Below are 123,070 nucleotides of genomic sequence, written 5' to 3' on the forward strand. Positions count from 1 at the left end.
ACTTTATTATTATTAACATTGAAAATAGATATTTTAAAATATATAAATATGAAATTACATTAATATATATTATTTAATTTATCTATATTATGTAAATAATATATCAATAATTTATTGATAATTAAATTGAGAAATATGAATGAACTGCAAATTTAGACCGATTAAATATTATTTAAGTTTCGTTACACTATATTATAAAATCAATAATTACAAAATTCCAAAACTATAAGTTTTTTTAATTGTTTTTGCGGTATTTAAATAATAACTGTTTATACATATGAAACCAGGCTCGAATACAAGGAGGTTATGGGTTCAACTCCCCCCCCCCCCCCCCAAATTGAAAAATGTATACTGTGTTATGGCAATCTTGTCGGAAGACGGACTTAATCACTTTATAGATATTCAATTATTCCGTGTTCGCCAGTATTATTCAATCTATTTTTCAAAAGTATTCAGTGATGATATAAAATATAACATATATTTAATTTGATTCTATTTTTTAATAACTGTGTGTCTGTATATCTATTTACAGATATATTATATTTTATACATTTTTTGAAAAACGAAACAAAGTTTAACATCTCAGTCGTCAACATTTAATTTTTTTCATAAGAAAACCAATCAAACTAAATTGGATTCAGAAATAATTACTACAGAAGAAGTTCCGTGTGCGTCTACTACTGAAAGTAGTGTAATATAGAAAGTACTCTAGATTTACCAGAACTTCGAGATATTGCACGGTATGTAGATGTTAGAATAATTAAAGATAAATTTAAATACGATTTATTAAAAAATCCGTGGCCCCCTTCTTCAAATTATAACTTTCCGATGGTATAAAAAAGAAAATTAAAATTCCAAATGTCTTGGTTAACACGACAATGCGTAATTATGTAGCACATTAAACGTTATTAGGACTTAAAAGTAAAACTTACTATTATTTGCTTTCGTAACAATGTACCTATATTGCATATACGACACGCCGTGTTACACTATTGTTATAACTTACAATACCATTTTATAAGGAAGTTAAGCATGGAATAGAATTCACAGTTATGTTTTTTCAGAACTTGTCTAATTTCTTATCTCATCTTGGGTGAAAAAATAGCGTTTATTATGATTATAAATATAAAAACAGATTATCGTGCGAAATAAAAACTAGGTTTAAATGCTCACGGGAATGGTGTAAGTACTCAATTTTCGCGAAAAAAAATAATTCTGAAAAATTAATTTTTTCTATCAAATTATGCCGAAAACATCCTGTCTCTATTATTTTACATAATTCTATAGGGTAGTGACTATTGTATCAATTTAAAAACTGAGCTTATATATTCACAAGCGTGGTAGGAAAATTATATATAAACAAAATATTAAAAATGTTAATTCTTAGTATAAAAATTCATACCGTATACCTAGTCACTTTGTGTAATTTTTATTTAGCATTAGAAAAAGTATCATGTGAATTAATAGAATTGGTTTGAATATATTTACGGGAATAGAGCGTACTTTATATTCATACAACAATAATTTCAAAAATGTTAAAAACTTTTACTATTGAGTAATAGATACATTTTTAGTATCGAAGTACGCTGGTGAGACTTATTGACTTGCAGCCATTTCTTTTTATGTATAATGTTCTAAATACCCCGCAGTATAATGAAAATTTGAATTTTAAATGCTTAAAAAAAAATGTTTATTGTGACTTTTCGAAAAACATTTTTATATTATAGATAGAAAAACTTGTGTTTAATTTTATATTATAAATATTAAGAAAAGAATGTTTATGAATTTCCAACTATAAAATAATTTGATAATTTTCGACATTTTAATAATTTCATCAAGATGTTAAATTTAGAAACGAATATTTTGTTTATGTACTTTAGTATTTTTAAATTAACAAATTAACTATTTTCTGATAAGCTCTAAATTGCATTTGCATTTATAAAAAATAAACTTAAAAAAAAAAAAACTTAAATAAATTTCTAAATAGTCAAAAATAGTCAATATTTTTTGAAAATTATAGTATATTTTGGAAATATTAATATTTAAATTTAGTAAAAATTTCAAATGTCTTTAGTTTTTCGTTTTTTGAGTCACACTAAAAATATAAAATTAATTTAATCAATAACTAGTTTTGTTATAAAATTCCTATTTTTTCCTAATAATTTTTTGTTTTTCTGGGCGATGTTGAGAGGTTTCAATTTTTACCTTCCTAAAGTACGAATTTAATTCAATTTTCAACTACTTATTATAATATTAAATTTATGTTTAATTTTTATGAAAATTAAAACTATTTTATAAAACAGCTGTGTTCCTTATGTTGCTTTGGCGTTGTACACAAAACTTATAAATCCGTCTACAAAATATCTACAATGGCTCATATTTAAACTTCACTCGATTATTTTTGATCCGCCATAATCGGGAATATTAGGTACTTGAAATCTAATCGTTTAAAATCGTAACCGTAATTTTTAAATTATAAGCACTTATTAAAAAAAACTAGTTTTTATTTTTTAAAAATACGTTTTTATACTATGTATTCCAGTATTTATGATACGAATAAATTAAATTAGGCAATTAAAACTGTAACAAACTCTACTGGTCTGTTGCAAACTTGAAAATTCAATATGAAATTATTTTTAATCGTATACTAGTAGGTATTAACCATACTTTGACAAAAAAAAAAAATAAATAAATATTGAAGAAAACCAGAATTAAAAAAACTAGTTGAACCGTTATTCGATATTGCGGTTGCCCATGGGCTACGAGAGTTAAAAACCGTGGACTGTGATTAACACAACTATTCCGATCTTGGCAATCACCTGACGTCACATGCAGTTGTGACGTAGTCCATTTGGCGGTCGGTAGATAGCGCTGCGAATTTCATTTTTTTTCTTCAGTAAACGTCATGTGGGGTGACCATTATAGAAATATATTATAAGTAGGTGCTTTTAACACAGAAAACGGCAAAGTAACTAAGCATATAATAATATGGGCATTTTTACTTTCATTATGATAGTTTTTTCTCGAATCGCTTAGGATTTTCTTATTTAAAAAGTAAACTTATTTGAAACGATTCCTATAAATGTATAGATAAGAAAAATTGTACTGTTTGTCATAACTGTAATAATATGTACAAATCGACTCGTTGTCCTCATTAGTTCGGTCTAGATATTATATATGCATATTTTTCAAGATCAATGTTTTAATAATACAATTATATTAAACGTAATAATATGCTTTAAACTGAAATTGAAATTAAGGTTAATATTATGTAATATGGATATAGGTACTTATACCAACGTTTATCTTTTATACATCTCGTATACATCTATATCTTATAGAGTTTAGCATATTGAGTTTCAATTATTATTTTAACTAAAGAATATCCATTTAATTGCCCAATAGGATTGCGGTTTAAATGTATTTGAATTTCATAGAAATATTGAAATACTGATGGAATACCACATTATGCTTTCAGCGTATAGTACGTATAACGTGATAAAATAAGATGTATACGTAATAGTCGCGTAGTATATAATACATATAAATATTACAAGAATTCTGAACACTTAAAAAATAAAAATAAAATATAGCGTGCTACTACTGCCATTTTTGTATTTTTCTGCTGCACAGAAAAACGTTGAATCATAATTTTATATATTATGTTTTAATGTTATGATTATTTAAAATTTTGCATCTCCTAGGTTGCTATACTAGATATACATAATAATTATGATATAAGCCATGGGTTACTTTGAGCTTTCTTGAAAAAATATTGTAACAAATTTGAGTGTAAATTTTTTTGGTTGTTATAGTTACGTAATTACAATTATCGGTTGCTAGGAGCAATTTAAGTATTGTAACGCGAAATTATTCTAACAGTAATATAATTTTTTCATTTTTGTTAATTTTTGGTTACTATAGTAACTGAAACGCAAAATAGGCCGTACAAAATTGATTAAAAATAAAAGTAATATTGTTGTTACTTGTTTCAGATATTTTATTAAAGATGCAGTTGAGAAAACGAACGTTATCAGATTTTTTCCGTGAATATGTAAATATTATTTAACTATAAACCGCTATGGTTATCAATTAATTCATTAGACTATAATAATAATTTATAACAACAATAACCATAATATTATGTTATGTATGATGGGTACCATACTGCATTTAATGATATATGTGAATAATGTAACTGGTTCTTAAAATTGAAAAAATACGTTTTGAAATAGTGATCAAGCTGTTTATACATAATTTTTAATGCGTTCCGTTCAATCCTTATATAAATATTCCAATACATTTTCGAATAAATCCAACAAACTCAAAGACCCGCTATAAAAATTTTAATAGTGACCATTAATACCATATTATACATTAAGGCTAATTTAAAAATAAAAATCTTTTGCTATGGCTGGTAGGTTATTCTATGAATAACCATGGTATCCGCGGTAAGCTTTTAGTATACCAGAGTTTGGTTACCGTGTTGTTGAACTTACTTCAAATTTTTTCATGTACATGGTATACATAATATTATAATCATATAGCTACCTAATTTAACCGTTTTAAAACGTTTTGAAGTTCGTTTTTCGTATATACACGCAAGCATGTATAAAAAAAACTTGTCTTGAGGTATTTAATATTTATTTAACCGTGATATTTTTCATCAGTCAATCTTTTTAGTGCTTTCAAACTATTTCCGTATTGTTGTCCACGAGTGCGTATATTTACTATAATATGATACTATTAACAACAGGGTAAGTTTATATAATCTAACTTTTGAATACATTTGTTCGATGTTGGCCGAAAATGTTGATCTCCAGACCAAATATTTGATACCCGTTTTCTAGGATTACGCATCAGATAGCAGAACTTCAAGGTAAATTACACATTATATTCACCAATGTAAAATGTTTTCAGTTCTCATATAATCGTATTTGAGTTCTGTGGTAACTTACCAACTGATCCCCCCCCCCATATTTAGAAAAACTATACAAAATCATGCATATTTTTTTTTTAAATTATATTGTAAGTAAGGCTACCAATTTGACATTTTGATGCAACATCATCATTATTATTATTATTATATAAATTTGGCTCCTGTAGAATATCAATCGAGTGAGTATAAGAATACTTTGGATCTTACTTAAATAAACTACCATCCTCACTTTATAATAAAAAAATATTTGATAAGTGTTACATCAGTTTTTTTTATTTACACTTTCAATTGTATCCTAATAATGTATTAACTACATTTCTAAATAACCAAAGTTTGACTTTCAAAAAAATCTCAGAAATTGTAAATTTGGCTTTAAAACAATCTCAGTTGGTTCAAAAAATGCAACCGACAAAATCCTTGTCACGAAAACTTCTAACATCACAAATACTTCAGTTACATAATCTTATACATGCATTTTTGTACATTGCTATTAACCAACCTACTAAATTTAATTCTCTTGCATATTTATTATTTGTGTATTTCGTTTTGAACGTCTCTACGAATATAGAAAATTATTTTAGTAGACAATTTTTAAAATTGCACCTATTGGCCTACATAATTGCGGGTGTATAACAACGAGTTGTTTTTACTAAGCATTTCCTGTAATTTCATACTATGAGAATAATAAGTAAAGACATTTTAAACCTTCTTGTAACCTTGAAAAGATTTTCTTTTGTTTTGATCAAACGTCACGCATTATTTATATATTAGGTAAATATGTATAAAGGGTAACCGAATGACCTCGAAACATAGACCAGATTCAACCGTTAAATACATATCTGTTAGGTATAATTATTATTAATGATATAACTGATCTTATTTGACATTTTGTGGTAAACTTACAATCTTTCGATTGCTTTGTTTGACTTTAATAATTCTAAGTAAAATAATAATATGTTATTATTATTTACATTTTTTCAATTTAAACGTTTTGTAATAAGAAATTTTTTATCATAGATTAATTGCAGTGACACGACAAATATTATTCTCAGTTTAATGTTTGTGTGTATAATTTTATTTTATTATAGAGACTTAAATTTTCGCTACACTCGATATTATAATGTGTTTGAGTATAAGGTTAAATAATTTATTATATCATACAAGCCATTTCATCTCAGACTTAATGACTACCAGCTGTGATATTAAGCCCCACCACTAGTGATAACCTTTTTTTTATTAATATATACGTGTTTCTTTTAAATATTAATAAGCAAACATATCATTCAGTTAATGCAATACGATTAATTGCTGTGAAATTGTCCGCAGACGTTTCCACTTAAAACAGTAACACAACTATACTACTGACTATTCATTATGGTTTATAATATATAGTTAGGGAAATTTTCATTTGTAGTGTAATAATATGCTTGATGATAAACTGATTACACTAGTATTAACTACCTATAGTAGAATCGTTGACGAAGCTGAAATCACAGCATATATAGTCCAGACAAGTTATAGCGTATGACGTCAGGTACAACACTATTTCCGTATTTTTTTTTTTTTTTTTTAATTTGAATTTGTTTTTGGTCTTCCGATGTAAATATTTTTATTTAAACTGAATCTGCATATCTTCTACGATAAAGTCACCAGAGTATTTTAGACTTTAATATTATGTAATACATATCCTATAAGGCTGTACAAACGAGTATGGTTTCTGTAAAAAATAATGTTTATGTATGCAAGCAATAATGATACGATAAATACGTGTATAAAAAAATTATTATAAATTTGTATATTAAAATAATAATTATAAATATGCAAACAACAAGGAAGAATCGATGCGTAACACATATTATGTTTAATATTTATGTATATAATGTAAATACGTTATATATGAGTATAATTATAATATTATAATTTATAATATATATATATATATATATATATATATATATATATATATATATATATATTATATAAATTTCCGTGACGTCGGATGCTTGGATGACACGAAAACAATATCATATAATATTTATACGGCTAAGATAATGATGATAATAGATCGAAGGACACAGAGAACTTTTATTTTTTTTTTCAATTATTAGTAGGCGCTAACACGTAATACCTGCAATTTCAATCGAAGGTTTTTATTTTGTATAAAATTCTATTTTTTATTATTATTGTCGATTTCAAATTTATTAACCTCATTGTTTATTGTTATTTATCATCATTATAATAATACGGATGCGTGAGTAATATTTTAATTTAAATCTTAAGAACTAATAAAACTGCGTTCTTTGTTTTCTGTATAGTTTTTGATGTATTTAAATTTGGTGTTTATATGTTAAACACAATAATTGTACCTTTATAACTGAACGTTTGGTTAGTAAAATTAAAAAAAAAAGTTTATAAACATAAATATTTACATTTTTCTTTTAGTTTTTCAATAGTTGGAACAATAATTTAAAATAATAAAAAATATTACTTATGAAACACTTTATTTTTTTAGCAAATTATACATGCATTATATTTTTACAGTTCTAATTGTATATTATACAACATTAAAATGATAACTGTATAAAGGCTCATTGCAGGTGTAGTGTTTATTATATTATGCAATAATAACAAATAATAATTGTCATGCTGATATCGTCTTGATAATATAGTTTCATATTAATAATAATAATATTGGATTTATCATTTTTTTTTATTCTAATAAATGTATATTATATAGATATGATTTAATTTTTACAAAAGCTTAATTAGCATACATAAACATAAATACAATTAGTTATTTGAAGTTAATAATATTTTATTTATGATATGTATCTTCAAAATTATATTATTTAATAAAGATATTTTTTTTTAATATTTTGTACAATTTTAATGTTATGAAAAATAATTTTTTTTTTCTTACAAAAAACTTCATTTAAGTACATTGATTAATGAATTACTAATTAATAATTAATAGGGATTGGGACTTTATGTGTTATAAATAATGAAAGGTAATATATTAATACACAAAATCTTAATTAATATGTAATCATCTTTATTCTTTACTATCTAATATGCATTTACATGAATAGAAATAAACATAACATTAACTATTATTCAAAAATATCGGTATCTTTTTATTATTTTTGAAACAATTTTATTTAGTAGATAAATTAGTCCTAAAATAATAAAAATTAAATAATAATTGAGTAATATATAGATATATAGTGTAGTGCTATAATATTGTAATACTTACTTACCTACTTATTTATAGGCATAATAATATATTTTTTATTTACAAGTTTATACAAAAATAATAAATATATATATATATATATACACCACATATATACTATCGAGCATTATTATGAGATATTTATACATAATACTCCATATTCATACTTTAATTTTACCTATAATTTATTTAAATGATGCAATTAAACAACTACTTAATTTTGTTACTACCCATTTCTATATAAATATAAATTCAAAACAAAAGTTATTCAAAATTCTTTATTTTAAACTGAAAATAATTAATTACAATTTTACGAAGTATATTACGTAAAATAGTTATCAATATATAATACAATACATTATACACGTGAAACTTACTTATTTATTAATTATACCATTACAAATACTAATACTCGTACATCGTACTTATATAACTACTTGATTATACTAGCCAATAGCTATATGGTTATCTATTATACAAATATTCCAATAGCAATAAAAAAAATATCATTAATTAGAGATCAATTCTGAGTACAATCAACATATTGATTTAAATAATTTTTATCAACTATCACTTGTAGTTAAAAATGCCAAAAATGCAAATTTTAATCATTTACTAACGACCTAACAAGAATTTGTACATTAATAAATCTTATCTGTAAGAAATCATTATTAATTTTAAGTTAAATAGAATTACAGGAGAAAAAGTTACATGAAATATATGTATGATAATTGATAACCAATGATCATTGCACATTTGTACTTATGTAATGTACTTACTCGATATCGTATCTCATACCTGCTTAACAATTTACAGTAAAAAATACTGGTTCTCATTTAGAAAAAGAAGTTTGCTTTGTTATGAAATATACATACAATTTTCAAAAATTTAAATTTGAATAAATTCACGGTTAAAGAAAAAATAAGTGTAAGTAGCTATGTGAATCACTCAGTATATTATAATATAAAGATCCAACCATAATACATTACAATAATAAATTCTTCTTTATGGATTTCAATCAGATAGGCTTAATATATAATAAATAACGTAATTTAAGTAAAGTTAACAGCAACGACTGATATCTATTATAATTTATAAGTATCTATTAAGCTTTAAAAAAAATGTATTAGAAATAAATTTCATGTAATACAGCAGACTATGCACATTTACTATCATTATATAATTTTATTTATTTATTAATTGTATTATTATTATTATTATTATTTTTTGAGAGAGAATATTGGTTATTTAAGAGAGCTTCAATCCCATTTAAGTTGTAGAAAAATTATTTCTTAATAATATTTGTGGTTTTAAAATTTAATTTAATGTTTCAAATTATAAGTGGATTAATGAATTTATTGATTTTATTTTACTGTGATGTTAATTTTATTTTATTTTTTATTTTTCGTCAATTTTTGGAGCAGTAAAAATTCAACTTTGAGAGTTGTTGTTAGTAAAAAATTGGATCTAGTTGATAATCAGGGAAAAATGTAAATTTTTATTCAATAAAACCAATTTTTAATAAATTCAATTTACACTCAAGGGTTCTAATAACAATTTACTCGTACGTATTAATTTTTATCGTAAGTTGGACATTCAACTACTTTTCTGTTATATGAAATCATCTTATTTTTTTAAATGTCACCATCCTGTTATCTGTTACCACAAAAATTTGCCACTTTCCTGTTATAAGTTATAACAGACCACTTTATTGTTATTTATTTTTTATTTTTACAAGTCATTCGATTTATCGTATATTGTCTTATACGCATACAATACAATATGTTTACAGTTCAATATGTTAATTTAAATGTTAAAAAGTTATGTTTTATTAAATGATAAATATAATTTATACAAATATTAAATGTTCTATTATAAACATGATTCATTTATAACTATTAACTGTAAGAAATAAAATTTTGATAATTTTTAAAATGTTGGTGAATTAAAATTCTTTTACGTTGCCACATAAATTTAGCTAAATATTATTTTAATAACGAAAATGATGAACAATATTATTTTCCGATGTTTTTGTATTGTCATTTTGCTGATTTCCAAAAACTTTCTATTGTATTTTAAGTATTTGCTCCATAGCTGATCTACTAAGTTTTTTCTGTGATTTGAACGCAAAAATTTAAAATCCTCGTTTTCCATGTTCGCTAAAGTTGTACGCCTGTCATCAAACTGATAAAATTATTTTTTCTTTGTAATATTTAACAATATTATATTAAGAAAAGCAGATATGGTTCGATCAAGAATCTGGATCAAAAGACATTTTTTGGTATCATAACAAAGTCCTTCAAAAAACTTATAAAAATATTATGGCAGTTGACTCTTTTATCCATTGAAAAATGAATCGTATAAGTGTAACAATCATAGCATGATAGTACTAAAAGTAAACGTTATTTTGTACTTTAACCTTTTTGACAATTTTTATATAACACTTCCAAAATATGAGTTTTCTAATATATAGTTATTTGTTTTGTATCACAATCGTTTTAAAATTTTCTTTGAAAATGTAAAATACTACTTTCCTGAAGAAGCCTTATTGTTTTTTTTTTAGTTTTAGCCCCAGGGTATAGAGGCTAAATACCCATGATATAATATTTGGAAAATAAAAATGTATCATAAAAGAAATTAATTGAATTTCAAACTTTAAAGTATGATTACTACACCAAAATCAAAATGAGACTGCTAAGCTACTTTTAACTAATGAGCAAATGTAATGTACAGGAAAAACAAAATCATACAAACTAATGATATAATGTTAATTTATTGTAAAATGAGGCACTAAAATACGACACGAAAACTTTGTTAAGATTGCAGTAGTTGTGATAATGGAGGTAGTTTGAGTAGTACCTAGTCGCGAAAATATCTATAGTCTCAAATAACAGCAGTCTCAAATAGTTTTATCTTTTATATTTTAAAGAGCGGTGTAGTATACATTGTGTTATGTACTTAAATGTATATATTAATAGTGTCAGCATGTACATAGTTAACTTGATGTGCATTATTTTATTAAGTGGCACTCATTAGTAATAGGGGTTTAAGTTACTGAAATAGGAATCTATAGATTCAAATTTAAAATGTTATCATTCTGTGTATAGGGTTTGGCATATCGAAATATTTTCAAAAGTGTTCATTTTTAACTCTTGTACAGTTTTACGTGTCTCTATTTTTCTTTACTTAAGAAAGAAAAATATCTAATTTCCACAGAAATGTATACAAATTATAATTCGGAATCTCTATCATGATATGATGTGATAAAACGCATCAATAAATTACAATACATGCACGTTTTAAGTGGAACTATTCTAAATCTAATTTTGTTGTATATTTCAGTGAAAAAAGTGTACACTTTTAATCTTCACGATAAGTAAAATAATAGAGAGTTAAGTACATATCATAATTTATAATTTATTTATTATTATTTATTAATTCATACAGAATTTACTCATTTATAGTATATGATATTTAGAAAGTATATTTTAATTATTACAATATTATACCTCAGTTTTCTCGACTGTGTTTTTCTCACAAGCGTTTGTATAAATCAAATATATATAGGTATGGTATATATTATATTAAATATATATATATAAACCATCATACATTTATAGACAAATATTTCATATAATGGAAAATTGATAAATTATTAACATGAAGTACACTTGTATATAATTGATATAATTTTCTTGGCTGCAGATAACTGATATAGAGTACCTACGCAGAGAAAGTGTTTTAGATCGTTCATTAAAATAGTCAGTTTGGTTTGAAATATCTTAGCAAATCGTCGTGACTAGAAAGGATTTGATGATTGAGTATTGATTAATACTGCATTTCCGCATTACGTGATTAATGTAACTATAAAAAGTTATTGGTATAATATGCAATGTAAGATTCAACGAAATAATACATGTAAAACATTATGTGTACCACAGGAGTATTATATAGGAAAATTTTTTTTTAATATGTAATATAGCAACAATGTTTTCTTTTCTACTAGACTTTGCATTACAATAACTACAAAGTATATATTGATATATTATTTTGTATTGATGAGATAAACATGTTTAATGCTTAAAAAAATTAATAAATCATAATAATTATGTATAAAATAGTTATAAAATATTCAATATATGTTGATATTTTAAAATAATGTCAACATATATTTTTGATGTATACTATAAATCATAGAATTTATTCTATTATTATTTACTCATAATTTAAGATATTATTTTAAATATTTAAATTAAATAAATATTTACTATTTATAATTCCTTATATACTAGAAAAAATATAAATTACTACACACATACCAATTCAAATAAAAGTCTAGCAATGTGTGCCATAAATTTTACAGACATTAATAAATTAAATAAAGGATATAAACTAAGAACATAAGAGGGAAAATAAATTGGAAAATAGCCAATAATATAAGTGTTTTATATTAATTGAGTTTTACTGTTATAAAATACAATATTAATGAAAATCAAAATTTTTTAATTGATTAAATAAAAAGTAATTTGTTAGTATTGCAGTATTTAGTAGGAATTTTATGTAGTAAGATTGTATCTATAGATAGTGAAAAAAAATAGATGGTTATTTAAAAGTGAATTCTTTAAAAAATAGCCGTGTTTACAAGAAAATGTATGGAAAATTGAATACACCGCATTGTTCATTCGAATAGACATTAATGCATAAGCAATTTATAGAACCCATTTCAATTGAATACTATTTTAAGTTTCATAAATAGAAAGCTGTCCGTCATCGGCCCAGATCACATGCCATAATGCCATATATGCGTGTAATGTACGCGTTTTAATATAACCATTGTCGTGATGTAATCATCCGGTTTTTACTTGTTTTTGGCTGACATCACAAATAATTACTGTATTTCAACGTTGGATTATACATGTTTCGATTTAAAGAAGACGTAGTATCTACTCTTATATATTTTTAGTGTTCAATTTATACATCAATAATCGTAAAAATATGATAATAAAAAAAAGTATGTTTGTTTTTAAAACTGAACAATTCCGTGTAGTTATTCAAGCATACGTATACCGTTAAAAATATACGGGATTTAACAAAAACAATTATTAGATTCTCGTTGTTTTTTGTATACACGAGTACTATATGCTATTCCTTCACAACAAAATTAGATAGAATAGTCGTTAAATCGTTCACGGATCTTAGTATATATCGTATTATTGTTTAATGATGTACGTGTCAAAAGAGTTCGACTAATGAAGTAATAACAACGAATGTAAATTCCTTTCAGATGCAAAAAAAAAATAACACATTGTTATACACAATATAGATATATAAATATTTTTAATAGTTTTTTTTGTATAGTTAAACAAATCACCCGTGTGAAATATATTTTTGTATAGAGTGTATACAATATAGGCGTATATTATATTTGTATATTATATAAATAGATCACAACACGGTCAGTTATATATATATATACGTACAAATCGTATAGTCGAACACTAGTAAACCACTGAGTTCAGAGATAACGCGTCTAGTGTCTCTACCATACCTGTCGTTATAACAATATTATGTTTTACAAAGAAAAGTACGCGAAAATATAGTAAATATATAGATTTGAACGCGCGGCGAAATTCAAAATTAATACTTATGTCATTGTCACATCAAGGAACGCGTGGAAAGCCGTTTACACGTGCAATATATGCTACACATTACACATATTTACTATAATATACTATGCTAGAAATAATAATTATTATAATATAATCCCTGCAGAGTGCACGGGTAATTCGAATCGTATTTCCGATACCCTAACACGCCGCAAGAACGCGGGTAGAACGCAGAAACAGCGAGAGTCGCTGCATCGTAGTTTTATACGTGGTATACTTATACGTACTATACCATGTAACGTAGTTTACGCACTTGTGTACCACACGTGGGCAATATCATTTTCCCGGGAGGAGATCCATTCGTGCAATTATTTTGCTCGAGATTGGTAGTAATAGTGTCCTCCTCAATGGCAAGTCGTTAAGGGGCGACGGGCAACCTTGTGATTTGTAAGTACTCATGTATATGGTATATATTTATAATATTATATAAGTATCCTATCCTATATCAATATCGTTATCGTGTATGTACGTACATGTATATACGTATATATATATATATACACACCACAAACACGTACATATAATATACTTGTAACATGATGGTATGGCGGACGCTATTATTCGGCAGCGCTCGTTATCCGATGCACACAAGCCCACAACGCCGCGCTGTAAACTCGAGATGTGGGCGGAAAAATAAAGTGAAAAAGAATAACCTCTTTCTCCGCCTATCTATACGACATCGTCACCGTTTCCGCTATGTCCGCATTTTTTCTTTCCCTCTCGCTCTCTCTCTTTTTATCTGTGTTTCTCTCTGTCTCTTTTTCTGACTGTCCGTTTTCTTGTATAACGTGCGGACTTAGCTCTTCAGTACCGAAGTCGACCGGCGTGACGACGGCCAAGGGTGCGTTTCACCAATTGAATATCTCTAAAAAAAAAAAAAAAAAATCATCGCTTGTCATTCATTACATACTTACATATACATATGTATGTATACTCATAGACAGCACGAGTTTATTCCATAGTAACATCCGACTACTGCAGCTAGTAAGTCGTGAATCGAGAACGCATAGACATATATTAGAGCGTGTCGACACCGCTACCGTTGCCGCTTTTTTATATATAATACGTATAATAGAATATATACTACTTCGCAAAAACACTACATCAGGTAAGACGCGACCTTACCTAACCATATTAACCATATTGTTCGTTTTATTTTGTTTTTTCCGTATTTATATACATTATATTAATATATGCTAAGTATACATTTAGCGTATTATTCTTTTTAGTGTGCCTAGTATACAATATAAATGCATATAGGGTGGGATATCACGTTTTCCCGTTCAACTGTGTCTCTTGCCTTACGGTGGGAACGTTGCAGGAAAACATTGTGACATACACCTGACATACTCTGCCCGTGTACCTTACTACATATTATACATTTTATACTTTTATTCACTTATTTATACTACAGTTTAAGCGTGCCTCGCTCTGTAAGGTCTCGCAATAAATATATCATCGTGGCGCACTCCAAGTATAGGTAGTACATATTATAATACCTATCGTATATTGTACACATAAATTATAATGTGTCTGTAAGTGTTCACTGCGCGGGCGAGTGGACACGAGCTATATTATAAAACTTATCATAGTATTTACAATATAATATTATTTATATAATAATAAAAAACGTAACATGTATATTATAATATAAATATAGCCACCCCGAAGGTGATCCGGCTCATATATATTGACTCTCGTGCACCGGGCCCGCCACCACTGTGCCATTCTGTGGTCGAGTCACGTCATCCGCCGCGATGTATAGATAATTCGTATTTGCAATACGTGAGGCGGTTAAGGTCAAAACGACTGGTTTTTTTGCGGGTGAGTTCACGGAACCGCGCTATGAAAAAAAAAAAAAATTGCGATTCTAAAAACGGAGACATACATATACGATATACATAGAGTCGAAGTGTGTAAGAGAGACAGTCGCGGGCGCACCACGTCGTCGTCCGTGTGATTTCCGCGTCTATATATACGTATAAATAAACATAATTATTATTAGCATTTATTATTATTCATACAACACTCCCCCGTTTCATTCGTGTAAGTCGTTTGTGCACGATTCACACGTCATTGTATCATTATTCTCGTCTATGTATTATATTAATATTTATATGTGTAGGTATATATAAACTGAATTTAATATATATATATATATATAGGTGATAATTATATACCAGGGGGCAGGGAAACACCATCCGTCTAGCACTCCCGCCGAATTAGTAGTCTTGCTTAACATCTATTGTAATACTATAATGCACTAAAACAAGTCTCGTCAGTAATCGAGCATGAACAGTAGTGCGCAGAATGAATGAATATATAGATTCCTATCATACTCATTCCTTGGCAATTTAAAGTTAAAACCGGTGACGATATGGTGACCGGAATAGTGTTAATTAATATTTCAGCATAGATATTAACTCGTTCATTTTGAAGTCAAAAGTTGCATTCAACTCTTCGCTATCACACATTGTAAAGTTTATCTAAAGTTAAAATGAAAATTGTACACTGAAAAATTTAATCTTTGAAATATCTTTTGTTTGAAACTCACGTTTAAAAAAAAAAAAATCTGAATATGTGTATAAACACGCACTGTGAATTTTATTAAGTATTTAGCATAATATTTGATTAAACCAAGGTATGCACGTATTCATTTTTCGAATTCAATAATTTATTATCGTGTTTAAGCTAATAACAATAAAATATATTGCATTGTGATAACACAATAATATGTTCGAATTCCACTTCGTATATATTCTGTCCCTAAAGATCTACAAATACATAAACAGTGTAGTCAGTGTAGGTACACCGTGCTTATTTTATTACTACCTATAATAATTGATAGTTATAAAATAATTATATTTATATTTTAATCTAATCATTGAAATATTTTGATAAATAGGTTAGTAATACACATCAACAAAAAACATTATAGTATTACGTGTAGCACTGTATTTTATTTAATTAAAAAAAAATATTAAAACTATTGATGCCCTCTATATTATCTAAACATTTTATATTCACGCCTATCAATGAATGTTCTTTACTCTCTTATACCTATATAGTTTAACACAAGAATACTGCAACCCTTGAGTGTTTTAATACTGTATTTATAAATAACATACAATCCAAAAACAGATAATAACGAACAGACGGTACAAATGTTTACGATGAAAGAATCAATTGAATATTGTATAGGTACAATGATTATGTATAAAAAAAAGTACATCAAATGATTGGCTTATAATACGTTGAGATAAGTGATGACCCTAATAAATTAAAATATTTATTGTGTTTAAAGTATATAATATCTTATCTTTTGTTCTTAATTTTAATTTTATTTATAGTATACACTACGTCACTTAATGTGTATTTACTATTTATTACTGTAGATATACGAGTATATAATATACTCTACTTGATGTGTGATTTTTTAATTATTTCTCGTGATTTATTGATTATGAACAATTAAATGCCAACTACTGTCTCAGAGCTTAAATTCAAATGTGGTAGTAATTTAAATTAGTATAAAAGGCGGAGAGATATAATTATTATTTATTTATTGTTGAGCAGTGGACAGGAACTAGTATTTTACTGGATAGAAATTAATTAATCAATACAAAATTAACATACAATTAATCATGACGAAAAAACGACTTGATTCATGTCAGCGATCAGCGAACTGCAAAATTAAAACAACATAAAATAAGTATTAGAAATTCTATAGTCAGAACATGGGATCTGTTGGCTATAATAGCTTCTCGAGATTTTTTTAGTAAATAATAACAAAACTTTGCTAAACATATCGTAAAGTCCTGCTTATCAAATGAAAAATAATACAAAAAATACGAATTCTTGATACAATACAAGTCATATCTTAATTCTTAATTTAGTGGAATCATATAATGATGTCACCATACGCATTATTAGCTTCATCATAGAAATCAGAAAAATAATTATTATTGAATAAAAATTGCATGATTAGGTCACCAAACCTTTTAAAAACCCCTCGTTTATAACTATTCAAAACTCGAAAACAAATCGTTAAAATAATAGCTTATATAAAACTAGGTATTAACAGAATCTAAAATATTCTTTTTTACGCTTTAAAATTTTTATAAAATAAATATTTTAGAGTCTAGATAGTAATAATTAATAACAGGGTTGGGATTTTATTGTATTTACATATTTCTTATGAGATACTTAAGAAATAGCAGGATAAGCTAAAAATATGTATCATAATACAGAGAATTCAAATTAAAAATGTTGTTTCGTATATTTTGCAATATTTTTAATTTTAGAGTTATTTTTGTACTTTTTGAGACGTTTTACATTTTTATCTGTTTTTGAGTTAAAATTAGTCATATTTTATGAGTTATATATTTCAGTAAACGTGTCTTTAGAATTTAGATTATTGTCAATCAAATTGTCAAATCAAATACATAGATTATAGATTAAGTAGGTATACTAACCAAATACGCGAACGCACTGATGCGACGCGATTAAATTGGTTATTTGCTGATTTTTTTGTGGTTTTTCTATTGATATTGACTGCGATTGCCAATTATTATCGAACAAGTGTTGAAAGCATTGTATACTCTATTAAATTTCTGTTTTATTTTGTATATTTTGTTATTTTTATTGTATATTTTTAGCGCATATTTATGCAATTTTAAGTGCTATAAAATCCCAACCCTGGTAATAAGTATAGAATATAGATAATAGATAATATCCATATTTTTAATAGATTAAGCCCAACTTTCAATTCTCTAACACAATCGGATCTCATTTATGACTAGTAGTAATCATTAGGAACTATAGTATACATACCAATTATTTGAAAGTTATACACAGATTGTTTATTATAGTTAAAAGAACGAGGTTCAAGATGAGGTGTTTAATTAGTTTTAAATATCTATAATTATATTGTGTGAAAAATATTCCAAAAATTAAAAAAAATTCTAATCAAACTCAAAGACAAAATTAGAAAAACTTTTAATGAGAATGCTTTTTAAATTGACATTGAAATGATAAGTGATTTTACTTTTAAATGAAACAAATATTTTACTTTTTATGCAATTAATCTTACAATACTTATAAACAAAAGTTAACCAGTATTAAAATGCGATGTTTTCTGTAACGAGTAGTAATATATTTATTAGCTGTTTAATCATAGACACCTATGTTAAAAGATTTCGTAATCAAGTCCTAAAAATGATTTCACGTATTAAACTCGTAATTAGAATTGAAAATAAGATAAGCACTTGAAAAATGAACTTGACCTTGAAAATACAAAAACTGGGAAATGTTTAATATCATATTATAATAATAGTGTGATGGTTGCATAAAGAATTAAGCAATAATTTATGGTTTCATTTCAGATATATAATTGAACATAACACTAATAGATAAAATGCTTCAATTCTTAATATTTAAAGTGATTTCTACTGGTAACAAAATTAATATTTTTTTTTTTTTTATTATTATTATTCTAGAAAATTATACAATCTGTACAAAAAAAAAAAAGTACAATAACCATCATTTATTATATTTAATTATAGTTTATGAGCTTGAATATCTTAAGGGAAGAACCAACCAGCGAAGGCACTTCGGCGTGAAAAATTAATATAGTTTAAACTTTAGCCCATTGTGAGTAGGAGGAGATGACAAAATAAATTCGCAGTACTTTTAAAATAATCAAAATAAAAAACAAATATTTTACAAATAAACAGGAATATTTTCAAAACACATATTTCAATTTTAATACGTAGGGTTTGAGTATTTAACACAAGGTTCCTTATAAGTCTTCCCTTCTATAATTAAATAAAAAATTTAGCTTTAAATAATATTCAATTTTTATGAGTGTAAATTTTGATATAATAGGATATTTAAACAAAAAATATTAATTCGTAATAATTTACAATTTTTTGAAAACACGTATTTTCTTTTTAACTAGGTATATTATACGTAATGGTATTTTCAAAACATATAGACTTCAAAATATCTACCAAAGATTAAAGCATAGAAATATATATATGATAGATACAGATCGTTTTTCGTACACAATGTTTTATCATTAAAATTAAATTTAACACATCTATTACATTAACCTATTCAATGACTACTGACGAGGTACACTTGAAAGTGTAAAAATATATTGCAGAATGAATTCCTTGAATTATAATTACCGTAAAAAGTAATATGATATGTTTGACATTTATTTTATGAATGGCGAGTTTTATATTTTTTTAATAATTATAATAATACAACACTTTGAAAATATTTCGTTTATAAATGAATGATAAATGAGTGAATTCAACTTTCCTTAAGAAATGTAATACATTCTTCTGTATATATATATATCAACTATTGTTATTAATAATAAATTTACAAATATACTTTATTTTATGGTATTTAGTAATATAACTAAAACAGTATTGATCATAATATTAACTTATTATTTAATATACCTATTAATTACGTCATGATATTTTAAATTTTTATCAATATTATATATCTTATTTAGTATATTTATACATAATTATGAACTACGAAGTAACTACTATAGTAACTACGAATAGTTACAAATAATTTGCTTTTGTATATAACATAATACATTAATACAAGTTACTAAGTAATTGATTCTATTTACACGTACATTTATTTGAATGAAAAAAATTAAATGTAGATTTTATAACCTAATATCATAAGCTTATACATGTTTAAAAATTAATTATAACTTTAATAACTTTAAAAACGATGCCAACCCCTATTATCTTTACAGTATGTAATTGAATTTATTACGATAATTTTAATTTATGTTTCTATATAAAAATACTTTTTAATTAGATTATTTAAATCAATTGTAAAAAATTAAAAAGTAATTCTGTATTCAATTTATTTAAACACCAATACATATAATACTGTACATACTATTGGTTTCTACTTAGAGTAGTATCAAAGATACAAATAACTAATAAGTAATCTTCAAATAGTTATAATTTTTTTATTTTAAACATTTTTATGCAATATCTTTTACAATACCTAACTATTAACCTTTAGGTTCATTGTTTTTTATTCTATAAAATTAATATGGCATACGTCTATATGACTTATTTTAGTTATATTAACGTTTGTGCAGTTATTGAGACGAGTGAAAATATTTTGATTGAGTGCTCTTGTCACCAATTCATAAATGAGGTGAAACATCTCAGAATTCGCGTTAAATTGAAATCTCTCGAAATTCTTACATCGATGTGTGTTGGATATTTGTCATAAACTTAAATATACTCAATTTACAATTTATCGTACACCTATTGTTTAATAATAATGCTAACTACAGTTGCAACCTGTGCGTTAGTGTAAGCAGTAGGTACAAATTATTTATAGACACTCTTTCAAATAAAAATAATATATACGCCCTGTATAAAATATCACCACGAGTATATAGTCGGAAGTTTAAAATATATTATATTTTAATATCAACAGCGGTGATTTTGAAAACTGTGCACACCCATGTTTAATATAGTACGCGTATACACCTATTATAATGCGTGGTTCACTGAACTTGCGTGCACGCACGATGAACATATTCACATTTAATATTGCCAACGAGTCTGGTGAGCTAGACAGTCACAGCCACAGCGAGCGTAACGTTATACCTTCGCGTTTTCTTCGATTTCACACATGCACAGGTATCTATGTATAATGTATATATTATTATTATAAAATATAATAGGTATATGTGGTTTTGCGCGCAAATATTTCGGCAAGTCGAGCGCATGACGTGTCTAAAAATTCAATAATATTACAATAAATGTATAATATCGATCAGGTCTTATAACTAAATGAACGTCTGCGGCTATGCGTTTTTACGTAGAAAACAGTGTCTTAAAAAAAAATATATTTTTAATTGGGTCGAGGAAACGATAAGAATATTATCGTTTTGACGTTCAATACGCACATCATTAGGAATGGTTGTGTAGCACAAATATATCAATTTTATCTGTGAAAAAATCAAAACACGAACACTAGCTATATGATATATATTCTGCCAAATAGCCGTAAAGTTGTATAGTATGGGCGAGATTTTGTGTTCTATATGTAATGATCAGATAATTATTGCCAAATTAATTGCGTTTCATTTTTCTATTTTAATATCTCGCAGATGTATTATAAATTATAATAATCTTTGAACCGCTAAAAATCTTTTAATGTGAAAGCACACTCGCATTTACTATATTTATGTACAAAATAATATATTGGATACCTACTGGCTTCTCGTATGTTTATACAGTATACATATATATAATTTATTATTGATGTATTAGCTATTTTATAGTGGTGGGTAAATAGCCAAGAATATTTATTTTTTCTATTACGTTTGATTTCAAAATAGTCATTACAAATTACAATAACTATTAATATAACTTGTAAATAAACAAAATTGAAATCAGTCATTTTCTACAAATTAAAAAAAAAAAAGCTCCATATGTTTAAATTATTAACGTATATTTAAAAAATATTAATATCCAATTAAATATTTAAGTACTAAATACAATATAATAAACACTATATACTTATATTATGAGTTATATATTCTTAAAATTCATATCAATACGTAAAATCCACACGAACTAATTACTCGTACATTAGAATTCGTTGAATTCTACGCATTTGCAATATCTAATATAATATTATCTTGAATTTAAATAATAATTTAAATAGAAATTACTACTGGCTTGTAATAATTTCAACGTATACTATTTTTTTTTTTTTAAATTTTTTTTTTTTATCTATTCATTGTACAAACAATCGCTTATTATGTATCACTGCACATGCCCGACCATTTCAAATAATGTGTTGCAGGGGTTCTGTCCTGTAAGAAGTCTGATAGTATAACTAGTATAAGTATATAATATACGCTTGTATTTTCGAAAATGACTCCGCTGTCGCATTGTCATCTAACCGATAAATCAGTCTGATTTATGCGTATACGAATCCCACGATAACGTCTGAAACAATTGTGTATACCTTCCCTTGCAGATCTTTAACTCTAATTCCGAACAGGTGTGTGTATAATGCTTGTATGTTATTATTTTTATTTATGAGTGTAATGTGCATCCTCGTAAATGTACCAATAATTTCGGGGAAAAAATATTAAAAATTACCATCGACCCATTTACCAAAGTAACTTTTACCGCAGTTAATTTTCATATATTTACAATATAAGTTATATACTAATACAAAGACGTTTTAGTGTACAATGGGTATATACATTATTGTATTATCCTCATTCCTTTTTGCTGGAGGAATAGGATCGTTGTATCTCAATTTGCACATTTTAACAATCATATACTACAAATGACAAACGACAGACAACAGTCATTATAAAATTAATATTTATCTACGAGTAAAGTAACTATTAGAAATATTCAATTATTATTCGTAAAAACACTTTTCTCAAAATTTCAAAAAAGTTAAAATTTTTTTAACGTAATAATGTGTACTTAACTAAACATAATTATTTAAAAATAGTGCATATTTAAATAGTCATGTGTTTTTAATTTTTACTATGGCAAATGCACAGATCTCTAGTTGTTTTAAATAAATAACTATTATAACTACTTTATCTCTTAACTCTTGTAGAATGTGGTTACTTTATCTTGATCCAACATGGTTCATAAAAACTATTTAGGCATCTAAATACATTATTTTTTTCATACTTTTGGTTTGTGAGTAATTTCATAAAAACTGATTATATACACATTAATGCGTGTATACTTATTAGTTATTAGTTATTAGTTATTACTTATAGTATGTACACAGGACAATTCAAATTGAGCTCACCAACTATACAATTATACTAAGAAATGGGTTTAATTGTCCATGGATCACTGCTTTTGAACAACATCTATTTATTTATTTTGTATAAAACAAAATAGGTACGTTAAACATATTCAACATATTTGTGATTTTATTCGTTTACATAAGACTGGCTAAAAATCGTAAAAATTTAGAACCAATGAAGGAAAAAATACCACAAGTCATACTATGCGTACGTAAGAAGGTTAATGATTGTAATACATCCTTCTACAGGTTAAAACGTAGATAGATAACAAATTGTAAAAATAATAATCTTTACATGTCAAATCGAATAATACGCCATTCAGTGCATTGCAACTTGTTGAATAATAATATAAAATCGATTATAATAATGGTAAATATAGCTTACTAGTATTTATACAATCAAAGTACTAATTTTAAAACCGAAAGAGTTTTCTTATTGTAGGCCAGTAGTTATCAGATAATATAGTTATCACACGTTAATACATAAATAACTATGGATAATGTTATTACTTATTAGGTAGGTACCTACTATTATCTATTGTCTATTATAATGTTATTAAAAACGTATATTTCAGTAAGTTTAGGAATATGGGTAGATAAGAAAGAAAAATTCAATCGTTTAATGAACTGAAATAATAAACATATTTTAACCACTAAGCACGTGAAATGCACGTGGGAACGATAACAGTATTTCGTCCCAAGGTCTCTACGGTTCAAGGTCTGTACGAAATTAATTCAATTTGCGAATTGGTTTTTTTTTCAAACTATTTTGACGTGTTTCGATTTAGTCTTTCTTTACTATTATTTTACAATTCTGTAATCGTTAGGCGTGACGAGCAAATTAAATGATTCGATTGTCTCATCTACGCAAAAAATTTCATTTCTATTCCGTTTAAATTTGTGTAAATCGCGCCCATTATTTATGCCCATAACCTTGCGGATTTAGTGCCAATAAAAATGTTGGAACTTATTATGGTACAATAACATGTTTACATCTATAGTTGTATATTTTGTTTTCATCGTTGCCGACTCTTAATCACTTTCCATAACACCATATATCACATATGTTATTTTCACTTGATTTTCTTTCGTGCTATTTTAAAAACAGTACACAACTGAGACATTGAGTACGAGTTACAACTTTTAATTTAAATTAGCATATTTTTACATACGAAAATTCGGTAACGCAAATATTTATAACTTAAACCTAATGATCATGTTCTACGTAAGTTGTTTTTAATCATATGCAACTCTCAGTTTTTCTTCAATAACTTTTGATTTTAAAGTACCTACTCAAAACAATAAATTTTGAATATTTATAGATGTTTAGGAATCATATACTAATTAAGTCATTTAATCATAAGTGCATCAAATTTTTCAACGTAAAAAATAATTTAGGTATTTAATACAAAATTGGTGTTATTGATTAAAATATTAAAACATGAATTTGATTTCTAAGATATTTAGAGGCCAAGTGAAAAATTAATTAAAAATAAACACTATTATATACTTATACAAAAATTAATTTAATATTAAAAAGTGAAACAAAAATTGTCCTAAAAATAATTTTCTATGTGCAATGTACATGAATATTTACAAGCTGTATATAATATGATGTATATATAAAAAAATTTATCTGGACGATTTAAACTTGAACCATCGTTAAATAGTAATTTAAAGTTGTCTAGACATAAAATAATATATGTATAGGAAGTAATCCAACTATACCTACACGGATATGTAATAGCAACCTTAATTAGTAAATAGTTTATGAATTATATAAACAACATTTATATTCTTAACATATTCTTCTAATAAACAAATATTTCGGTAGGAAGTACCCCTACGTAGGTAGGTATTTGTCATTGTCAAATAAAAATAACAAACATGTCTAAAACTACAAGGATGTATATTTAAAATTTCGAATATTTTACCTAGGTATTCGATTATTGATTATATAATGTGATCATTCTATGTCGTTTAATAGGAATTGTATCAATACTATCTACCTTTATACACTTAACAAAATTTGTAAATCGAAAATTTATGTATTATAAAATATTAGATGACCTCTGTTACATTATATTATAATATTTTTTCTCTAAACTAAGTGAATATGAGATCATTGTTTATTATAAACATTTTGACAAATGTGATCAAATTTCTATGCTCATAAACTCCATTAGCGAAAATATATTAAATATCTTGTGCGAACTGCGTGTATGGCAGTAAATTTCATTTTCTATTAAAAAGGTACGTAATAAAGATACTATATATTGCAATATTGTATATTGTTACATAAATACGTTAGACAAATAAAAAGTTTTTATGTAATTTTTTGATATACATTATTGTGTATAATTATTTAATTATATTATAGATAAGTGATATCAACAGTGTAGATTTATTAGGTAATAATGTACTATACTAGTATTATAAGATACTATTATTTTATAAATGTGTATTCCGTACATAAATATACGAGTAGCTGTAGATTATTAGATAATATATATATATATATAATATATAAATTTACACTAGTCACTATAGTCTATAGATACCTATTTATTGTAAAGAAAATGTTATATTTAGAAAAAAATTTTTTTATTATTTTAAGTACCGTAAATAAAATCATGGACAAAAACTAAAAGAAAAACACTTCATAAAAATAAAAATAAAACCAAATTTGTATATTTTGCGATTATATAAGTTCTAATTTTTTATTCACAAATTTAGATCAATAATTCAAAATTCCAGGTATTTTGGTTAGGTATACTTGTACTTATACAATTAAATAAATAATAACTAAATAAATCAAAACAATTATATACAAATGTATAATAAAATGTGTAAAATCAAATTTTTTTAAATAGATTTTTTTTGTTAAGTTCTGCATGGCTTAGATTAAAAATCTGACTATTTCAATATGCAAACATATATATACAAAATAAGATAGTTTCATACCAATACAAATATAAATAGTGTTATATATATATTTAATTACTGAAATGCAACTTTAGATAAATAGGTATCATTTTAATTGCAATTATTATCGATCTGCATTTGTAATTGGAACTAAGGTATTACGCCATATACAAGTATTATTTATAAAGGATAATTGAATGTTATGTTATTTTTCATGCCGTGTAAAAATTGCAGACTTAAGATAACATACTAACTACATTAGTTTACTGAATATTATTTTAGGTATTATTAAAAATAAAATAATATTGGTTTGCAATTTCCGAATTTGAGAATTAAAATTTAAAATATTAGATAGGTACCTATGTAAAAGTTTTGAATACAAGTAAAACTAAAAAATAATTTACTTAATTTAATTGTATATATTTTTTTTTATATATAGATATGCATATGGTAAGTTAAAATACTTGAGATTTAAAATTTAAAAACATTACTTGTTTTTTTTTTTTTTTTTGTTTACTTCTTTAACTAGTAGTATTAAATATTAAATATTTAAATAATAATATTTAATATTTTAATATTAAATATTACGCAACCTTGTTCCAATAAAAAAGATATATATTATATTCTTTATCATAATCTACATACATGGTAAATGAGTATTAAAAATTATGTATTATATATACAAAGTATTTATAAATATAGATAACTATTTACTTGTCGTGAAGTTATAACATTATTTTCCTATATCATTAATTATTAACGTAATTTATAATAATAAACTCATAATAATCTTAAACTAAATTACACTTTTTAATTATTTTTATTTTCTCGACTTTCATAGGATATTGTATCTATTTTTTAAATTATACGATACTTATTATTACTATGCTAGATTAATCATTTCTAATAACACTAATAAGTTATTAGTAAGTCGTCAATAGCTTTTCTTTCAAACTCGAATTCCAACTATTTAATAATATTTATTATAAATTTATGGTTAATAAAAATTTTGTATTTTATAAAAAAGTATACATTTATTATGATTTTTATGATAAAATGTAGATACTTATAATACTATTATAAATTATAAACTATAATATTATCATGATTAATGTATACATTTTATTCTAAAAATAAATTTCTTAAAATTCTGATAACCTATATTATGACGTGCATATGATATTTATAATTTGTTCATGTAATTTGTATACTTGTACAATAAAATGACAGGGGAGGGTTAAAAATTGAGTATACCAACATGTATGGTAATAGTGATAACTATTAAAGAAAGACCAACAGTCAATATATAATTGACTTATTACGTTATCTTTATTCACTTTTGATCATGCTCATTGGCACGATTGTTATGAGTGATATATGATTCAAAAATTAAAATAATTTATAGTATTATTATAGTGTATGCATTACACATATATATTTGAGTGTGTTTTTATGTATTTGTATATTTTATATTTTATTTATGCTTATATAAGTGAAAATATTTTAGGAGTTGGGACTAAGGATGTTTCTAAATTGTGGTAAATATAAAACATGTAATTAATTTCATCAATTTATAAAAATTATTCATTAAATAGTCAAATAAATTAACACATTAATGCGTTCATTAAAAATCAGCTGTAAAAATCGAATTTAGATTTCAACACAAAATACATCTCTTTTTGATGATTTAGAAATTATAAAAACGTAACACAAGTACATACAATTCATGTAACGATGTAACAAATATTCCAAGAGGAAACTTTGTAGTTTTACATATTTAAACTTGTTTGAACTTTTAGTCTAAATTTAGGTATCTAATTTATCAAAATGTTATTTTAAGATATGTGAATAGGTTTGATATGGTGCTTACAGCACAAAATTGTACATTCTAAAAAATTATAAAATTTAACATAATATTATAAAAATAGTTTTTTTTGTTTGTATGTTTGGAATGAATAATACAATCCTAAGATAATGTTATTCATCGATAAAACCAACACAAATGAGTCATTTAATTTTTTTCGACAGAATTATTAAACTTCCTTAAATACTAAAATCGATTTTTTATAGTACATAATATAAATATATATATATTTAAAACATTTAGGTAATTTTATATAGTTTCTAAGGTATTTAAATTCGAGTCCTTAGTAACTATCAATAAAAATAAATAAAAGGACAAATTTTATATTATTTTTTGAAAATATGAGTTATTAATATTTATATTCATCACCGACTTAAAATAATAATTAAAAGAAGAAAAAAATCTAATAATAAACTATATAATTAACATTTTATATTATTATCCATAATTTGATTTAATCAATACTATACAATGTACGGAATGATTTATAAAGCACACTTGATTCATCATATTGAATATAAGTGGATAAACAGATGGTATTGAAAAACTAAAATTATAATATTTTTCGATACAAATTTAATATTAATAATAATAATAAATTATTAATATACAAAATAAAAATAATTTATTATGCTCATATACTCGTATGTAATAATATGTAATGTAGCTAATATATTTATTAGTTTTCACATTATTCACAAAAAAGATTCTCTGATGAATTTTATAAAATCATAATAAATATTTATATTTGTATAAACTTCCAATGCTCACTGTGTTAAAATAATTTCCTCGGTATATTGTTATTTAATATTTTTGTCAATTTAAGTAATTATCAGACATGTATAGATATTATTTATATTATTATTTTATTATTTAATTACTATTTTTTTTTTTTTTTTTTTTTTAATAGATATTATAAATATTACACTCAGTTAAGAAATGTAATAATTTCAATGTCCTTCTAACAATCTGTAATATAATTACAGTAAATACTTACATAAGAGTTATGTCGATAATAATAAAATATACCAACTATAAATATTAAATCAAACAAAACAATTAAAAAAATATATAAATATAATTTTCCAATTATAATGATATAAACAAATTTAATTTTAGAACAAATCGATATAATTTTTCTTCGTTTGTTATAATTTAAAACGTGATTAGAGTAATGATCATTAACCATTGAATAAATGTGAAATGGAAAAACACCCGTAACTCTTGCAACAGGTATATATTATGAATATTGATATCATAATAATATATATGATATCAACAAGTAAACAATTGTTTCAATGCAGTAAATAGACATCATTTTGATTTACTTGTAATTTATAAATCACAATAATGAATATAAATTACAAACAAGACCATGCTGTTTGAGTAAAACACTAGAATAGGTACTATTTGAAGTATTTTGACACAAAATTATTTGAGCACCATTATCACAATGTTTATTAATGATTATTGTTTCTTCGAATTTCACTAAAATAAAATACAAAACGTTACTAATATTTTTCGTTAATTTTTTTTCTTTCGAAAGTGATTAGTATGTATCACTTCTTTAGAATGACAGAACACGAATGATATTTTATACCAAATCTACAAGGTAATTTTTTATTCATTGACAATCAAAGGAAATGTATTATATTACAAGAGAATATCATGATGACTTCACCAAAGAATCCAGTTTGAAAATTCGACGAAAATGGACTCTAAAAAATAACATACTATTATAGTATTATACTAACCACTTTTACTTTTTATCTTTTAACATGAAAAGATTATTTCATCTTGAGATAATATCACGCGTTGTGGTATTACTTTTAATACACTTATTAACAACCTAATGACATTTTTTTTTCGAATAGTATATTGAATGACTCAATGTCGCGTTCTGTTTAATTACGATTACGATGTGATTTTGGTATTTTAGATTTATCTTTTACTCTTTTAGGACAGATGAGTAACATAACCCTCTCAATCGAATTACTTTATGCCTATTATGTTTATGTAATCGGAGTTGTATTCAGTAATATTTTTCAGGCCTTATATACTTGCACTTTTATACATATAATATTATGATAAATAATCTTAGATTTTATCTTACAATTGTTACAGTTAAATTGTTATGCAAACTTTTAGTTTCATTTACAAAACCTGTAAATAATTCATGAAATGTTAAAAAATTAAAATTGTATTATGTTTATAACCAAAGATCGTTAAAAAAAAAAAATCAAAATTTACACTTCACAAAGGTTTTACGTTTATGAAATATAACTTATACAAAGTAGCTCAGGTGTTAAGTTATTAGCCAAATATAATAAAATCAACTAAAATTTTAAAAATTTTAATATTTTTATCATTAAAAGTAATAATATTAATGTAAATAATTAATAAATATTGAAATGATATTCTTTGGTTTTTTTTTTTTTTTTTTAATTTAAATTTTATTACAAAAATATCGAAGTTTATTATCACTATTGTGTTATTTTAAAACTAAAAATAAGTATATGATATTACTTGATTCACTTTTATTTAATTATTTATTTCGATTTTAGAATAGAATCACAGAATAAATTTAATTTCACTTATTCTGTAATAGAAATAAAAATTGCTGACTCTCGCGGGCTGCAGCTTCTTTAATCGTATCATTATTATTTGTATTTACCTATTGTACAACACGCATATTCAGTTCAGGACATTCAGATTATATTATTAAAAAATTGTATTTAAATATAAATAAGTAGATATAGGTATTGCTGAAATATGCTAATATCAATGTATTATGTAGAACTTTTTAGGTTTCAATGATATCTATGTATCTAATATTTAAAAGATTTCCTTATAGGAAAAAATTCATTTTAGTATGTATAGGTTCATATGATAAATTTAAAGGTCATTTAAATGTGTAACATGATTTTAAAATGAATATCATAATCGATGTAACGTACCATAAATGATAAAAGTTAATCAACGAAACATGAAAATATATACATATAAAGTAATGTATGAAATGTGACTAATGTGTCAAAAATTGTATTACATTCTTATTTTAGGTAAATTTTAATCAAAACTATTTTTATTTTTTTTTTTTAACTAATTTATTATTATGGTTAAAATACAAACATCATGTGTAATATCACGTGGCTATCGTATTTGACTAAAAACATTTTTAATTTATCTATTTAAATTTGATACATATTTTCATGATTTAAAATGAGCAATAGTATATGTTTATATATCTATTGCTATCATTGAATTTGAAACAAATTGTTACGAGCGTAACTAAAAAAACAATGCCTCGTTCAATTGTATTCATCTGTGGTATAATTCTCCATAACATTTTCAAAGGTACACGTGTATGTAAACTTTATTGTTATAGAGTAGATAATTATTAGTAAAAATTAAAAGTACGTAGGTTCTATAGAAATATGACTTTGTGGTAATAATTATAGGTTTAATCGCACGTGCAAGTGTATAATTATTATATTTATTTTGTATCATTAAGTTTACACTGTACGACCGTACGTATTATATAAAATATTCTATTTTCGGATTACTTAATAATAATTAATGAATTATGCACGCAATTGAATGAAAAAATATTTGACATTCAATTGTTTATTTATTTACAATAGTAAATATCAAATGGGAATTATTGATTAGTGGTTATATGGTTATGTTAAACCAAACCGTTCTTTCTTTGACATTCCACTACAGTCTCTCACGGTAAAATCGTCTAATTTAATGGTGTCTAATCATTGTGGAGTTTTAATGTAATAAAAATGGTTTTGAAATGAAAAAATTTATTGATAATAGATAAAGTTAAAATTTTCAAAAAAAAAAAGCCACGTTATCTTCACTTTTTATATAAATATATTTTTTTTAATTAAACGTATATATATATAGTCATTTGCAGTATCAAGTATATATATACATATCTAATAAACAACTATAAAAACGTATTTTTTTTTTCGTTCATTAAACAATAATATACATATGTATAACATTAAATCTTATAGTTCCTACCTTGGGCGAGAAAACCGTACGTATATGGAAGGACAAAACCATATAATATTATAATTGACTATTCTCGTATACACATAAATAAAACGTGTTTTAAATGAGTGATAGACCTACAGCATACACCCATAATGTGTGTATACACTACGTGCATTATTTATACGCATACCTAAACGTATATTCTACATTTAAGTATGATATATATTATAAATGATTGACAGAATCATTCTACAGTGCGTCCTGCGTACTTCTTTAGCATATAGTAAATCCTATTTTCTGTTATCTCAGACCAACAGAACTAATGAAATAATTAATGTAGGCACTATTTAGATATTAAGCGGTTACTTGGCGATGGGTGTATTAAAGAGATAACTTAGATGTACAACGCACTCGTCAATAAGTTCAATCGTCTATTCGTCTGTATAATGTTATTTCGTATTACTGTATAATATACCTACCACTTCATAATAGATTGTTATAATTTATATTGTATCATAATAGTATCATGACGATACGCTATGTTTTATAATATGCTGTATGACGGTACCTATTTATCGCATATAAGAAATGATGAATGTGAATTGTATAATAATAATGCTCTGTGTTAAAATCGTTGCTGTTCGGATTTATCGATAAAAAATTTGGAATCATTACATACGACGATTTATTATTAAAAATATATACCTTTTATAATACCATAATATGATCTCCATCCCCATACGAATGATTCAACAATATACGTGATCGTTAAACGCTGTAAAGTCGCAACAAACTTTTACTATTTTAAATATTATTATTATTATATTATGCATGCAATAGATTATAGATAAAATTAGATAGCTGTACCGATAGATGGCATTTTCATAAATCACGGTGACGCGAGGTTAAAGTAAAATGTGTGTCGGAAAAATAAAAAACCTTAAAAGTCCGGTGTTTCACGGTCAGTTATAATACGATATTATGATGCGTGCACATTCGTATACGATTACTATAATAATAGTTGCTATAAGTTCGACAGATTAATGCAGATAGTATTTAGAAAAGAGCTATCGTGCACCAACCTAGCTGTATTATGTTATGCACTAGATTCGTGACGGATTTATTTTTTAACTGGGTAAGCGCTCTAAACATTTTCCAAAACGTATTTCGAACAATTATTGTTTTAATTTTGTTTCAAGGACTATGGTTGGTTTTACAAAAACGCAATAATCTTATCAGATACGAATTCATTCAAAAATAATATTTTTTAATGTTATCAGTGTACATAATCAGTAAAGACATTACTTGTATATACACAGAATACCTACTTAACCGGAAATATTTGTACGCATTCTTCGAATTAGAATATTTACGTTTTTATTTACTGGATTACAATCAAATTTATTTTTCAGATGTTTTGAATAGTTTTCTCACTTGAGAGAACAGTATAATGTTTATATAGACAAGTAACCATTTACTTAAGTTATGCAGAAAGATAATACCGGTGATTTATTTCCGTGTTTTTCTGAACTATATAATCATTGGAATAAAGTAATTAATTTTTTTCTTTATTTATTTTTAAAAAATCCCTCTATAATTTTACCATAAGTCGGAATATAAATAAAATTCACATTACCTACTAAAACAATCTTGGGTGATCAATGGTTGTATTGATATTGACTTAATATATTGAAACTTTATTTTTATCACGTCGGTCTTTAATACATAAATTTATTTTAAATATTTTACATAGGTATACCAATATGTTATTAAATAACATAATATTTTAAATTTATGTTTATTTATATGTAATATAATCTTAACACTATTCATATAATATACTATATAAGTTCAATTTATTTTATACAATATAAATTTGGTAATTTGACTCCTATTTTATGAAGGAGAGAGTAGTTTTACTTGCATAAATAATTACACCCATATTCGGTCAAGGTATTTTAAGTATAATTTTTTATGAACCAAAAGATCTAAAAATAGGATTATTTATTATTAACTAGAATATGTAAAAATCTTTGCTAAAATAACACATCATTAAGTGAAATCGGACAAAAAATTTCATATGATTTATATCTATACAATACATATCAAACATACAATTAAATATACTGATTCATAGTATAAATTAAGTACCTATTATAATGTAATATATTCAAACAATAAATCGAAGGAAAATAAAATAGAACATAATATTTTATAATATTTAAAAAAATCTTTCGGTCAATCATTTATTGACTCTTTAAGCCGTTTAGGGCCTACGTATTTTAATTCTATGCCATATAAGGTTAAAAAGATAATCAATCTTCATCTAAATAGTGTTAAAAAATGTGTATATAGTTAATTATTCTTAGAATTAGTTTTAGTATTTTGATTATTAATTCTTATATTATTTAATAGATACTTCCAAATACTTAATAATGTGAGATTATTAACTTGTTTTTTTTTTTTACTTTTTATTTTTTTTCTTTCTTTTATTGAAATTCTTGTTTTTGAATTATTAAATATTATTAAATGTATAATGTAAAAATTCGAATATTTTATTTGTCTTATAATTCTAATTCCTCTTTTACTTGATTCTACTTATATGCTTTTAATTAATTATATAGTTTTGATATAATTCTGAACAATGTATATTATTGTTATATAAATGTTAATTTTTTTATCTTTAAAATTTTTAGCATAAATTTGTTATATTCTCTGTATCTAACACAAGCTACGCTTAAAAGAGATGGATCATCATTCATCATAATATTGTAATTATCAAATTGTATATTATAATATAAGTTGAATTATCAAATTAAATATATATATATATACATTTATTAAAATAAAGAAATAATTACCAGCTTATAAAAAAGAATTTCAGTAAAATTCACATTGAAGAATTATATTAATAGTAAACTTTCTGTTCAACAATTGAATTGTACTGCATAAGCCATGATTAAATCTATTGAACGTAAATCAGGTAGTGATAAGCAAAAAAAACACTTTGGACTGAACTTTATTGGAAGAAGACGATGAATTCAAAGAGTTTCTAGTTGAACAAAGGACTAGCCAAAATGAATAATATTAAGAGGCTAATCTATTTGAAAAGATGATTAGGATAATTAAAATGTTGAGAATGATTTTAATATTCAATTGAGAGCTAAATTTTGAAAGAAAAATATTACTACTATCTTTAAAATTTCTTTGTTCATAATTTGGTGTTCTTACGCTAAATACGTCATGCACCAAAAATTAAATTTAAATTTCTAATTATACATGTTATAAGGATCATTGCATCTTATTTGTTTTATCTATTTTTCAAGGGCGTCAACGATGAGTAATTTCAGAAAAAAACTCATAATAATTGGTTTTTTTTACTTTTATTTTATGTATTTAAAATGTATTTTAAATAATCAAGAAACTTTATACTTTGACAAATAAATAAATAATAATTTTTTAAATTGTACTTTTTTCAGCCATTTGATAATATTAATGCAATTTTATTTGTGACTACTAAATTTATTTTATGAATATAAATATAATTACATCATTAATCTGATGTCTCGTCCACGTTCCTTCTTGGTGGAGATGTCTTTCAATTTTCATAATACTTTTGATGTTTTAATTATTTATTTGACCGATCTATCATAAATGGTATTATGTTACCTATATAAATCTGAAACACTGATAACGATAGTCTAGCAATATTTAAATGATTCCACTACACAAAACTAAATATTATTTACACTAAAATCCAGTGTCTTATAAAGACAAACAAATTTAAACTCTATAAACATTTTTTAACCAAGTGACAATAGTATTTAACAGATAAATTATATTATTTTAAATGTTATAAAATTGAGCTTAGAAATTTAGAAATTAATTAACACACATTCGTTAAGTCATTTATATAGATTATACATAACAAACTAAATAATTTAGTCGAAAGCAATAGGTACATTTTAAAATTTAATATATGAATATTCCGTCGTATTTTATAGTTATTTCATACTTTATGTAAACACTTTTTAAATCTTCTTTTCATAAATATTGATGTAATTTATTTTGAATTCTTTCTTTCCTAGTTATACAATTAATATAATTTATGATAAATGAATAACAATATATAACGATATAGATATTTAATATATAGTTTAGAATATATATTATACCCGTGGAAGCATTACGAAAGTAGTTTCCACGGTGTCGTCGGTTCAAAAATGGAAAAAAAATAATATTTATTATATAATTATTATATATAATACCTAAGTAAATATTTATGCGAATAAATAGTGTTTTGTTGATAAAAATAAAATGTATATTTATTTTTTTGTTTTTCAACTCGGTGTGTAAAATATCGTAATAACAATAATTTACGTCTGTACACATTTAGTTATCGTCATTTTAAATTATGACACTGTACGTTTACACGAAGTCACACTGACAAAAGCACATCGAGCGTTTTCCCGCGGTGGTATAGGTACGGGTACAAATTTAGTCGAATACGATTCGAGTTTCATATAATATTATTATGCCGTCGTTCGGGTTTGATACTGTAGGCTGATATTGAAAGTTATAATATCGCTAATGCGTTGAACATATCAGAGCAGCGGCAGATATACAGGTACACGCATATTATAATATAACGGGAAAACGTGTGTTGGGTCCCTGGATATTAAATCGCTTTAATTAAACACGAGTTGAATTCGCGGTGTTAATAAGACACTACTAAAATTGGGTCCGCGGTAATATTTTATCTTAATGTTGTTGATAACGATTATAATATTCGAATCGGGTCCGCGGCAAAAATAACTAGACAACCGCCATCAAAATGTAGCTATTATTGCTATTATAGATATCGACGTTGGTGTAGACCGGATGAATTATTATACAAGTGGAGAGTTGACCTGGTTAGGTTACGTTTTGTGAAAGATGTGTCTTTTAAGTTTCTTTCTTAGTTAAAAATAAATAATTAACTATGGGCAAAAAAAAAAAAATAAGAATTCTATACACTAAAGTACCTAACAAATACAGTCGAATTCGCTTATACGATACCGTTTACAACTATATTCCGGGTAAAACGATTCTAAGCAATGTATTTGGTTGATTTTATATCTTGTGTGTTGTTACATTTTATAATCCGGATATAACGAAGTTCGGTTATAATGATCAGATTCTCTTGGTCCCTTGAAAATCATAATGAGCGAATTCGACTGCAAACAAAATTTTTGGGACACTTTCTAGTCAACCTCTATGTGGTGTCTCGTGGGTAAGGCTAATAGACTAATGATTTTTCTTAGAAATCAATATCCCGGGACCCAACTCATGTACTCGAAACTATATACTGGGATCTAACTCGTACGTACTCGATAAAATACATTGGGACTCGATTCGTACCATTTTTCAAATTTGAGCCACAACTTAATAACAGTAGGTATACGATATATTATTATATTATTTAGTGCTTTACGCTCATGCTCGTCATATTTAGCTAGTTGAATGGTGCGTACGAAACATAATATTATAATCGTTTCCTTTGGTAATCCCGACTCTCGAGTGAAAGACGTTATATTATGAAGGGAGAATAAAAACGACCATATAACAACTACGTAGGTACATAAAAAAAAACAAAAACGGACCGGATCTCTCTCGCGGGACGATTGGCCGGATCATATACCGCCGTGTATACATGCGTGTAGGTAGTATAATATAGTAATAATTATATTATATACGTGTTATAACAGCCGTTCGAGTATTATCGCGTGGCTGTGCAGTGGGATTACATCACGCGGGGTTTTTCGCACCGTCTCCGTTGTCCGAGAGTCGCGAATTTTTTTTTTTTTTTAACATGTCGACGGCATAGAAACTAGATATTCGCGCGCACACACATGCACGACCGTTAATGACAGTAATTTGAACGAGATAATCGCTCGTATCGTACGCCCTTATAACGTAGAAGAGTCCTTGATGCCGCGCAGATCCGAGCCGGCTTGTAATTACGCACAGCAAGAGTACCTACATATTAATATACATACGCGTGTGGTCCGCCGCCGCGGGCCATGCCTCGTTAAATCAGAAGACTTGCAAAAAAAAAAAATTATAGATATATATATATACATATATCAATAATTATCTAAAATTTAAACCCGGTCGCGAACCACTCCCACGTTGCCCCGTGTGCGTTCACGATCGTGCGATTTTATTTTTGCCCAAGCTGACGCAATACATAGATACAACGCGTATATTATTAAACTACCTATATACCTACCTATATTATGCTGTGTACGGCCGGTTAATCACTTCTTCGGCCGTCTATCTTCTATATATATATAATATATATTACTGGAACACATATACCTACGTACTCGCAAAATATAACATGATGTATACGACATTATCCTGTGTGTGTGTGTGTGTATTATAATATATAAGTTCGATCTCGAGTAATATTTTAAATAATCGCTCAAAGTGGGTGGAGGGCTGCTGCAGCTTTCTCCGGCGGTGTTTCCACTGCACGTCCGTGCTGTGCAGCCGTTGCGCGTACACATAATATTATGATAATATCGCGTTTATACGCTGCTTTCTCGTTTGTATGTTGTCTTAAATATGATTTAAAAATACCCAAGATGAGTAAATTTGAGTCTCTCAGATACCTGCCTATAAGCTATAATACATACCTGAATTTTACCTTATCACGTGTCAATAATCACAAAACCTTGTTGATTTTTAAAAATATACCATTTTGCAAAGGATCCGCGAGAACGCGAATTTCGTTGACGTGCAAGAACAAAAAATAATAATAATAAAAAAAAAAAATACTTTAAAAACCTTCCTAATACTGTTATATTCAAGTTCGCAGAAATTAATATACATATCTATATGGATGCGACATGTAAATGACCGCAATAATCATATGATATTTGATATTCCAGTCGACAGTCGTCCTCTACGTATAAAATAAATGTACTTAGGTAAATAGACACCGAACATTATCAACCTCAGTTTTTGTTTGTTTTAAAAATGTATTTATTTAAATTTTGATTTTCGACATTTTTAGGTAGATTTATTTAAAGATCACATTTTTAAATATTTAGTTGTAATATATCTTAGAAGGTTGTTCTATGGCAAAAATAACTTCTCATTTTCAAATAAAAATCATCCTTTTTCTGTGAATTTTCATTCAGATGATATTTTTGAGAACTTGATATGTATTCAAAAACAAAATTCAAACGAATACATTTTGAGTTATTTAATCTTGAATACTATGGTCTATGAATAATAGAATCATCTATGTAAGAATAAGAGGTAAGATGAGGTTTAAAAATTTTAGAAATTTATAAAATAACCTATCAATATTTTATAATTTATAAAAACATTCTCAAACCCCTAGTATAATAAAATAATTAGATCCGATATAACATCTGTTTTATATTTTTGATAAATAAATTTTTAATAATTCAAAGCAATTTAGATGCATACATTATGTACTTAAAAAAAAAAAAAAATGTTTAACATATTTATGTTAACATAATGTATACGTAGTAATATACATTAAGCAATTTTAGTTTTCATTTAAAAAAATAAATAAGTTTTTATCATCTTGGAACAATCTTTTGATGGTATAAAAAATCCAAATAATTGAAAATATAGATATATTTCTATTTATATATAAATACCAAAAATTTACTAAAATTGGAGTTTTAATAAATGCATTTATTAGATGAAAAAAATTGTGCATTGAACGTGCAAGTAAATCACTTTTTATATAATATAACCGTAGTATATTATTATTTATAATTGTATGGTTAAAATAAAAATCACTTGCAGTTATCATTGATGTACGTAAATACATTATTTATAAATATATGTAGGTACATAGCGTGCCTTGAAATGCGTTCGTGTGAGACATAGTGGCGCCGCTGATAATTACAGACTTGCGTCTAATCCATTACGCGCGATTTTGGACTACAGTCTGCAGCGCTAAATACATAACATGATATTAACATAAAGTGTACGTAGAAGTGCTTAAATATACGCTTGATTGCCATGAACAAATTTAGTTTACGTAAATCATTACGAATTCTAAAAATAAATGGTCGAGTTCTCCATTAAAGTCTCCGTGACCCCTGAACAACGCGCTTATTGAAATATTATCACTATACGTAGGTATCTTTTATACTCGACATCAGACGTATTCTTTTTGCACGCACATGGTGTGACTGAGATCATTGTTTTTTTTTTTTCATTTTTAATCGGTATGTGAAATTTTGATTTACAATATGTATACATATATATGTAGTTATGTACTAAGTACTTATAAGGTTCGTTCAACCATGTACAGTCGGAGGCGAATTCACTTATATTTTTCTCAGGGTTTATAATATATATTATTAAAACGAAGACGATTTTTTTATCAAGCCATATCTGAAGTTCTACGTTATCGATTTTCATGATTTTTTTTTCTTTGAAACAAAAGTACTCGGGGTGCAGATTATTCATCTAATGAGAAAATTCCAAAATTTATCAATTAAATTGTTTTTGAAGATAATTAGTTTTTCATGTATTTATGTACCGACGCGAGTTGTTTGCGGTACCTGAACACAAACATCTTTACAACCCCCACTACTCCAACCTCAACAGCAGTCTGCAATAATGTTACGTCGTTCGGTCGTTGTTGCACACAATCATAACACGTACGTCACGCCAGACACTCTTTTTCAAAATAAGGAAATTATATTATTCTATCATTAAGTACGTTATATGTACCAATTTTTACGCAGTGGCACTGAATGTGTTCAACCAAAAAGGGCTAAGATATATCAAAAACTCTTCAGAAGGATAGAGTGACGTCACACCAGCCCTTTACTTAAGAATATGAAATTGATTTTTATCAATCTTTTGCGCTCAATTTGTACGTCGTTGTACGCACAGTATGAAAATTATTTGTACATTAATAGTTTTGTGAGGATCAAGACATACCTTTTGGGGAAAAAAAGGGATGACATAAAAACAAACTAAAAGCTCACCAAAAAAGTATAACCAAAGTATAATTATAAAATAAGATAAATTGTATGATTTTCCAAAGAGAATAGGAAATTTTAAATCAATTTTTATATTTTCCAAAGAGAATAGGAAATTTTTAATAAATTTTTATATTTTTCAAAGAGAATAGGGAATTTTCAATCAATTTTTACAATTTCCAAAGAGAATAGGAAATTTTCAATTAATTTTTATATTTTCCAAAGAAAATAGGAAATTTTCAATCAATTTTTACAATTTCCAAAGAGAATAGGAAATTTTGAATCAATTTTTACAATTTCCAAAGAGAATAGGAAATTCTGAATCAATTTTTACAATTTCCAAAGAGAATAGGAAATTTTGAATCAATTTTTATATTTTCCAAAGAGAATAGAAAAATCCGAATCAATTTTTACATTTTCCAAAGAGAATAGGAAATTTTGAATCAATTTTTACAATTTCCAAAGAGAATAGAGAATTCTGAATCAATTTTTACAATTTCCAAAGAGAATAGGAAATTTTAAATCAATTTTTATATTTTCCAAAGAGAATAGGAAATTTTTAATAAATTTTTATATTTTTCAAAGAGAATAGGGAATTTTGAATCAATTTTTATATTTTTCAAAGAGAATAGGAAATTCTGAATCAATTTTTACAATTTCCAAAGAGAATAGGAAATTTTGAATCAATTTTTACAATTTCCAAAGAGAATAGGAAATTTTAAATCAATTTTTATATTTTCCAAAGAGAATAGGAAATTTTTATATTTTTCAAAGAGAATAGGGAATTTTGAATCAATATTTACAATTTCCAAAGAGAATAGGAAAGTTTCAACCAATTTTTACAATTTCCAAAGAGAATAGAGAATTCTGAATCAATTTTTATATTTTCCATCAAAATTTTTCAATCAATTTCCTATTCTCTTTGGAAAATGTAAAAATTGATTCAAAATTTCCTATTCTCTTTGGAAAATGTAAAAATTGGTTGAAACTTTCCTATTCTCTTTGGAAATTGTAAAAATTGATTCAAAATTTCCTATTCTCTTTAGAAAATGTAAAAATTGATTCAAAATTTCCTATTCTCTTTGGAAAATGTAAAAATTGATTCGGATTTTTCTATTCTCTTTGGAAATTGTAAAAATTGATTCAAAATTTCCTATTCTCTTTGGAAAATGTAAAAATTGATTCAAAATTTCCTATTCTCTTTGGAAAATGTAAAAATTGATTCGGATTTTTCTATTCTCTTTGGAAAATATAAAAATTGGTTGAAACTTTCCTATTCTCTTTGGAAATTGTAAAAATTGATTCAAAATTTCCTATTCTCTTTGGAAAATGTAAAAATTGATTTGGAATTTTTTATTCTCTTTGGAAATTATAAAAATTGATTGAAAATTTTCTAACGTTAAGTAAAAAATAAAAATACCTATGAAAATAAAAATATATATTTTGAAACCTTACAACATAATAAATGCATTACTGTCTATATTTATTTAACCATATTTCGAGGATATTAAATTCATTTTACGACAAACATCTGAACAATTTTATAAAAATGTACAATCAAACAGATAGGTTTTAGAAAAAAAATTTTAAAATATTATACATGTAATAGCATTATATAATACAACCTGCGTTTCTAAGCAGATCATTCAAAACATTATTACACTTTACACACTAATGTTTGAGTACATTACACTGCATACACAAACGCTGACAGCTATAACTACACATTACTGTTAAACGATAAATAGTGAAAAGAAATGCTAAAACAATGTTGTTTGAATTAAATATGTAAAATGTAACATGCAATTTTTATAAATAGCAATACTATTTGTACAATTAACAAAAAATACTTATCTTAAAAATAAAGTCTGCAGTATAAATTCTAGACATGGTACGTCGTGTGTACTTAATGTAATTGATGTATTTAATTGTTTGTTTAATTTGAATTTTAAATAATCAACGTAACCACTTATTATTTGTTAATAATATTTATGTTTCAATTGCAGAAGTTGTTTTTAAGTAATACGAAGCGTTATCGTTTATTAATATTAATTAATTGTAAAATATGTCCCCAGTCAATTATCAAGACTTCCCATGCACAAAAAATATTCTTATGTCTTAAGTGAAAAATACATTTTAATTCGATTATACATGCCATTTTTTTAAACTCTTCATATTATAACCTTGATTTTTAATTATTTTAATTAACGATTCTAGCTCAGTTATACTGGAATTCTATTCCGAACTTTGAATAAGATGGGAGAATGTAAACCAAATCGTGTTATCTAAATTAATATCAATTAATAAATGTTAAACAAATCGCTTGATGAAATTGCGCGATTTCATTAAAACATTTAATGTGAATTACAATCAAACGTAATATGTTAATTTACTGATTTAAAAAAACGTTATATTTATGTCATGCAACACGCAGAAAATTAACAGGAACGAGAAAGTACTTTTATATATATATATATATTATTAGTATAGGGCGTCTTATTAGATATATTATATTTCGTTGTAATATAATATAGATAGTCAAAATAAGGTCACAAAACTTGATTGGTAAAATGGCATGTTAAAATGAGTGTGATCGGCAAGCTAATTATTCCGATCGAACGATCCTGCATATTATGACGCAAAGTTCCGAACGCTACCTTGAACAAATATACCTACGTCATGTCCAATATTGTAATAAAACTACAATTAAAATTTGCAACTATAATGTTACGTGACTAAAAAACAAGTTCAACTTCATTGTTTGATTTATTCCAACTGGGACGTCTTTAGCAAAATGCCTGTTGGACTTTCAAATGTAACCTTGGCTTGAACACGACTTTCCAAAGCCAATAAACATCATAAATAACGGAAACATGGTCATTCGATCTGAAAATCTTAGGACGTTTCCCTCCGGGGGCATCAGTGGCTATGTGCCGAGTTTTTGTCACTAGATTTAACCGCAATTTTTACGCGTAACATTGAAATACCACAGGAATGTATGTATAATATTATATTATAAAGGTATAAGAACGTTCGGTTAATTAATAACAAGGTATTGCGAATTTAACAAAAACATTTTTTTAACGCGTAAAAAATAAGTATCGTCATTTATCGATTAGTATTCCTAAGGTGTCCATGCTCAAAGTCAATGGAATCTGTGTGCAGATCAGGTATATAATAATAATATAATTTTATAACTGTTGCGAACTCTGTTTTGATTCGATGGACGTAATAATACGACCATAAAGGATTGATCTCGTTTATTACAATAACTGCGGAACATACGCATTGAAATCGCGGTCTACTCAGGACAAAAGTTAATTAAACGTTATTGTTTTCCGAATAAACAAAGTCTTTACAACATATAAACATTTCACGTTTTATTCAATAACATTGTTTAAAAATCAACCACATATATACGAGTATACGTATTATATAATTGCAATTTGCAACTGTTCTAACTCTTAAGATAATAAGTGTGCAAAACAATGTATACTTACAGTTTTACATTTTAACTTATTAAATACTTAACTAAACTATTTGACTAACTGGTGTACAATAATATCATACAAGTACTATTATGCTGTCTTCTATCTGCATAAACCCTCAACATTTTATGCACTGTACTGATAAAAAACATAAAAAAATGTTATTAAATATAATACTTATCGATGAATAAGTTTTCCCGGTATGACAAGCATTAAGGTGAGAACCATAATATAATCAAACGTGAAAATAATAAATAACTATAGATGAATTTAGCGTTATTTTTTTTTAAATAAATCTTTTATTTGACAATAATCAAGTTTAACGTAATATGAATGATTAAAAGTTATTATTATAATAATAAAAGTTTTTTGGTGATTTAGTTTAGTGCATATTAAACAAATCATTTGGTTTTTTTACATTAGACCATGCAAGATAGTACAATAATTTACTGTTAAAAATATAGGTTCTCTAAATTCAATCCTTGTATTTGTAATAATTGGCAAATGTGGATTAGTAAATAGATAGATTACAATTCATAAATTATAGTAGTTTAAAGTTTATATGGTATATTGGCATGTAATCAGTAAAAATATTCTTAAAAGCTTATTGAACTATTGAAAATAGTTTAAATTAAATACTTTTTAAACTTCTTTAGTATTTCTATTAACAATTAATGCAATTTTTATAAAAATCAGTCCAGTATTTTTTAAGTCTATAAATTACAATCATACATATGTTGCTTTTTATATATTATAGTATAAGTAAGTAATACTTATCAAGTACTTGTCTTATTGATTCGTTTTATTTTATAATGATTTATTAATTTATTTTATGACATGTCCGCAATTATTAAATTAAAAATACATAGAACTTGTTCATTTATTTTTTATTTTATATTTTTATTCAGTAAAACCTACTCGTTTTTACATCATTCAAATCTTAAACTACCAATTCAAATTTACGTCATAAATGTACGCAAGGGTTTTTTTTTCTGAGAAAATAATAATTATAACCACTATATTAAAAAAAAAAACTGCCACTCGTGACCTTGACACTCCGCCTACAGCTGTATATTTCCGTTTAAGTCCATATTCTCCTACTAAACATAATAGTTTACTCTTAGATACCGGGTCTTTTATATTGGCTAGTACGTGATTCATTACCCGGAATATACCTTTATAGTTTATACAATTATACTTTAAAACATTTTAATCTCATGTACAGAGGAAATCTCCCTAAAGCTAGAAAAATAACCAATCAAATTCGAAATTGTTTCCCAGGAAGTCCATTTCAACGGCAAAAACCGCGTTGAAAATTTAACCTTGAGAGATCTCTACAAATACATACTTATGATTATCATAGCAATTAATTAGACCATGCAAAACTTTATTTGAATCAAACACGTATTGTAACAATAGAATATATGTATTAATTAATTGTTACACGTAAATTTAGGCGCATAGATATTATATTATAGAATACTTAATAAAGTAAATAAAGTAACAGATACATATTATTAGTAATTATGACGTAAAACAAACAATAATTATTAATCTTTATTTTTATTATCTTTAATAGTACTGCCCATTATTATGTTTAATTATTATAAGCTAATTTAAAATTTAATAATGTATCTGATAATAGTGTGATGTAGAAGACACAAATATATATAAGTATAGAAATGTCCACGGCGTCTACGCTCTACCATAAAAACTCTATTACTGAATTTTAACTAATCACTCACAAAATTAATTAATAATCATGCTATAACATTATTCATTTCATTTATAAATTATAATTGAAAAGAAAAGCTGTATCAAATGAACAATCAAATTAAAAACACACTAATAATCGTATTCGACAATTTTTAAGTTAATTTAGTCTTTCAAAGTATTTCCTGAAATATTACGTATTGAAATATTTTAATCAAGCCGTATTAAAACAACTAAATAAACAAATTATAAACTCTTTGTTAGTTATTTTTTATAACTGATTAAAAAATAAAATTTGAATAAAGAGGCATATTTATTATCTATTTAGTATTTACAAATGATTTAAATGTACTTGATGTACCTACATAAAATACAATAATATATATTAAGGACCTAAAAATATCGTTAGTTGAAATTTTATACAAACTTTTTTCTATAAATTACTGACAAGTGACTAGGTACTTATAGTTTTTGATTTGGCAAAACAATGGCTAGTGCTCAATCAAATTTAGGAATCGTATTTACTTTAAGCTTACATCTTTATAACGTTAGGTATTATTCGATAATCTATGGTTAAAACTTGTAGTATATATTGTAGCACACTAGCACATTAAAGCTCTCAAAATCATAAACATAACTCAATTTATTAATGTATAATTTGAAAATTTTGAAAATGTCATGACTACTTTGGCTAAAAACTTATATTCACAAATTTTAAATTTAATGATTAAAACTTTACAAATTATAAAATTTTACAATTGTTACTTACTGGTATCCGGTCAAACCATTCTTAAACACAATTTTAACAAATAATTTTCAATTCTCAAATAGACCACGGTAAAGATACATCATCCGTACAAACGTACAGTTTAAATGATAATAATTTTAATAATGCATTTTAAAACGACATATTATTAACCTTTCAGCAGATGTAAATTTCTATTTATAGAATACAAATGCACATAGTACATTGTACATTATTACATCAATATTTAATACACTGGATTAATGCGCAGTACATTTTTTTTAACTTAAATTTCCTACACTAAAATAAAACAATTAATTTACAATTATGATTTTAATCAAATACTATGCTATATCTAATGTTATAAATTACCTTCATAGGGTAGCGTAATCATTATTTATTATACATGAACCAGTGCGATTGTTTTTTCATCAACAAAACGTATTTGTTTATTTAAATAAATATCTGTCAACTAATCACTAAAATATTTTATTTTTTAAAAAATAAAATAATATTTAGGTACTAAATTGTGCAATATGTGGTATTATAACATTCCACTTGTTGAATGTTTATCGGACGTGCGTAATACTAATCTATTTGTTTTGTATTATGAAATCATTAAAAACAATCATATAATAAACCATTTCCTATATTCCTATCGGAATTTCACACATAGGTGAATTAAATTGAATATTTTACATACCATGCAGATCATATTGACACGTTCATTGTAACAAAATGTAATTGAATCTGTTTTTATTTAAATCATCTTGCTATAGTTTTGAAAAGATGAATTTTAATTTTTTTTCCATCAATAATAATTCTCGTTATTATGTAATTTAGGGAAAAGTCAAATCAAATGATTGGACAATAAAATTATTTTTAACTTTCATTTATAAAATATTTAGAAATATTCAGACAATTATAGACTAATATAAAGTACACAAATGTGTATTTTTTCGAAATCAAAATATTATAGAATTATTACTATATAAAATAGGTATTGTTTAGCATTCAATCACAAATTTGATACATATTTATACAAACATGTGTACTTACAATTACCCAAATATATATATCGTAAACGAATATGAATGAGCCTACTAGGTTGCGGATAAAAGTTTGTGATGTAGAATATTATATTTTATGGCTCAACGCTATATACTTACTATAAAAGTGATTTTAATGAATACTTATATTATTATAGATTACATGACTAATGATAGTACTACTCTAGGTTAATATGTTAATATTGATAACGATAAGATAAATTTAATTTAATAAATATTAGGGGAAAAAAATTGGTATTCATTTAGAAAATTTACATATTTAAAAATGTTTAGCGGATATTATATACCTATTTTAAATATTTATAAAAGTTTTTTTTCTATATATAGCAAAATCACTATGCTTATAATGATAGTTTTTAACAATAAGTCACGAACCCCAGTAATGATACACCTAAAAGTATATATGACCTTCTATAATATGAGTACTAATAGTATAATAGTAAAAACTATAGTAAACTACGTAGTAATTAAAATGTAACGGCGTCTCAGGTTTAATTCATTGGCGTATCTATATTTCAAACATAAAATGGTTTTCCTGATAAATATAATCGATAAAAACAATCAAAATAAATGTTTATTGTTTTGTTATTTTAAGTGCTAAATGAGAAATACATATTGGTTTGACAACACTATTTTCTACATATTTTGTATACTTATTGATTTTTTTTTTTGAACAGCAATGCATAAGTTACTTTAAAAGTTTTATTTTTCGATTGCCTAAGTATAGTTTTTGTGTAGCCGAAATAAATTTCAAAAAATTATGTTTTTACACATATCTCTAGACGGTATAAACTGTTATTTTCTGAAGAAAGCTTTGTGCTTTTTTCATACAATTTTAGAATTGTCAATTTTATTTGTAAAAATAATTACTTTGTTTAATATTGTAACCATATATTCTATATAGTACCTGTATGACTACATATTTATATTTACACTAATGTTTTAGTAATTAATTATTATTTTTATTATGAATATTAATTACTAATTTAATCTTATCTATTAATTTAAAGACTACAGTTTATATATTTAATTTTATATTCATTAAATAATTATAAAATATTTAAGCCGTTCGCTGCAATTGTGGAGCACTTGATTATATAACTCTTAAATTATTATTTTTGATAAATACTAATATTTTAACAATATTTTTGAGATTATCTAAAGAAAATAATAATTTATTACAGTAATATTTTAATGATATTTATTACTATCTCATGACAAAATATTATACATAAAGTATGTTTTGTCTATAGATAGAAATATATACAATGATAAAACAAACATCGATTTTAATTTACATTCATAATTATAATTTTTTAATGTTTAATTAATCACTTGATTAAGGTTTATAATTTATTATAATATTGTATAATTTTATAAATTTTATATATTTGTGTTAATTGTGTAATATTATTAACGTAACAATTGTAATTGTATCAAAAAAAAATTATTTTTATTCTTAAATTACTTTTTATACTACCCATACTCAACATGATGTATTTCAAAACAAAATGTGAACTCGTCAACACCAACACCAACATTTAAAGTAAAGCCCACAGGCTGCTTGAAGAATAAATAAAAATAAATTAAATAAATAAATATTCTATAATTATGTTATTTATTGTGTAAAAAACTAATGACAAATCACATTCAATTTCATAAAGATATCTTATTAAATCAAAAAAAATTACATATGTTATATTATGTATATTATATTTGATATTATTATCATGTCTTTTCAATTCATGAAGTTAACAATTTAATAAAAATTCCTTTAGTAAAATTGACTATTTAAAATGTGTTAAACTATTATGTTCCGGTGCTAAGCATCTATCTGCCAATAATAATGTGTCTCAGTAATATATAATCGTACTCTATACATGGTGCTGTTTAACGTTTCTTATCACGTCAACCGGTAAACAAAAATCAAAAAAAATCCGTAGTCCTATTAGTCATTATATTATTATTTATTATTGTCCACTTCGGTCCACGTATATATATTATATTTAGCAGGAAGGAAATATTTTCACGTGTCAACGTGATTCACAGAAGAACTTGGTGGGCAATTAACTGAATAATAGCGAATTTCGTAGATTGCATTACGAATATTGTAATTGCTATGAACCTATTATGGGCAAACGCAATATTAATAACAATTAAAATTGTTTATTTTTACGACAGTATTCTACTGTAGCGTCTGTAGCAATAGGTCACGAAATGGGTTTACAAGGAATAAATACTAAATAGTTATTAAGTGACTTTAATGCGTAGTATCATCAGAAATTTTTAAATATTATCTACAAACAGTTATGCGTGATACTAAAATAATAGGTAGTACGAGTATCTTTTTTCAATTAAAATAAAATATAAAACAAAATATTTCCATGTCGTCGTTCTTTCAAAATAATTTATCATATCCGCTATGAGTCAGAGATTGTAAATTAAAAAAAAAATAATAATCATTAAATGACAATTTATACAGCGATTCGTCCTAACTTAAATACATTTCAAAACTATTGGCTTCCAGGTAATACGTATGCACTATTCAGCATGTTATATTGAGTTTATATATAAAATGTATTATAGGTATACGTATACTATTAAAATCATTTCTAATTAGAATTTATTTTAATAATTATTAGTTACAACTTAGAGCGGATACTTTATTTTAATTTAATTTTCTTAAAAATAACCTATTTCATTACATCATACACTTAATTTCAAATGATATTCAAGTAAAATATTATATTTTAAAACATAATTTAAAAAAAAAATTCCCTTAAGTAGGTATCTCCATTGGGAGCCCTCCTATATCGTTCCTCTATCATGCTATGTAAACCACCTATATCATTATTACTCGTTGTGCAAAATTTTGTATAGTTGTATATTTCTTACCAAATAAAAAACAAGAACATAATTTACACCTGAATTCCATATTAAGGAACAATACAAATTTGAACCGTAATGTATAGGTAATTGATTAATGTTTCATGTATGATATATTTTTGTACGTTTTCGTTTAAATTAAGTACCTAATAATTAGTGATTTTAGAACATAAAAAATGTAAAGCTAATTTCTTTAACTAAAAATAATGTTGCTTACGAATAGATAAACAAAAGTTATTTCTTAAGATGACGAAATCATCTTTAATTTCCATTAAACATTTAGATTGAGTAAACAGCTAAAATTTAATTTACGATTTTCTATATTTAGTTAGATGCGGTTTTTATTAGTTAGTTAAAAAGTTTTAAAATGTTTCCATGATATAGGTACATAGGCCATAGCTCAAGGGCATAATACTATTACGATTTAAATTACAGATAATTAATAATCATAAAATATAAATTTAGGTATCAGTGTTTTATACATTATATAATATAATTTTACGTTTTACAAAATATAAAAGTTAACCTTAAGATAGTGCTATAGAATTCTATTTTTATAAAATCATGATTATTTATTCCTTTAACTATTGTACAATTTATACCTTTAAATTAAAAATAAATTTTAAAACTTAAAAACAAGTTAAAAATTAATTTAGAACTACTATAAATATATAACTAAAAATAATAACTTTATATCTCTGAAAATTTGTTATTATAAATAACACTATAAAAAATATTAATTTATTCAAACTATCGTATAAATAAATAAAACGGATCACGCATTAAAAAAGCTATAAAATTATAATTATACAAAATATGTTTAATTTTAAGCCACAAACAACTTTTACCACAATTATGTCATTATGTCAATCTATATATGTATAACATAATATACACTAAATCCAGTGTTTTTTTTTTCACTTATTATAATATTAGTACTATAACATCTAGATTAGTGAAATATAATAATTCACCAAATAATTTATAATAAATTTTAAGTGTGTTCACATTTCCCAACCTAAATAATCGTAGTTTCTGTGCTAGAAAAGAAAAATACTTATCTATTAAAATATAGTTACTACAAGAAGAAAGTAAAGTAAGATAATTACGCTTAGTCGCGTAGCGTTAATGGATGTTTTCGCAGTTCCCATTTTCGACACTCCCATAATTATAAATTATAATATGCTACTCGTATATAACATTAACAGATTCATAGAAAAAAACGTTTTAAAAAGTTAATTCTTGCCAATTACATATTCTTAGACACTATATGACGTGAAAAACTCTTTTTTATTATAGTCATAATATTGTGTATTTTATATAAGGTAAACTCAAAAATAATTTTCTGTTGTGAGTACAGACTCACACAGATATCTAGCAATGGCACATGTTACCAAAAGAATTGGGAAAATGTTAATCATTTGATCCCTTCATATTGGTTAAACCAATAATACCCTTTTTCCGTAATTAATTAAAAATGCCACATCAAATATCGTAATCGTAATATTTTGTTGTATGAAAATTGTTTACTATATAGACCGTCCAATATGTTCAATTATAATAAAATATCGTAAAACTATCGTGTGCACAATGTAGAAAAATATAAAATTAATATATGAGTATGTTTGTTGTATATATTATCTATTATCTGGGATAGGCATTAATGTTTTATCTGACGTATCATTCTATTAATAAAGTTTAATCATTAATATATTGCTAAAAAAAATTGTGGGTAAACACTACGTTTAGTCATGTCCCTCGTGTACACGTGAGTGGAACATTCGAATTTAATATAACATAAAAATATAATTTATGATGCAATCTAAATTAATTTAAATTTATATAATTATAAAAAATATTTTTTTGACAGATTTTTGGTATTCAGAATTAAAAGTACCGTTGGACATTGAACGTAGATGCTCACAAAACAAAAATTTTTCAACAAGAAAAATGTTTAAAATTTAAATATAATGTTAAGATACTAATCAATAATTGTAAAAATATATATGATAAATTAAAAAAATAATAAAATTAAGCTCTTTGATATTATTACCTTTTTTTTTTTTTAATAGTTAAAAAAAATATGAATTCATTCGATATCATAAAATATGTTAGAATCTTCAACCATTTGTTGATCCCATTTTTTTTTTTTTTTTTACAAAGATAAGCATAAAAACTAATAAAAACATATATTATGGCCCTTTTATTAAAAATATCTCTGGGGCCTCAGTTTGCCTGGTTACAACACAGATACCTATAGGTAGCTATATAGCTATGTACCTATAATGTTATGTAAGTATTTGAAATTAGTAAGCAATCGATGTCAAGAAAAAAAGGTTGTTTTGTTTTTAAACTCAACTCACCTAGCTATTTCATAACTATTAACTACGTATACGTAATGTTAAATTGACTCATAATGAATAACAATGCCTATATCTGATTAAATCAAAGCAGTTCTTTTAACTACCAACATTCGCAATATACAAAATGTACACACCATGAAATCTATTATAGACAGACACAATAATCACAAAACAGAAACCGCAAATCCTTCCAGTTATAAAAAATGTTTATGATGTGATACTATATATGTATAGATACGCGATATATTTTTACATATACAATACAAGCGTGGTGAAAAATGAATGAAAACGATAAAGTTCTGTTTGAATTTTGGTGGTACGCCTTGTACAAGTATGATTATTATTGTATCATTGATAGTAATATGTAAGCACTCGTTTTATTATGATATCATGTATCACAGTACGATTAATTTTTTATAAACATGTAACAATTACATTGATTATAACTCCGGATACCTGTAAGTCGATCAAAATCCTTATACGAAAATGTGCCAATCATATATAATATAGCAACTCAATCATTATTGACATCATAACAATATATAATTGCGTCTGTTGTAAATTAGTTACGCCTGAATGACCAATGCTTATAGAGCTAGGATTTTGATGACTTTTTCATTTTTTTTTTTTCTTTAAGTGCTATACATTTCTAACTAAAATCCAAATTAGTTTCGTTTTATAGTATCTTATTAAGAATTTGAAATTTTTATTTTGCATTTTATTGCACTTTTAAGATCATTTTTACAAATATTACGTTAATTTTGTGTATTTAAACTCATTTTTGTTTTTTAAACATTTTTTTTAACATATGTTGTATAGGTAATCCCAATTATTACCATTTGTCCATTGATATTGAAAAAGTAACATAATTAATTGTCAACTCAAATGTGAATATATTTGTTTAATTTACTTCTTAAGTCAAATTTTTAGCTATTTTGTGTAATATAAACAATGAACAAATAATAATTATTTAAAAATTAAATTTTTTTTGTTCGTTCAAGTACATTTTATGGTCATTTTTAAATTCATATTTTAGAGTTTTTCAAGTCATTTTCACATATTTTTTTTTTACAGTACATTTATGTGCATTTTTTAGGTCATTAAAGTCCTAGTTCTACTTATAAATATAGTTATAAGCGTTTAATAACATCTTTACAACGGACATATGACTTTATACGTGAATAAACTAACGCGAATACCTGATAGTATAATCAATGACATCATTGGCATTCCGTCTATCGAAAAGTTCGAATGTAATTTTATTTGAAAACCGATTGTAGTCGTTCAATTATTGGACTAAATACATTACACACGTGTATTATTTATTACTTATTTGTTTAACTTGGTATTTTATCTTGTCGAAAAAAAATAACAAAATGTGGCCCACACATTTTCACGTGTACATCGTCATCTGTATTAATGCGTAGATGCATCGAATACTCTGCAGTGTATTATTTATACATTTATAAAAACTCATCAGAATAAATGTTTTTTTTTTTTTAGAAAATATGTTATCAAAATCAATATTGTTTTCTAATTATTGAATTACGGTTTGTGCATAACTTTACTCTCAAAACTATATTGTCTACTAATAAAATCAACCAAGCATAATAATTAGTAATTACTATTGAAGTAATTGGAGAGATTAATCTATAGGAACTAGTAAAAGTCTACCTTTTCACTAACAAAATATGAATATTGTTTTAATGTATTAACTGTATAATTATATTCAGTTATAAATAATATGTTAAGTATAAATAAATATGTATAATTTAATAAATATTTTATTAAATTTGCAATGTATTACTATAAGTATGTAAGATCTCTGATAAAAATATTTGTATTAGTAAATTCATCAGTTGTAAGGCTAGAGCCCTCGCGAGTCACGACACTATAATACTATATTGTGTTCTCAAATACTACGTTGACTGCTATGCGGCTACCGGCGCGGCGTCAGTATAAAAATAATTAAGTATTGATAATTTTTAGATCGCCGGTTGTCGTAAATTAATTTAGATTTATATCATTAACTTTTCCGTGACGCTGCAATAATGGTCTAGAAAATGTGCTGTGGCGTAGCGGGAATAATTGTAATTTTTTTGATGTAATAAATATAATTTCAACATTTTTTTTTTTTATATTTTTAAATTTTTTTCAAATTTAATAGTATATATACAAATTCATAACAACAATGAAAAATGTCTTTGGCGTACCCATGATGAATATTCTTGTGGCCGTCAGCGGCCACATGGCAGTAAATATTTATCAAAATTTCCACTTAAGAATATACCTATTTTATGTTTAACGAGTTATGTAACTTCACTTTTTCAAAAGTTATTTACCCAACACTGCTTAATATTGTATTCGTACACGAGTGCTCTCCGTCAGGAATGGTCGAATACATAACAATGGGTTGTAGTGACTTTAAAGATTATAGCCCACCTTCACTCCTACAAGAAAATGCTCAAGTCGTACCATCATCAAAGAAATAAATAATCCATAATATTTTCAGCATAAACGTTAACTTTAAAAAATCGATTTGGTGACGTTATGATGAGATAGTGTTCATTATTCTTATTTCTACTCTCAATTCCAATATTATGAGTGGTATATAATGTATATATAACGTTTATAGCTATGTTATTTGTATTTAATTAACATGTTTCAAGCATTCGTAAGAAACTAAAAATATACTAAATACATGGGCGGTTATAATGACATAATAACAGTTTAACTATATAATTTTAGATTTTAGGATTGGAGCTGTTGCAAATGTTTGCCCATCAATTTTGTCGATACATAAATCACGTGAGTATTTAAAACAATGATTAAAAATTCTTAAGAAATTAGCCAATTGTATGTGGCACGTATAATATTTTATATATAGACCGTCGTAACAGGAAGAACTTGGTATTGAACGTTTAACACACATCTGTTTATATAAGATATACATTATAATACAAGAAAATACGATTAACTTACAAATTTAGTGCTTCATTACTTAATAACTTTAAGAATTGTTATATTTTACTGTAATATGTTTAATTAGAAAAATTATCAAGTTTGCTGCTGCAAGCGCCTACATAAACTAGTAGAATATATTTTATTAATTGAAATGTATAAGCTTAAGAGGGATCGGTATTCGATTTACAATGCAAACGATGATATTAGTCAATATTAGTTGCGTAATAATAATACTTATAATAATAATTATTTACTATATTTGAGATTACTATTATTTAATTATTATTATGTTTTTGTATTGCACTAACGAAAAATTTCGAACATGAAATGCGTTTAACATTTTGTGACAAAATAATGTATTTAAAAGCGTGCTAATAGATAGTAAATGATCTAAGGCACGTCTTTTCAAACTATAATACATATCTATTAAAATGTAATAAAGGTTAATAATGCCACACGAAAAATATTAACACTATAATTTAGTAATCAACTGGTATTTCTATCCCAACATTATGACATTTATTTTTTTATAAATTGATAAAAACTGACGTCGCTTAAAAAAAACCTTAGATCAAAATTTCTTTTGAACATGATTTTAAAAATCGTAACCCATAGTCAAATTTATTTTAAAAACTCAAAGAATTTTAAATCATGCTCAGCTCTACATCTGATACAGAGTTGAGAGGGGAAATGTCACTATCATAATGCCTATTTACGAGGCTTAATAATAAATTTTCCATCGAATATAATATCGATCCTCAAAACTCGATCGTAATACACATATTATAATATTACATTCAGGTTATTGTTGTCCTACTATAAAAAATGCATCTAACCTTTCATTTATGTTTTAGACGTCTGCATATCTTCACTAAATAATATAATAATATTATTAAAATCTTTATAAACAGTTAAAATAAACTATAGTTAAGGTATCGTAATAAAACTTCACCGAACCTTTAGTGGAACATAGTAACCTCTACCGCAGTGCCTCCATTCTTCACATTCTTGAACCATCTACAAATTATCATTGTTCAACGCCTGCGAATTTTTCCCTTTAACTAAGTTCCTATGAATATTATATTATGTTATAAGCTGTTTGGTTAAATAATATTGGTATTGGAGTGTTGATACTATGTGTTCGTCGTATACACATTATTCTTGCAGTTGTGTGCAAAGGCACCTCATAGGTAAAATTCCATGATGAGGAAGCAGGGGAGGTATAACGAGAAAAATGTAATTTACAATAAACTAATAATTACAGCTGAAATTTAAATGAATGTCTAACATTTTTTTAGGTTTTTGATTTACAAGAAATTTTAAACATAAAATAAAATTTAAACATTTTATGTACATTCTACTAATTTTACTATCACAATTAAAATTGATCTTATTTTAGGTTTTAAATTCTATGCAACTAATAAAATTTATACTGGCCAACAGGCAATATATACCTAAATTACGGGAAAAATATGTAATCAACGTTTTAGGAGAAAAATATTTATATATTCATAGCAAGCTGTTTTCAATTTTTGTATTATTATTGGCAATAATACTATGTAATTTTCCGTAACTTTTTTGTTCAACTGTCGTTCGATATTCATCCTGTTATCTGTGCTTACACAAGTTACACATTGTTTAAACATTTTATATCGTTGTATATTGTGTACCCACAAAACGTGTAACGCCTTTTGTAGACTGTAAATTGTGATCTATTATACAGGTGTATGCAAAATCAATAGTAAAGTTGTATAACTGAAACAATAAATCTACTAATTTTATAGGTCATAAATATTGTTTGAAAATTTGTTGATAAAATTTAACTTAAAGTAGGTAGAAAATGATAAAGCATAAATAGAACTTAACGATGTTAATATACATAAAATCTTATTATTATACTTAACGTGGAACAAATATTTTTATCTGCCTTTTTTCAATTTACCACGAATGTTTTCTCCAGATATAATTTTTCAGTAGACAATAAACCTGCGTACCTAACGGAGTACACAAAAAAAATATCTGATAAAAGCATATCTGAAGACAGTACTTATATCGAAATTGGCATTATCAAATCAGTTATTTCAAAATATAAAATTATTATCTTATAATAATATATTTTCATAAAAAATTATATTAAATTTTATTTTAAGAAATGGGAAAATTCGTTACACATGTCTTTTTACCTGCACTCAAGCTTGTCCAGAATATACACTTATTGTTTGTATGTAGTCTGGCTAGTGTCCAAGTAGGAATGCGAGTAATGAGCTATAGTCAAAGACGTATATTTGATGAGTAGTAATTGGAAAATGTTCCCCTTTCACCGGCATTTATTTTTTTAGATGATATCTTTATCGATTTATTTAAAGATTTTTGTTTTAAAAATTTCCAATTTGAAGTCAATGATGTACATATATAAAAATTGTTTTCTCTCCACCTCACACCATGTATGTCAAATACTGAAATACATCCTTGTCAGTTGTCATAAACTAAACCCATGTACAGTTTATTATACTTAAATTATATTCCAAGTGTACCAGTTACCAAGTGTGTGTATATAGTATATATAAGTTAAGTTTATACAAGGTGAACGCAATTTACTATAAGCCAGGCAACATCATTTTTAAGATAATATTCGATTTTCTTTAACTGAAGTTCTATTCAATTTTAAATGACATACACCACATCACACCTAAATACTAAATACAATTGAGTATTTTTTCATAATTCAAAAATATTTTCACCAATTATCGTATCATATTATATAATAATATATAAACCTATATAAGCTAATGTTGTACACGGTAAAAATATTAAAAATAAACCAATAATCTATAATATATAAAATATGTTTTTTTAAGTGTGAATGGGAATACGTGAAACAGCTGTGAATCCTATTCGATACACGGGATTAAGGAACCAATGATAAAAATACTTAAAAAATTATATAGATCAATCTATATAATTATTAAATGCTAAGCAAAATTATTTTTTTCAAATCAATATTCCAAAAACATAAACGGTCTGTTATTGAATAGTGCATATAATATACTATAATTTTGTACCTGATACTTACCTATATACGCACAATAATTATTAATTATTATAAAAAAATCTAGAACGCGTTTTAATATGACGTATCTATTATAATCAAACACCGATAAAAGTATACAGGTAATAAAACCGTCCGATTACAGATTAATTATTATTACAATCGTCAAAACACGATAAAAATACTTGCAAAATGACGTATCACAAGTATCGCGCATTCGCATGTGACTAGCGTACACAAACATACATTCAATGGATATTAATACGATATTACGATTTGATTATATTACTCGTATTATTATAGTTTCATGACAAGAATGCCTAAAGTTACTTATGTTGGTAAAAAAAAAGTCATTATTCAAAATCGAAGATCGAGAACTTCCATAAAATATTTTATATCCATCGACTATAATATAATATAACTAAGGCTCGGAAATTGATGTATTTTGCATTTTTTTTTTTTTTTTTTGAACCTATTAAACGATGCTCCGCCACAAATGTGTTTCATAAACACGTAAATCTAAATAACTAATTTTTATTTTGCATTTTTTGGTTTTTTTTTACTTTTTAAGTAAATTTTTTGTCATTCTTAAGTTATATTTTCCTTTTTCAGTTATTTTTTTTGTCATTTATAAGTTTTATTTTCCTTTTTAATTCAATTTTTTGTATTTATAATTAAATTTTGTCCATTAAAATCTTTACACGCATAGTTATTGTTTTACACAGATTGTATATAAGTACTTACATTAAATTTATATTTTATAAAATAATGTTCTACACAAGTTGCATATGGGTTAGGTAAAAATAAAGATTCGATAAAATAAGACAATTGCTAGCTGTCATTTTTACTTTTGACAATATAAAATATGATGCTTTAATAGTACAATGAAATAATCTTGAGTAATTTTTATAATTATTAGTTATTACTATTCTTTAAAAAAAAAATGTAATTTACCAATTTTAAACAAATATTTATAATTTTAAATCATATTTGCATTTATTTAAGGTAATGTTTTAATGTTTTTAAGGTCATCAACTTCCGAGCCCTAAATATAACCCTTAAATTGGAATATCAGAAAAAAAATTAAGTGGACACCACACCCACATATTGTGTTGTCTCCGTCTTACATACATACAACATAGTAAATTTTCGTTCATCAGAATTATATTGTTAGTTTTAACATTAAAGTAAATTTACCTTATTATCAAACTTAAAGGTAAGAATTTTATCTAAGCAACGACATAGGCTTAATATTATAATTTTAAAGTGAGTCATGAGCATATTTAAGTTTTAATATTTTATATAGCTCTACACAACTCAGTTTAAAATTAAAATATTAATAAAATCCTGTCATGTCCTGGATAAAATTTTTACTTTTAAGTTTGATCATAGGCAAATTTACTGTAATGTTATAGTTAACAACATTTAATGGATTTTGTTGAACGAAAATGTGGTATATTATATAGGTATAACATACCACTATATATGTGGTATGTGGACGGAGATACCACACGCAGGTGCGGCGTCCTCTTAACACAAAAACAAATGCAATGAATCATTAAATTTAACTAAAAAACAGAACGGCCTAAATCACGAATTAGCGTAATAGTGGAAGTGGAACATAGAGAATTATATAAGATTAGTAGGAAAACGGTATTACGTTAGGGAACATCTGAAATCCATAGGGTGATAGGTGAATCCTATGAGAGACTTGGTTTATCCAAGTGTAAAACTGATTTTTAATGGCTGTTGCCGAAATGAGCCCGTTAGAGCTTCTAAAAATTGCCTACGCGGACAGTGTTTCATGTCCACATGGCGGGGTATTGGTTAAAGTTTTCAACTAGCAATAATCGCACCTCGGATGAACCTCATTGGTTACGATATCGCCACTGCGCAAAGCTAAAGATCGAGTCTTAATCAGCCCGTATATGTGTAGTATGAGACTCTAGCGTGGCGTGCGGATGTCCGGCCGGTCGAACACGACTTTTAAAGTTTAGCACACATCCGGTCCGTTCATCAAACATACCGTGCGCAAGAAACCAGACATTCATTTGACAAATTGACAATTAACCATATCGGCCGATGCGCGTTGGTCACCAGCGATCGGCGATTCGCGCGTCCCGCTTGACGATCACAAACATATCGCTCGTCAACGACATCTATCGGCAAAAATTGGCGCGCGCTCGTTCGAGACGACCGTTGTTACTCTGCCGCCGCCGCCACCATAACCACCACCGTCGCCATCTCCGACGCGGACGATTATACCTAGCAAAGGTTATCGCAATCGTCCAACCACCAAAACGATTTTGTTTTCGATTTACGCACAATAATAATATTATTATTGTTGTTATTATAAAAACAAAATTATCAAACGATAATAATTTTAATAATAACAAACAATATGAATAATATGATATCATGTAGGTACATTGTACACATTTGGTTTTAGTTAAATTGTACGAATACGTGCACAACATAGTTCATCGATTCTACGTAAAGCCGTTTTGTGTAAATATCAATTTTTTTTTTTTTCAATATTAGCAATGGGTTGTAATCTCTCTTCGTTTAATTGTCCGTATAATATTATACCAAATTTCTTTATTATTATTATCAATATTTAAAACACTATTTCGGCAGCGAAAAAAGTTATTACAGTGTTTTTTTTATAAAAACAAAAATATTTTTGTAGTATTTAGTATTTGTTGCCCGGGTTTGTGATCTCAAATAATAAAAATTATCATATTACTGCTATTGTAGTGTAAATACCTTCTCTGTGTCGTATTGTTATCATTAATCGTAATTTGTGACCTGCCTACCATAGTAATATATGAGCACTTGTGACCCACTTGTTGCACATAGCTATGGTGACAGCTATGGTTATGGTGACAGTGGTCGTTATTGTTACAATATTCGTAAACGATCAAATATCATAGTTTATCAAACTCGATTACACTTTCAAACTGTGTACTATTTAGTAGTTCACAATCCGCATTCCGCTTGTTAGTGGGCGACATGTGCACTTAGTTGAAAATGTAGCTGTACTGGTGAAATCGCGATTGTTGATTGATAAAATACATCGTATCCGCATTCATATTATCTAAACGAATCAATATAATATTATCTTACCATATTAGCCTATATAGGTACCAAGTGTCATTATTGAGTTATATAACAAGGTGTCCATTTATTTTTTTAAGGGGTTGAAGCTCAACCCCTCGTCGAGGAGAAAACATTATAAATATCTTTCACCTATCTAATAGAGGAAATGACGCCCTTATATCCCTCAAATAATATACCAATGATAAATATAACACTGTAATGGCAGACAGCAGTTTTTGAAGCTTGAAGTTGTATAGTCTACCCATGTAAGATTGTACAGTTAGTGAATATTTAAATTTGTAAACCAAAACATAGATTAAATAATTTATAATTTATATAAATATAATCTAACTTTTAAGAACGCCGAATAAGAATATGTACAGTAAAATAACTTTGTAAGTACACTATGCAGTTTCCCTCTGAGATTTTATAGCGGTGGAAGAGATAGTGTTTTCCCCCTTTCCCCTGTTTTATATTATATTCATATAATACATCAAAATGTGTAGAGTTAATATACTACTGCACATATTACAATATGGATAGAAAACTTTCAATACTTCTTAATGATTAATTAATAATAAATTAGTAATTAAATAAAATTTACACAGTAAAATAATATTCAAGTAAAATGCTTTTGAAAATATATTTATTATTTAAATATTATGACGTATAAACATAATTGTATATAATCAATTAGTACTTAAAACAGAGGAAGGGGCAAAACACCATCTCTTTCACCGCTATAAAATCTTAAAAAGTAACTGCACAGTGTATTTACTAAGTTATTTTACTATTTACTGAACATATTCTTATTCAGTATTTTTTAAATCTCGTTAAAATAACAATAATACATTATATTAATATCACAGTTTACACGTGTTTTCTGACGATTATAACTTTATAAGATAAACGCCAAACATTTTAGGTATTTTAAATTATAATTATAATTCCTGAAATTATAAGAAAATCTGTCGTACTACAATATAATTGTATTATACGACGTGGACATGTAAATTAAAACGTTTAGATATTATAAAATTTATAATGTATTATATATAGTGAAGCATCTAGGTAATCTACAAAAGTATAAAAGATGTACTAAGTATGCATTTTTTAATAATTTTTATTGATTATGATTAAAATGGTAGTTAAAATTACTATAATACTAGGAGGTATTTTATAATTAATAATAGTTCATTTTTATATATTTTTCCATTCGAGAGTTTTTGCGTTCAGTAGGTGATTTCTGATTATATATATTAAAATTTACAGTTAATCCTATTATTTTAATAAGTAACAATATTTACCGTTTTGTTTTTTTCTTGGAATGAGTTGCATAAAATAATATAACCGAAATTTTGACGTAACGATCGTATAGTACTTATATGTCTTGTATTTATGTTTAAACATTTAACAATTTTCTATAAAAATATTATACCTATAGACTTTTTCTCGTATTATATAATATACAAGCTATAAACTGCAGTATAGAATATAAAACTATAGATAAAAGGTATACGCAATATATTTTATACAATCAAAATATAATATTCTTATTTTAAACTTGATATTAACCATTAAGTCAGATTAATTTTTTTTTTTTTTTTTAACAGCATTTTATTTGAATTTTAAAAATAGTTTTAAGTAATGGATTAAAATTAAAATAAGTGTTTGCTTAAGTAATTTGTATTATTTTATTTAATTAGTCTGATAACTTTTCCACTCGTACCTACCTAAATATTATTAGTTTAAATAATTTAAACATAGAAATTACTGTATACAAAAACTATAAACAGCATTAATTAATTTAATAAATCAGTAAAAATTATAAATTATTGTTGCTCTTAAATATTTTATAGCTCATCTTGATTGTTACTGAAGTATTTTATCAAAGTATTATTTTTACATTGGTATTTTACTTAGCGAAAATTTTTTTAAAATTAAATTAAAACATATATAACATTTTACATTTATCACTGTAATAAATTTATAAAAGAATACAAGATTGATCAATGATTTATAAACTGAAATAAAAGCAATGTATAATTTGAAAGCCATAAATTATAAATTTGGTATCATTGTATAGATAATTGTCATCACGTGAAAGTGAAATAAATAATAGTTATACAGTCATCGGCGTGATGCTAATTACATTTAATTATAAAATATTTCCTGGTTAAAGGTTACACCCATAATATTTCAATATTATTAATATAATAAATTGTCTATAAAATATGATATTAAATTATAGGGCTTAGAAAAATTATAAAAAAAAAATCTTATCTGCTTATACCTAGATACTATACGTTTATACATATTAAAATGTTCTTACTTCATTACATTTTGCTACTTTGTATTTTTGTAAGTATAGGTACGTATTATTATGAATAAATTATATTAGTTATTTAATTTACAATATTTGAGTATTATAATTTATTTATTAGATAGATGGCTATGTATATATATCTTGCTGATTCCTGTATTTGATAATATACATTATACGATCATGATAAAGTATAAAAAAATAGTATAAACTACTATGTCTATAATTATATATTCCTATTATTATAACATATTAAATAATTTCAACAATAAATAAGACGCAATAGGGTAACTTCAGATGAACATTACAGGTTATTACATTTAGATAGTCACTTATATAACTAGATACTGGTAAAAATGAAAAAAATATATAAATAAACATAGATAAATACTTATTAAATTATAATTTTCATTTATTTAAAAATTTAAATAGCTCTAAGTATATTAAATATAAAAATATATCATAACATTATACCAAAAATATGATTTTTCTTTTTACTTGAAATTTCCTAGATTAAAATTTTCATATCTACAGCTACAGACTATGAGTTAGTACATAGATTCATCATTATTTGGTATAAACGATCTTGATCATTTTTATAAATTTACCTGCATTTATCGTCAATATTTCAAGATTATGAACATGTAAACTTATTCTATCTGTTTACGTATCATTTTTTTTTTTTAGAAACATTTAAAATACTTTAAATTAAAATTTATTTTAATAATCTTATAATATTTATTATTTTTAGACTATGTTTATTTATTAAAATTGCTGACGTAACATTATACGTTATAATGTATTTCATAATATAATATAAATATCACAAACTATTGAATTTTACATATAGTACTGTGTATAATAAATGCTGTAGCGTAGACATTTAATATTTTAAAACGCTACTTCGCGATAAAACATTGTTCTAATTTTTGACTGCCAAACTAGAAAAAATATGTTCGTATTGTATTATTTTTAATACTAGACTACGAAAACATTTTAAAGAAACAGAAAGAATAAAAAAAATAAATATGCCAACGTTATGATTTTAAATATTTTTTATTCTGCGTATTTTAATTTCTTCTTTGTATTTGATATTGTTTTAACATTATTAGATGTTCATTGTGCATTCTTGCATTATTTACCAACTGCAACAGTTATTGAGAGTTTCAGAGTTAAGTGCACAATATTTAAAATAATTATTAGGTATTATGCATTATAGCACGTGATTAAAACTAAATAGGTACGAGTACTCGGCGTGACGAAGTAGGGAAATACCTAGGCCTTAAGTGTAAAATTTTAATGCCCGCGGAGGACTTAATTGAAAATCGTTTGATAAAACTCTCTCTTCGCTCTCTGAAAATAATAATTTTTATTTAATGAAAGGTTCAACATATTGCCCCTAATTTATTGCCTAGGGATAAAAAAAATGACGTAACCAAAACCTATAATGATGTCAGACGTCAGTAGATACTATTGATAGTTAGGTAGATACATTTTAAAATTTATAAACTATATAAGTTATGATACAATAATTACAAGTTACAAATATATTATTATCAACCATTAAATACAGTCAATACTTTTTCACAAAAACAATTAATTCGCGATGTTTGCATTTTAAATTTCAAAAAAGAATTATGATCATAAAATCTTAATATTTTAGTAACTATATAGATTCTGTTAATATGAGAAATAGGTATTCTCAAATGTATGAATATTTTTGCCATATTACATTTTTACTTTTTTATTTTAATTTTCACTTAATAAATTAATACAATAAATTAAGAGTACGATTCATATTTTTGTGTTATAAATATGTCATGTTATTTTTAATTCAAAACCAAATCAAGTTATGTATAGATACCTACCTATTGTTAGTTGTGACTAATGTAGTATAGTACCGAGAACATCAACCAAAATCTATTCTAGTTCCTTATTAAATACCGTTATTAGCAGTGGCGGACTGGGAGAAAAAAACAGCCCGGGAAAATCATAATTTTAGAGGCCCTCAGTATACTAACGGCCCTATATATAATATATATATTTTTTTATGTAAAAACAATTTTACTATACATTTTTTTAAATATTTTGATTAATTGATATAAAACAAAATAAAATAACTATTATACATTTAAAATTTATTAGAGTATATCTCAAGTAATTGTTATGTATATAAAAATAAATAATAATAATAAAATAATATAATTTATAATATATATATATTACTACAATCAATTTGATTTTAGTAAGAAAGTTTATTATTTAATAAATCACTTTTAGTTTTTAACATATTAATAATATCATCATTATCAATACTAAATAAAACATTTTTTTCGACTGCCATCATCATAAATGCGTCCAATTTATCTTCACCCATTGAATTTCTCAGGCGAGTTTTAATTATTTTCAACAGAGAAAATGATCTTTCGCATGCTACCTATATTAATAATTTTAATGAAAATTCTGTTAGATCTTTCAAATAAAATACATACAAATTATTGATATATTCCAACTGTTTACTTACTTGAGTACACCAGTACACGGCAATGTCAATAAGTATTGATAAGCCATGGTCAAGCAATGATATGCATTACTATATAAATTATATTTTATAAGAACATTATAGCAGCATACAACACAATTCTTGCAGGATTTACATTCTAATTTATCAGTGTTATTTTTCTCATTATTTTCTTCAATTTCATTTTCACTTTCAATTTCATTTAATTGCATATCAAATGATTCTGGTAATGATTTTTTTAATCCATTCCAATTTTTAATAAAGCTATGCAATTCCATTGTAGTATCTGTTTATTTAAAAAAAGTATTTGGCCAACATACGCATTATGAGCGTATGAAATTTAATTTAAATTTTGACATATTTCGTATAAATTCGAACTTTAAGCACTTATAAAAAAAAATTGTGAATAACGATTTCGGATTTCTATTTATCACTTTAAGAAAAACTTATAAGAAACCTTGTATTAAATTTTTAAGATTTTCTGGCCACCCAAAAAATTTTTATCGGCATTTGAAGAAAAAAAACTTAGAAAAGTCGAAAATTTCAATTGTCTATAAGTAGCTTAAAAATAGTCAAAATATTTTGAAAATTTAACTGTAAAGAGATAACCATAATATAAACATTTGGTGAAAATTTCAAGTATTTACAATGATTCGTTTTTGAGTTACAGCAAAATCAAAAAATCGATTTTATCGAAAAATGGTTTTTCGTAAAATTGTCGTTTTTCTGTCACTTTTTTTTTGTTTTTCTCGATTTTTTTAAAAACTATTTGAAAATTTTACTTTTGACCCCCCCAAAGTACCAACTAGATGAATTTTCCTATTTAAAGAGGGGCTGAAGTCAAAAATCGGAGCATTATTACTGCTCCAAATGTTGTCGTTAGACGCAAAAAAAAAAAAAAACACACATCATAGTAAAATCAATACATTCATCACTTCGTTCAGAATCTAAAATTATAACATTAGTTATTGCTTATTAACTAAATGTCTAAACAGCATAATAAATACATTTTATTTTACATACCTTTTTATTTAGAGATTGTTTTTGTGGTTTAAATAGTTCATCTAGTGTCAAACACTGTTTTGCTGAGGCCAACAACAGCTTTTTGTTTTTATCTCTTGCTTTTTCTGCACCACCTTTCCTTTTGTTAACTATTGCTTTTTGTTCTTCACTCATTATTGAAAATCGTAAAATATAAAATATGAATACTGAATAGTAAACAATTAAAACGTTAATAAATAATATTTAAAACAATGAATAAAACCTCATCAGTATTCACACTATTAACACTTAAAACACTTAACAGTGAAAAACGAAAATAAAATATAATATAAAATGTGTAATGTGATGTTATTGCGAGTTGCGACAGCGCGATAATAACAATTATTATTTTATTTGTTATCGCCTATCCATCGCCTATTCGCCTATAACGGCCCATGTAATAACTATTTTCGATTCTATTTTTAAACTTGTAACAATAAGTTGTCAACAAGCCCGGACCGGCCGAACACGAGCCAGTCCCGCAATAATCAGAAATCTGGGTTTTTAAGTTTAATAATATAACATACTTATTAGATAATATTTTAATTTATAATTTCACAATAATAATATTAATAAATATATATTTTATACGAGCAGCGGCCCACCGGGAAATTTCCCGGTATCCCGGTCGTCCAGTCCGCCACTGGTTATTAGTGTTATTACCAATATCTATATTGTAAAATATTGTAAAATGTATACATATTAAATATTTATTAGGAAAAATAGTTAAGCTATGAAAATATATGTTTTTTTTGGGGACATTTATTCGTCTTTAAAATAATAACCACTTTTTATAGAATTTACTTACACGTTTAGTTTAGGTAAATACATTATTTTTTATACTATATATGTATTATATTAGTACAGAATTGATTATCGTTATATGTATATGTATAAATGTATAAAACATAAAACTGTAAATATCTAAGTAGATAATTTTTTAGGAATTTATAGGTGGGTATTCTGTTATATTGACTCACCCTGGTCAGTCATGTATGAGAAATTCATACTTGTCAGTTGCCACTGTCCACTGCAGATAGTTTAATAAAAAACAATTTCTTACGTACAATAATTATAATAACTGTTTCACGTTTAGTAATCATGAATAATTACATAATATAATATAATTATAATAATACACTCGTTGAACATTCATACTTATACAATATAATCATCAAGTTGTTTTATCTACAAATTCGTGACACGGAAGTTATCTCTGTCTTTCGTATGTACGGTTGGTGTGAAAACTAGCAAACAGTCTTTGATTTCTCGAACCACTGTAGTGCCCCGAGACTGAAACATTTTCTTAACTTAATATCGTAATAGTAAATAGTACGTTTGATTGGGACATTCGACCAGAACTCTCATCCAAATTAAACACGTAAGAAAATACAATATATGTTATTTTTCTAAGACTCTAGTTTGAAAGCGTTATTCGCAGTTATTCAGTAAAAGTTTGTTATTGTATTCTCTCTGAGGTTAAATGTTTTTGTGTACTGTTTTTATATTTATTCGATCAAATCCAAACGCAAAATAATTTATTTCGTAAATTCCTACTTAACTCTATACATAGTTGTTATAAAAGATTCAGAGTGTTTCAAAAAATTGTTTTTGCAATTTTATAATGTGTGTGGCTATTAGGGCATATTATAATTGTATTATTCATAAGAATGGACAAAATGCATCAATAATCAGTAAAATATATATCATTAACACGTATACGAAGGCGGCCAGTAGGTGCTTAGTACTCACATCCTTTAAATTATCTTCTACTCTCCCAGTTTATTTTTAATTAATTAAAATATTGCAAATATAAAATATATTTTTAAGTAATTATTGTTTGAAAAATTATTTTTGCATTTATGGGATTATACATATATGCTTATATTTTTCAAAAACAATTTCTGTATACCGAGTGAACAACCGCGAGAACCTGACTTTTTGAAATAAAAAAAAATTAGATATTTTTTTTTCTGAAAATTGATAACTAATGCCTAAAATTATTTGTAATTACATGCCATTTAAAATATTTGTCAATTACGAAAGATTACGTCGGATAGGTGATATGCATCCTCTAAATTGCAGTTTAAACTTAAGTTGTCATTCTCGTTAGTCACTCAGTAATAATAATTGATAAGAATATTTAGCTTATTTATTAAAAGTTAAAAAAAAAACCAATTTATTTTTTCAAATTTAACTAAATGATAAAATTATAAATTACCATATAAAAATGTATTTGGGTAGATGTTCTGGAGTGGGGGGCTCAGCGCCTCGACCTCTCTCGAAATAATTAGAGATAAATCATTGTAAGCGCCTCCAAGTTTTAGACTGAATGTTTAGGAATTTTAGTATATTTATATCAATTTTAAAATACATTTTAAGCTATTATTATATTATAGATATAGCGAATTAGAGATTTAAAAAAAGTAAATTAAACATGAATTTCGAAAAGCATTTTAAAAATGTACATTTTTCAAATACACAACAGTTATTAATTTTCTAGCTCGGCTTGGACTTCGAATCATTCCTTTAAACAAATATAACTTCTTTAATAGTAATGATAAGCATATTATTTATAAACTTAAATATATTAATATTAATATCATATTTAATAAACAAAATTTAAATATTTACAGTTCTTCGTTTAATTTAGTTATAATAGATATTTTTTCAAATCCGCTAATTATTATAATTCATAACACATTTATATTGAATTGTATTTTTTAAATAAAGAGCAGATACAAGTTACTTATGCGGTTTCGTTCATTCTAGTTGAAAAAAAATTTTTTTGCTAATTATTTGATAACTGAAAATACTTTAAGTATAAAATAATTTTAAAATATATATCAAATAGATATTAATAATTTGTTTTATTATTAAAGCTCGATAATATTAGTATAATACTATAAATTATAACCTATGTATTACGTATACAGTACACCAACTGTAAAACTGTTTGCAATGTTTTATAAAATACAGTTTAATTGACAATCGAAAATATTCACGTATTGTACAGCCATAAATTATAACGTTAAAAATTAAATGATAATGCGCAGCATAATACCAGTGTCCGGCGTGTTATAATTCAGAGAGGAGGGGGTAAGATTTTGACTAAATTAAAAGCTTATTATCAAACTTTAAACGAATTGCAATAAGTAAATATTATCTATAATAGGCACTCTTGAAGTTTGAAGTGCCTGTAATCATTAAATACCTATATATGTACACGATTAGATATTTGTCGTTTTCTTGAGAAATGGACGCAAACGCTATCATATAATACAAAAAAAAAAAAACTGACATAATCCGAGCACACCAACTACCAACGGTGTCTTTTTTAATTATTGATAATGTATTATTCATTGTCTATTACTATAATATTAACACGCAATATGAAATTGTCATTTGTCAAAACTCAAAATATATGTGAGTTTTATACACCAACGCCGCTCAGTCCAATATACTCATTAGTGGGATCCAAAACGAACAACGGTTCAATTTTATCTTCAAAGGTTTTAGACTTTTAGCCCTGACTCAATGTAAAATTACTACTAGCTATACCTTGTAGTTCTGATTGAATATTTATAAATTTTATATAAGACTGATTTGAATTACAATTATATGAATGACCCTATTTAATCTCACGTTTAACAATATATATAAAGTCACTGCTTCTGCAATCTACATGCACTTTGGCTGTGCGATTTATTTTAAGATATGATAATTCTATACTTCTAAGTTCGCGCCGTTATTACAATAAATGTCATTTTTACTGGATAGGAAGGTGCTCGCGTAAATGAACTGTTATGTAAATCGTTGTTCCCAGTTTGTCTTTTTCACATTACCATTGCGCGTCACCGTCGCATTACCTAATAATATTAAAATATAAGCAGCTACGTTTAAGGTAAGTATACCTTTATTTTTTCCAAACGCATAAAAAACCACGTCGTACGCGATTTTTTTTTACAATTGTTTTAATACAAATATCGCGCTCATTAATTCATGCTTTGTGACGTAAAATAACGTCGTATTAATAATGAATAATTTAGATACTACTGCAATCCTCTTATTATACGTACGTCATACACGTTTGAAAGATTCGGCGTATCCACATCGGTTCACGTGCCAAAAAAAATATTTTTTATTATATTATGATTATGTATATTCGCACAATATACACATGCTTGTTCGTATGAATTTAAGGTATGCACCTTAAAATATGATAACCATGCCATTATCCGAGCAAAAAAAAAGAAGTAAAAGAACTTAAAAGTCAAACCAAATTTTTTATCATTGTTATAATTGTTTTAATCTATGGCGTACGTGTCTTTGAATAAAGCGTGGGTACCTATATGTGATTTTTATTCGTGCACTTATACGGGTCATAGAAAAAATGTCCAGGAAATCTCGACGTCGTTCGCGAGTAATTTTATTATTTATTTAAATATGATATATTTATGTGTACACCCGTCGGAGCAGGGTAAGAAATTGTCGCTACGATTACCGATTATTATGCAGATATACGTATAGGCTATCGCGGTTACACATCTATCGCCTTTGCGCATTCGCCAACACGCAAACCGTGAACCGATTCGAACGGGACCGGCTCGGCACATATACACGAATAGTATATATATTATATATATATATATATTGAGTCACTGATCTCCACTCGTCGGAGCCGCTCACACCCCACACTGCACGCGTAAGCACGTAGATACCATCTGCAGACAACAATATTATAATATATTATTATTACAACGACGGTAGAATACCTGTACGGCTGCGCATGATTTCATGTACCTATGGGTACGTATATTATATCGTGACCGCGTTTATTATAATAATGTGCAGTAAAAAATACAATATAATATAGGGTCCACGGCGACTTGTACAGACGTGTGTCGACGAGTCGATTATACTTTGCAGCAGACGCACATGTGTATAGGTGGGTACACACGGAGGGTTTGAATTAATTTTTTTTTTTTTTTTGTCCTCGGTGAAATGAGAAAGTGTTGTTGCATCAGCCACGCGTTCCCGCACGACGCACCATTAGTACACGTCTTGGCACGTTTATTCGCGCGTTTCTGTACATATACGCTCCCAGACACAACGGCTGTATCGTCATCAACACGGCTATATACAATACACCGCATGTATATGGACACTTAACAATTATACAATATTAAACCGCATACAACTCGACGGAGTGTTTGGACATTTTCAAAAGATAAGCTAGTAAGAATGAATAAAAGATGGAGTTTAAAAAAAAAAGTTTGATTTTAACTTCAATAATATCCCTTCATACGTCATAATATACGGTACCTATTATAGAGACGTATAAAATCGTGTAAATTATGATTGACTACGCTCGAATTAAAGAGAATCAATCGATCTGGACGATTCTATCCCTTATCTCGTCCGTAGCAAATACACCATTGTGTTGAAGTGGCGTAACTAGGCATATTGAGTTACAGTGTCATTTTTAATAAATGGGCCATAATTTAAATGTTTTAGTTTTGTATACGCTTAAAAAAAATGGGGATCGATAAATTGTCGATTGATAGAAAGCTTAACACATTTAATGATACCAAATGAATATTTACATTTTAAAAATTCAAAAAATTTAGTATATGAGAGTGTTTTAATTTTTTCTTATACATATACACATTTTATATATAAGTCTCTACTATTCATTAATACCAAAACATAATATTAAAATCTAAAGGTTTTTTTGTTAACAGAATTTTTTGATTTTTATATAACCCATGTTAAAAAATAAATGCCTAACTGTATTATAAACACCAGAAATTTTGTATAGAAAAAACTGTATTCTTACAATTTTAAACCAATAACTAAGCCAAAGTTAAGAATTCTTTATCTCCATAATTTCTTATTACAAATTTATAGCTATTTATAAATATTTATCGCATGCTTATTGATGCTCGTAGTCTTATAAATAATAAAAAATAAAAATTTAAAAGTAGGTTTTTAAGAATTAGTTAAGTAATTAAAATTGGACTTGTAAATTCATATGTTACGTATAATTTTCATGATTTTTTTTTTTCAGGAAGAATACTTCAAGAAATATTCAAAATTACCTCTTTAAAGCACAAAGTATACTGATAAAAATGTATTTCAACTTTATGATACAATTTTGATCAATGTCATCTGATATGAAAATGGCGTATTGAGTATATACCTAAACACGAATTTTTAGCAATACGCATCATTGACTACTCTATTCGTAAAATAACAGTTTGATAACACATTAAATGCTGATCACAGATATTATAGACAATGTACAATATATAAACTTTAATTTTTTTATTACATATATTATTCTACATTGTACCTACTTTAGATAATTTTATTACGCATTTTATTATTTATATATTAAGTAAATTGTTTTTTCATTCATTAAAACATTCTGATTTTGGTAATAATTTTTACATTTATCAATAATCATCACTCACCAAATACAGAAAAATACGATTGTTTATTTTTCCGGGACCACATGGTTTGTAAATATTGGGAGCCCCTGCGGTGATCGACTCACTTTAACAACCTTCCTGGTCGCCACTAAGTCTACGTGACGATCACTGAGGCGAATCACCATACAACGTATCTAAGCATAATATAGTCTTATATCATATAATTTTTACTACGTGTGAAATTAGATACCTTATTTGGGTTATTTTATACATTTTAAGTATATACCTACCACACGTATTTTGAACCTGCACTACGTATGCGTATTGTGTCTATAGATCTCATCGGCTTTATCAAGTTCACCAAGAGCATCGCGGTCATTACGTTATCATATTTTGAACAGATTGTTAAATTACACTTTCAGAGTTATCGGCAATAGATATATACGGTTTTAAGAAAAAATTATTTCTTTCTTTTTACCACGGCGCCAAACATTTAACTGTTGTTATTGAATTATTGTATGTACTATGTAGTAGGTATTGTAATATATAGGTACATAATATGACCTCGGTAAATTATTTTGCACATTATAATATTCTCTTAATATGTTCGTACAAGATATTATTAAGTATGTATATTTTATTATTATGCACAGCGTTACGTATGTAGGTATGTTTTGTTTTCAATTTTCTTCGCGCAAACAACTTCAAGGGAATGTGAAAATTTCGATAACAGTTTATACGCGTTTTTTAACTTATAAAACATAATAATTATATACGATACGATGATAACTTCATTTCAATATAAATCACTATCATATACACGCACACCCTGTGCCATAATATTTGTAGGTATATAAATATATAGTACATATATATATAAACACTAATATTAGCCATTAAATATACATTGATTTATAGAGTAGAATTCACAGTTTATGTGATCAATATTAATATTATTAATCATCATTTATTTGAATGAATGAATTCATCATAGTAAATAGATATATTATACATGATATTTATTCTTTTGTATGCAATGTTGGACAAAAAATCTATCACTAATGTGCATTATAAGAAATAATTGATAATATTAAAAGTTCAAGACATTTTTATAATAATTAAAAATAATATATTGTATAACCAATAAAAATAAAGCTAAAGAAAAGCGTTGTCTACGGCCTATTTGCTAGGATATTTTTGTAAATTTTCACTATAAATAATTTTTGGCATGATTGTTGTGAGTGAGAAAGAGAAACAACAGTTTAAAATAAAAGAAATATTTATTTTGAAATAAATTAATTCTATATATATTTTACACATGTATATTATTTTTAGGATGAAAAAAACATCGTGGAAGATTTAGTTTTACTTTTATAATTGTTCTAAACCTATTGAAGTAAATGAATAAATTGTAAAAACTGTCATATTTATGTGTATCAGCTAACATTTGAAATTTAATTTTAATTCTCAAAATCGAAATTTTTTGTGATAAGTTGATAAAAACATTTGAATATGAATAATAAAGTAAAAAACAATATTTTTGAAATTATGAGTGATTACTCAGTAAATAATGTTTTGTTTAATTTATTTATATAATAATTATATATTTATACACAATATCACTTATTAAGTGTTCTTACCAATTATTTATTTTTAACAATAATGTTCAACTACGCAAGTCGAATAGTTCTTATTCTATACATGATATTTTGAACGATTTTCCGAATCCCTGTAAATACAACATACAAAAAATTTATTATTTTATATGAGGTATAATAGGTAAGTACTGTAAATCATTAATCATCATCCCCAAAAAAAAGTCCAATATAATATATTGCAAGTTAAATCCATTATTTGATTCTTAAATGAAATATATTATACAGTAGGTACTTTGTGCTTTAATAATAAATTACAAGAATGTAGTAGGATTTGAGTTAAATAGCGCACTAAATGATATTATTTATTTTGTTTTTTTTCCTAATTAATCCGTTATTTATATAATAAGTAATAAGAATTATGATGGTTAAAACCAAATAAACTAAGTACTTTCTAACTAAAATTATTAATGTTATCGAGAAAAACACCGATTGATTATTGATAAACAAGCATAAAATTAATCTCAATACAATTTAAAATATGTTAAAGTATTAATTTTATTTTCCTATTTATTCTATGTAATAATTTATTCTTTATCTGTAACTTATTACTAATAATTGTGTTCTTTATGTTATAAAAGAGGAAATGTTTTACTCTTCGTTAGACTTAGACCTAATCCGATAAAATAAAATTAAAAATTAGAATCGTGATTGATAGGATTTAAGGATTTTAAGATTTTCTTTCAATTTTCATAACTACACTACACAAAACAAATTTAAATTAAAATTTGTAAAAATAATAAATGGAATTTAGTTTTTCAGTTATTTATTAAACAAGTGCTAGATTATTCTGTTGTTTGCGGTTGGAAACGTGCCGGAAACCGTGCTAAACCGACACAAAGCGTCGAAAATTAAAGTCTCGACATTTGAACATTTAATAACGGGCATTATCGTGTCTCGTGATAATAATTCTATTTATTTAACGATTAAAACATAAACAATGATTTTCTAACGCCATTCGATTTACTGAAGATTACATATTATTATTATTATTATTTTATTTCCGTCGTATAATAATAATTATTATTTACCGCCGACGTCGAACCGCCATCGCGCTGCAATTACGAACTCGTCTGACGCGAAAACCGCGCGTAAGCAATCCGCCGCGCGTTACACAACCATCGGCACAAAAGTCCTAAAGTGGGTACCTACACGATATATTCCCGCTGTCCGGTTATAGCGGGCACGGACATTTTTTCTCTCCCCCCCCCCTAACTACAACTATTATGATATCAAAAAAAAAAAAAAAGTCGACGACGACGACGAAAAAAATCGGAATCGAATCCGCCGCCGGCGAAGGGGGTGAGGTCGGCGGATACATCGTCGTGGCGGCGAGCGCCGCCGACGCGCGGCGAGAGGGGTAGGCGGCGGCGGGTCGGCTCGACCGGGAGACTGGCCGGCGCGGCCGATGACGATGACGAGCACGCGAATCGCGGTCGTTTAAAATATAATAAAAATCTTACGCGCACACACGCGGGAGCTCAAGAAGTCAAGAGTAATGTAATTTATACTCGAACGAGCGCGGCGCGCGCGCGCGCGCGCGTGTGTGTGAACAGTGCCCGCGAGCTGACGTACACACACGGCGGCGGCGGCGGCGGCTGCCGTGGCGGTGGAACGGAGCCAAGCGACCGGCGCTCAGAGAGAGGGAACCGTGTCCGGTGGTGACTCGCCACGATGGAGTAGTGGATCGCAGTTTGGCGCATAAACGTGCAACGCTCGTCGGTCTTGTTCTTAGTTTAAAACGAGTCGCCGTCAATTAAACACACACACGCATACACGCATTTAATACAATATAATAACACAATAAATATTGCTCGATACGTATACGATTGTTGTGATATTAAATACGCGCACCGCGCTGTTCAAAGTCGTCCGTTCGACGAGTGACGTTTTTTAACACGTTTGTTCGGGGTTTTTTTTTTTTTCCAAACGCCGTTTGGGTCTTTGGAATTTTTTTTGCGGGTAAAAGTTTTCTTTTTTTTTTTTTTCTCCGGACGCTTTCTTCTTCGACACCCCCCGTCGTCTCCGAGTCACCGCTCCGTCAGTGTGCGCGTTTTTCTTTCCGCGCCCCGTCGTACGCGCGGTACCGTCCCCGCCCCCGAGTTCGTTTTGCACGGTGCGAGAGAAAATATGGTCTCCGCGCCACTAAGATGATACCGGCGTACAAACCGTCGGGAGACAGTTTCGTCGAATACATATTCGTGCTCAACCACTCGAAAACCTGAACTTCCGGTCCCTGCAGTGCGCTACCGTTGCACCCTCGGACGGTTCTGTACCCACAGTACGACGTAATCACGGTACCGCGACACCGGACGACACGTTTCACCGTCGTCCCGCTCGGTCAACCGCCGCCGACGTCGCAGCCGCAGCCGAAGCCAAAGTCGGAGGTCCTCCGGGCCACCGCCGCACAGCCGCCGCAACGTCGCCGCAAACGGGCAACACAGCCCGCTCAGACTCCACGACTGTTGTTTCTCGTAACGCAGTAAGTACCGTAGGTCGTTGTCCGTCCCACCCGCCCCGGCGCTGCCGCGTGCCCTAGGTTAGTGTCATCGTCGTCGTCGTCGCGCTACGCGACCGCCCGATAAGCCTCCCCCTCGCACGCAGCGTAGGCACAGGTTTATGTGGTACTCGTCCTATCGGTCCGTCCCAAACGTTTCCCAGGACTCGGATTTCCGATTCCGTTTTTGATCGTTTCTCTAGTCCAACGACGGCGGTTTGAGGTTTTCATTTTACGATAAATCGCGTGCACCGCACGTATCTTATTATTAAATAGGCACTCCGTGGTTGTGACGAATAGCATAAAAATTTACGACGATAACTCGATTATAAATTAGTCGAAAGTCCTCACTCCTCATACGCCGCTTTATCGATGTGGTGTATTATGATCTCAAGTGTTTGCTGTCGTACACGTATATATCGCCCGGAAAGCGTGTATTTATTGTATTGTTAACATGTGTATATAGACGCTCTACTAATGGTATCGCCGCCACACGTAGCGCATTAATTGCAACAGTCAACAGGTATATTAAAAACTATATATCATGTTGGAAGATAGTGCAACAGGTTAACCAAGACATTTTCCATTCGCACGTGTCACTCGACGAGTTATAGGTAGGAAAGGCTGTTGGATATAATTTGACGCATTTCGGTTATCTCGGTATCGGTATCTATTTTATCATTATTTATTTGCAGCTATTACACAATTTAATATTATAAATTTTAACATATTTATAATGTAAAACAATATTTTATGTATGCTTTTACAATATTCAATCTATAATACGTCAACATATTATAATAATAATTATTATTATTATTATAATTACGTGGTTTTTAAGGGTTAAAACGTTTTTTTATACATTTGAATAATGGTGTGTTTTTTTTAATTCTCATAAAATATATCTTTTCGATATCATCATATTAAGGGTTAAATTATGTATAGGTTGTCCGATTTTAATATGTAATCCAAATTGATTTCTAATTTATCAAAATGTCACCTTTCTTAAAAATAATCTAAATTAATCTTGAAATACTAAATTTATATAAATACAATCACAGAAATAATAATTGCAGTTTTGAGAAATATGTACATTGAACAGCTAGTTTATAAATAAACATTATATATTTTTTTTATCACTTTCACTGAAAGTTGAAAGGTCAGTTTATTCTAGTTTTTAATCGTCACAGATTCCTATTTTTGGTCAATAATATTATATAATTTATTATTATGATTAAAATTATTTATTGTTTTAATAAACGTAATTTATTTACGTTTTAACACGACTGAAAAATAGTGTGCCTGCAATAGGTAAAATGTCTCGATAATCATTCAATAAAAATATAATTTATTAAATAAACCGATAAATTATTTTATGATTGTTAATCAGTAATCACAATGATAATATTGTAGTTAAATTAAAATTATAATATTACCTACCGATTTATTATTATTCATATCGATGCGTAATAAATCCATTATAACGCTTAAAATAATAATAATAATAATATGTGATAACCATTGACCAGTGCAGTGCTGCACCTCATCAAAACGCCAGAGACGAATTTTATGTTGGATACCGGATGCTACCGGTGTTCAAGAATACATTAATGACATAGTGCGGAAATACGATCGCGTTTACCAACGATTTATTGAAAATATAAATGCAAAATGGAAATAAGAACGCGGTCGTCGTATTGTATTTTCTTAGAATTTACTTTACGGCGCGGGGTAAGAAACACCAAATTATAACAAAAATATATTAAATAATATATCGTGATTTTTGTCGATGGGATTGATTTCCGTTTTGGAGCTGCATCTCGTCCAGGGCGATGCTGCTGCGCCACGCACTCATCCGCGTTTACCGCCGTCCGAACGGGGACGGTCGCCGCGATTTTCCGACGGAAACGACGATGCGCCCCACGACAGTTCGTCACAACGTCGTTGAACGTAAACGGAAACGCGCGAACGAACGAATGAACGAACGTCGTATACGACGAGCACGTTGTATATACACCGGCGGTCGCGAACTAATCGGTTACATTTCGTGTGTATAGGTGCGTATAATATAATACAAGTAATACAACGGGCAATATAAAAATAAAATAAATCTAAAATAACCATTGTGTGTATTGGATGTTCTGAAATAGCCGTTGGGCAAGTGGCGGCGGCGGCGGCGGTGCGTTGAATTCTTTTCTATTTAGCGGGCGACCCCGCCGCCGTCTTTGCCGCTGGTTTGGGTGCCCGTGTTTTATTTTTCTTTATAGTTAATTTCCGTTTTTAAGCGGCCGAGGGACCGCCTCGAATATAAAATACAAATAACATACATAATAATATAATAATGTGAAATAAACACACGGTCGGTCTCGGGTTCGAGTTGTGTTTTTTTTTTCTCCATTAAGTTTTTCCAGACTTACCCATGCCTTCGGTAGAATTTTTTTTTATCCCTCTCTCTGTCACTCTGTCTCTCTCCTCGTCGCTCTGTCTCTCTCTCGCACACACGCACACTCGCTCACTCTCTCTCGCTCGCTCAGTCAATTAATACGCCGTATAAGGTTATCGTTTGTTGTACCCACCGCGTGTGTATATAATATTATTATTATTATTTTTATATTATTATTGGTATATTGTCCCGAAGAGACAATCTATACTACTGCTACAACTGCCGCTGCCGTCGTGGGAAACCGTCTGCTCCGCCGACGACAAGACAAGACAAGACAGGACAGGACAGGGGCCGGTGGCCGGTGAAGTCGTCGTACGTATGTGTATGTGTGTGTGCGTGCGTCTATAAATGAAAAAAATGTATGATTATAATTATTATTATTATTATTATTATCATCATCGTCATCATCGACCGCATAAATCAATGGTGCAAAACCGGTTGCGTTGGCGGCGCGCGTTTTAAAAATAGAAACGTCGTTTTTATTTATTTATTTTTCGTTTTATTAGCCATGTAATGTACTATATATATACATACATTCATACCAAGTATACACATATGGCCCAAGGAAATTGCGCGTAATAATATTCTCTTAGCGAACGGCTAATTGGCCACCGCCGTCGTATTTAGGTCTGTGTTTGGCGGCGTCCGAGTAGGCGGAAAACGAATACGCATAATAATAACATTATACGTGCGGCAACGATAATAATTCGTCTATTGATATATACCCTCGCGCGACGTACGTCATACAGAAACCGAGTGAAAAAAATTTAGAAAAAAAAATAAAAAACACCGTAAATATAGTTATATACGCGCGCACGGTATGCACACGGCGGCCGTTGAAATTCGCGAGGTCCTGCCGTCGACGTGCTATTGTGCTAAATATAGAATTGCCTTAAACTTTTTTTCAAAAAGTGTAAAATGCGCGTATTAGTTCGATTCAAATATCCAACGGTCGTCGATCACCGTGACCTGTGATATTGCGATTGATGGCGTCACCAACGACTTTCATTAGTTTTTTCTCACAGTCCGCCGTTATTGACAAATTATTGTATCAATCACAGCGATAAATAACATTGTGGACGGCTAAAATAAACAATACCTACACGATAAGCGGCTATTTTCGTCCGATTGTTTGTTGATTACAAGCGTGTTTGGTTTTCACGCTGTTGAACATATTTATTATGATGTAATATTCAATGTTAACAACTAACAAGTGTAGGTAGCACCTAAGTTTCAAGTGTAACCGTGTGCCGTCCTGATTTATTTATAACTCACAATATTTTTGCAGTCTATAAATTAATATGTTTTGTTTTTTATTTCTTTCCAACTCGTTTTCCGGTCAATAACTTGTAAAATAAATGTAAGTACCTCTCAGTCGTTTTTACAATAACAATATTAACGTCCGGAAATGCGATCGATTCGTTACACGATAATGATAATAATAAATAGAGCTCTATTGGGCGGAGATTCCGCGATACACAAGTAAACCCTAAATTAATGTTTGTGAATAGGAATATTATACTATTGCGCAACCAAAAAACATTTACTAAAAATCCGCGGGAGTCCGTTTTTTTATTTTCACGCGTCGCCGGGGCAACCGACTAGAATTCGGAGAGCAAACCGAGGCACGTGTGCTCCACGGATTGCTCTCTTGCAGCCGGTCCATTCATATTATTCTTCGTACGGTCGATCGACCGCTAAAACGCCACCCGATTTATTTATCGGTCCCTATTTTGTTGTTTTACTCGTAATTCATTTCTTAATCATATTTCTGCGTAAAATTATTAGTTTAAAATTATTATAGTAATATATTATACGTTGTACCGCGACCGCGAATACGATTTATGCGTCTACGTCGCAGCCGTAAATTGTTTAGCGTGTCCGTGCGGGCAGGCGTAAGCTATTGCAAACGTTTCCAGACGGTTTCTGCCGGTCAACCGTGCGTGTCCTCCGCAATCACCGCCTTCTGCTGTCTGTCCGCAAATATACGGTGCGGACCGTTTCGCGACCAACGTAGACGAATTTGAAAACGTCCTCTGCGTAATAAATATTAATAATAAATTCCGACCGCACTGTCGCGCCAATCCGTTTCGGTTTTGAAACGTCGGCAAACAGAACTTTTCCCGAGTTTGCAGATTCGAGAACGAAGAGCCATTTTTTGACGATTTCCCACCCCTTACCCCCGAGGGTCGTAAGGTCACAGATATATCGTTGCAGGTACAATGCATATATATATATATATATATATATATATATACCTATTAAATTGTATTAAACATAATATTTTATAAAGTTAGGTTCGATTTAGAAGATCGTTTTTAAATCTCGAATACAATAATAGCAAACAGGACAGCCGCCACAGATGGCACCCACATCATGTCCGGTAATTATTATTATTTAATATTTATTACCATTATTATATTGTTATTACTGCGTTCTCCGCGATGTCTGCAGAACAGCAGCGGTGACGTAGTGTATCGGTATATGACAGAACATCATCGTGCGTGCTTTCGTAACAGCGGCTAACGATATGTTGCAAAGAAAAGAGAACATCGAAATTCCTAAGATATTTCCATCCCCCGTTGTCGCGTTCACCGCTGCCAACTACGTTCCAAGTAGTTACATACACGAAATTATTATAACACACACACGCTTAATAATATTCGTGTAGAGTAATTCATTAAGAACGTTCACTCTCCTTTTATTCGATAATGTAGTCTCGTTCAAAATCTGATTTTGAGGATTTTCAAGTATACTTAATGAGACTTAAGTTCTTAATATTTTTTTGTATCACTTAAGGAATTTCCTGTGGGGATAAAAATTAAATCCTTCATTATTACAAAATAAAAAATGAGAGTGACCATGCTTGGTGAATCACTCTGTATATAGTATGTATACTATTTTAGGTATTATGTATACGACACACACTCATGCGTCTTTATATATATATGTCGCGCGTTAGGCACGTACACGAACGCCATCAATATTATTGTACATGCATAGGCTTAATAACACTTGCTCTGATCCAATATTGTTTTTATTTTTCTGTACATATTTTTTTTTATTTTTGACGCTTATCTGTTCTTGTCAAAGAATTTTTAACCATTGGTATTTCACGTAATTATAAGTTCATAACCGCACCTCACCTCGACGCATATACAAACGATTTTGCCTGTAGTGTTATTTATTATATTTTAATCAGAGCGTATAATATACACTGTATAATATGATGCCTTCGTTTCCCCATTTTTTTCTGCAGATTTTTCATAAGAGACAAATCTGGAAGACATGATACGTCCTGCAACATATTATGTACATAATATTATCAGCAGGATTATGCCATGTATCAGTGAACGTGCACCTACTTTAGTCTAATAGGTAATAGGTACTTAAAGTCATTAAAGACAACTACAAAACCATCTGCAGCACCCGTATTTAGACCAAGATTTTTCGTGTCAACGCTTGCGCAAACAATTTCCTTTTCAATTTTATCGACTCGTGAGCGACAATAATAATAATATAACCATATATTTTGAATATTAGAATTGGACGCTTTTGTGTTAGTATCATATTATCATCATATTATTATGTTGTATACTTGGTCGATAAGAAATAGATTAAAATCACATACATCGCTCACAAACCATACTTTGAACACGTGAATTTGAATGCATGACAATTATAATATGTTATTAATAGGCTTGAGTTCAAATTATAGCAATTTTCCGCGATTACCAAATAATGTGCAGCGTATATAATATATATCTTTCAAACACTTATACATTGTACAAACTTCTATATTATCATAATCCGATTATTTATTTGTTGTTAATCCTATAGTAAAGTATATGACATTCTACTAATGGCCATCACATGTACGCGCGTTATTGCCAACAGTTGGTTATTTTCGAAATTTGATCGAAGCGATTAAGTATTTATTTTCTTGTATATGCCCCTCGACATAATTTCGAAACTCTTAACACGAGCTACATGTAATTCTTTTTCAGCCCTCAGGTGCAACAAGTGGATTTTTAACCTCTCGTCTTGTCCACTTATATAATATTAAATATGTTAGTACCTTCTTATACTATTGTTTTGAGTAGGGTTTATTCACTGTGGTCTATTGGTTATTTGGTATTTAACTATATGTGATACGCCTGTACTCTGTATGAAGACTATGAAGTATGAAGGATGATTAATTTTATAGTATGGTGTTTTGATTTATGCACTGCTGCAGTGAGCCACTACCTGATTGCGAAGCCAAAGTCGTTAAATGATTTTATGGTTTATAGTTTATTCACAATTCTATGACTCATGATTGTTTAATTATATAAATATATAAAAATTATATTTAGAAGACTAAAGCTTTCTTCAAATAGATGTAATTCACGTAGATAATATGGGTACTCGTATTGGACAATTTATTTTATTATTATTATTATTTTTTTTTTTTTTTGATTTTCACAGTATATCTACAGAATTATTTGAAGTATTATTTCCACATACAAATCTAACTACTATGTGGACATTTTTCTGAAACAACACGGGTGTACAGTAGACCATTTATTATTGTCAGTCACACTTCACCGTGATATCTTTAAAACAGTCGTTTTATTTTATATCTTTAGTAAAATCCCGTGTATATAAACCAGTCAAATCAATATTACTCTCGATTTTTCGAAAATTTTTTTTTTTTTTTGTTTGATAGGAATCTAGACCACTAAGTTAATTTTACAACGTCGTATTATGCATATAGGTAGGTAACTACGATAACATAACGATAATATTCAATTGTGTTAAAACTGAAACTGCCACTGTTGCGTATACACTTTTATTTTTGCACAGTTGAACGACCCACTTAAATTTAACGTTAAAAACCGTTTTGGCGTTAAAACAAAGAAAATTTACAGACATTTTTCAAGAATCCTATGTATTTTTTTTTTTTCATTTAGTATACGTATTAATATTTCTGTAGTCGTATAATTTATTAATATATAAGTCAATATTAATATAAACTAGAATGAATTATCATTGTGTAAGGTGTAGACATATTATTAACTTAGCTATAACTTATAATATAGGTATTGGTATACGATTTGATAAAAAAAAATAAAAATATTTTAATGATAATGTAATAAAATAGACTAGCAATCAACGATAAAATACGAATTACGAATAGTGGGGAAAATTTTAAAAGTTCGATATTCGTGAAGTTATCATCGACTTATTTATGCAGAATTAACATCTCAATTATTTTATGAGTCCTTGTGTCTACATTTATAAAAGTTATCTCGATTCAACTCTCCCCACCTCCCACCGGGATATTACGTACAGATGACAACAGTATACATAATATTATCTCTTAATTAAATATATATATATTAATATGTTTACATTATTTTAAGAAGCAAATGAGATATCGTTGTACTATCTCGTACAGTTTTACAGTTATATCTGTCGGCGGCTTGGAGCGAATTTTAATTAATTTCGTGTTGAAGTGAATATATAGACTTTCAGCGTTTTAACTTCACACGGCCGACATCTAGAAACAAATAGCCGAATTAATAGAAAGACGTACGCGTGTCTAGGAATAGCGACGTTATTTATTATACACAATTTTCGAGAAATCCGTTCGGCAATAATAATAATAATAACTGTCCAGTTCTCTTGTTCACGTCTATTACGAAAGTTGTAACGTTATCATCACACACGCAATTATGACCGTCGGATGTCACGGTCGTGCGAAAAGAGTGGTTTTGGCCAAAGGTTCTTCTTGCAGAAATACGTTGGTTTTTATTTTATTTTTTTTCTGACGTCAAACGAATCGTGTCACGTTTTCACGGACTGCATGAGATGCGCAGCTTCTGTGCCAAACAAAAAACAAAATATACAGGCGTATTTAAATTAAAAAAGGAAAAAAATATTCGTGAAAAATACAATCCGATTAATAACTTTCGATCGGGATAAAATGAAGATCTCAGAGAGTGTATATGCAAATATTTAAAATAAACATGTTTCTATAAATAATGAGACCTATACCTATCTGTTCTTTTCTATTTATACGACAATTTATGTGTATATGATATATAGTCATCGTTTCGCTTCAGTGACACGTGCGCAGACTTAAAACAAGCTTTTTATAAAGGTAACATGTTATTAATATATTTATTATTTTGTTCCACGTACAACATTTCGTTATTTCTTCATTATTCACAATAATATCGATGTATACATTTGGTAAATTATTATGATAGCAGTGATTATACGCGATGCCCCGAGAACACTGATATTATAATTTCTTTAGCGAACTCTGGGGGTCAATATGTATAATATGTCTAATAATTATATTTTAATACTGCGCAAATTGTGTATGACGCCGAGTAATTAGCGAACCATTGTACGATTTTATTATTATCATTATTATTATTTCGTATGTGCAATTTATTTCGATATCGCGCGAGTAGGCAGTTTTCGGCAGTCCGTTGGAACGAACCTTTGATGTATCGGTCCGGGTTATCAATCTGTGCAGTAGATAGATATATCAGTATTATACGTATACGTGCACCGTGCCTTAGTGAACATAAAGAGCTTATAATTGATAATAATAATAATACATAGTAACGTCGCGTATTACTCACACTTTCGGCCGTTCCACATGTGTACACAATACTATACATTATTATATTAGGTATAATCATTGTGCATCGTCAGTTTCCGCTCGCAAACTGTACTACACGCTTATCGCATCATACCATAATAATATAATTTACAAATCACGTGATAAATGCCTATTTAAGTACACCAATAAGTCTATCATTTCGCACGAGACTCCGAGACGTTTTATATATGTTACCTACACGCGGCTACACGAACAATTTCATTGTCGCCGCGCCCGCGTCCGATGGTATTATTTACACCGACGCCCGTCCGGGGTAGTTACATAAGCGAATTTCTGTATAACGTGACGCGTTTCCATTCTTTCGTGGTACCTATATAATATAATATACCTGTACAAGTCATCCGGGTCGATGACCTTATCCCGGTGTTTTTTTTTTTTTTGTTTTTCATCTTCCGTGGACCGATCCCGTGTGCCTGTCGCGGAATGTGTGTTTTCCGATCTAGGTCAAGGCTCCGATTCCCGAGGCGATATCAATTGAGACAGAGACAGAGCAAAAAACAGGGGTCCCATTATTGCAGTGATGTGCTACGATCGCTGACTTATTCCGGACACGAGTCGTCGCCGCGTGCACGTAATATATATTATGTACATATAGATATATGTCGCTATATAACGTGGGCCACGTGTATAGTGCAGTATGTCTTGTATTCATTTTCCGACGGGGTGAACGTTTTCAATAATTAACTGTGAAAAAATACGACAATTTTTATTTCATCTTTGCTCGCTATATTCTTCAGGTTTGCTGTATAACTGTATAAGACTTACGATAATGTGTATACAACTGCAGAGTTCTAAATAGCGGGCAAGAGGATCGATTCCTCTCACCCTCCTACCGTTTAGACGATGCGACGGCAATTATACTACGACTGCGTGCACTGATTGGTGGAAAATAATATTTTATCAAAGTATATAGGTAATATAATACTATATATTATGTACCTATACATATCTATAAGATTACGGTGGTTAATTATACATGACTATTATATGATAATAACAAGTATATCCGCTGGTTATTTATTTTCTATTCGGGTTTTAATCGTCTGCAAACTGTCCAAGGTCTCTTTCCCGTACTCGAGCCTCTCGAAGAAAATTGCATGGTAAAACTAACACGCAACTCCTTTAATCGCTCATCTACCGATTGCACATCACTGGTCACATAATCGTTTAATCAATTTTAAATCTGCATTAGTTGTAAGCTATATAAGCACCTGTATATAATATATACACAGATATAGAAATTAGACACACTTATATATTATATTTGTACACGAACATCCACGTGTCAAAATTGTGTTTCTGCGAAACGGCGTAATTTGTATTGCCATTAAATGTACGAATGAGGTATTCGAGGTCGTAAGTGAATTTTGCGACCGTCTTAAACTTTTATTGCACATGTGCTGCATTTGCCAAAGAAGAAAACAGAAAGCTTCCATGTGCATTTATCATCCGTATCTTTGCGTATATTATATTGTAATGTGATTTTTTTTTTTCTTGGATCCAGCACAAGTTTTTTTTCTCACATAGCCATTATTCATTATATTACAGCACAAAATAAACACGCAATCAATTATCGTCTTACACAGTTTGTCTTGTTATTAAATACATTTTGTTTCGTAGAAAAATAAATGTAAGTATCTAGTATTTATACACTATTACGAGTCGTGTAAATCCAATAATACACGCGTGTAATAAACGCAATTTATTCGGATGGAAAAAAACAGCTTTGACAGAAACAGCAATACAGGCGCAAGTCAAAATTAATTTAAAAAGTATATTATTAACGTATAAGGAGAGCACATACGATTTATATATATTTATAATACATTTATTTATAAAACTATAACGTATAATATGTATATCTTCGTCGTTTTTTAAATATTATTACGATATTATTAATACTACTTCATCGTATCTCGTTCGAGTATCTACGTAAAACTGTGTAATATTATATTTAATCTCTTAACGCGAAAATAACGCCTATTATATAATGTACGTTATGCATTCGTGTGTAGGTAAAAATGTAATTAGTTTCGTGTGTATACTAATAGGTACATTTACTGCTACTCTATGTGAGCTTGGCGAATAAATCGACTAACAACGATTATAGATAAAACGATTAAATTTCGATATTACGTATTGCGTATTTATACTAAGTGGAGCGATAGGTATGAATTTGTATTTTGTTTTTAACTGCGATAAACATTGTCAACATTTCACACCGTAAATTCCAATTCTATGCCATCGCAGCCAAGTCAATAGAAGAACAGACGGAAAAGGGTTTAACGAGCGGTCGTCGTGTCGACGGCGGATTCGATAAGAGCAAAAAAATTTTTTATGATAAGTCGGGCGTTTGCGCGATAACATATAAATAAACATTAAAACATAATAGTGTAATAAAACAGAATTCTCATTTCACAAAGCTGCATAATATATTATGTGTTATAATGGTATTTGGAACGATTGGTCATCGTCAACGATGACAGAAAGCGCATACGAATAAAATATAATGTACAACAGGCGGGAATCGTCGGGGAGTTATGTCAATCGGTCTGTATACGTATATATTATTATATAAACACCGTTTCGTGCATCGTAAGTAGAATTCGTTTTGCGACCTCGATCCAAATACTGTGTAATCGTACTGCCCAAGTGTATATACGCGAAAGCAATAATGAAAATACAAAAACAAAAAAAAAAAAAAAAAAATCCGAAAACGTCGCGGTCATTATAATATTTTAATCGTACTATACGTACGTATATATAGGTGGAACCTATAGAAAGCCTCGACTCACGCGATGTGTACGGTATATGCTATTACGTACCTATAGGTTTTATTGCGGCGCTGCGTCGATGCACTTGTACCACGTACCTACCCGCTATATAATATTGTGTGTAATGTGTATCTAAAAAAATGGTATGTGTGTGTGCCGATGACGCTTCCTCCGCCGCTCTGCCGCGAGGTGACATTGGCGTAAGAACGTAATAGATTATTATTTATTATTCCCTCTGCCGAAAATACCGTACGCCTACACCCGCCTGTGATGTAGGCACACTATGATTTTAGGCAGGTATACCTACACCAAACGCATAAAATGTGCACCGTTATCATTGTCATATTATTATTATTACGGGCAATACGGTCCGGCGATTTGGTATATATATATATATATATAACTGCGGTATACTTGACGTTAGGTATGCGCAAATATAAACTTGTGCGGTACCTATATAATTGTATCGGTGACAAAATTTTAATAATATTTTATTATTATCGCCCTGCACCGTAATCCGTCGCGATGCCAAGTCGCCGCGGCGTATTATACAGTGTATAATATACTATCGCACCTCGGAATATATTATATAGGTAATATATATCTATATAGAAGATATATATATATACATATAATATTTTAAGGTATACTGTGCGTGCACTGCACCGCGAGACGACGACGACGACATTCGAATCGTTTGGTGTCTCTGTGCACGTATATATTATATACACATCATGAAATAATATTATATTATAATTAGGTATACCGTTATCAGCCCATATTATAACGCTGTATAAACATCACAATATCGTAGGTTTCGTGCGGTCTTGTAAATATTTATATTACAATATGAAGTCGCGCGCGCGTTTGCAGCATACCTATACACGTATACAAATATCGTGTGTATATAGGTATGTTGTGTGGTGTATGTGTGCGTAGAAGTTCCGCCGTCGTCGGGCGACAGCGTTTACGAGGAAAATTGCGCAACGAAAAAATTTTGGCAATGATAATGTAATATGTATATTCATAGAAATTTCGTTATTTGTCCGAGTTGTAGCTTTTTGCACCGCGTATTATACACAAATTATAATAATAATGCACGATTACTATCGCGTCCAGGGATGGCAAATCCGAGCGTCGTCGCGAAATATAAAACATATTTTATTTTTAATAATTTATAATGAGACCACGATGTGTAAATAGGTATTTTTTCATCATCATCGAGTCGCGCACAACTTAAAAACTCGCATCAACAATAAAATAAACACTGTAGTATCTATATTACTTGTATTCTTTTTTTTTTTATCTTATTTGTAAACCAATAAAATACAACTAAAACATTTTTTTCATGTGCGTGTGTGTATACTTATAAATAATATGTTTATAATTCAATGGCACGCAAGAAACGAAAAAAAAAAAAAAAAAAACAAAAATCGTGCAATTTTTGGCACGTCGCGTTAAAACGATTTTCCACCCCTGTTATGATATATTTACTCGTTGACGAGTAATATGTCATCACAGTGCCTTTATAACATAATATTGTGTGTCTGCGTGCGCGTAATATCAGTGCAGCAGTATATTTACGTTCTACTATGTATTATGTAATATTACAATATTTTGTTTGACGGCGGGCTTTATACGTTTACGCAGTGTGATCGCAGCTATTACAGGACGATATTAAAACAATTATTATTATATTATCGTACGGGGCCCCGCCAAATCGAAAGCGTTTCGAATTCGTAATAACAACAGTTTTTAAAACCGAACACAGTTCGGACTCACCCGATCGAAGACAGTGGTTGCCGTACAAAGTGAAAATCCGTTCTCGTCATAATCATGTAGGTACGCAGCATTCGCGCGAAACCCGATGATATGCTGTGTCATGCGAAGTTATCGCACCAATACCGTCGGCGACGGCGACGCCTTTGCACCCCCCGAAACTCATTCGAGGCCGTTAAAAATGTCCGTTTTCGTATAATAACTCTCTCGATCAGCTTGGTCCATCATACGCATTTCAACGTTGACGGTCGGCGGACGATCTCAAATCTCTGTTTTTTTTTTTTCACCCTTTTTACACGATATACATGGTCCGTTGAGACGCTGTTTGGTCGTACGCCAAAAATTGACTAACCATTAAACGTTTTGTTTTGTTTTTTTTTTTGCAGATGTCGAAATTCAGCGTGATGGGCTACGAACCCGCACTGGTACTTGTCGCCACGCTGATGGCTATAATGGCCGTGTCCGTGGTCGCCGTGCCGGCCGCTCACCACCTGCACCACCACTCGGGCGGCCACCACCGGATGATGTCGAACAACGGCGGGGCCGGGTCGTCGTCGCCGTCGTTGTCGGGCATCGATCACCCGCTCAGCAAGCGGTCGTTCTTCGACATCCAGTGCAAGGGCGTGTACGACAAGACGATATTCGCCCGGCTGGACAGGGTGTGCGAGGACTGTTACAACCTGTTCCGGGAACCGCAGCTCCACTCACTGTGCAGGTTCGCATCGCCCTCCCGCCGTTCTCCCCCCTCCCCCATAACTTCCTTCCCCTCCGCCCCTCCCCCCCCCCAACCCCCCCCCCCCCCCCCCCACACACACACACCGTTTGCACGCCCAACAATAACCGTATATGCGCAACAAGTCCGAGTCCGTTACGTCGTCTGCTCGTTTTTGTTTCTCATTCGCGTAACAAAATCGATACGATTTAAAAGACATTTCCCGATAACACGCTCGCTTCATTTAATACAATTACATGTGCTTGCACGATAATCATAATTAATATTGTTTCGAGACGAACGTTATATGAATGTTTACGAATCGTCTGTCCCCGCGCGATTGTACGCGTAAACGTTGGAATTTTTCTGCTAAAACGCGACGGTTGTAAAAAATATGTACTGCAGAGAAAACGATCGTCTTACCGGCCAAATATATTATACGGAATAAAATATCACCGCGTAATTCGCATTGAGGTAAATCGTGGACTGTATTATTAGAGATGCGCAGCAGAATTTCATTACGCGATATAGATATAGGCACGTAGGTAGGTACATGCCACACGCGAGAGTCGAGATACATACTTTACATCGACACTGCAGTTGTGTCCGGTCTAAAAAATGTATTTACATACCTATACTTGTGTAGCCGAAACTATCAGCTGCAGACATCGCATCTCTTGTATGCGTGCGCTCGCGGTCGTATGCCCTTATTTTTTAGATTCAAATCACTTCCGGTCGACGGTATATACGCTCGAAAAACTATGGCTGTCAGTTCGGCAGACGTCGCGAACCGTACATTTTGTCACGCGAAACTGCAGTACACATTATGTGCTAACACAAACCAGTTAATACATCGCGTGATTCCGTATCGTTTAATACAATAATAATAACAAATCGTCACGATTTCGGCGGCGAGACAGCTGTTGGTCTCGCACTATCGACGAGCATCTGTTCGAAAAAGCGCAATTCGAGATGATGTAATATGCGAATTGCAATCCGCCCGCGTGCCATAGTAGTCGTCGTATACGTATAATATACGACGTATATATTTATTATTTGGTCCACTACAGTTACTTCGATCTTCGCGGTCGTATAACTTCTATTGCGGTTCGTCCGTCCGTTGGTGTTTTCTCATTTTTCCCGATGAATTTATTTCCATAAAGTACGTCGTCCTCCGCTGTAGGTCACTGAGCAGTGATTTTTGTTTTTTTTTAACCCACGCGAATATTATCTCTTCGTCTCCCCCCCTCCCCAACCAAACAAAAAAAACCATCCACTCACCTTCGACGCAGTTAGGTAAAAAAATGCCTAACAAACAGTTGGTTTTGCAGGAAAAATTGCTTCACGACAGATTTTTTCAAAGGATGTCTGGACGTGCTTCTGCTTGAGGACGAAGTGGAAAAGATACAGAAGTGGATTAAACAGTTGCACGGGGCTGATCCTGTCGGGGTTGGGGCTTAGGTATTTTTTTTCTTTTGTTTATTAATGTTATTATTTATTATTTTTACGCTCGACCGATTCTATCCTTTTCCTCATCCTCATCTTTACGGGTACTTAAGTGTAATATACTATTAGGAGCCCGGATGTTGCTGTGCTTAATATAAAGCCTAAATACTTGGATAGTTTATTTATATAATTAAATCCAATTTTTGTCATTACTCATCAATATATATTTATTTTTTTCAAGTAAAACGTTTTATAATATTAAAAACGGATAAACTAAATTATAATCTACACTAATGTTTAAAATAAATAATATTTACCTTTTAAATTTTATAAAACTTTTTATGGCATAAATTTAAAACATTTCAACAAGTTGAGCTCCCATATCAAAATATAGGAAAATGTATAGGTACATTTAAAATTTCTTAAATTGTAAGTTATTATTGCGTTAAGACGATCTTGCTTGTTTTTGCCTATAACAATAAATCAAGATTAAATTTTTTTTTAAACAACATCTGAGTCCTGTGGTAATGATTAATGCGGTTATTAAAATATAAGACGTGTTTTCGATTACTTAAATAGGTCGGTTTACAATTAAATGGTTATCGTTTCTATAGTTTTTGTTTAATATTTCACAATCGAAATGGACTAATAGAAAAAACCAACGACGTGTGGAAATGCGTGAAACGTTGAACTTTGACGTTTAGAACATCAACAAAACAATTTTATAAATATATATATATTTATATCACATTTGAAAATATATGTAATATGTATAGCTAGCTAAATTGTCAGTCGGTAATCTTTATGTTCTATGGAGATTTCATAGCTAGCGTTTATTGTTATCGTGAATATTCAATGCACAGAAATTATTGACAAATATATATTATATAATAAGAACATAAAATAAACACAGAAGAGGCCATGAAACGCTTATTTACTTAAAATAATTGTCAGTAGGATTTTTATTATTATTTCGAAGGGGTGACAGAGAATAGATTGCATGACATAATCCGTCTTAACTTTTCTTTATCTCATATTGTTTGCATAAGTGATACAGTTTGTTTTTTTACATCTCTCCTTTGTTTTATTAAACATGAAATAATTGCTCTGTTTTTACCACTTTTGTATTTTGTACCCTTAACACTATTATTGATAATTAACTAACATTAATCATACATTATTATTATATTAACAAATAGGAACTTAATGGTAATTTATTAATTTATTTATAATTTTTTTTTTTTACAGATCTACGTGCTTTAACACGGTATACTTTAAGGCTTGTTTGGAGTCCCTTCAAATGTTAACAGAGGAGACTCAATACAACCAGATGGTCGAGTTTTTGGGGAAGAAATAAAATATATAACAATAAATTATGGTATATGTACTCCCCTACATATATTTTATTTATTTTTGGTTATTTATTTATAAACCAGACATTGGCCGTCAAAAAAACCTATTCTAGTCTATTCAGAGAAAGCAACAGCATTACATACAAAATAATATTGAAGAAATATGTTTACTTTCCCTAGATGAATTTTTCTAATTTATTTAATAGATATAAGATTTTGTTTTTAATTTTTGTTTATAAAACTTATTTAATTGTTTGTTTTTAATTTCTAAGAGTTGTATTATATATTATATTATTATATATAAAAGAAAACAAATTTTAATAACTTTTAATAAGAAATGTGTAATATTTTTTATTTTATATAAAAAGAAAAAACTGTATTTTTTTTTGTATTTATTTAATTTAAAAATGAAATATAAGATGACAACTCTGATGAATTTATGACACATAGCCTTGTTTCACTAACAAAATATTTTTAGCCTTTCGCTTTGAGATAAATAAAAAAAATATTTAGACTCTTTAAGCAGTTGTTTTGGTATTTATAAAATATAAGTAAAAAAAACTGGTTTTAAAGTTCCCATTCCTATATAACTATGATTTTATTGCAACAAAATCATATTTCATATTTTTAACATAAAAAAAAAAAAAAAAAAAATACAAATTTAATGTATAGTTGGATTTTATATTACACTGTGGCGGCAAAAAAAAATTCATAACTGTCTAAATAGCTTCTAAATATAATATTGGAAATTATTGTGCTGGTAAGTTAAGAAGAATGTTTTGACCTGGGGGAAGATATGACACTTGTCTAGATCTTGATAGTTGATAAGCTATATCTTCTGCAGCTTCAATTCTTCTTAACTCGACTAAACCTTCACCTGCATCTCCAAATGATTTTGCTAACATAGATGCAGCTTCAGAATCTCCTTGGGCAGAAATAATAGAAGCCTGTTTCTGTTGCTCTGCTTTTTCTACCAAATATCTTGCTCTTTCTGCATCTTGTTGAGCTACTTGTTTCAACTCTACAGCTTGAGTGAACTCCTTACCGAAGGTTAAATGGGTAATTGAAATATCATCTAACACAACACCAAATTGTCCGGCACGTTCAATAAGAGTTTCGCTAACCTAATATTAAAAAAAATTATTTAATTTATAAACAACAATATTAATTCAAGAATTATTTTTATTTACTTTACGAGAAACATTTTCTCTTTGGGTGATAAGTTCACCAGCATCAAACTGTGCCACTACAGCCTTTAAGACTTCAGTGGTGATTGAGGGTAAGACACGTTCATCATAATCTACACCTAAAATAGTGTATATTTTTGGCAATTGTTCTGGAAGAGGTCTGAACAATATTCTGAGGGTGATATTAACATTTTGCAAATCTTTGCTACCAGTGATGACTGGAACATTCCTGGGACGTGAGCGAACATCAAAAATGATTGGCTTCTGTACCCAGGGAATCAAAAAATGTGTTCCTTCTCCAACTACGGTGTTCTTTATTCCTGTAAACCTGTCAAATATGACAGCTCGATGACCACCATCAACATTATATAATGCTGTATTAGCTACACTCCCAGCTAATGCTAGGCCAAGACCTAATTGACCAATTCGATTGAACAATTGTGCGGCCATACTCTTCAAATCTATTAAAATATAAAATGAATTAAAATCATAAGAACCAAAGTATAATACTATAAATTGAACAAAACATGGTTTTTAATCAATAATACAGTAGGTATAAGATATAATAAGAATTAGTTATATCTAATTTGGGCTTTAATACTTTTTTGCGGCTCAATTTTGTATAAACATACCCCAGTGCTGGTCAAATTACGAATTTTTTTTTATGATCCCTATTAGGAAAATAGAAAATTTGAGAAATGGATTGCACACATGTCATATACAGTAATATACACGAACAACGCTGACAAAAAAAGATTAAAATGCAACGCTGGAAAAATTAAAAATAGTTGAAAATAAGTGTAAAAATGAAACCTTAAGGAATCACCCACACACGAGAACAGTTGAAATGACGCATCAAGGCATGATCCCAAAAGCAAACACGTTAAAATAAAACTATAATATTTTTCCTACATGTATAAATTAATGTTAACCATGATTTTAAAATGTTTTTATCCACCATTTATAACTGGATGAAAAATGTGATTATTTTTAATTTTAAAATCATAAATGGTGATTACTGACTAAAATAAAATAATGATATACCTAATCCTATGGTAGTAATGTACAAGGAGTTAAATAGAAGAATAAAAATTATTATACAATATGGTAAGATTTATACAACTTATGTTTTAGTAACACTAACATATAATTTAATTTTTATAAAACCTTATAAGCTATACTTATAATTGATAAGATTAATATTCCAACAAAAGTAGTTAATAGCATTTTCTGTTTGTAGTTTTGGATAGTTGTTTCCAAGTATTTAGTTAGTTTTTGTAAATACAATTTACTCAATTGACATGAATTTTTCAATAAAATACAAAAAAACATAGACATTCACGAATACATTGTATCTGAACACAGACCTACAAAGTACATAGTTATTTAATTCCCCTATAGCTTTTTACTCTTATCTAAATATTATATTACCATAATGCACAATGTACATAATTTATAAAAAAATATTTAAGTAAATATAACCAAGACTTATTGAGTTATTCATTAGTCCATACATTGCAACCGATAGGTAATCGGAAAGCTTCAATATGACATGAATTAATTACGATTTAATTTACTGTGTATGAATTATTGGAATATTTATGCTTAGATTATACTTACGAATTTCGCCAACTCCACAAATAGGTTTTAGAAAAAGAAAGAATTTTAATCTTCACTTTGGTTAGGTAAATATTTAATTGGACAGTCTGTACTCTGTAGTAGAAGTAAATTTAATCATCAATCATAAAAATCGGCAAATTATTTTTCATTTTACACGATTCATTCTTAGGTTAGGTTTTGGTAAAAGTTACTAACATCATTCTTATATGAAAATGAAATATGATTTCACATTAAAATGAAAATATCTATAAACATAATATTATATTAATTAATTTTATATAAAATAATTAAATAATTTCATACTAATTTTCTGATAAATTTTTAAAGTTAAATTTATGTTAATTAATTAATTTTCAAAATAAAAATTGTAGATTAATATGTTGATAAGAAAGAACGTGATAGAGCGTGGATACTGTTTACAAAATAATTGTTCGAGTCTTAGTGATAAGAAATCAAAATACGAAATTTTAAACCTAGATTTGGTGAATTTAAAAGTTTTTGGAGTACTATTACTAATACAGTTATACAGTTACACTAATACCTACAGTAAGTTAGTATTTATTAACTTTTCGCAATATGCTTTCTCAAGGAATTATTATTTTTATTAATGTGCTTAATTATTATATTGTATTCAACACAATTAACTACTGTTTATTAATAAATTCGGATTTGTTGTAGATAAGTACCCATCTATTTTAAATAAAATACATTATTAAACGTCTAATATGATCTAAATTCCACGATATATATCTAAAATGACTTCAAGATAAATAACTTAAATTAAACAATAATTTCTATTGAATAATAAAATTGATTCATTACAATAATTTAAACATATACTTTAACACAGATAAAATATTTGTAGATTTATGAGAAGTGCAATGTATAATAATCATTAATTTTATAAAACTAACCCATTCAATTTGTAATCAATTTTTATTATAATATATTTTTTTTGTGGATGTTCATAAAATGTTGTTAAGTAGGTATAATATGACTAACGTATAAATTATTTCATTTGAATTTCAGATTGTATTTAAAATGACTGATAAATCTCATGGTTTAAATGTTAATTATGTTCAATCTGAACTGCAAAAAAATGAAATAAACGATGATGAGGATGAAGATGATTATATTGGACCACCCATACCTAGTGAATTACAAGCAATAGAAAAAAGTACAGAAAATATTTCTGCGGATGAACATGTCAAAAAAACTGAAGACATTGAAAAGATTACTCGTTCAAAAGACAATAGCAATGATGACAATGAAAGCAGTGATGACGATGATGATGATGATGACGATGATGATGATTCAAAACAAATCAAAATTCCTATTGAAAGTCAAGTGTCTTTAAATCATGGTATTAAAGCAGTCACTGCACTTTGTATAGATCCTCCAGGAGTCAGATTGGCTAGTGGATCTGTTGACTATGAAGTGAGACTTTGGGATTTTGCTGGTATGGATCAAACACTACAAAGTTTCCGTACTCTAACTCCTTGTGGCAATCATCCAATTAAGTTTTTAAAATACTCACCTACTGGAGATCGTCTTTTAGTAATTTCTGGTATGTCTCAAGCAAAAGTATTAGACAGAGATGGTCATGAATTATGGGAATGTGTTAAAGGCGATCAATACATTTCAGACATGGTAATTTGTTTATAATAATATTATGTACTCATTAAATAAACTATATATGTGATAAATTTTTGTTTAGTATGCTACTCACAATTCAATTTTATATCTAAATTTTACAGGCTACAAACATATTTAATATTAGCCAAACTAATAATTAATTATGACTAGTTATAATGTTTTGACATTTTGGTCTTTTAACTTACTGCAGTACTACCTGTGTTTTGAAGTTTAGAACAATTTATAAATAAATATAATATCGTAATTTTTAATTTTCCTGCCAAATAGTTGTAACTATTTATTCTAAGATCTATAAATATAATCATTATGCAAGATGACAAAATGAAGATTTGAAATTACATCTAAGGGAGTAACAAGTTTATTTCAACAACAGATTAAGGAAGAATGATAGCAGACAATAAATTTAAATAATGTGTTTAAAAGGTTCTTTGGTGTCATGTTAAGCTGACAAATATTATTTTAATAACAATAATAACATTGATTTTTAGATGAAATAATAATTAAAAAATGCTTACTGAAAATAATTTAAAAGCTAAGATAAGACATTTTTATTAGGTAATAAATTAAACTTTGGAGGTAGCATACTTGAAAATTTTTATTTACGTTGTAGGTATCATATTTAATGAGTACCAATTATAAATAACAATTCATGGTATTAATAATAGGTGTATAATATATAGTATGATAATATTAAATAATTATTTTCATTAGGTACGTACCAAAGGTCATACATCTCCATTGACTTGTGGTACATGGCATCCGAGAAACAAAGAAGAATTTTTAACCAGTTCAGAAGACGGATCTTGTCGTATTTGGGATATGACCAAAAAAGATAAACATAAAAGCATAATTAAATGTAGAGCCAAAAATGGCTTGAGAACAATACCGACTACTTGCAATTATAGCAATGATGGCAAATTAGTTGCCTGCGCGTGTAGGGATGGATCAGTTCTTGTTTGGGACACCAGAAAACCCAGTTTTGTGAACGCCACGTTTACAGTACGAGATGCTCATTTAAATAATTCTGATACTTCTTCTATAGTATTTTCTTATAGAGACACATTAATATGTACACGTGGTGAAGGCATTGATGAAACAATGAAACTCTGGGACATAAGAGCCTTTAAGAAACCTTTACATGTAGTCGATGGGCTCTATTCTAGGTATGTGAATTATATGATTGTTTTAGTACTCTATTTAAATTTATAAAGCAATAATTATTTTAATTAATAATTAAATATTATTTTATGTTTAAATTTATAGGTATTCTACAACAGATTGCTGTTTTAGTCCAGATGATTCAATAGTAGTGACTGGTCACTCGGTACGTCCCAAAGAACAAGGAGGACATTTAATGTTTTACAATACAAATACGTTTGAACTTCTTGAAAAAGTTAAAGTTTCTGAAACACATTCCATAAAGGTGTACTGGCATCCTAAGCTTAAACAGTTATTTGCAGGCTGTGGTGATGGAACTGTGAAAGTGTTCTATGACAAAGTAAACAGCCAAAGAGGTGCAATGCTATGTGCTTCAAAAGTCCATACTAAAACCAAACAAATGGAAATGGTACCAACACAGCAAATCATTACACCCCACGCTTTACCAATGTTCAGACAAGATAGAAATAAATCATTGAAGAAACGTATTGAAAAAGATAGATTGGATCCAATGAAATCAAAGAGGCCAGACTTGCCAATCAAGTCTGGTCAAGGTGGTCGTGTTGCTGCATCAGGTAGCACCCTTAGCTCATATGTCATTCGCAATTTAGGATTAAGCAAACGAGTAGAAGATGATCAAGATCCACGTGAGGCAATTTTGAAGTATGCTCAAGATGCAGCTGATAATCCATATTGGATTACCCCTGCATATGCTAAAACACAGCCTAAAGCTGTTTTAAAAGAATCAGAAGACGAACCACAAGAAAAGAAAATTAAATTTGCAATTGGACAACCCAAACAGTAACTGAAAAATGACTGCTGACAACATGCTCTTTCTAAAAAATACAATAGTTTTATTATTTTTAATACTACAATAACATTTTAGTAATTGCTTTTTTGTGAATTTTATTCAGTCTAAGAATAATAACAATACAGTAATGTAATCAATGAAACATCTTAAATTCTTAAGATAGTTTATTAAGTTAGAATTATGTAAATATGTGTAATTGTGAATAGTTATAAGTTTTTCTAGTTAGCAACTAATCACCTACTTGTAAAAAACAGTAATTATCATTATACTTAATTTATAATCATAATTTGTAAAAAAAAGTTAATACTAAATTCTTCTTGATTGTCGTCTGAATGAGCAATGCTGATGTCCTCCAGTCGCATAATGTTGAGATGTTCTACTGGAAACCGAGTCCCCAGTAACGACTAATTGTACTGATTCAGTTAAGCCTCTGTTCTGAATTCTTGTGTCCCATTCTTGACTTAAGCGCCTGTTTTAAATAAATACCTATCATTAACATTGATAAACTCGTGATTAAAATTTAATCAATCTTACCTTCGAGCTTTGTGGATTAGTAGTTGAGTGTCAATTGTCTCAATGTATTTGCTCTCTGCTGACAATGCAGACTCGGTTCGTGAAACGTCGGCAGAAAACATGTCCCTAGGCTAAACAAGAATTATTAAATTTATAAAGAAAAAAATGTTTGTCTCATGGTTTACCGTTGATTGCGTTCTTTTAATATTTCTATAAGGTTTACGCATGTAGTTTGTCTTCCTTTGTAGAGCTAATCTCCTTGTTTCAAGTTTTTTTTCGTCTAAACATTTTTATATACTCAACAAAAACATGATACTCTTTTACATTAATTGAAATTACCATTCAGGTCAAAGTGTTCGGCTGTTTTGATACCTGCCTTATCCGGTAGTAATGAAACCTTCATGTGCATGTTGTTTGGACCATCCACACTGACACACCAACCATTTGAGTTTGCTGTATAAATCAACCATGATTAATTAGTTTGCAAAGAAATGAGAATAATTATTTAAATACTAATAAAAAAAAATAAAGTAATAAAGAGAATATTGGTTGATATTGTTATGACTATTGAATGCATATTAATATTTTATATCCTTAAACACTTATTACTTACTATCTACGTATTAACATATTATTGTAAATTGTAGTAAGTACATACCTACTCAGTACTCATATAATTACAACGAATAATTTGTAATAAATAAAGTTAATTAAATAAAACATAAAATATTTCATGTTTATACTGATAATTATATTATTAATAATGCCAATGTACAATGTGCTGTATAGGTATAACTGTGTAAGAAGTTATTGCCATATTAGGAATGGAAATGGCTGAATATTTGAAATCTAAAAAGGGTTTCATAACAAATTATAAGGGCACAGATTTCAAAATTAATTTTTATACTCAGCTAAATTATAAAAATATAATAGTATAGAATGTATGACTGTATTAGTCAATAATATAATTCAAAATTAATTTGATTAAAGAAAAAATAATTTCATGCATTTGAATGTTATAATAAAAACCTTAATTCTTTAACCATCTCATGTGGATACAAGATAGATCATAATTAGTTTCACAATACACTACAAATGGTTTATATATTGATTAGTTAGGTCCATTTATTTAAACTAGATAATGAAACTTTTAAATAACTTTGGATACCTACATTTCCCATAGATGCAAATATTTTTACACATTATTAATAACTAGCTAAATGAAAAAAACAATGAACAAATTTAATAGAAATAAGTAACATCGATTTTCAATACGATCAAATGATTGATTCCATCTACTTATTCTTAAAAAAAGTCGATACAAAAGCCGGCAAATGCAAATGTATTTTTATTGCATTGCTCAATTTTTTAAGGGTAGGAATTGGGTCAATAGAAGATTGGAGTGAAAATCCGTAAAGTTTATTTGGAAGGAAAGAAAAACAATTTGAAATATAACTGCGATATCATTTTTTTTTTAAGTAAAAAAAAATATGTAGATAACAACTGGAGTACCTACTGAACATATTGACATATTGTTGTCATCCGTATCGCGAATTTCTCTAAAAATAGTATAGCAATTTCTGTAGGACCACATGGCATAATTACTCGTACAAATTTAAATATTTTTATTTTCACTATAATTAGTGGTGTCATACACGATTTTTCGCAAGTTTAAATAATAATAATGGTATACTCGTAGGTACGAATGGTGTACAGTAAATATACCTATGAACTATTTTACCTATATGTACCATGTACAAATAATAATTTTAAAATTTTAACGTTACCTAAATGCGCTGGACACTGTTGATTATTATTGGACTCTGTCTGCACAAGTTTTGGTAAATGTTTGGCTGTAGTACTAGACGTCTTTGGCAACTGCAGAGTATTATTGCGGTTAGGAACGTGCACTACAGGCAATGTCACCGCAGATTCGCCAGGTTCGGGGATGGCTTGCACGTGTACAGTGTATTGTTGGTTGTCGTCTTCAGTTTTGAGATCATCGTCGTTATCGTTCAATTCTACTACATAATAGAAAACAGAAGTTGTGTTTTGCGTAGGTTAGGTTTTTAATTTTAATTCGTGTATATATTATTATGTTATATAGGCATGTAGGTACACCTCCAAATATAAATTATCGTTGAATAATAATTATATCTGCTTAGAATCAGTTGTTTTAAATCGTATAATACACCAACAACCCGAGATTTGTTGGGAAAACTTATACGATAGGGGTTTAAACTCGTTTTTATAATAAAAACCCGTGATTATATTTGAGTTGTTTCAATTTTAATACCATTTTTGATAACAGACAACTGTATTGTCTTTATAATATTATGGTCTATAAGTGCGACTGACTGTTTTTGATATTAACGGATTTATTACGTTCACTATAGTTTCATTAATAAAAAAAAAACAGCCGAGTTCGAATAATTACCTTGTGCTTCTACGTCCGCACTGTCATCTTTGAGCGTGTAAAAGTTGATCCAACCTTTGGACAGCGTGAGCAGTTGATCGTTTTTGGCGCCTTCTAATGCTTCCTTTCCTTTGCAGTACTTGTTCTGCCTAACCACACCCACCATCAGAGCGTTGTCAGCAGAAAATTTTTTCATTGCGGTCATATGGTTTTTGCCTTTTTTACCGGAAGCCGTCGCACTGATTTCTGGCGTTTCCCGTCCCGCAGCCACGTCCCTAGTCGTCTGCGTGTGCCGGTTCGCCGGTGGCTGTTCAGTCTGGTTGCCCTCGGACACCATTTTCCGACCGCCAACCACCCTGATCTGATTCTCAGACACGTGGCTGCGCCCTAGTCCGGCCAGCAGTGTTTGCAACGCCCTACGATCATCCGCGTTGGCCGTGGAGCCCCGTTGTACCTGCACTCCCTTTTCGACGGTCCACAGAGTCTGACATCCTTTGTGCCTGGTGCGAACCCGAACCGTCCCAGTTGACTTCCGGACCGTCGTTGACATGTGCAGGTGTTTCTTGAGCTGACTGTGTCGCCGATTAAGTCGGCTCTCTAGCGTACCGGGCATCTTCAGAGTGAACGTGACCGCCGACTTTTGACCGTCGAGCGCTAAGAAATACGATACAGCCGTTCCTTCGAACTTGCATCCGTCCTCCAAGCTATCGGTGAGACTCTCGTCGTCGTCATCATCATCGTCGTCGTCAGTGACGTCTGCGAGACATTTTCTCTCACCATGGCCGTAGGCGCCTTTATAGTCTAGGTGTGAATAGTAAGGAAGTTGCGCTGCAGGGTTAGGACGGGAGCCGTGGTCTGCAAAAACTGTGCAATCCTCTTCCCTGGGGCTGTGCCCGCAAGTCTCAGGCACGTGCTCGCTGCGATAATAATCGTACCGGCATTCGGGTTTCGACGAGAAGTTGACTTTTTTCGAATTATTGTCATAATATCCGCCATACTCGGCGCGTTCTCCGTATTTTTGCGAAGATTTCTTGCTGCGGTTGAACGTGTCGCCGAACACAAATCCACCTACGTAGTTGGACTCCTGTTGCTTTGAAGTTTCCGTCGCCTCGTCCACAGATTCCAACCTCCGTTTCGAAACTGGATTCCGATTCTTCCCAGTGTCGTAGGAGTAACCGCCATTGCGGTCATTACTGGCGTCGTAGACTTCGGGCTGCGCCGTTGCGGTTTTTTTCGCGTCTTCATTGGCGCATACCCGACAATCATTCGTCATCGCGTCCTGCTCACAAACAGCACGCCTACAGTCGTCCTGAAATCTGTTGGAAATCCGCTTCCCGAACGGTTCGTAGTGTTGGTTATCGTTCATCGTGTTCCTAGAAGGCACGGCCATCGTTTCCGTCGCGTTGTTCATCGTAGATCCGCGATTGATTGCGTTCGAGTGCTGTGCAGGTGTCGCGTTCGATGATGGCCCATGTAGAAGACGATGAGCGGGGTTGAAAGAATCCTTATCGTCATCCCGTTTACGGCTCATGTTGTCGTTGAGTCTGCTGGGCATGTTGCGCTTTTTAGCATCGAATTTTTGTTCGTTCGATTGTCCGATCTGTCCGCTTTCACGATAACCAGTGCGATTTACGTCAACTGCACGTCTTCCGGACGACTCGGATGTTGGATTAGAGCGCTGCATTTCGTTTCGACGCCTTAACTCCATGACTTCTGCCACTGCTGTATCCTTGTCCGATTGCAGACGTCGATCCGACGGAACGGCGAGATGGTTGTTCGCAATTGATAGTTGTTGAGCAGTGGGTTCAGCGGTCGTAGTACTGTGCTCAGCAATAGGCTTGGCGACGTTTGCGTGCGTATTATCGTTTTCAATTGGTCCCAAATCGTTTAGTCGTTCCGCCAGCACCGATTCCGTGTCGTCGGATTTCGGCGACTGATTCGAAAAGGTACGGCCGGATTCTATTATTTGATGGTTTTGTGTCAACCGCTCATAATTTCGCTCGTCGGATTGTAATGGCATGTCGTCGTCGTCGTCATTGTCGTCATCGTCGTCATCCGTGCGTGCGGGCAATTCGAGTTCCGCACCCACTACCCCCTCACCGGTTTCACCCAAAGTATCAATAGTTTTATTGACTGTCGTCGGTGGTGCAACTTTTTCGAACGCGTTGCCGCCGCCGTCCCCTTTTCCCAAAACGTAAAAGCCTTCGGTCTTCTGCACCGCGTCGTGTTCTTCGTGTTCGCCGTTTTCCTGCAGCTTTTCAGCGTCCGCCGCGTTTCTGGATGTCGGCCAGCAGTAGCGAACCGACGAATACGACGATGGAGACGAAGTCGACGACGGCGACGACGGCGATGACTGCGGTGACGGCGGTGGTTCACTGACGGTTGGACGGTCGTCGTCGGTGACCGTTATTTCGCTGGTTCCGCGATCAGTGGCCGTTTCGCTGGTTCCGCGGTCAATGGTCGTTTCGCTGGTTCCGCGGCCAGTGACCGTCTCTCTGCAGGTATCGCGGTCGGCGACCTCGTTTTTCGACCGACGGACGTCGGTGCACCGTTCGACGACCAAACGCCGTTCGCCGGCCACGTTAGCAGTGGACGAGGACGTCGCCGAACCGTCTGCAGCAGGTTTTCCACCCATCGTGACCGATACCGATTCGCCGGTCAGGCACCGTTCGCGCTGGCACGCTCCTGCCGACGTGAACACCAGTGACGTACCGCTGTCGGCGTCCGTGTCGGAAGTGCCCGTTACCGATGACCGGGCGTCGTCAGCCGACACGTAGTGAACGCTAAATCTGTGGCTCTCGGTGTGCGACACATAACCGCCGTCCAACGGGTGTCGGAGAACGCTCTCGCAGCTGAACACTATAGGGAAATTCGGTTCCTCGAAATTCGTGGACGTGGACACGGTCCTAGTGCTGGCTGCCGCGGTGGCCGCCATCGCGGACGCGGCCGCGGCGTCGACCGACTGTTGTTGGCCGAACGACACGTCGAGTGTTGTGTCGACCGTGTCGCTAGACCTGGGCGTCGATTGCGGTGCACCGCGATCCGCGGACGGCCGCAGCGGTGTGTCGTGAAACTTCGGCGAGTAGATCTTCGGAGCCGACCTGGCCCGGAAGTACGCGGCCGCCAATTTCCGGTCGCCACTCCCGTCGCCGCTGCTGCCCGTCGACTGCGGTCTGGTCAGTCTGGCCAGTCTGGTTTTTACATCGTCGGGCCTGTCCGCTTCCGGCCGCGCTTCTCTGGTCGGTATCCTGGGCAGTTTGACGGTCGCGCTGATCTTGCTGGCGGCCACGGGTCTTTCCGTCTCGGCCGTCCGGTCCGGCCGCAGTTTCGGCAACACGCCGCTGTCCTGACGTCGGCCACCGTCGTCCGTCGAAGTGGTCGCCGACGACGGTTGCGGCAACGATATCTTGCGCTTGTACACGTGCTTGAACTTTTGGCAACCTTTGAACGCCGCGAACGACAGGCGCCGCCGCTCGCAGTGTACCGCAACCGACCGGACCTTTGGCCTTTTCGACGGCTTTCTATACGCCCTCAGCACTGCCGCGGCTGCTGCTTCCGGATCGGCTGCCGACTCGTGTTGCGGGGTCGCGTTACCCGGCCTTTGCAAGTATTTGTCCAATCCCAATATGTCCGTTTGACACGATTTGTTCGATATCGGTTGTATGGGCGGGACGCCGTCGTCGCGTTGATGTCTGAGTGCGTGTCTTCTCATCGCCAGCTCCGGTGTCGAGTACCGGCGCGGAAAGAATCTCGGCGGGTCCAACGGAGTTTTCTGCAGACATGATTTTTTCGTCGACGATTGGCCGCTGAAAACGGTAAAAAAAAACAGTGCGATCAAACGGATATCGTGGTAAAATCGCGAGTATGGCTCGACTTGGGTTTGTACAATATGCGCGTGTCTTACCTTTCCAACGATATGCAGCGATGGTGCTTTTTCGGAAGAAAACCAGTCTTCGAGAAGACGTCCATGTTGTGCGTACCGAAATTGAAAAAAATCGAACCTGCAGAATATATAAAGAACTAACCTATACACGATCGATATCGCGGGAACGTGCGCGTGATTCCGTCATTGATTTTGAAAGTTCCACGGAAACAGATGGAACACGCGACAACGTTCTAACGCCGTCTTACGCTAGTGATTGAGTATAATGTTAAATTGGAACATCGTAAATAGTTACGCGCGCGTACGGAATATAATATATTTAAATATATATATGTATATAGTCTGTTGTTTCGACTCGCGTTATAAATATATTTTGTTTTTCCGTATCGTATTTGCGTTATTGTCTGCTCCGGGAGATTGTCCAGATGTGCGTAAAACAACAACGAAATGTATTTATAAAAGCGCTGGAAAGCCGCCTGGAGGAAGTGGCGCCTTGTGTAGATATAGACGCTGTAGGTACATATATATATATATATATATGTGTGTGTGTGTGTGTGTGTGTGTGTGACGAGTACGTATGTATAATGGTATTGTTCGTGTCAGCCGGCAACCGATAATAATAATAATAATGTAATTTACCGCGTCCGACGGTGTAAACTAATTATAATACGTATAATACATGAACAGATATAACTGTGTACGTAAAAAGTATTATTATGTCTTGCGTTTCAAAAGAATACAACTGGCGCGCGCGTGTAATAATCTAATGAGACTTGAAGAAACCATCCATTGATTGACCTATATTGACCTATACCCCTAGCTTACAACAATTTTAAACCGCAGCTAGTCGTGCTTCGGACATTTTATACATTTATTATGTACGTATTATTATGTTACAGTACCTATCTACATAAGTATCCTGCGCGAGGTCATCGAGCGGTGTCCTTATCTTTAAAAAATAAAAATAAAAAATGCATTCCTAAACAATGTTATTTGGAAAACGTCGTAATACACCGTAGGAAGTTGGAACGTGCGATAAGTTACAGTAATAATGTATCTAAGTGGCTAAGTGGCTAAGTATATTACACACTTCTTGTATAATATACTACAGACCCACGGTTGTTTTTGAATATGTCTAGCACGGAGATTTTAGAATCGAATAACGCCCGCGTGCCTTTGCTGCTTAACTGTTTGCGACCCAAATAATAAACAGAAAAAAAAAACAACTTTAATATTACACAACTGTGGCCCGTAACCAAGTGCACGGTGACGAGGTTAATGTACTCGCGTCACGAAATCAAAAGTCTGTAGCGGGTTCATCCATCAATCTTTTTCGTACATTATAATATGTATTTATTAATATTTATTCTCGAGACTTTTCCTTACGACCGACGACTAGGTATACAGTTTTAAATAATATGTATAGATACCTTTGATTCTACATAAATTTTTCATAGCTCTGCCAGTTCGTTAAATGTTAATAATAGTACCTACCTACTTATCAAATAATATTATTATATAGATATTACTAGGTAATCAGTGGCGCGACGTGTACCTATGTTCATAAAAAACAATATAATATATCCCGGCCAATTCTATCAACGCACGCCGGAAACACAATTACCTTTTTGCTAATAATGACGAGTTATGCCATTTCGTGTCCAGGCCTAAACGACAAAATAATTTATTATATCAATCGGAAAGGTTTCCGTGCCGTTCGACAGTAAAGGTATACCGTATACGATTTATATTTATATATATATATATATATAAAATACAATATAATATTATGACAGATATGCCGCACGAGGAATAGTCGCGAAAGAAGAAGAAAAAGACGTTACCTATAATATAATGATAATAGGTATTAGTGATGGGCAACGATATCGATAATTCGATACGATATCGATATCGTGACAAATTATCGACATCGATATTATTTTGTATTGTACGATATATCGTTATATCGAAAATAATATTTTTCAAGAAAAATACATGGTATTTACTATTTAGTATTTACTATTTGTAGGTTTTAAGCTATAATAAATAATAATAGGTGTCAGCTGATAACGTTTGGTGTACACTACGCGTGTTCCAGTGAAATGTCAATTATTGTACACTATTAATAATCCATTATAATGTTATCTAAAAAGGAAACAGGTTTTTTTTATATTGCCAACAATGTTATAACTTTTATTGAATATTATATTTAGCTGGCTTTTAAGAGGAATACGGTATAGTACCACACTACCACTGGATATTCCATAATTCACAGTGTAATTTGTGTCGTCGGTGTGATGTAAACGTCCGTTATTTTTCGAACATTTCTAACATTGTATAGTGATTACTGATTAATAATGAAATTATTACGAAAAGTTTTTTTTTTAATTGTTTAGGTAAACATAAAATTATATTTTCGATACGATATCGATATCGTACAAACAACGATATCGCGATAAAATATCGGAAAAATCTGAACGATATCGATACACAAAATTATATCGTTGCCCAACACTAATAGGTATACATTTATAGTAATATATATAAAACATAACTATATAGAACGTAACTCACCTAAATGACTCTAAACGTCAAACATAGAAAATAATGACGAGAATTGATGACAAACTATTTTGACATTTCGTGCTTCACATAACTCACAAATTCACAAAAATAATAAAAAAAAAAAATAAAAATATGCTCTCTAACCGGCGGTGGAACGACCAAACTATTAATACAATCGCAAAAATCGTCAACTGGCACGCGCGTAAAAACCGTTCCTAATATTCGCTCGGCTACGACGACGCGCGCCCGCCCGACGGAACGACTACTGTTACGGCGGTGACGATCGACCGCGACCGCGATCACGGTCGAAGTCCGACCGCGATCGTTCGTCAGACGTAGGTGTGTGTCATATATGACCGCGGTTAGTGGTATAATAATTATTTGAACAGAAACGTGTGATATTATTTATTATTTAGTATAATATGCGGTCTTTACGACGCCGGTCGTCGATGTCGTCCAGCGAGGTCAAAAGCGCAAAGCGTGTGCCCCCCACGTGGAAGAGGACGACGCCCGCGTAGTCGATCGATATATTGTAATTATGGTAATATTATAATATAATGATGTAATAAAACAAAAATTTACCCCGCCGACACGGTAACCCCCTCCCAATCAACACTACTCGGGTACTAATCAACGCACCCGCTATACGAAACGCGATTGTTGTTTGGAGTTACCTATATTATTTACGTTTTCGGTTTTTTTATTATTTTTTTTTTTTTTTTAAAGAAATTCGAATTTCGCGTATTCCGCAAAGTATCTACGCATGTACGCGGTGTGTGACGTATATCGTACGGTTGGTACGCTTACCTGCCGGCGAGACCGACTTGACGGTTTTTCCGGTTCTTTTCGCACCGTCGTCCCGGCGCTTGGCCGCTGCCGCCGCTGCAAACGACGATTCACCGTCGTCGCCCGTCCGGACGTTGTGCGCGCGGGTTTGCCGGTGCACGCCGTGGGCCAGCAGTCATCGGCGGCGGCGGCGGCGGCGGTGCACGCGCTTTTCGGTGCGTCTCACGCGTCACCACGGTGCAACGCCGCCGCAATGGGCGCGTAACGGCGTGCGTGTGTGCGTGTGCTCGCGTGCGGCTATGCGTGCACTCTGTACAGGGTGTCCAAAGTGCGCCCGGTCGGAGGTGCACACGCCACGGCGGTGAAGGAGAGGCGCTGAAATCTGACCGGCGTGCGTGTGGTCGACGAAAACGAGCTAGCAATAAGTCCAAATTAGAAAAAAATAAATAAATGATGAAAAAAAAAAACACCAGTAGCGTTCAGACACAGAACGCATTAGTCGTCGTCTCACGACTGCAGTGCCAGTCATACTCGAGGGTGGCCCATGTGGCATTACTCCTCCCCCCCCTACCTTCCAAAATGTTTACTTAAAATCTCCACTGCTGTAATATTATAATAATAAACAATAGGTGTGTACTGCACACTGCACTGCACTGCAGCTGCACGTGACGCGCTGTAAAGTATCTCCTGCAGCGCGGTTGTTCCGAAATGCAGTTTTTTTCAAGTTCAAATTCAAATGGACTGTGTATGAATTTGCTATAATACGCGTATTACATCGATCGCTCTTTCGTCGGTAGTTGTTTTTTTCTCGATAATTTACTCTTAAAAACGGTGTACATCAGACTTAATGAACACCTTGTATTTCGTGTATATTACACACGTTATAATATATAGTACCGTGTGTGAGTACGCGCGGATCCGTTAAAAATAGACGCGGAAACATTGCCGAGACGGCGATAAATCGAAGGCGACGTGTCGTAGATCATTTATCACGCTACCGCCGCCCCAGTCAGGGCGCGCGGATCCGGAGACGCGTTATGACAGCCGACGGTTTTATGGTTATGCATTTGGAAACCTATAAATAGTGTGAAAATTGCCCGTGAATTATATCCGATGACGTCTAGTTCAACTACTTCAAACTTTCATAAAAATCGATTTTGATAACCTCCGCATATACACTAACGTTTTTTAAGCAAACACGTTATATACTATCGCTGTACCGCAAGAACGCTTTTCGTATGAGAGGGGTAAGGGGGCTTCAAATTTAAAGAACATAATTTACTATACGATTATGAGCGTGTAATTTTTTTATATATGCAACTAGAGAATAGATATCTGAATTTCTGAAGCATTTTTCTATATTTATCTTAAAATTTATAATGGATTATGACTCCAATATCGGTTGCTATGGTAATTATTTTTAAAAACCATTTTTCAAATATATTTTGTATAATTTAGCGAGAGAACAATAGTTAATTAAAAGTGTATTTCTATAAGTTATACTTAGGTATAATATAAATATTATGTAATTTTTCAATTGAAACAAAACAAAACAATATTAAGTAATTAAACTCTTGCAGCCTTGCGTTAGGAAAATTAAGTTATATAAACTTGTCGTGTAATTTATGGCTAAATAGTTTTAAAAATATAATATTCTAAAATATGTTAGTATATTAAAAACATATTAACAAAATAGTTAAAGTAATTAATTCTTAATTGGCGCTTGTATAAAGTTTAATGAAATATATAAAACAATAATACAATTTGTAATCAGTAGTATTCAGGTGCATGGAATTTGTCAATAATTCAACATAATAAATTTTCTTAAAAAATTCAATAATATCTAATAATATTGTTTGTACATATTCTTATAATTTTCTTTAATGTATACTAATTTCAAATAAACACGTTAAAAAAATTTCTGATTTAAAAGTGTAAAAATTTTAATTTTATAGGAAAGGGAGCCAAATTAAACTTTCACCTCTCCAGGATAAAATCTAAAGAGTAAATTAATTTCTTTGCCATCCCTTTTCCGTTAACACTATTATAATATCTTGAGTCTAGGATATGCGTAACAAAATTATAATTATTAAAAAATTAAATATAATCTACGTCATAATTATATTTTAATTTAATACAATATTTGTTGGTAAGTGCAATTTATTTTAGAAATCACAAAGTTTAAAATGATGTTATAATAATTATAATAAGCCCATAGAAAATTATTAATTGAAATTAAACATTATTATGTTTTTAATTAGTTTATATTTTATATAAACTCTCAACAGTATTATATTAGTCATTTGATATAGGATACTAGGTATATAATATTAGTATGTTTTAAGTATTCATAGTGCTTGTGTGTGTGTATCATATATTAGATTTTTTGTAGTTTTTAAGTAAAATTAAATTACTCAATTAAAATAAATTTAATGTTGTAAATTAACATAATATTGTATACGTATACCTATTATGCATTCTATCGGATGACTCTACGGAAGAGTTGCGTATAGGTTTCGGTCCATGCTCGGAAGTCTTATGTAACAATTTTCATTATTTTGCTGGGCGTTCGTCCGCAAAAGACCAAATTTAATTTTAAACTTCTTTCGATATATAACATAATATTCTGAAAATGATTCACATCGTCAATGCAGTTAAGTACTTTTATAATAAATGTTTACCTGATTCGGTGCAAATACTATTTTTCAAATGATTCAATTCCTCTGTCAAAAGAATGCAATCACCTATAACATTATTGGTTGAACACAAACGCGCATTGCAGCAGAATCGATGTCAAACCGACATTTTTAAAACTTAAATCATAAATCACTTATCAATTACTATTATTTAATATAAAATCTAATTAACGAAAATTTATTCATTCTTAAATTTCAATACGTTCAATTCAGTGACATATTTAGGGGAAAAGGGTAGCAAGAGAATAATTAATATAAATTAATTTTAATGGATGTCATTTTAACAAAAATGTTCATTACAATATTTTAAGAAATTATCAATGATAAAATTATAATTCATAAATTATAAGTTATAACGTTTAACATACTTTTAATTTTCTTTATATAATATTTCATAATACTCTTATACAATATTAAATTTATGCGTTACACAATAATTATGTAGATTAAATTGTTTTAAACATAACATTAAATTAAATGAGAACCGGGCGAGGAGACGTGATGAAAATGTGTATTCAGAGCAGCAAAAATTTATTAATGATCATGGGTTTATTATATGACAATTATTGACGATGAAGTGAACTGTAAGCTAGCTACTACTGACAAGACAAACATCTCTATAATATTGATTATAATTTATAAATAATATAACAATTAATTAAAATATCACGTTTAGATAACCGTTTTTCCAGACTGCCAAAGACAATTAATCTTTAATACTAGGTGTCTAAGTATTAATTCATTGGGTCTATCAGTACAATATTGATTTTCTTCATTGTTTATTTAGTTGAATATTCCCGTTTCTCGAATTTTTCTCGCATTTTTGCCGCTCGGTGTCATAGATATTTCTACCGCGATGTAAGCCACACCGACGGTTCTATCAACTGGGTCACCTTAAGCAATTCACAAGTTTACAACGTAAAACGTAAGTTCTCGAAGAACTAAATACAAGGTATGGGTAATGTGTTTTTATTATTTTTATTTATTAAAATATTTTGTAGTAATAACTTATTAGTAGTTGTAAAATTGTGTTATTTTGTTTTTAAATTTGTATATCATTCAGACAAAAATTAGAACTTATATTATTTGTTTTTATAATATGGACTACGAGGGTAATAACTAATAAGTAATAACTAAAAAGTATAATAATTAATAACGTTCGTATATTCACTGAAACATTGATAGATAAGAAGTATAACTTTCTAATGTTTATTGAGCATATAAATCATTTAAGTTTGTTGATTATTTTTATGTTCTTGTGCATAATATATGATTATACGTAAACTGTTCACTCAATAATTTTATTTTGTTACTGTTAAAATAACTAAGTATTCTATTAACAGGTAAAAAAAGATACATTCATTTTTTACAGATACTTGGAAAATAATATAAGTATTATTTTTATTTAATGAGATTTTAATAACAAATAATTATGAATATATTCCAACTGCAGCTACTTTAAGACGAATTGCATGAACAAAATAAAAAAATAAAACACATAATGTAATAATCTAATAATAATAATAAATAATAGAGGAAAAAACAAAGAAAGAAATAAAACAAAATAAATAATAATGATAACAATCAACATTCAACAACAACTGGTGTTTACAAAAATCATGGTTAAAATAAAAACAGAAATAAACGATAAACGTATCTGTATAAAGCTCGTATTGTTAAATTTTAAACTCAATTTGTAAAAGTAAATTGAGAATGGCTTTTATTATGATGGATGATGATACTATTAGAGGAAAGATCATTGAAGTCAGAAAAGTCGTGATTAAGAGAAGAGAAGAGGAAATTTAGACGAATTCTATGTAGTATGTAATGAGAGAGATGGAAGCAAAGAAGATAATATGATTCTACATTTTTTTTATCTCTAATTATTAAGCATATATCCAAGTTCTATTCGTTGAGAACAATCTCGTATTAGTCATCTGAATCAAAAATTTATTTTAGATTTTATGAACGCGAGATTAGCGTAGCTTAAATTATATTAAATTAATATGTATAAGTTCTTAATAGTTTTTTTTTTTTTAAATTTAAAATAACTGGTGACATATTGTAATTTTCTGAACATACTTTCCTCTACGAAGCGTCTGACGATTTGCGACTTAAGAATTTTGATGTAATTTCACTCCCATTATTGGAATGTTATACGTAATCATTCATAAGACGTTGTATTTTACCTGAATTTTCGACTTACAAAACCTAATTCTTAATTTGATAATATGTCACACAAGTTTTCAGATTTTTGACGATGGATGTGTGATGCGGATCATCTATGCTTGGAAGTGGACTTTAACAAGTTAGAGGTGGGAATTAAAATGTTTTGCATAATATGCATTTATGGATAAATGGACAGTAATTTTATTTTGATGAAAATAGATGCCAGTCGAACAATGTGAAATAACTGTATCTAACGGGTTGTTTAAAGACTGTTTTAAGCATACACAAAAAAAAAAAATGAGTAAATTTAATTAGGTATGAAATATTAAAATAATTTTTATGTTTCAATTAAAATTTTTAAAACTTCATAGAATATTTTATTTAAATACATGAAAAATAAAAATTATAAATTAAGCGATATTGTTTTATAATTTGCTATTATTACTATTTATTATTTTATGAATTACCATACTCATGCTATCACAGAATCAGACAAGTATATCTAAGTCTTTTAATCGTTAATCGTTATTAAATAGCGATTGCTTATGTAATTAGATTTTTTTTTTCTTATAATAATAAAAGTTACATAGTAAAGTAAAAATGTATTTTGTAATTTTAAAAATACAAAGGTAAATGTTTTATGTTGCATAACATTTGCATATCTCGAACTATTTTACTTAATAAGCTTATTTTTATTATATATTAGTGTATGTTTTGATATTCTATTGACATATAATATGGCCAGTATAGGTAATATATTAGAGGAATTTTATCATTTGTATATTTTGATTTGAGCAACCGTAAAAATGGCCAGCCAGAAATAAATATTTTAAAAGTTACATATAGAAAACCTTGTTAAACTTCGGAAGTATATTTAATTTAAAAATTGATTTTTTTTTAAGTAATATTAGTGATATGAAAATAAAAACTATTCTGTTTCTATTATTTTAAAAGTTCACGCACAAGGTGAAAAGAAAAAAACATTTTTGTATTATAAAGTTTTTGAAATTACCATTTAGCTCAATAAAATATATATATATATTAAATTATTAAATAAAATTAAATTATGTAATAATTTTTAACGAGTTTGATATTTTACTAATTATTAATATGCAATAAAGTATATTGGATTTTTTTTTTTCTAATTTTGGTTTCATCAAGTTTTGTTAATGCAATTTTAACTATTATTAAACATATTTTGAGGAACTTTGATTAAAAATTTATGTAAAAATCTTTTTTCACTAGAATCAATAAACGTCTTTTTAATAGTGAATACAAAAAAAACATGGTGTTTGAAAAAGGTACAAAACAAACCTATAGTGAAAAATGCATGGCGCAAGACTTCCTTCACAGTCGTTTTTCACAACAGTATTTATTTCTAAGGGCACACCATACGCGTTCATATCGTGCATCGATTTTTTTAAGTTTGTTCTTGTGTAATATTTATTTTATGGTGGGGTCTCCTTATAATATTTATGTACTTGACAGTTGACATCGATAACCGTAAATCTGGTTCCGTGTTTCGAGTTTTTTATAACTCCAGATTTAAAATTGCGTAATCTAAAGTAGGTTGGTATTAATTTTATTATTATTATAACAGGAATAATAACTATTTACCTTACAATGTTTCAAATCAGTTTCTCGTGAAATAATTTAATTAAACCTACAGTTTAGGAACTTTTGTCATAAAATAGTAAGGAAATCCCGTTCAGCCGTCTCTCTACGGTCCTGTACATACACCAATCGAGCACTGCAGTAAATACTAAATAAATACCTACTTCACTATAGTTATTATTATGAGTATTAATAATAAAAGCTTTATTCTATTTATATAATTAAATATTTTTATTAGATTGAAACAATGTGTAAAAAAGGATATTATGAACAGAAATGTCTTTATAAAGGTTCTTACGTTTTACATTAGGTGGCAGCAATATTGAACTCATAATTCAATCCTTGAAACAGTATCATAACTGTCAAGGTTTTCACGTGACTTACAATAAAATCATGTATTGTTATTTCATATATATTTGATGTTATGTAATGTATATGTTACTGCATTACATGGTCAACAAAGTCCTAAAAAACAAAAGCCACAGTAATCAATAAAGTTTTTTTCTATTACTAAACTATTATTCAATATAATGTGTATTATATATTCACTAAACATATTGTTAAAATATTAGTTACATAAATAAATTTATTACTTAGGTACCTATTTAATAAAATATTTAAAATGCATACGCAAGAATCATTCCTTTTAATTACAATTTAAATTTTAAATAATATAACAATTATCATCATGACTTTGTTTTAAAATTTGTGTCTATAAGCAATCCTTATATATAATGGACATAAGTGTTTTATTCTAAAACATATTTGTACAAAAATGCCTTTTGTAAAAAATAACATGTTTTCTAACTATATACTATTGAATTACATTATTATTTGTTTGTCATGGTCGTACAAGTATAAATTATTTAGTTAGTAAACGAAGATGAAACAAATTAATGAACAATTTCAAATTATTATTATACGTATATATTATGTAATATTATATCGTATTATTTATTATAACAGAGATACTATATAGTATATACACATGAAAAATGTAGATGACATTGCATTAAGATTTTTATTCAAATAATACACTATTATTTTTGATACCCACTTTTTATGTTTATTTAATGCAAAATGTATTCTATTAGTATAATATATTCATTACCTATTTAATGTAAAATTGTAAGTGTTTTGTGGAGTGTGAAACGTTACCTGCTAAATAATATATTAAAATTAACGTAAGTGTTTTATAGCTTGATTTTAAAAAATATATGTGAGTCACAAATGCTTTATTTATATATATACAATGATTTAATCAACTCTACACAGTTTTAATAGATCACAATAAAAATAAAAACCGGTAAATCAATTATTATTACTTACTTATCATTATTAGTATAATAGTATTTATTTTGCACTTTGAATAAAATATAGTAACACCGGCACACCGCTTGAATTTTAGTTGAGTCAAATGTGTTTTATGTAATATAAATATTATAATGAGTTTTTGTGTTATATTGCAAAACAAAAATTTACATAATGATTGTATTTATAATTTTCAACGAAAAACGTCTGTACTTATCTACTGACAGTAAAAAACTTACAAAATAACATTTAGAATAATTATGTGTGCATATTATAAGTTATATTTCTTATAAAATATTAAAACACTTTTTTATCTAGTCGAACTAATCTAATTTTACAATCTGATTTTTTTAGAACTTTTATTTAAGTATTATATAGCGGTATAAAAAAAGGATGATAAATTAAGTTAATTTCAAATTAAACACACATAATAACTACATTAGAAGTTTTATAATATAGGAATGACTTAACTTCAATTTTTTTTAAATATATTTTAGACAATGTGGTAATTTATAATTTTTTTTAAATGTGATTTAAGAATAAATAATTAATGTTTAATGAATTAACAAAATATAATTAAAAACAAGTAATAATATAATAAGATTGTCTTATGAACTAAATTAAATTTGATAGATTTTATAACTACTTAAAAATCATATTTTTGTACGAGTTTCAAGATTTTACTAAAATAAAGAATTTTAATTTTTCCAAATCAAATAAATTATTAAAATATTTGAGATAATGAATTTAAATAAATATTATAAGCTAATTTAACTAAATTAAATAAATTATGCTTTTTTTTTTAAAAGATTTCTTTTTTCTATTTTTTATGGTTTACCTCAGAATATTTAGCGAGTATAACATTATATTATACATATTGATATTGCAGACTGATTTTATAAAAATAGGTATATACATTGTATTATATTTATGTAATTATCTGAATTATAGTAGATTAAACTTTAAAATAAGTTTATAAATCGTTATTTTTTATTAAACGATTAAGCAATGTATTAAAAATAATTTACTTAGTTTTACAGTTATAGACTAACAGTATGTATTCTTAAGTTTTGAGTACTCGTCTTGGATTTTTAAAACTGATTAGTATCAAGAAGTTAAAATAAAAATCATTTTTTACATTTACACGAATCTCGTATTATATTCCTTAAACTTCTTTCACTTTTAGTAATTATTTATTTCACTTTTTTTCTGCGATTATCTACTACAGAACTTATCGAACCATTTCGTGTATATAATAATAAAATTATATCGAACAAGGCGTTGTAGATGTACTCATAACACGTACGGGTAAAAGTATAAAAATCATATTATCCTACCTAACTGGTCGACAACGGGCGATATTCGATGAGATAATTACGGAGAAAACCCGGACCAATGATTCGGCAAAAACCGATATATTATAAGTATATTTATATCTGGTACTGGAGCTTTTGAACGTATAGCCAATAGGTACTTATAGGCCATGAGTAGGTCGTACAATGATTTCAACGATTACAATAATAATTACCAATATTAGATAGTAGGTATATTACCGAAAGTACTTAGAAAGCAGTACCTCAAATCAAAACCGTAGATCGAAAACACCAGCAAATACTGCACGTATGTGGACCGTAGACCGTACCCTACTCGTAAACTCATAAAAATCGACTTCTATTTTCTATATGTATATTATTCCGATGTGCGTACGACGAGTCGTAAAAAATATGACGTGTTCGTGTCCGAAAAACGCGTCAAATCGTGAACGTCGGAAATTGTCACGTGCAGTTTATAAATACTTGAACAGTATTATTTTAACACATTATAAATACAAACATAATATTATAACAATAATATTCGTGATCCGTGACAGTAGAGCGTCTAGACGCGCGCACGCGGCGTGTTGGCGAGTGTCCACGTGCATGTCCGGTGTTTATATTATTATTATTATTATTATTATACGCGCGATTAATATATTTGTCGCGTGAATGCGTGTGATGAGTGTCCTGACGGGAGGAGTAGAACTGCAGTAGAAGGGTTAACATATGACACGGTTTTTGTAGGATTATTCGGGTTTGAAAAATCGAGTAGACGTATAAGCGTGCGTAGGAAGTTACTGCAACGCATAGACTACGCGGTAACTTCG

The 123,070-nt window shown here is 28.9% G+C and overlaps 4 protein-coding genes and 1 non-coding gene across 8 annotated transcripts; 2 read left to right on the plus strand and 3 right to left on the minus strand.

Annotated features, from left to right (window-relative positions):
- Positions 1–61,548: 61,548 nt before the first annotated feature.
- LOC112597084 lies at positions 61,549–61,688 on the minus strand. Its single transcript, XR_003114820.1, has one exon. It is a non-coding gene; the product is annotated as a U4 spliceosomal RNA (small nuclear RNA).
- Positions 61,689–78,386: 16,698 nt separating this feature from the next.
- On the plus strand, positions 78,387–96,800 carry LOC112597081 (ion transport peptide-like). 2 transcript variants are annotated; one of them, XM_025343007.1, is made up of 4 exons: positions 78,503–79,342; positions 93,419–93,747; positions 95,076–95,205; positions 96,439–96,526. In XM_025343007.1, the coding sequence occupies exons 2-3, from the start codon at positions 93,419–93,421 to the stop codon at positions 95,203–95,205; spliced, it is 459 nt and encodes a 152-aa protein (XP_025198792.1). In that variant the 5' UTR covers positions 78,503–79,342; the 3' UTR covers positions 96,439–96,526. The 2 variants fall into 2 exon arrangements, with proteins under 2 accessions (XP_025198793.1, XP_025198792.1); XM_025343008.1 differs by lacking the exon at positions 95,076–95,205 and having other exon boundaries at positions 78,387–79,342; positions 96,439–96,800.
- Positions 96,801–97,050: 250 nt separating this feature from the next.
- Positions 97,051–99,490, minus strand: LOC112597080 (protein l(2)37Cc). The gene is made up of 3 exons (XM_025343006.1): positions 99,350–99,490; positions 97,733–98,190; positions 97,051–97,666 (listed from the first exon to the last, which is right to left on the minus strand). Exons 2-3 carry the CDS (start codon positions 98,177–98,179, stop codon positions 97,292–97,294), a joined length of 822 nt encoding a protein of 273 aa, XP_025198791.1. The 5' UTR covers positions 98,180–98,190; positions 99,350–99,490; the 3' UTR covers positions 97,051–97,291.
- Positions 99,491–99,787: 297 nt separating this feature from the next.
- Positions 99,788–103,068, plus strand: LOC112597079 (gastrulation defective protein 1 homolog). The gene is made up of 4 exons (XM_025343005.1): positions 99,788–99,895; positions 100,379–100,999; positions 101,717–102,168; positions 102,269–103,068. Exons 2-4 carry the CDS (start codon positions 100,391–100,393, stop codon positions 102,966–102,968), a joined length of 1,761 nt encoding a protein of 586 aa, XP_025198790.1. The 5' UTR covers positions 99,788–99,895; positions 100,379–100,390; the 3' UTR covers positions 102,969–103,068.
- Positions 103,069–103,104: 36 nt separating this feature from the next.
- On the minus strand, positions 103,105–113,636 carry LOC112597078. 3 transcript variants are annotated; one of them, XM_025343003.1, is made up of 8 exons: positions 113,159–113,636; positions 109,808–109,904; positions 105,925–109,709; positions 105,275–105,508; positions 103,827–103,940; positions 103,673–103,767; positions 103,509–103,618; positions 103,105–103,443 (listed from the first exon to the last, which is right to left on the minus strand). In XM_025343003.1, the coding sequence occupies exons 2-8, from the start codon at positions 109,870–109,872 to the stop codon at positions 103,281–103,283; spliced, it is 4,566 nt and encodes a 1,521-aa protein (XP_025198788.1). In that variant the 5' UTR covers positions 109,873–109,904; positions 113,159–113,636; the 3' UTR covers positions 103,105–103,280. The 3 variants fall into 3 exon arrangements, with proteins under 3 accessions (XP_025198788.1, XP_025198786.1, XP_025198787.1); XM_025343001.1 differs by having other exon boundaries at positions 105,275–105,511; XM_025343002.1 differs by lacking the exon at positions 113,159–113,636 and adding an exon at positions 112,361–113,105 and having other exon boundaries at positions 105,275–105,511.
- Between the last annotated feature and the right edge of the window lie 9,434 nt (positions 113,637–123,070).

Source organism: Melanaphis sacchari, unplaced genomic scaffold (genome assembly GCF_002803265.2).
Source record: "Melanaphis sacchari strain LSU unplaced genomic scaffold, SCAv2.0 Contig36_pilon_pilon, whole genome shotgun sequence".
NCBI classification, from domain to species: domain Eukaryota; kingdom Metazoa; phylum Arthropoda; class Insecta; order Hemiptera; family Aphididae; genus Melanaphis; species Melanaphis sacchari.

Excerpts from the sequence above, each read along its gene's own strand:
- LOC112597080 (XM_025343006.1), bottom strand. The coding sequence starts at position 98,179 with ATGGCCGCACAATTGTTCAATCGAATTGGTCAATTAGGTCTTGGCCTA. Across the intron at positions 97,667-97,732 it reads GAGAAAATGTTTCTCGTAAA|GTTAGCGAAACTCTTATTGA; the intron begins GTAAATAAAAAT and ends TTTTAATATTAG.
- LOC112597081 (XM_025343007.1), top strand. The coding sequence starts at position 93,419 with ATGTCGAAATTCAGCGTGATGGGCTACGAACCCGCACTGGTACTTGTC. Across the intron at positions 93,748-95,075 it reads CAGCTCCACTCACTGTGCAG|GAAAAATTGCTTCACGACAG; the intron begins GTTCGCATCGCC and ends TTGGTTTTGCAG.
- LOC112597079 (XM_025343005.1), top strand. The coding sequence starts at position 100,391 with ATGACTGATAAATCTCATGGTTTAAATGTTAATTATGTTCAATCTGAA. Across the intron at positions 101,000-101,716 it reads ATCAATACATTTCAGACATG|GTACGTACCAAAGGTCATAC; the intron begins GTAATTTGTTTA and ends TATTTTCATTAG. Across the intron at positions 102,169-102,268 it reads GTCGATGGGCTCTATTCTAG|GTATTCTACAACAGATTGCT; the intron begins GTATGTGAATTA and ends TTAAATTTATAG.
- LOC112597078 (XM_025343001.1), bottom strand. The coding sequence starts at position 109,872 with ATGGACGTCTTCTCGAAGACTGGTTTTCTTCCGAAAAAGCACCATCGC. Across the intron at positions 105,512-105,924 it reads TGCGGACGTAGAAGCACAAG|TAGAATTGAACGATAACGAC; the intron begins GTAATTATTCGA and ends TCTATTATGTAG. Across the intron at positions 103,619-103,672 it reads TTAAAAGAACGCAATCAACG|CCTAGGGACATGTTTTCTGC; the intron begins GTAAACCATGAG and ends ATTCTTGTTTAG.